Source organism: Acipenser ruthenus, chromosome 46 (genome assembly GCF_902713425.1).
Source record: "Acipenser ruthenus chromosome 46, fAciRut3.2 maternal haplotype, whole genome shotgun sequence".
Classification (NCBI taxonomy): Eukaryota; Metazoa; Chordata; class Actinopteri; order Acipenseriformes; family Acipenseridae; genus Acipenser; species Acipenser ruthenus.
Genome location: NC_081234.1, coordinates 7,055,090 through 7,199,268, shown reverse-complemented (window position 1 = coordinate 7,199,268; position 144,179 = coordinate 7,055,090). Strand labels below are relative to the sequence as shown.

Here is a 144,179-nt window from a genome sequence, read left to right as displayed (position 1 = left end):
TTACAGCTATCTTATTTCTCCAAACCTACACCTGAAGATTTTTTTTTCTTGACCCCACTTTTAATGTAATTTTAATTGCTTTTTTACTAATTCCTCTTGCAATTATTAGGTATGGTTCTGGGTTAAGGCGCATTCACATTGTACGGGGTGCAGGCGGGGCGGTGCGGGTGGCAAGTGTATGTTTTGTGTTCACACTGAACACAGCGTGAATATTGACTTGGGGCGGCACACGTGGCAAGACTGCAGATTTTAACAGAGAAGAAGCAGGGAAAAAATTGACAAGATCGACCAATTAAAAACTAGGGCTGCTCCGATTAATAGATTAATTGTACCCATTACAACTAAAGAGTTGATCGCAGATTATTATCTTTTTTTTATGTAATCCTGCAATTCTATTTTTGTATATAAAATAAAATCAAACAATAGAAAATCTGCATTTTCTCTGCAGTAGTCCAATCATAAGTGAGCAGAGGCGGGACATAAACAATTTAAGGTCTTTAGTAGGTTTTACCAACGGGAGATAAAGATATGCCCTTTGTTATACAGCTGTCCAATCATGAGTGAGCAGAGGCAGGACATAATTGGGAGTTTAACCAATGAGAAAGTCAAAAATCTTCCCTGGTTTTACAGCTGTCCAATCATAAGTGAGCAAAGGCGGGACATAAATATGTTAGGATAGGGTGTAAGCATAGCTAAATTAATATTATAAATCACATATGAGAAATCAGCCAATCACAGAGCAGCATTTCCAAACATTCCTATACCTCTTATCTTGTGTATAAATGTCATCCCATGCATAGAATGATCGGTATTTTAAAAATAAAACGCTTTAAATAAAAACATAGCAAAATGGAAAATCCTGTTATTAACTTCGATCTTTATTTTAATTTGGATAAGTAATTGGGACATATTACGTACCGATGTCACTGGCCGTAAATATGTCAGTCAATAGGGCAATTATCATTTAGAGATATCTCAAATTAATTTATAGATATCTCTAAATATTTGAATATCTTCAAATATTTAAAGATATCTCTAAATCATTTGAAGATATCTTCAAATAACTTCCTGTTCATTTAGAGATATCTCTAAAACATTTTAAGATATCTTCAAATGAACAGGAAGCTATTTCGAGATAGCTGGAAATGACTTCCTGTGAAAATGCTCTATGTTTTCAATGGACTTCCTGTCTATTTGAAGATATCTTCAAATGAACAGGAAGTTATTTAGAGATATCTCTAAATGAACAGGAAGTTATTTGAAGATATCTTCAAATGAACAGGAAGTTATTTAGAGATATCTCTAAATGAACAGGAAGTTATTTGAAGATATCTTCAAATGATTTACAGATATCTTTAAATGAAGATGATGTTATTTTAAGATATCTTTAAATGATTTACAGATATCTTTAAATGAACAGGAAGTTGTTTAGAAATATCTTTAAATGATTTAGAGATATCTTTGAAACCCTCATTTTAAGATATCTCTAAATGACAGTTTGGCGTGCCATGCTAGCACAATCCATATAGTTTACCCATAGTATTTAAAGATATCTGTAAATCAATTTGAGTTATCTTTATTTCATTTTTAGATATCTCAAATTGATTTACAGATATCTTTAAATTAATTTTAGATATCTTAAAAACTGCACAATTAAAGATATCTGGAATTCAATTTGAGACATCTGGAAATGTTTTACAGATATCTCTAAATATTTCAAGATATTATAAAATGCAATTTGAGATATCTCTAAATGATCATTTGGCTTGCCATAAGTCAAACATCAGCATTACAGACCAAAAATCACCAAGGTGGTAAAGGCAGTCCCAATATGACTGATATATGAATGTACTCACAGCCAGATTTCGAAAATTGTCCTGTAATAAGCTTTACGCTTTTAAAAAATCAGATGACATCTGATAGGGGAAGCATCCCCTCGGTGAACGTTTTATTGCCAGTTTGATGAAAACAATCTCTGTAGAAGCTGCTCTCTCTACAATATTCACCACCCACTGTGCTTGTGCCACTTGTTGCCAAGTTTTAAGTGCTGCTGGAGTTGAAGACAGGTACATTATTTCAGTTTCTGGACACAAGAGCACACTCATTCTCAAGCATTACGCGACAAACACGGATGCAATTCAAAAAAGGAAACTAAATACATTTCTTCACGCAAGTCTTCAGGAACAAGTCCCACCCTGCTGTGACAGCGATGCTAGTAATACCTTTCCTACCCCAAATCAGAGCAACTGTTTCAACTCTTCAGTTATTAACGACGCTTCAGGACACCAAGTTACATGCTAGTGGTGCACGCTTTACAGGATGTACATTTGTTTTTAATAAACAGTTTCGTCACTTTTAACAAGTCTGAAAACACAGGCCAGATCATCGGTTACTGTAGGTCAGTTACGGTCGATCCCGAAACAATTTTTAGACGGGGAGAAGGGGGACTGAATGTTATATTTAATGAAAATAAAAGTTATTTTCACTGTAAAGACATTTGTGTGTCTAATCCTTATGTGTGTGATTTATAATAAGTTAACACGTCGTGTGAAGGGTGTCTTTTATTGTATAAGAGACATCATTTCACGCAGTTTGTGCAACCAGAACCTGCACGAGATGACATCTCATATACAATGAGACACCCTTCACACGACGTATTAACTTATAATATAGAGACGGTTATGGAGAATTATATTGAGAACTTCAAAGTAATATTTCAAATGGGTTTTTACAAATTAAAAAAAAAAATGCCGTAAGACAATGGACAATTGGTTACAAATTAACTTTCAAGAACGTTCTCAGAAAAGAGGTGTACACCAGAAATACCTGAAGGCACCAGTTCTTCAAACAGAGGTAATTATGATGAATTACTTTCTCTGGGTTCTGACTACTACAGCATGTTAAGCAATAACTTGTCACAATAGCCACAGTATTCTCAGGTAAGTTACACCACTGTAACAAGATTCCGAACGACTTCATCTCTTCAGTGCCTCAGGTTCTGCTAGAACTACAAGGAAGCCAAGTAGGGCTATGTAAACAACTGTGAAAATATGTTACATTTACTAAAATAAAAATAATAATGCTTTTAAAAAGACCAGATTACCATTGGCTTTTTTAAAATTTTTCTTTTTAGATTCTATTGATTTTTTTAGTATTAAGGCTGGTTCACACTGGGCATATGATTCAGACGGATGCTATGAACGGACGTAGGCTGTAGTTCACACTGAGCGATCTTCTCCCTGTATTAGTTCATTCTGATTGGTTTAAAAAAAAGACAACACTCTTCTGGAGGTTTGGGGAGTCTTGCACACAGCCTCATTTAACTGATACACTGTATAACCGCAGCACCTATTTTTTTAAACGGCTGATCCAAAAAAATACAAATAATAATTATTGTGATTGACAGCAAATGCCACCATTCAGTTTCATGGTACATGACATTCGCTCAGACATTGTTAAGCTGACCAGCTCAATTTAACCATCCTGCTTTCAGTGAACACTGTACATAGGCTGCTGAGACACACATCAAACACGGCTTAAATTCCTGAGTTGTTAGTTTTCATTCTGATTATTTATTTGTTTATTTATGGTACCGTACATGCTTAATTATTAGTTATTTAGACATTTTCTGCTAATAAACAAGTATAATTTATTTCAAATAATAAACGATTGTGACAAAGATGGCTGCAGGGAGGAACTCAGACCAGAGAGAAACACACAGACAGAGACGGTGGTGATGCTGAGCTGAGTGCAATGGCTGCACTCAGCGTTTATTAACAAAATAAAAAGGTTTACCAAACAGAACACAAAACAGGACACGGCACTACACGCCAAAATAAACAGACAGACAAAACGAACTACACAGACAAACACGGTGAGCTTCTTTTACTATTATTACTTTTAAATACCCTCCGTCTCCTAACCCGTTCTCCACTCACCGAACACCAACCCCCAGTGAGTGAAAACATGCAGCTTTTATGCAGTTGTACCGAGATTCGATTGCTAGTCAATCATTCAATTGGAATCTCGGTACAACTGCACGTGAATTAATTAAAGTGCAATTCCCCGTGCTCACATATTACTTTTTACTTGCACGTGATGTGATGTGCCATCCCCGTGCCTAAATACAAATATACAATTTACACACACGTGAAACACAGACCGCTTATATCCCGTGTACCAATGCCTATACACCAACATTTACACACAACACGTAACATATAACACACACAGGGGGGGCACTTTGCCACATATACCCCCCCTTGTGCAACGCACACATGGCCTCAACGGCCACCTCCCCCCTTAAATACCCAGCAGTCCAGGCAAAAGTCTCGGGCTGGGACGGGAGGCTTCAGTGGGCCCATGGCTGGAAATGCTGTCAGCTCCCCTGCCGGTAGTGGCACGGCTGACAGCATGCTGGTCCCGTCCTGCAGCGAAAAAGCTGCGGGGGCAGGTGGTCCCCCGACCTCCCCCTTCTTCATAGCCGGCAGCTCCCTCCTGTGGGGCTCCGGCCACAAGAACTCCTGCAGCGAAACTGCTGCTGGGGAAAGTGGTCTCCAGACCTCCTCCCCCTTCTTTGTGGCCGGCAGCTCCCCTTTCTGGGGCTCCGGCCACCGTACTCCCTGCGGAGGTACGGGCAGCAGAGGCAGCTCCAGCTCCTCTGCTCCTGGCGGTGGTGGAGGCAGAGGCAGCTCCAGCTCCTCTGCTCCTGGCGGTGGTGGAGGCAGAGGCAGCTCCAGCTCCTCTGCTCCTGGCGGTGGTGGAGGCAGAGGCAGCTCCAGCTCCTCTGCTCCTTGCGGTGGTGGTGGCGGAGGCAGAGGCAGCTCCTGCTCCTCTGCTCCTTGCAGTGGTGGTGGCGGAGGCAGAGGCAGCTCCTGCTCCTCTGCTCCTGGAGATGGTGGAGGCAGAGGCAGCTCCTGCTCCTCTGCTCCTTGCGGTGGTGGTGGCGGAGGCAGCGGCAGCTCCTGCTCCTCTGCTCCTTGCGGTGGTGGTGGCGGAGGCAGAGGCAGCTCCTGCTCCTCTGCTCCTGGAGATGGTGGAGGCAGAGGCAGCTCCTGCTCCTCTCCCTCGGGTGGTGGAGGCAGAGGCAGCTCCTGCTCCTCTCCCTCGGGTGGTGGTGGAGGCAGAGGCAGCTCCTGCTCCTCTCCCTCGGGTGGTGGAGGCAGAGGCAGCTCCTGCTCCTCTCCCTCGGGTGGTGGTGGAGGCAGAGGCAGCTCCTGCTCCTCTCCCTCGGGTGGTGGAGGCAGAGGCAGCTCCTGCTCCTCTCCCTCGGGTGGTGGAGGCAGAGGCAGCTCCTGCTCCTCTCCCTCGGGTGGTGGTGGAGGCAGAGGCAGCTCCTGCTCCTCTCCCTCGGGTGGTGGTGGAGGCAGAGGCAGCTCCTGCTCCTCTCCCTCGGGTGGTGGTGGAGGTGCTGCCGGCTCCTCCGACAGCGGGGGTAGGGCTGGTGGCGCTGCCGGCTCCTCCGACAGCGGGGGTAGAGCTGGTGGCGGGCGTCTCCGCTGGGCTCCCTTCAGCAGCAAAAACAGCGGCTGCTGTGGAGCCTGAGCTTCACGCCCTCGTCCCTCCCAAAAAAAAATAGGGGTTTGGGCCTTCAGCTCCTCCCCTCCGGACACAGGACGCACCGACTCCTCCCTCTCGGGCCGTGGACGCACCGACTCCTCCCTCTCGGGCCGTGGACGCACCGACTCCTCCCTCTCGGGCCGTGGACGCACCGACTCCTCCCTTTTGGGACGTGGACGCACCGACTCCTCCCTCTTGGGACGTGGACGCACCGACTCCTCCCTCTTGGGACGTGGACGCACCGACTCCTCCCTCTTGGGACGTGGACGTTCGGGCTCCTCCCACTCGGGCTGTGGACATTCGGGCTCCTCCCACTTAGGCGCAGGACGTTCGGGCTCCTCCCACTCAGGCGCAGGACGTTCGGGCTCCTCCCCCTCAGGCGCAGGACGTTCGGGCTCCTCCTCCCCTGGCTCCTGCTCTGGGCAGTCCTCGTCCTCATGCCCATATGCAATGCACATGGTGCACCACCTTGGCTCCCTCTGCTTCCTCCTCATTTTTCCCCCTCTCTGCCTCCTTCTGCTCACCTTCCTCCTTTGGGCTGGTTCCTCCTCCTCTTCCTGGAAGGGGCAGACAGCCACCGTGTGCCCATACACCCCGCAGGCAAGGCACCAACCTTGGTCCTCCAACCTGCCGAGGAGATCCTCCAGCTCACTGCAGCCGTCTCTCCAGTTCCAGCCTTCCATTTTTTTTTTTTTTTTTTTTTTTTTATTTACTTTTCCACAAAAAAAAAACTGCGGTTCCCGCTCTGGCCTGAGCCCTGGAGGCGCTGTTATCCCACTTCTGACACCACGTGTGACAAAGATGGCTGCAGGGAGGAACTCAGACCAGAGAGAAACACACAGACAGAGACGGTGGTGATGCTGAGCTGAGTGCAATGGCTGCACTCAGCGTTTATTAACAAAATAAAAAGGTTTACCAAACAGAACACAAAACAGGACACGGCACTACACGCCAAAATAAACAGACAGACAAAACGAACTACACAGACAAACACGGTGAGCTTCTTTTACTATTATTACTTTTAAATACCCTCCGTCTCCTAACCCGTTCTCCACTCACCGAACACCAACCCCCAGTGAGTGAAAACATGCAGCTTTTATGCAGTTGTACCGAGATTCGATTGCTAGTCAATCATTCAATTGGAATCTCGGTACAACTGCACGTGAATTAATTAAAGTGCAATTCCCCGTGCTCACATATTACTTTTTACTTGCACGTGATGTGATGTGCCATCCCCGTGCCTAAATACAAATATACAATTTACACACACGTGAAACACAGACCGCTTATATCCCGTGTACCAATGCCTATACACCAACATTTACACACAACACGTAACATATAACACACACAGGGGGGGCACTTTGCCACAACGATACATTGTATTTTGTAAAATTCTAAAGGAAAGAGAAAGGCATTGGTTGAATGCGAGGGACGTCACCAACTTGACGCTGAGAAGTTGAAATCTACCAACTCGTCGGCAGCGTCTATGACTTGAGCACAAGGTGGTGTGTTCGTAGCGTCCCTTTGAAACGTATGCCCAGTGTGAACCAGCCTTTACTATGGTGGACAACCGGCATTATATCGTTACCTTTATTAAAAATGTACATGGATTAATCTACCGATTAAGCAACTAATGCCCATAAATGAACCGATCAAAATTTTGTATCGATTGACAGCTCTATTAAAAACCTATTTTAATATGGCACATTGTTGTGAGGCGAGGCATGTTGCCCTCTACATAATTAGATATAAACTTGTCTAAAAATAATGTTAAACATTCTAAAAAAAATAAGCTGGTTTTAATTAGTTATTTAAACTGCATTTAAAAACATCTTAATAATAATGGGAGTGTGTGCAAATAGTTGCTGTATTGGGGAATTATGGGAGGGAAGTCTCGGGGTAGCATTAGCTTTTATTGTTTTTTATTGAAAGCAATCCATAGAGAAACCTCTCCTATCCTGTATTGAGAATGAGAGGTCTGGGCCTCAATGCTTACTCATGCACATATATGACTTAAACATTTTCAACAGCTCCTGAACATAGTAAATAGTGACTTTTTTGCCATTTGTATGCACAGTATGTATGTGGCAGTGAGGCTGAAATGATATGTAAGTATATACAGATATATACATGCGTGTGTATATCAAGCTCGTCAGGGGAAACAGTACAGACACCCAGGTTCACTGCAGAGCTATGGCTGTGTCTGAGGGGCTCAGGAGAATCACTGGGGTGTCACAGTATTCACCACAGCAGACTGGCTTCGAATCCTCTTCTGATCCCAAGTGTTTATTAGTCACAGTATGAACTCTCTTATGGAGGTCAAATGTGTTTTTCAGGTCAGGACTGAGCTGTGAGTCTTTGGGCTGGATTCTTCACTTTCCAAGTTGTGTTGAAAAAGCCCCTTCATTTAATTTACATGTCCTAGTTAAGGGATGCCTGTTGCTTGCCGTAGACCGATTCCTACAGGGATAAATTATTGGCTGATGTAATAAACGGAGCGTCAAGCTGCTTATAATAAATGCTAAGGAGAATAACATCCCATTATAGGCGATGTGAAACTAACATGCTATTAATAAACAGAGTTGGGGTAGCTGTGGCTGTGTGGTCCAGTGGTTAAAGAAAAGGGCTTGTAACCAGGACCCGGTTCAAATTATCTATTTATTAGCAGACACCCTTATCCAGTGCGATTTACAATTGTTACAAGATATCACATTATTTTTACATACAATTACCCATTTTATATAGTTGGGTTTTTACTGGAGCAATCTAGGTAAAGTACCTTGCTCAAGGGTACAGCAGCGTCTCCCACCTGGGATTGAACCCACAACCCTCCGGTCAAGAGTCCAAAGCCCTAACCACTACTCCCACCTCAGCCACTGACTTATTATGTGACCCTGAGCAAATCGCTTAACTTCATTGTGCTCCATCTTTCGGGTGAGACAGTTGTAAGTGACTGCAGCTGATGCATAGTTCACACACCCTAGTCTCTGTAAGTTGCCTTGGATAAAGGTGTCTGCTAAATAAACTAATAATAATAATACTTAAGTAACATGTTACTGTAATAACATTACTTTTGTCAATAACAAGGTAATATAACGCATTCGATTTTTAATCTGAGTAATAATATTACAGTTACTTTCTGCAAAAAAGAAACAAGTTAGTCTTGTAACATTTTCTCTGTTGTTCACCTACATTAGTGGTCTTTTCTTTTTTAGACTGCTCTAATGTCGGTGCCTCCCCACCGATGACTCGATATCTTCTGGGATGTCTCATGGCAATAATAAGCCATGGGGCAATCAAATCAGTCTTTCTGAACCTTGTCTTTGAATAAGGCTAGGCACTAGGAACAAAAAAAGTGTATCTCTACATGCCAATTTGGTTGATACACTTCAAAAACATCTACCACGGCGTATTTAATTGAATTGAGTTTAATTGAACTAGATTGAGAGGAGGCTTACTTCACAGTGGTGGCCACATTTATTGCATCACCTCATCATTTTTACATTAACTGCTTTATCAGCATATAGTTAGTTTTTCTACAGGACAAGACAGGAGAAAGAAATATAATGAGTAACCTAACGCACAACTTTTTTAAAATTAATTAATTAATTAATTAATTAAAATAATTAAGGACATAAATATCTATTTTTTCTGAAATGAGTAGCGAGTAATACGTTACTTTTTTGCAGTAACATGCCCAACTCTGATAATTAATTATTTTGTAATTGTATTTTTTTCTTCTTTGGCAGGGGTTGGACTGATGATGACGAGAGAGGGGAGTGTCGGCCAAGAATAGCCAAAACATGATGTAATATTTGATACGCCCCGGGGGTGAGCATACCCAAGGAATGATATCCTACAGTAAAACTGAACTTGGTTGTGGGACACTGCTGATAATCTTCTTATCTTTAATAATGTAAGAACCATTATACATCTCTTTAATCGTTTCCGACATCCTGAATGCCTTCTCTGCCCAGTGACCTTGAGGAAAACCCTACGGTCGAGATTATCGGAGTATGCCAGAGAAGCTGCTTATTAATCAAGTGATCAGGCACATCGGTTTTATTCTGATAAATTAGTTCTGGGGTGTGTGGCAGGCTGGCTGGGTGGTGTGACGTCACAGACCCGGAAGAAGACAGGCACAGACAGCTCTGGGGTATGAATGCGCTGCTTGCATGTTTTAATTATAAATAAAACATTTATACAAAACAAAACACTTCCCAAAAGAAAACGGCGCATTTTCCAAAATAGACAGACACAACTAAACGCTGACTAAAACAAGTATCGTGCTGGTATTGAGCCAGCACGCGTAGCAATTGTTTTCTTTTACTAGGTTTGATTCTCAGCTCCTCTCTCTACTCCTGTTCTCCACTCCTGAACACTTCCAACCCCATTCAGCCAAAGCCGCAGGTCTTTTATATTGTGGCCAAGGAGTCAACTGGCTATCAATTACCTAATTTACCCCTCAACCACATTGGACACGGGTTTTATCATATGCGTGGTCAACAGCCAGTTTATCAGTAATCACTCGCTGTTGGCTCGCAGGGCGGGTCATGCAATCGTGGTTCGAATCCTGTTCACACCAAGTTGTTGATTTTGCCTGGGGGCCCCCGGGGGAGTGGTGCATTAGTCTTGCAGGGTTGGGGAGAAAAATGGACTCACCTGATTTCACTACTGGTGTCCGAAGAGTCTAGACCAGGGGTGGGCAATTCCGGTCCTGGAGGGCCGGTGTTCCTCCTGGCTTTTGTTCCAACTGTGCCCTAAATTACTTACTTGGACCAATTATTGATCTAATTAAATAATTTAGAGCACAGTTGGAACAAAAGCCAGGAGGAACACTGGACCTCCAGGACCGGAATTGCCCACCCCTGGTCTAGACAAGATTCAGCCCTTTCCTTCTGGGCTCAGTAGCTTGATACCATCTGTTGCTGAGGTTTGGTGGTGATTGACTTGAAAACAGGAACTGAAGTCGCCAGTGGATTTTCAGTCTAATCCGTCCCCATATGGAAATACAATATATTTTACATATATTAAAAGCAATTCCTTATATTCATATATAAATTATATGCGGATTGGTTGTAAAATTGGCCTGATTTTATAGTATTTTTCATATAAGAATTTGATGTGTTAGTCTATGTAACATACAGTGCTCTCCATATATGTTTTTGATAATCTTAACATATGTTTTTTGTAATCTAAATATATGTTTTTTTTCCAACCTGAATATATGTTTTTTTGTAATCTGAATATATGTATATATAATCTAAATATGTGCCCTTCATTTGATAATGTTTTATACAGATTACTATATATTTTCATAGATTCTATGTTACCACGGCAACACACCCCTAAACTGGAAAAAAAAAATCCTGGTATTAGTTTCGTTCATACATGTACGTATGAACATGACTAATATTTTTCATATTAGACTCCTTCCTACGGTATCACCCTCTTCAGTGTGCACTGCCTGACTATATCAACAGCAGCCAGATTTATCACTAATTATAACAAGCACTATAAAGTGGACAATAAGGCTACATTCAAAACAAAAATGTGGACAATTCGATACAAAAAATTCAAAAGAAGACGCTGGATGTGTATTAGTACTTATTTTGTGCAGATTATTATACATTTGATACTTCATCTTTTTTTCAATAAAGAATAAGAAATTACAACTTTTTTTCTCATTATTTGTATGTTTGGATTCATTGCATTAACTCACATTGTATATATAATCGTGCACAACATTGATGTGTACATGTTTAACTTATTCCTTATTTAGTGCATCTATCTATATATACACATTCATCTATCTTTATGTGGCATAGTGAATCAAGTTGCATTAGGGCAGCAGTGTGGAGTAGTGGTTAGGGCTCTGGACTCTTGACCGGAGGGTCGTGGGTTCAATCCCCGATGGGTAGGGAGGAGGGGGGGGTGGGAGGACACTGCTGCTGTACCCTTGAGCAAGGTACTTTACCTAGATTGCTCCAAAAAAACCCAACTGTATAAATGGGTAATTGTATGTAAAAATAATGTGGTATCTTGTAACAATTATAAGTTGCCCTAGATAAGGGCGTCTGCTAAGAAATAAATAATAATGATATCATTCATTTTGGTCATGCATGTTCCTATTTTGCTTATATTTAAAACATATTAAGAATATATGTACATCAATAGATGGATATGTGATGCATATATGTAACATTACATATATTTTTAATGTATTGAAAATATGTGTGATTTCTGTATGGGTTGCAGTGCTTCCACATTCATATTCTGGGGGTGTGGCTGGGCAACAGCCCTTAATGTATATAGCGCATGTGTGCGTAAGAGAGACTGTAAGGCTGGCAGGGAATGTAAGGTTGGTCCAACAAACAAAGGATTTCTTGTTCCTTTTATACACATGGCCACTCCCCAATTAGCACTAAATTACCTCATTGGGGAATGGCCACACCTGTGATTGCTGGCAGGGAGAGATTTAACCCTATCACTGCCAACCTTACATTCTGACTCACACAAGATATACATTAAGGGCTTTCACCCTGCCACAAGGGGTACTTTAATAACGGGGTTAATCACATGGGAACCTTCGAAGCAGAGACACGTGTGCAGTGACCAGTTCATACAAGTTTCACTGTATTGCTGCACTGTAAGATGAGCTTGCTGGGATATTAGGGGTGATTCCTTTTTTCACTTCAGATCAGCATGACCATTTTTTCAGATCTGTCCTATTTGGTCAACTGTGCAATTTAATCAGAATTTGAAAAGCATTGATTTTTTTTAGCACAAAGTTATGCATCACAATCCAGGCCTGAGACAAATGGAATGAATTGCATATTGATGTTGATTAGGAATATTAATATAGAACTGCAGTGCATGGCTAAGTTCAAATCTATCATTAAAGAAATGCAATGGAAATGCACAACTTCAGCTTGATCAAGATGCTTATCATACTCCATCATATAACACCAAAAGAGCTCAATAAGCTCAATGACAGCGTCTTTCAATTAGTTCATTTTTCTGGAGGGAGCCAAAGCAAAGATCATGCTAGCGCAGGTTATCAGTTCGTCCATTGATTGAAAAAAGAGAATCTACAACTCCAGAATTATCTAGAGACAAACCAAACACATGTTCAGCATATCAATGCAGGCTGCTCCTACACTATCCTCCATTTAATCAAAATATAGATACCAAAGGCTACTGGAATATCTTCTGTTTAAACATTCCTTTAACCTAATCTTATACATTGTTAATATAACTACCTGTTTATCTTTCTCTACATAGAAGCCTTTTTGAGTGGATGAATCAAAAACCTACAATGATAACAACTTTATTGATTTATTCATTCTTTAACTAGGAAAAAAACCCATTGAGACTGAGGCCTCCTTTACAAGAGTTTCCTGGCAAGATGTAAACAGACAGCAGTAATTTCCCGTCACAAAAAAACATCACTCTAAAAGACAACTTCATACATTCAATCTGGGATCTGAAACACTTACAGTTCAATAATTCTTGGAAACTACTAATTAAAATACATGTAATCTTAGTCATTATTCTATGTTTAGCTGATACGTTTGTGTTATTTATCTATTTATTGGGCACTATCCTATCCCGGATACTCTGGTCCAGACTATTCAAGACCATAATGGGGTGCTGTAACTAAATGCTGCCCGGCATAAATTGGCTTCTGGACAAACTGCTTTTATGCAACAAAAAAAATAATATGATGTTTTGGTAAACTTTACTTTGGATGTATTTTCTGAACATTTTCTGCCTTAAGCCAGGAGGGAGAACACATGCACAAATACATTTTCATCTTTCCCAGAAAACATTTGTTTGAACTGTCAAACTTGCTTTGTGGTGGGTCTAACTTTCCAGCCAAAAAGCAAGATAACACCCTGTAACGTGTTTATCTCTTATGACAGATTCCAAAAATCTTTAGCATTGTTGGCTGTCAGTGCAAAGGACTCTTGCTAATCCAAAACTAGTTGGCTGTTCATACTGGTGAATTGTTCGCAGTACTGATCATAATCTCTTCCATACAGTGCAGCAAATAAGAACATTAGAAAAGATTGGGAACAGAAGGGGCAGCAAGGAATGCCCCTTCCCTGCATGTTCTCCTGCTAGAGGGATCTGATTTAATAGGACAGATTCTATATTTTTATGTTGCTATTGTAAGTTAAACTTATTTATCTGAACAATATTAACCCCTTCATGTGAAATGATGATCATTACATTACAATTAAGGGAGGCCGGACATGATTGAGACACTTTTCATTTTATTGATTCCAATATTCAAGAGTTACATGCATACATTTAACATTATCATTATGCACAACAATGTAGCAACTAGTTATAACAAAGGTAAGATATTGATCAGTTACCTATCCTCTGGGAGCTCGGCAGACATCCTATTTGTTGGATGTGCAGGTCACGAGGCTTCAGGCCAAAAAGCTTATTTATGTTTTTCTTTTAATTATAGTCTTCACCCGAGTGGATTGTCTATCAGGGTTTACAAACCAGGCATAACCTGCCACTCCCCTTTATTTCTTGTAACATGTGTTCTGTTCTCAGAACTATTTCACATACTTTAGCACCCCCCCCCACCCCAAATGTTCTTGACATCCAGGCTTTTTCCAAGTAAGGTTCAGATTTGGCATATGATTGTACAGTGCTTATCATATAGGGACTTTGCATGGCTAACCAAAATAGCATATACACTCAGAACTGCAGGCCAGTGAACAATCTACTAAACTATAATAATAAACTTGTTGATTTTAAAGCTGCGGTTATCAGAACTTTAACAGTAAGCAATCAATCATTATGCATGTAAAAGCAATAGCTCTGCAGCTTAGTGAGAGGTCCAAAATAAAGATTCCAAAAATAGATACTCACACTCAAAAAAGTGTACAGTACAATCTGGATGATAAATGCATTGTTTCTGTAACAAAACGTGGCAAGGTTACATTTAATGGGATCGGGGGAAGACAGTTATTAAGACCATGACAGCTTACAGTAACCGGACGGAAATTAAATAAAACAGACTCCTTGCAGTATTTCTAAATGAGGTTTAGAAAGCACTTTTGGAATTCTATTTTCAGTGCAAACAAAATCCAGCACTGAAAAATAATGATGGGTATGTGTTTTGTCATCTCCGGCTCTTCAGTCCCTAAAGAGCCAGCACTGTCTTTCTTTGTAGCGTAAATTTCCTATTGAAGATATATGTGCTGGCCTTATAAAAAAACTACATTGTACTAGGTTAAGCAGGCAGCATTGCCACTGTCCCTGATTCGAGTAACATACACTGTTTTCTCAGGCTTACGGAAGCAGTGGAAATGCGAGCAGTTAAGCAAGACCTGTTGCTGCTTCACGCAGGCTATTAGGCATGGTTCAGCACTGCCATCTCCCTGATCTATGGGACTATTCAATCACATACATGTCAACAGTCCCTATATGTTCGGGACAGTCTCAATTTCCTAGCAAATGTCCCGCATCCCCATGCATAGGAAGAAAGTCCCGATATTTACCCATAGAAAAAAATCATTTATTCTGCACAGTAGAGTTAGTGAAAACCACACGCTGTGCTCTTCTTCATGGGGCTGACACATCTGCTGATCACTAACTAACTGGTATACAAAGGTAAGAACGCTTCATTATGTATATTTTTACAGTCAAGATGGCCGTGTCGTGTTGATTTGGGGGAGGATGCGTATATTATATGATAATGCGTGTTTTTTGTGTATGTCCCCCCATGTGTATAATGCGTATTATAACCCCCCCCCCCCCCTTTCTGGCCTTTATAAACATTTTGTGATTTAATTCATAACATTTTACTGTTCAAGTAGAAGTAGGAACGATGCAGTCAGCAGCCCAAACAACACATAGTTTTGGGGAATATAAACAAACTGGACTGTCAGCCAGGTAGACATAGAGGATACTGAATGATGGTTTGTGGTATATGGTTGTTATTTGCAGCAGGAGGATGTCACAGTAAATCACGACCCCCGACAGGGCGAATGGTTTATGTAAGGACATCCGCCTAAGTTGAACGAAAACCGTATACCATGAACTATCATTCAGTATTCTGTTTATACCGCAAGTATACTGTTAAAATAACAATAACACGTGTACTTTTATTTTTATATTAAATCAATTACTTCAGGGATTATTTAAGTGGAACATCACAAATGGATCCCACGCTTGTGGTATAAATTGTGATCAAGTAGAGATATAATGTAAATAAAAAAAACAAGGAATTACATTATATTTCAAAGCTGTAAACTGAACACTCTAGAGTATATGGGCCACTGAAGCTTAAACTAAGACCGTCTGACCTGTGGACAGTTAATCAATAGACAGGATGTTTAGAGAAGTAATAGGTCAGATGGTGTTTGGGTTGTTATCAAGCTCAACGAGGAATTGTGTGCCAAGAACAAAAACCAAAGCTGCCCACCACAGTAATGAAGTAGAGACATAGTAATGACACAATCCTGCACAAATAAGAAACATTGCCTTATCTTTAAAGAAAGTTCCACTGAAGTCTTGCTAGTGTTACAAACCATTGGTGCCCTCAATGTTTCCACTCCCCTCTGATAGTACAGTATGGTGTTTTCATTTGTTTACATTGGTTTTACAGCCGATATATACAATAGCTATGACATAAAAAAAGAAGGGTGACACTGCCAAACAGAGAGAGTTAAATACAAATTATATCTCACATCCTGTCAGACTGTGTACTTTTCTGAAACAGTGGGCCAGTTGAATGATACAAAGTTCAATATTACTGTTCAGGAATAATACCTGCGGGCCAACACTGACTGATGTCTGAGAAGTCTAGGTGGAGACCTCCTAGACTGAGCCCTTGCCTCTGGGGTTCAGTACTGGTACTGCTGCTATGAGGCCTCTTGATCACTTCATAAAGTTGAATGAAACCTGCTGAATAATGTTACGTTAACATATTGAACTACTTTGTAGTTTTCCATATACTTAACGAAAAACTGTCAAAAACTGAAAAATGACATTTCAAAATCTAAAATGAAATACTGTACTACTATTATGGTTTCCGGTAGACTTTTGCGATATCATTTTGTAATTTCTTTGATAACATGATCTTAAATAAACGATCTAAATTAGGTTTATAATAATCCAAAAATTCTAGGTGATGCAAAAGTTTTGGCCATAGCTTTACAATCAGATCCTACTCTTAAAGCTAGGCAGGACCATTAACTGTCCTCCACATTGCCAACATTGGCAGCACAATGGATTTGAAAAAAAAAAAAAGTTGTGATACCATTGGTAAAAAAAAAAAAATAATAATTAAAAAAATCACTGTAGCAGCATCTGGGCTTCCATTGCCCCTTAACATAGAAGAACAGCTCAACAGATTGTACAGTGATAAAGCTCTCCTCTAGAGATCTGAAGGCATGGCCAATAAGACACACAGGTATTGAGCAACTGTATGAATTCATCGGTTTCTGTGTGCTATGTTTTGTGGAACAACCTTGCTGGAAGTTCAAAGTCTCACGTTATGTGGGCTTTCATTCAGCCGTAATGACAGGCTGTGATCTCCACTGAATGCACATTGGGCAATGTTCTTTTTAAAAAATCCAATGGGCTTTAATTAAAGAGAACGAACTTGTGTTAATTGTGAAAGTATTGATCCTGGTGTCCTGGCTTCACCTCTGAAAGTGATGCAGAGCAACAACCAACTATGGAGAGTTATGGAGAGCAGCTGCAAATCAGTGTTTTCATAAAGTTGGTAAAACTTTGTTATCTCTGTCTTGAGATACAGCAGTGTGCAAATGTATTAGAACACCTCATGAGTCATTTATGTCCTTTATATACCCACCTGCATGAAAACCTCTGGGTGTGAGAATTTCAATTTTCAGTCAGTAATCAGTGATATAGAAACAATAGGCACTCATGTGTGAAAAAATGAGACTACTTCAATTAGGCATCTTAAACAACAACTAAAAAGCAATTTTACAATCTGCGGGGCTCTGTGTTCCTTTTCTCGTGGTTATTTTACATGAATTGCATGTGTGACTTATTAAAGTCATCGATTAAATTAGACAATCACTAAATTGTCTGTTTTGACAATTTTCCAAGATGTTCAGCTACAGGGGTTTGATTTCATACGCTCAGCAAATCAAAACAACAGAAGCAATGCACACTACTGTATAACTTGACTATTCCCTGTTCAAATAAATACAAACAATCATACAAATAAATGAAGTGTTTCCCCCCTTGTAATAATACACCATAGTAAAAGCAAAGTGTAATAAAGCACAGTTAAAGCATAGTTAAGCATTGAGAGGTAAGGTAAAGCATTTTAAAAACATGCCAAACCATGGTAAACTGTGATAAAGGCATAACACAACCATGGGAAAAGCATGGGAAAATTGCAAAATCACCATGGCAATTTACCATGGTAAACTGTTATAAGGGTTATGGCACAGACATTGTTAAGTGCTGTAGTAAAAAACATTGAAAAGAACATCCAGTATCTGGCACACCAAAGCAAATTCGATTGACTAACTGGAATCAGGGGTGTTCATAACATTTGATTGTTCAGATAAATGGTTCAATATGAAATTCTCAATCAAATCAACTGCTATTCAATAATAATTACAATAATAATAGTGCTCAAGAACTTAGAACAATAAATAACAATGATAAATGATATATTGCTATAAGAAGCCTGGTGGATAAAAAAAAAGAGATTTGCTTATTGTTCTAGGAAATACATTCGATTATACTTTTGTTTCAAGCCCCCAACCCACCCACCTACGAATGGAAGGTCATTTATTTCTTTTTCAACGAAAGGCTAGAACACCATAAGTCAGCATGTTTGTGACACAGATGGCTTATCTACATTAGAGAAGGGACACACATATCCCGGAACACAGTATTAGAAATCTACAATCCTTTTTGCCTGGTGGTATCACACTCCCCTTCCAGCTCTGTCCTGGTTTCTGTTTAAAATATTTGCTTGGGTTAACTTCGTGAATATTTTTTTCATCTTAGCCAATAAGCTAAACAGGGCAGATTCTAGGCGCGAACCAGTGACCGTGCACACTGCAAGTGAGTATCTTAACCACAATGCAAAAGAGCCAGGATCATGTGCATTCGTGGTTTTAGAGCTTTTTAAGCTCATCTCAACTCACCAAAAGGGGACAGGACAGAATCTGTAATGGCAGTGTATCACACAACACTACCCATTACACTCTCCACCCCCCCCCCCCCCCCTTTAACATTGGCGATCGGCTGCAGCCAATCTCTGAGATCTGGGTCACGGCACTAGGCACTAGTGTAACAGGGGGGAGTCTGGGCGAGAAATGGCGACCCCAATCACCGCTAGAGAAGGTCTTAACCACAATGCAAAAGAGCTGGGCTCATCTGCATTCCTGGTTTTAGCGTTTAACCTCATCAGATCTTTCTGACATGGGACGGGATAGAATCCATAACGGCAGTGTATCACGCGACACTGCCCCTTACATAAGCACAGAAGCCAGGAGCTGAGGACACAGTTGGAAATTGGGTGAAGACAGTCTAGACACTTCTTTACACAGGGTATCTAATGGGTTACCAAGCCACGTTGTTGATGCGGAACCTGAATTTGGATCTTTAAAAGACACGACTTGATGAAACAAGGAAGACCTAGGAAATACATATTAGATAAGATTTACTGGAATTAATTTGTTAGTGCTACGAAATGTAAGTATCCTGAGGCAATACTGAGGGCGTTTCTGGGATCCAATAAGTCAATATCAGGGGATAAAGCCCTCAGCTGAGGATATTATTGCAATCATTAACCACTTGAAGAGCCTGAAGAAAAATACATTTTTGCTTCAAATTTCTGTTGCTGAATTTATTTAATCCAATACAAGTCTGCAGGCAGAACAAAATGGAATGTCGCGACCGACCAAAATAATCCTCAGTGCCAACATTCAATGTATATCCTATATTGTGGGCCAAACATAGCACAAGGCCACTGCAATGGTATGAACCATTAATATGGCACCACAGTGGTTATTTGTACATATCCTATCCTTAAAACAAATACTCACTCTTAATACATTGCAGTACTCTGGCCACATTTCAGTACCAGACAGTGTTCAGTTCCCAATCCATCATGTTGCTATTGCTGGCAGGGTCTGCACAGGTGTTATAATGGTAAGTTTTCTGTAAATAATTTTCCATATCTCCTGACACTGTTCCTGCATCACAGCCCAAGATGCTACCAGCAGGAATTAGAGACTCAGAGACAGAAGCTGCAGTGAAGCGCTGTTGCGCACATTTAATTAACATAAATAACACAAAAACAGGAACAAACAAACAAGTACAGGGGTACAAAATAAAAGGTTAAACAAAGCGATCCAATCCAGTCCAATCCATGCTGTGCCATGCCATGCCATGCCTGTAGGCAGGGCTTTCGCCTTCACTCCAGAGGTCCAAACACAGGTCCAAACACCCTCCACCCAACAAAGGATTTCTCCTTCCTTATATATATATATATATATATATATATATATATATATTTATATATACTTAATTGGGAAGTGGCCACACCTGGCCACATCTGGCAGGGATTTAACCCCATCCCTGTCAACCTTACATTCCCCTAACAGGGGCAGAGCTACTGCCCTGCCACAGTTCCTTTCTCTAGCCTGTGATACCTTAGTATGGATTGTGAAGCCATGTGCATTAGCAGTGAAACCACAAGGGTCCAAAGCATTTACTCCAGTACACAATCTACATCGGTTTCCTGTAATAGTAAAACACTACTGATAGTGTTATAGAACCACCAAGATTCCACCGGCAAGCCCATCCACAGTGGATATTGAGGAGCTGACGGCCTCTGGAGGACAAAGGCCAGCCCTATAGGTGTCCGCTTGAGCTCACCATAATCTGATTCAGAGCCAGTTCTCCCAGATATGCAACTTCACACAGCCAGGATGTGAACCTGTGGACATTACTTGGCCATGCCTTTACCAGGGGAGTCACTTGGGCACTGTGTCTGGCCAGTAGGGTTCGCTGTAGTGCCATGAGGAGAATGAGTCCCTGCCGATTTCCCATTCCCCACCCTGGCAGCGTCCGAGCCAATGTGATGCCCCCTTCGGAGTTCCCAGCAAAGTTCAGCCTCTTTGCACAGCCTGGACACGAACTGGCGCCGTCCAAGCTGTATGACTCCCAGCGGCAGTGCTTTAACTAGATGAGCCACTCTGAGATCTGCAGCTTGGCTATGACACTTGTTCTCTGGCATTGCAAAAATTCAATGCTAAACTCCTTCAGAACTGGAGGACTCACACTGTGTTCTATCTGAACGCATTTAGCTTTTACATTGACAAGCTTTCCTTTAGGGAGTGAATTAGAAATACTCCACCCTCCGAGTATTGGCTGGGGATGAGGTATTATGGGCCATTTTATAGTCACACTCCGTTAACAAAAAACTAGCAACAGTTGTTAGTAGTTAATAAACTAATAATAAACTAGACATGAACACTACATTGCTTTACTATTCAGCACAAAATCACATTAGAATAGAGGCGCTGGAACAGTTTTTATAGTGGGGATGCTGAAAGACATTGAACAAAACTGTAACCCCTGTATATGATGGAAACCATGCAAAGCCTGCGATGCTGCTGCACCCCCAGCACCCCTAGTTCCAGCGCCCCTGCATTATTACGAAGAAGAAAATCAGATCATCACATTTTTGCAGTTGACAACCAAAAGTCAATAAAAACATTGTCTAAAACAGGTCAATGACTCTAAAACTCCAAGTTGCACAAGTGGAGCAACTACGTGTTCACACAAACTGCTTTCCGATACTAGCTTACCAATATAGATTCCATCTCAACCTGTTTGAAATCCAAAATAAATAACAAACCAGTAAAACCTCATTTAGTGACTATATCTTTTTCATCAAGTTTATTTTCAGCTCAGTGGGCAAGAGAGTAGATTTGATAACATGGCATCCTTGTATTCTCAGTGGATTATTTGACTGCAGTATGAATAATTATCACAAAACGAGAAAAAAAGAAGCACAGCATTTGTCATTCTATCAGTTCTGTTGCACTTATTGCTTTTGTGAACCTAAAAGATGCAACTTGCTTGAACTGTCATTAGGTGAATCATTGCTCGTCAGTGAGAACAGCAGCCTTGTCAAGTTCATTCCTCTGCGGTGAGGTGACATGTGGAGGAGCTCCTCAGCATGTGGCGAGTCTTATTCAAATAAACAAGAACATGGGACTCCCTTTATGCCTTCCAGCTAAAGACATTAGTCAAACAAACTATTCCAGCGGTGGGTAATGGATTAGTTCCAGAGGAGTGTCATTTCTGACTGCACTGATCTTTATAAAATGATTGTACCAAGGAGGCAGCTATACAGCATGATCATGTCTATTCATTGCCATTCAAAACAGCACCACATGGCAATGCATTTTATTGTACTCTTTCACCAATGGGGAAAACAAGCTTTTTAAGTTTTGTTCCAGTAAAATCAGAACCCCAAACTATTATATATAAAACACAGGATATGTATTATTATTATTATTATTATTATTATTATTATTATTATTATTATTATTATTATTATTATTATGTATAAATGTACAGTGCCCACTTATTATTAGAATTATGTTCCCATCCTGCAGTTTCTCACTGGACAGTCAGTGGGTGTCCTCCGATCCCAGCGCCAATCGCCTCTTTACACCCAGGAGCTTCACAGCGGATGTCAGCAAGCTGCCTCCTCCTGGAGAACAAACCCTGAATTTATTTGAGCCCACTGGGTACCTGACCAGTAAGTGCGATGAGGTGATTCGGTCTCTAATAATTTTCATTCTGTAACCTGCAGGAGCACCAGTGAAAATTTCATTACCATATGGTTTCAATTCTGCATATGTCAAAGGGTTAAGTATTATAAAATTAGTACAGGTTCTCTTCCTACACCAATATATTTTAAAATGAATTTCCCTTATAGCTTTATTATTGAACCATATTGAAAAGCAGCATCTCGTAAACTCTGTAAGCAATAATGTACACTCCAGAGAACATTATCTTAGATTTGAGGCACACCATGGGGATTGCTTCCCAAGCTGTGCTTCAATCACAGCCTGCTTTCCCAACATCCAGCATAAGACATAAACATGTGTGTGATTCTTGGCGCACAGAGTTAGGTATGATTTGTGAAATAACTGAACAAGTAAGAGCAAGCTCAGTGTAATCTCATTACACACTTATCACTTCTAACAAAACAATGCCATTTTGATTAGTTACGCCAATTTATGTAACTGAGTAACACTTTATTGAATAGTTCTATGTATTTCTTACGAATTCATTTACTGTTTTTTTTAACAGATGTGCACATTTTTGCATCCAACTTGTCAGAGATTTGTTTGAAAAAGCAAAAAAAAAACAACAAAAAACCAAGCAAAATGCACCTTTGATAGTTTATAGGATCTTATGCGAGAATTTAACACTGGCTTGATATGTTTGGGATTGCTAATGCTCAATACAGAGGTGATCTTAACATTATAGGTGACGTTATCTTTCTAACAATTGGAGGAAATCAGGACTAACAATGTCCTTAATTGTGAGTTGGTCTTTTTATTGAGCTGGCTTTAAAGCCTATTTTGTTAGTTGATTAAATTCTAGAGTTTTTTCTCCTTCGTATCAAGTACTTAGCATTAATTGACAGATTCACACCTGCATAGGTTAAAGGGGAAGTGTCTGGGGCTTTTGAAAATTAATTATAAATGTATACAGTGCTATTCATTGGACTCTAATACCCTATGGGAAGATGAACAGAGATCACACAAACATCTAGTTTAACATCCCACTCATGCTAATGAGTCGTAAGAAACAGAAGTAACTCACAAGTTCACACGAATACGATCATGGAAATGATCGGAATTGTAAAAGGGATTTGTTTAGCTTGGGGTCTTAAGTTTTTGACACAAGTGACTGGTAGCCTGTATTTATCAAGCACAATAGACAAAAAGCCCAAATGCATCTTGATTACTTTGGGTAGAGCATTTTCTTCAGGCGCTGTCTATACACATGAGAGTCATTATTCTTTTTTGCTATTTTTCCCCCTTTTCATGGGAGTTTTCACGTGGGCTTGAAATATCCCTTTAAAAAGTAGGTTTCCAGATTACCCTTCAGCACTTATTTTGGACTCTTAGAAGTGTCTGTTCCTTAAGTGTTAGATGGATCGTTTCACGTGCCTTGAGTTTTTCCTAATAAAATCAGCTTGTTTCTTTCCCCGATTGTGAATAATAAACATTGATTTTCAAGCCTTTCATACAAAATAAATTTTTCTTTTGCTGAAAACTTTTGGGAATGCCTATTAGTTGATACTACCATCAAATATCTTCTTATTGTAAATCACGTATGGGAATTTAACCAGTCACCGTTAGGGAATTGTCAGAATCTCATCTTTTGTCCTGATCCTGTGCCTCGAACATACTGCTCAAATTAGCTACAATATTAGTTTTTGTGAGGTAATACTTTGAGTGTAGGGTATACATCATGTTGTACAGTTTGAACAGCCAGTACTGGCCAAAGTGTACAATAAGATACACTATATACTTATAGCAATATTCTGATGTAACAATCTTTATTATTATTATTATTATTATTATTATTATTATTATTATTATTATTATTATTATTATTATTATTATTATTATTTCCCAGAATATGTATTCCTAACCCCATGTCTATACTGTAACTGTAGACATTTTTGCTTGTTGCAATGTGGGTTTGTTACACAAGCTTAATTCAAAACAGAAGTTTAGATGCTAAAATTGTCTTGCTAATAACCTACAATCAATATATCAATATATCTATTCCATGCTGCATTGATTTACCAATAAACACTCAATACTCAACAGCGTAATCGACCACCCAATGTGTGCAGAACTCTGGCTCCATATTAAGTCCAATCCACCAGTCCTAGCACTGGTTTCCAGGTAAAGGGGTACCATCGGACTAATATTTAATTTCTTACCTATTTCATATCCTATTACCTGTGCTCTCTATCATTTTCCATTGTTGTTTCTGCTGAAGTCATTATTTACCAGGTGTGCTCACTAGTGGGTACCTTTGAAGCACAAGGGCTACTTCTGAAAACTCCTTTTTTGAAGTGAGTGTAACCATTAACTTGTCCCCCTGCAACACACTGCCCCTAGTGGATGTATGCAGCACCACATTTGATCTATGTGGTATTCTGCACTGATGTATTTTTTAGGGGGGCAGGTTGCTGATAACACTGTGGTGTACTTGGGTGTACTTGGAGTTTAGACATGAGGCCACAGGGTGCTTTACATTTCACTGAGTTATAAAAAGTCACGGTAATGTGATCACTGATATTAAAAATTATACAAAGTGAATCTACAAGAATACATTATTAACAAAGCTCTGCTAGTGCATATTCATACACAGATTCTCTTTAAGCAGAGCTCAAGGTTCTAATTATAGCCTGTTTGCCTTTAGACCCTTATAGTGCAATGGTATTCATATTGTATTGTACAGTATACTGTATGGAGTATGAAAATATTTGTGACCCAATCATAAATTATGGTTTCCTGACAAAATAAATCTTGATTGATGAATAAAGCAAGCTGTGGTCTTACTGTGTTGAAAATACCCTATGTTAGTAATTTCTAAGGGTCAACAATTCACATGTGAACTTCCAGTTGACACAGGGTTTAATTAAAACAGTACTGTATGGGAGGATGTGATGGCTCCTAGATTCTGAAATGATGCCATGGTTATAAATCTTAGTCTAACATTGATGAACCCCCGCACTATGAATTTATTAGAGTTGTGTCCTTATTGTGTTCTACAATTATATCAATCAATCTTTATTTTATATAGCGCCTTTCATAGTGGACCACCTTCACAAAGTGCTTTACAAGATGCAGTAACAACAAGAAAATCCATAATACTTTAAATACAGATAAATGCATAATAAGTGATGTACAGTAAAAATGATGAGAATTGAAGGCTACCAAAGGTCAGGAGAAAAGGAGATTTTTTTTGTTACATGTGAAATCTTGCTCCTTGTTTCCAGCAGGCAGATATCACAGGTGCATTCCAGATTGAACTATTGATTTTCCAAGGACATTTTACTGTGCCTTACGTTCATACTAAAACAAACCCGTTAAGGGTTTGTAACAAACAAACAAACAAACAAACAAACAAACAAACAAACAAATAAATAAATAAATAAATAAATAAATAAAAATAATAATAATAGTAATAATAATGTCGCACCTTCATTGCTTAAATAGATTTCAAATGTGCAGTTTTGAAAGAAGCACATTATATCAAACATATTTAAATAAATCTCTGTTTGTTATGTTGTGTATCAGATATGTTGCACTTCCTTGGTTGCCTGGAGGGTGAAATCGTTCCCACCATTTCAATGTCATAAGCCAATCAGCTGCTTCCCCTATTGCGTGACATGCTTTCAGACAGTAACACTGACCCATATTACACTGCTGCGGTAAAATCACCTAGGAAGTGCAAATTGTTTAGAATCACTTTGTGTCATTTTCTTTTTCAGTCATTACATCCGTGTGAGGGACTTTTGTTTTTTAAACTCAGAAGTTAAATGCACCCCTGTGACCTCAATCCAGATCTCAAATATGTCTCTTCTCTAAGTTTAGCTGGTACTCAAGAGTGTAACCATTACCTTACCCTCAGTGTAACCCCCCACTAGATGTAAAAAATACCACATTTGTACCTGCTGAAAGACGGAAGGCATGTTTGATGGGTATCTGAATGAACTGGTGATTCAGAGGTGAAAGTTTACAACATCTCCTCACTCGTGAGCAAATCTGTTCAATTTAATTATCTTTTTTGAAGATACATTCTTCTACTGCATATATAACCACACAGGAAACTTCTGGAAGCAATAAAACAATGCATTCCCTTTCTTAAGGCATCCTTGAACACAGAATTAAGATCAGTTTGAGGCTCACGCAGTTGTAGCAAAGAGCTCTGCGTTGGACAAGCCAAAATGACACGTTGGATCGATAATTATTTTCTTTTCAAAACATGTTCTTATTCCCACTTTGCAGATCTACTGAATTCCCTAAGTTTTCAATTACATAGAACAGAGCTTGCATAATTATGCTTTAGACTGATGTACAATTTTGTTGAAAACTGTAGTCAAACAATGTTGGTACATGCTGGGATTTCAAATTAATCTCTAAGGGAGATTCTGGCTCACCGGTTCATACTGTTTGTACAGTAAAAGTAGTTTTCACAGGAAATTCTCCAACTTCTACAAAATACAAGCATTTATAACCAACAGTAATATATAAATCTAGCATTTCCATACCATTCACATACACATGTTTTTATAAGATATGGATTTTTATGAAGCCTGTGCAATTGTCCTCAGTCAGTCTTAAATCAATTAACCTGTCAGTCTAACTGTCCAATGTATATAGAAGGTTCATAGCATTTGTATGTTTTAATTTCTATAACCATAGCAACAGTCCCCCATCTTGAAGGTCCACCCTACCTGTAGAGGGCAGCACCCTTCCGTGACAACCACTGTCAGGTTAAAGGAATGCATAAATCACTTACATTTTCCTAATATTCATCCTATTTTGTGTGTTCAAAATAATTCTCTGTTGTTGCTTCTGATTATTGTTCAATAACTATTTCAGCAAACATTCTTAAGTGAGGTGGGGAAGCATATCAGTGTTGTACAGGTTTATGTGCACAATGCTTCATGCTTCAGTGCAACGCTAATATGCTTCCCCACCACAATTAAGAAATTCACCTCTGTATACCCCCCCCCCCCCCCACACAATATATGCTTAGATAATTAATACCCGTGTTTTATACTGAAAACAATGAATATAAATGGGCATTTACAAACTAGTATATTATTAGTAACTGGTTTGCTGTTCAGAGTGGAGTGATATTTCCTATAGTACTAAACTATTCTGTAGTTTACAGTCACTTTCTTTGTGTTGAAAGAGTTACATTTACATCTGGAGATTTTTCAAATTAAATATTACAGGTACTTTATTGTACGGTAACATTGGCATGCTTAAATAAGCTCAGCGTAAGACTAGGAGTGTAAACAGAAATAAAATGCCACCAAAGGAAATTACAGTAACTCAGCAGTGGTACCACACGCCTGACTGGGAAATATGCACATCAACATTTAAAGTTGTCCACCAGTTGAGTTCTATGAGGCTACGGTTAATGCTTTAACACCGCTTACAGTGTCCTGTAATAACTCAAATCAAAACAGTACTCTGGGGTGACATTACTCTTCCCTGCATGGCTTCTGAGACAGTCTGCTCCTTTTTTATTGCTGATATTGATATTTTCCTTAATGTACAAAAAAGCTAATATAACCAGCTATAATACCATTTTAATAGTACTGCATTTTGTCAATGTAGGAGGCATTTAAAAAATGATTCATTTACAAATATCTATGTGAAGTGGCATATTTATAAGCCAAGGTTTAATACAGGACATTTTAATGTTATATAATCAGCTTCAATTGTTGTCGGGGATTTGTTTTATCCTAAATATCCTTTAACGAGGGTACACAATTCCAGTCCTCAAGGATGCTGATCCCTCCTGATTTTTACTTAATCTCGGAAATTACTTAATTGAACCAATTTAACCTGATTCCAGGTCTTAATCAGTCATGTATCCTCAGAAAAGTATCCTCATAAAAGGACAACACTGAACAGTGTGTTCTCAGCAGGGCAATTATAACCTCATATAACTGATGCCATATGATAGTTGCTATTCCGAGACCACTAAATTCCTGTTATTGTGTGTCCATCAGCAATAAAAAGACAAGTGCATTAATCACAGCCTCATGTAGCCATCACAAACTTCTTTTTTTTTAATAAAAGGTAATCTGCAGTAAAATTCCATCTCACAATGACGACACATCGATAAGCAGATTTTCTTTTTCACTGTGCAACTGGGGCACAAAAAAAGTATCAATTTGTTGCCACTTTAGTCTGCAGTAGTGTATTAAGCTACAGAACACGTACTTGAAAGGTGGGAAAGTTCTAGTTGGGTCCATGTACTCTCTTGGGTGCCACAGTGATCGGTGCTTGGACCCCTGCTCTTTCTTATTTGCATAAATGACCTAGACAGGGAGATAATTATCAAGCTTGCAAAATTTGCTATCACAACACGTACAGTATGCAGCGGCCCAGGAAATCCAAAGGGATTTAAACCGCATATAGAATCAGGTGGAAATGTAGAACATTTTATTTAATGGTAATAAATGTTACATGATGATCACTCTAGTGTAGGATACAAATACCAAATTGATGGTAGGGAACTAGGACAAGTCCACTTAGAGAAAGAGCTAGGTATTGTAGCAGAGTTGTGTCTAACATCAGCCAGACAGAGTGGGGAAGCATTTAAACACGTATAATGTACTGGTGAGACCAAGAGTAGGCTGCTGTCCCCAAGGTACAAAAGAACAGTTTATCCCAGTGTTAAAAGGAGTTACAAGGATTGGTTGATGGAATCCAGTAAGCCAAGAACAATCACTGGGCAGAGGAGATAAACAACAGTGTAGACTGAACTGAAGAGCTTGATAACTGCAATACACTGCAATCCTAAGGAAGAGAAAACCCCTATTATCAGTGCCGTCTAAATAAAAGTGGCCATATTCACAAATCATGTACCATGAACTTAGTCACTGCTTGTTTCTTTTTCTAAATACAAAATATTTATGTTACAAAAAGCTTCAGTAAGATAAAAAAAAAAAAAAAACTCAATAAGTTGAACTAGAGGCTCCAGCATTCATCTCATTTCTCGCAAGACCTGTAACATTAGCAGTTTGTTTTGCGCTACATCAGAAATGGTGATAAACAGTTTGGGAATATGTCACAAGTACCATAGCTCTTACAGTAGCTTCCCTTAAAAGTGTATCTTATTAAAAGCATGGCAAAGTGTAATAAAACATAGTGAAAACATGGAAAAGCATAGATAAATATTGGAAAGTACAGATAGGTATGGTAAAGCATATTACAAAATATGTCAAACCATATGTCAAACTTTGATAAATGCATAGCATAACCATGGTAAAAGCATGGGAAAACTGCAGAATTACCGTGGTAAATGTTATAAGGAGTTGCCGTATTACACGTTTTTCAAATGAAGAGGCCTACTCATTACACATACAAAGTGCCACTGTACACCTTCTAAGGCATACAACAGGAGTAACATGCACCGTTTCTCTATTTTTTGTATTATTATTATTATTATTATTATTATTATTATTATTATTCACACTATATTACACCTATTCAAGGTCGCAACCTTCCTCCATATGCAAGACTTTGCGCCCGCGCGATCCTTTCACCCTGTAGGAGCAAGAGGGGCTGGACTAGAAAGACGAGAGACGGTAATGGATACTGTACTATCTAAAATGTCGATATTATATAACCATAACACACACACCCTTAGTTTGCCCTATTTTCTGGTAATGTGTACACTGGAGAGTAAAAAGCACCTGCGCCTGCAATACAGTAGCTCAATTAAAAGACAGCCCAGATCTGCTGTATTGGGAGTACAGATAATTAGCGCATTGTAACAGGCTAGCAGCACTAGGAATTAATGAGAAAGCAAATATTGCCAATCTATGGGATAATATTAAAAAACGAAACGTCCTTGTGCGGCAAATAAGAAAATAATAATAACACGGATTATCGGTATATTGAAAAGGATAGTGAATGAGTTTGGTAAACAGTTAGGATACAATCCTTCCTATTGCCTTGTGACTGAAATGTGCACCAAAAAGTGTAAGACGTCCATGTTAAAATAGTGCTAAATGCTTAAAAAAACCCGGACTCCTCCTTTTGTTATAACAGATACATATGTTTAACCTCCTACTGCTGAAGGTAACATTTTGCTTAGAGAATGGCGTATATAGCATTGCATTGGCAGGGCAAGAAATGTTTATCATATGAAATATAGTCCCCGCAAGCTACCTTGGGGAATGTAATCGTAATGGACAATCAACAAGGGTTATTTTCTGATAAAAACGGATTTCTATTAGGGAATTTTGCCTCCAACATTCGCTTCCAAAAGGAATCCTCTTGCCTCGGTCCGAACATCTGTGATGTTGTATTAAAACAACACTTCATATGACACGATATCTTAACACAGCCTTGTGTGTTATGCAGAGTAAAAACAGAGCGCCCTTGTCTATCGGTAATTTGCTCCTCGTGACTGAGTGGATTTTTTTTTTTTTTTTTTTTGTAATTCATATTTTACTGGCTAGGGTAGTCCAGGACAGGCATTGTGGCTCTGTACTATAGCACGAGCTGGCGTCTGCCAAAGCAGAGGGTAGGGCTCGAGATTGGACTCGCAACTGGCTGTGTTAGATTTAAGCTAAGCAGCTCTCCTTGCGTTTGTTCTGACAGCCGCAGAAGGCTGAAGGAGCCTATTCAGCAAAGACGCAGCTAAAGGTCCAAGTTACAAAATCAGCAAGAACAGCACTCGCTAACCAATACCTATGTGTTTTTTTCTTTTTTTCTTTTTTTTTGTATTTGTTGCCGGAGCAATGTCACTTTAACCTATAATCTTATTGTTTATGCAACAAACTGCATTTAAACAAAACGAGACAGCTGTTATTTTTTTCTGTTTTTTTTTTTCTGAGCGCGAAGAAGAGGATGACTTATGTGGGTTTCTGGAAATGGGTGGCTTCCTCTTGCTTTTTAAATTGGGTTCCTTTATGAATTTGAGAGCATCCTGCTAATTTCCCCCAAAAACCAAGGGTGCGCCCAGATTGCACCCTTCTGGCATTTTAGCAGGTCGATGTTTAATTTCTGACGGAGAGATCTATAAAAAGAAAAAAAAAGTTAGAGTTTTCCCTTTCCCGACCCCACGCCCGCCTCCCGCTGCTCAGTGTGTCTCTTTGCCAGCGCACGAAGTTGGTGACTACCAGAATCGTGTTTAGTCATTTGAAAGTGGACATTACACGCAGAAGAACTACACAGACCACAGCGTGCTGCAGAAGTTAGAAAGGCTATCTGATTAGTAATCTCAGTCCTGGGGTTGCTTTATACCTTTTGGAAAACTAAAGAAATTCACAACTGAGGATTCAGCTATTGCTTAACCTACCGATTGAGGGAATAACATATTTTGGAAACAGTGGAATGGTTATATTTTCCACACAAGTTTTCCAGGGTGCTGGATTATTCAAAGGCAATGTTGTATACATCTCTGAACAACATCCTGGAGAAATGATTGGAGATTCACAATTGCACAAGCGCTGAAGCCGCACCAGGGTGCTAACAAGTCGTGGAAAATTATTATAAACAGAAGGAGGAAGAAATCGAAAAGGGGTTACTATTATTTCGCAGCTTGCCTGACTAACGTTGCCGTTGGATTTATCATGATTGTAATGAATATTTTCGGACTCTTTCTCCTATTAGGTAAGCACGGGATACAGTGTATGGGATTGTATTTCCTCTAAAGGAATTCAGTGAATGAACTAAAACAGTCAGAGTTGTAAAACGGGATAATGATCACTACGTATAATCCGTCTATTGTCAAAGGTTTGCAATTTTTGTGTACATTTGTACTATGCTTGTTATATAGAAGTGATTCGCTGTAATTGATTGCTATGTCAATATTTAAGAAACACGAGGTTTTAATATGTTGAACAGAGTCCGCACAGGTTATGTTTTAGCAATGGGGAGTTCTCCCTAGACCGTGTATAGACTATACATTTCACAATTTCAAAATCCGTCTTGTAAAAAAAAATCACATGAGTTTGATGAAGTCGTGTTTATCTATAAAGGCAATTAGCCAACGGGCTGAAAAATAAACCTTTCTGATACAATTAAGGTTCCGTTTAGAAAAGATTATGCACAATTCTCATATACACACACACACGCACACGCACACACAATGAAGAAGACTGTACATAAAAAAGTTAATAGACTAGCCTATGTATATATCCTAATCACACTGCTTTAGAATTGTCTACTTGACCTCTGGGCACCAGTATTTACAATGAAAAAAAAAAAGCACTAAAAATGGTGTTGGAGCTACTAGGAAGGAAAATGGTCATTCTATATAGGCTGATGAACAGATACAAGATTAGCTTTGAAACTTAATTAGTCAAGGTCGTGGATTTCAATACAATGCGCACTGAATGTATTTTAGGAAGTGCAGTATTTCTTTCACCTGCAGAAACACTTGCATACCTATGGGACTTGGGCAAATAAGAAATGTGGCATCCTGGTTCATTTGGCTGTTGTATTTTTACAAGCCCGGCAGAGAGACCGTGCAAACGCCGAAACGGTCCAGTTTCCAACTTCCTTGGACCAAGTTACACATAATACTTCAGAATCAAGCAGAATAAACCACCTACATATAAGTTCCTTGGAGATATTTCATAGTACTTTATTAACATACATGCCTGTTAGCTTGCTATCTTGTAATGACCAAGTCGTACAAATATTTGTTTATATAACGTTTACAGATCAGATAATGTATTAGTTTAGGGAAGACCTTTACCATTGCTTTTATAGGCCAGCGCAGGCAAATTGTTTGATCCCGTTTTATCAGCGTATTTTGTTAATTAGCCAACTCAGGTGACACTGAAATTATATTGGCAAATTCTTTGTTCGCCGCCTGTAGATGTCACTGGTATACTGCTGCAGGAATTCCGAGAGAGAGAGAGAGAGAGAGAGAGAGAGAGAGAGAGAGAGAGAGAGAGAGAGAGAGAGAGAGAGATTGGATTTTTACGTATACTTTATTGACAAAAAAAATTAAAATACAGGATACAAAAAGTGATCCAATCAATCAATTTATATATACATTATTATTATTATTATTATTATTATTATTATTATTATTATTATTATTATTATTATTTTCCACCCAACCACAAAGTGCAGCAAAACGATACACACACTAACTCAGGATCCAAAAATGAATAAATACCAATAGCAAACGTACACATTAAAACACAGCTCTTCATCTTCTAATTCACATAAAGTTCCATTTAAACACCAGATCATTTCAAACATTTCAAGATTATGCATTAGTTTATAAAAATTATAGTCTATTCTCACCTGGTGTTTGACTAGCATCTTAAAAATAATAAGAACATCATGGCTGAAATAACCTTCAACCTTGTTCTTCCTGCTCTTATATATTGCCATTTTAGCTTGCCCCAAGATAAAATTTGCTATTTGATCAATGGACTTATTACTTTTTGTAAATCGAACTCCAAAAATAAATACTGTTTCATTAAAATGTAGGTTAAGATCCTTAAAAAGTACCTGTAAAAATGTAAACAGTGCTTGTAAACGGGTGCAAAACACAAAACAATGAAAAACAGTTTCTCTTTGGGTGCAGAATGGACAGGAGTCAGACACTGAAGGGTTAATAACACTAATAAAAGAGTTAACAGCGATGATGGTGTGTAACACCCGCCACTGCAGATCCCCAGCCCTTTTGTTTAACGGTGGCTTGTACATGCTACTCCAGGCCGGCTCTATGTCATCCTCCACCCCCAGTCTGTCCCTCCAGTGTCGAGGAGCTGCCTGAGCTGTACTTGGTGCTGGACCTTCACACATGCTCTATACAGGGTCTTACCCTTGACAGTGTCCAGAGGGAGTTCTGTTAGTCCATTATGCTCAGTAGAGGTCCCGGCGGGGCTGGCATTTTGGTTCAGTACAGGGGACACGAGCAGTCTTGGAACTGGGGGCTGTGGCTGAGGGATCAGACGATCCTCAAAAAAAAATTTAAGGAGCAAAAGCACCTCCGAAGGTAGAGCAGCACGGATCTGACACAGGAACCTGTCTACACAGCGCAGCGAGCGCAGCCCCAGCACCGCGGCCAGGCTCTCCGGACTCCGCCAGCAGCACTGTGGCAGGTCCAGCAGGTGGCGCAGCTGTGTGTGAGAGAGAGAGAGAGAGAGAGAGAGAGAGAGAGAGAGAGAGAGAGAGAGAGAGAGAGAGAGAGAGAGAGAGAGAGAGAGGACTTGTGGGCAAATAATGATTTTTAAAAATATGTTTGTTCATCACAAAAAAAAAAAAAAAATACTTAATGAGTTTATAGAAGGAGTTTAAAATCTCCAGCACAAAATGAAAGTGGCTAATGTCTAATTTATACCGCAACATATCCCCTATATTTCCCAAAAGTATTATGACAGGGAATAGCTAGCAAATTGCTAATTGCATTTACTGTGGTTTTAAATCAATGTCATTGAGAATGAAAGCAGGTAGAACTGAATGTGTAACATGTAATGGCTACAGATGGCCCGTTTTATTGTCTTTATTATACACAATCAATAGCCCATGCTGTTTTGTAAAATATTAAACGACGAGGTCGTGTATTTGTGATTGTAAACTTAGTTTATGTTCGTTTTAGGATGATATTACCTGCTTTGTAGCGCATGTATTGCAGGAGAATAATGTGATTTCTTAAATACAGAGCATTTTTAGGTAGGCTACAGATCATAGCTAGACAGTAGACCATTATTTTAGACTACGAAGATTGACTTAGGACTGTGTATATCTGTTCAAAGCTTTTTATGGCTTTTATGGATAGTAACGTTACACGTATGTAGTTTTTAAAGATCTGTGAGGCCAGGTCGGTGTTCCACTTTTTGAACCTAACGTTTATAGGTTCCAGTTTTTTCGGCATTGGTTCCATTGAACGTAGTAGACACAGGGGCCATTGAAAATAAAATACTTTATTCTACAGCAATGATGCCTGCATATATGGTTAAAAGTTAAAAGTTAAAACCTGTGGCTTTTAGGTTTAGCAAAACCCAGCCAAATCAAGGCTAAAGACATTAATAGAATCTGGTAAGGTGATAACCCCATATTTACGGGGAACCATTTCTTCATGCCAGGGATAATAACACCCCACTATTCCCTGCTCTCTTTGTAGATGGCATTGTACATTCCCTGGCCAGTTCGCCTGTGCTTTCTAGCACCGGGACCCACGGATGGAGAACTCCGGTGGACTGTGTCAAGGCAAACGAGCAGTGCGCTGTGGATTCACTATGTAGCTCCCGCTACCGGACCCTGCGCCAGTGCTTGGCTGGCCGAGACAGGAATACCATGCTTGCAAACAAAGAGTGCCAGGCTGCGTTGGAGGTGCTGCAGGAGAGCCCTCTGTACGACTGTCGCTGCAAACGAGGCATGAAGAGGGAGCTGCAGTGCCTTCAGATTTACTGGAGCATTCACCTTGGCTTAACTGAAGGTAAGAGTGGCCAGTTGGAGAGTACGAAGAAGCACTTTTGAGTTCAGCTGCACACTTACATGCTGTCTATGGTTATGCCGTAAAGTATACCTGTGGTGGGAGTGCGGATTTAGAGTGAGGGTGCAGCTTTTGTAAACATCTTTTATAATTCACTCAAACCACCAATGTGTTTAACAGTATGTGGATAGTTGCCCCAGCAAATGGGAGCTGTTCGCTCACGTGGTGCTGGTTCTATTTCCGAAACTGCATCAATGCAGGTTTGCATTGTGTCCAGTATGCTTGACTTTGCACTTGGTGTATTTTTTGATCACAAGCTTATAAAAAAAATAAACTGCTTGAATTATTTCCATTCCTGTTATCATATTATAATATCCTTTTCTATTTATTATTGGTGTATGCATTTGCCCATTATACTGTACTGGTATACATCCAGTTAAATCATCAAATCTGCATTTAAAGAGAGGTTCTATATCATTTATAGATATTTTTAATATATAACATTTGAGGTGGCAATCAAATATCCCTATACAATTAAACAATCTTTATCTACCCAGCCTCCAAAACGAAGATGTTGTTGTTGAGAACACTAGTTTTTTTTATGGTTTTGTCATTTGTGTTGTAAAAAAAAAAAAAAAAAAATAGTAAGTTACTCATAGATGTTGCATGTCAACTCATGGTAGAAGAAAGCGTTTTTTTTTTTTTTTTTTGCATTTCTTCCATAGTGTTGATCATTGGCAAACTGTATAACTCTCGCCGTCATATCAAAAGGTACCAGATCTGAGATCCCGAGCGACCCAGCACGCATCAACACCTTGTGCCATGAATCTATCTGGTCCGGCGCTTATTTTATCACCTTCCAACATGTTTTGGAATTCATATTCACAATGATGTGTTTTTACAGCATGATGGATTCATTTCATAACCAAAATGGATTGCTTTATAAGAAGCATGTATTTAGCCAGCTGTCCAGTGGATGTCTTTTGGACCATATTTGACACCATGAATATCACAATATGGATTTCTTGTTTTAGACATGAAGTATCCCATTCAAGGTTGTTAATCGGTTTACAAAACTGCCGGGGTAATCTGAGTCTTTGGTAGAAGTACAGTCAAGATGCAGTGACATTGTTGTTTCAACATGACACGTGTAATGAGCACAGACACACAAGCTGTGTCTTAGAGCCCCCTGGTTACATCGCTCTTTTTCTTTTTTTAAACAAAACATATATATATATATATATATATATATATATATATATATATATATATATATATATATATATACATACATACATACAGTGCCTGGCATAATTATTCACCCCCTTGGACTTTTCCACATTTTGTAGTGTTACAACCTGGAATTAAAATGGATTTAATTGGGATTTTTACCATTTGATTTACACAACATACTTAACACTTTGAAGGTGCAAAATATTTTTTATTGTGACACAAAAGTTAATTAAACAAAAAAAATACATTTGTTGGTTGCATAAGTATTCACCCCCCCGAGTCAATACTTGGTAGAAACACCTTTGGCAGCAATTACAGCTGTGAGTCTTTTTGGGTAAGTCTCTACCAGCTTTGCACATCTGGATCTTGCAATCTTTGCCCATTCTTCTTGACAAAATTGCTCAAGCTCGTCAAGTTGGATGGGGACCGTTGGTGAACAGCAATTTTCAAGTCTAGCCACAGATTCTCAATCAGATTGAGGTCTGGGCTTTGACTGGGTCATTCTAAGACATTCAGGTTCTTGTTTTTAAACCACTCCAGTGTAGCTTTCGCTGTGTGTTTAGGGTCATTGTCCTGCTGGAAGGTGAACCTCCGCCCCAGTCCCAGGTCTCTTGCTGAAACAGGTTTTCCTCTAGAATTTCCCTGTATTTGGCTCCATCCATCTTGCCCTCAATCCTGACCAGTTTCCCAGTCTCTGCCGATGAAAAGCATCCCCATAACATGATGCGGCCACCACCATGCTTCACTGTAGGGATGGTGTTCTCAGGGTGATGAGCAGTGTTGGCATTGCGCCACACATAGCGTTTTGCCAAAAAGTTCAATTTTGGTCTCATCAGACCAGAGAACCTTTTTCCACATGTTTGCTGTGTCTCCCACATGCCTTTTGGCACAATCCAAACGGGATTTGATATGGGTTTTTTTCAGCAATGGCTTTCTTCTTGCCACTCTTCCATAAAGCCCAGCTTTGTGGAGCGTCCGGGTTATAGTTGTCCCATGGACGGTTTCTCCCATCTCAGCTGTCGATCTCTCCAGCTCCTTCAGAGTTACCATTGGCCTCTTGGTTGCTTCTCTGACTAATGCCCTCCTTACCTGGTCACTGAGTTTTGGTGCACAGCCTTCTGTAGGCAGTCACGGTTGTGCCATATTCTTTCCATTTTTTAGTAATGAATTTAACGGTGCTCCGGGGGATGTTCAAAGTTTGGGATATTTTTTTATAACCCAACCCTGATTGGCGCTTCTCCAGAACTTTTGATAGCTCCTTGGTCTTCATGATGCTGTTTGTTTAGATATGCTCTCTAACAAACTCTGGAGACTTCCAGAAACAGGTGTATTCAATCTGAGATCATGTGACACTTTAATTGCACACAGGTGGACTCCATTCAACTAATTCTGAACTTCTGAAGGCAATTGGTTGCACCAGAGCTTATTTAGGGGTGTCACAGCAAAGGGGTTGAATACTTATGCAATCAAGACTTTTCAGTTTTTTATTTGTAAATAATTTTGAAAATTTCCCCACTTCGACATTATGGACTATTTTGTGTAGATCAGTGACAAAAAATCCTAATTAAATCAATTTTAATTCCAGGTTGTAACACTACAAAATGTGGAAAAGTCCAAGGGGGGTGAATACTTATGCAAGGCACTGTATATATATATATATATATATATATATATATATATATATATATATATATATATATATATATATATAATACATGGATGAAGGCTATATATGCATCCTGAGCCATTCGAAAAAAGGCATAATACCACAGTAGTAATTCCTCTAGAGGAAAATATATATGTGAACTTTGACTCATTCCATCACTTTCAATTCAAACACAAAATGTCTCGTTTTCAATCACTCGACAAGATAAAAAAAATTTATGACGTCATAGAAACTCTAGATGGAATTATTTTCCTGCAACTCACTGAATATATATATATATGGCACACTGCTGTGTGCCATAATGATCAATAAGAAAAAAGATAAAAGAGAAAAGGATATTTCAGGTACTTAAAAAGGTAGAATAATTGATTACAAATCAATAATTTGTAATCTATTATTATACCTTTTTAAGTACCTGAAATATCCTTTTCTCTTTTTTCTTATTGATCATTTTGGTACACAGCAGTTTTCCTTTTTCTCAAACTTTATATATATATATATATATATATATATATATATATATATATATATATATATATATATATATATATGCTTTGCTATCATTTCCTGTTTTTTATGTACAGTAATGGCTGATTTCCATACCAGAGTCATTATACTAAAATTGTGTGTTAAAAATATTCTCTTAGGTTGCACAGATTTCTGTTCAAGCCCATAAGACGAGAAGTCATTAAGTTAATATGTACCAGTACTATTATAGTTGTTCTCTGATGAATCTTTACTGTGATAACGACCTTACTGAAAGTGCAAAATGACATGTATTGTTTTATCTCGTCTATCAGGTATCCTAGAATTTCCTCTATTTGCATGTCATGCATCACGTTAATGGGATATTGTTGCTGAGCTGCTAATGTATTCCAAAATATGACTGTCTTGCTATGCAAGTAAAATGCAATTTACTACCATAGAGTAGCGCAGTTATAGTGCAGTCTAATATTATCTGGAGATTGAAAACTGAACATATTAACATTATTTGCATTCCTTTTCTCAGATGGTTGTAAGGTACATTTGTAAGTCTCTGAGTCTACTCTATTCTTGTTATTGACAATGCAGGGAGTATCGTTTTCTGCTTGGGGTGAGACGCGTTCCCCAGCAGTTTTCAAAATGATAAGGTAGCTAAGCATTTGTTTGAAATAACAGCAGTCCCAGATACTGGGGAGCACAATTTATGATTGCAATCTCTGATCAATAGGTGATTTAGAAATCTGCAATGAAAGAGTTTGAGAAACTGCTTATTGGTAGCAAAGGGAACTGTCAAGTCCTGCTCAGGTCATAATGATTCACAGGTGTGTACATTGAAACATGAAAAAAGTGCTCTCAAAAGTGTTGACTGACAATGGGCTTGAAACAGTGTACCAAGTTCCATTATACAGAAATGGATATCCACCAGATTGTGTATAGACTCCCTTACAACCGAATTCACACATCAAAATCTCTGCTAATATTGCACAGATGGTTTTCCACATGGTGAGAAGGGTTCTGAAGGTGGTAAAAAATAATGACATTGATGTCATGTTGAGAATGACGTAGATAAATAATACTGGCATCATTTTAAAGCAAGTTTCCGGAGATACTAAAGATGATTAATTGACACAAGTCATTGACGTAAGTGGTTCAGAAACCACTCTTGGTCCATATTGTCCCTAACATTTTCAACACAGCTTAATAAAGGAAAGTGTGCTGACGTGGTAATCAATGAGGCATTGTCAGAACAATTTAAACACCTTGTCTTGTCACACCCAATCAGAGCCATTCTGGCTGCCCATGGTGCACCTATTATAAGCATAGGCTGGGATTCGGGGGAGAAACATGAGGGCTTGTCTCTCCTATTGGTCCCTCCTCCCTAACTTATTCAAACTTCAAAGAAACTCACCTAGCTGTTGGTGACGCAATCTGAGTCGCAACATCATCCTTCACCTCCCTGACCTCAACATTATTTACAGACAATACCCTCAATGAGCAGGGATTGCATGGCTTTGTCACGATCCACCCTGCTGACCTGGCCTCATCAGATGTTCCTCTTTCAGGGGGACCAGCAGCCCGAACGATAAGCAGTAGCAACACCCATACCCCAAAGAAGAAACCATGATCCAGACACGCCATTGACAGTGCTCTGGCAGGTGTTTTGTCAAACCGTAGTTCAGTCCAAAATAACGCAAACACACTGGGTCACAACGCCACAACCCAGCCATTATATATAAAACCATTTAAAAATAGATTGAACACCTGTCTTCTACCTGTATAGATTGAAAATGCCTCAGTGTGCACTCAGTTCAACAAAGGAAAGGTTTCTGCAATTCAAGTGCTGGTATATAATGACAGGCATTTAGCAAGAAAGGCACTGCATGTAATGACAGGGTTTGCAGTCTGGAATAAACTTCTGATTGGTGGAAGATGGCAGTGAGTTCATGCATTTCAATTGATTTCCTGGTATGTTCTTTCTTTAACAGTAGGATGTAGGCTTTTATACAGTGCAAACTATGAAATAGAAGTTTAGGCAGTTTCCTACGCACAAATAATTTGAAAAATAAGAGCCCTATTGTATAGCATCTTAAACCACAAGGCTTGATACTGAAATCCCAATTGAAATGCTCTTTCCATTGAAAATGTAAGTATATCCCTATCTGTGTATTTACATTCTGAGTTTTTGCATGGGTTCCTACAAAGTAAGACAAGTTTGGGAACAAGAAGAGGCTGTTGGGCACATCAAGGCTTGTCAGTTCTGAGAATACCATTTGCCCCTCCTAGGGGATATAATTTAATAAAACATAATCTAATAGTTTTTTTTATGTTCCTAGTGTTTTACATGTTACTATGTTACCTGGTGAGTAATTTGATGGATTTATAACTCTGTTAGGGTTACCATATGGCTCCATGTACACAAGGACAGTTTGTGACTGTTCAGGCTTTTCAACTTACACCCCAATGCATTCTGGTAAGTGCAGTCCTGCTGTGAAAGGTACCTGAGACAGGTAAAACTTCCCAGAATGCACTGCGATATGAGTTGAAAAACCCAAACTGTCCCAATGGAGTCACATGGTAACCCTACCCAGTACCCTTGTTTATCTACTCCTGCTTTGCAGTAATCTGCAATCATTTTCTAGTTCTAAATATAAAAAATCACAATTCAAGTGGAACACAGCAATGGCAGCTAATGCATTGGGATTTACGTGAATGTGCAGCGTTATTTGAAAGTGTAACCAGCTGTTAAACATGGTTTAATTGGAGCGGGTGCCAAGCTTTTCAACAAAAGTCTGTTTGGTACAAGCGAATTGTCTGAGAGGAATTCAAAAAGGTAACAGAAACAAATAGCAAAACAACAACAACAACAAAACACACACATGACATGTATTGATAACTGTTTTATTGTGTCTTGAATGCTGTATAACATTTATATGAATGTAAAGAGAGGAGGGGATGGGCTTCAATGCAAAAAAAGAATTTCCTAGTAAATGTCTTCATAGTGTGGCAAAATTAAGCTGAAAATCTTTTGTAAAACCCAGCAATTTCTCAGTTAAAAATGTAATTATGGGCCTTGTGCGTACCATTAAAACAATTCGGTTCCTCTTTAATTCACAGATTAATACAGCGCCTCATTTAAACGATTCAACACTTTTTGTCCTTTACATAATAAATACAAGACAGCTGGGTTAACAGACCTGCAAGTTACTGATGCTTGCTGCAATGTGTCAGCTGTTGGTGTTCTGTTATTTCACAGCTTTCTATTATGTTTTTGTATATAAAAAAGCTGCTTGCCTTCGTACATTTTTCTTTGTTCAAACAGAGCTCTGACAATAAGAGGGAAGAAAATGGGTGTGAACACCTACAGGTTGATTGTGTACAAACAGCAGAGAATCACACTTGTTCTCTATAGGGGAGAAAACTACTGGTGCATTTAAAGTTATTCCAACCCACTTCTTTGTAAATAATAACCTGCTGTACAACAAGAAATAAAAAAAAAAGAAAGAAAAACCTGCTGTCAAATATCAAAGACGTTTGATACTAACCTAGCACTTTCTTTACAGAGCTGTCTGTGGCAAAGCAAAGAAAGAAAGAAAAAAAACTGTTATTGTGACCAAAGCAGCACATAAAAGAAAAGCCAGGGTCCCAAAGTGTCTCACCTGGGAAGGCACGGCTGAGTGCTGTACAGGAGGGCACTGGATCCTACCTGTGTGAAGTTGTCGATCTTTGCTGCAGATTCCACAGGGAGCATTGGCTCTGGTGTCTACTTTCCTAGGTTGACAATATTATGGGTGACCATCTGGCCATTATGTTCACAGTTTGGGACATATTTTTAACTTCCACTGAAAATCATTCTGCAGTCTTTGTCTTTTCTTTAAGTACCACTATACCATTGTTGTTTAATCTACCAAACTTGTCATATTGTTATCCTGACCCTAACCATGTGTATATGTACAAAAACAGTGCATGTACAGTTACCCAGAAACATCCATGGTTATCACTTTTCTGTTTTTGATTTGTGGCTGTGACCCTTGATTCTTGATAATGGAATAAAGATGATCCCACACATACATGCTAAAATAACTCTCTTCTTCCCTTTTATTTTTGGATCTCTCACAAAGTGATGCTAATGGATATTGCTTTTTACAGCCACAGTCTTATTTTAGAAGAGTGTGTTGGTGATTATTCCATAACATTTGCCAGCACCAAATTAAACAGTGTTGAGTGCTTTAATTTAAAACACAACAAAACGGATACATGCTTTTCTTGTACTGAATAAGTGCCAGTAGGATGTAAGCACGGATGATTACACAGTGGACACAGGTTTTGCATAGATTTGAAGCATATTGTATACCTCACTTTAAAGCTGGAGACAAGACTCTCTCCTTAATGCAGTCATGGCATTGGAAAAACTATAGAGGAAGGGACATTATTTAGATTTATTTTTAAAGAGCTACAGTGATCAGAAATAGAATATGTATTGCATTTGTATGGCTTTGCATATATTTACTGCATCATGTTTCAGATTGCGATCACGTGGTGTACATTTAATGCATCTGCCTCAGTAAATATATGGATTTATCTACTTGTAGACTAAGAAGGGAGGGTCTCTTTTATAAGATATGGTCTGATATAGCCATTCAGTTATTGCTCTAGCGGCGTAATAGAAATAATGTGTTTTCTTCAAATATTTTCTTGTATTGTCCTTGTATGTTTACCATAAAGAATTCAATTGTAAGGCACAAATGGGGATGAAACAAATGCAGGCGGTTGAACTGTTTTGTTGATGCTGCAAGACTATTATCTATTGACAATTAGCAAAGGTCAGGGTATGAATACCGTATCGGAGAAGTACAAAAAAAAAAAGCTTTTTGTCAATATGGCAGACAAATCATTCTCCGTTCTGCATACACAAGCATATTCAAGCTTCGGTCTATCCTTGCATTTTACACCATACATGGAGTTTGCTACATGTACTGTATGCAAGACAATCTGCTTACATTCAGAAACCCCTAGAAAGATCAGAAACATTCTCCCACATCTGATTTTAGCCACAGTAAGTGGTACAAGACTATGCCAGCCATGCTGCAAAGGACAGGACATACAAGTCCTTGTATTATTTTTGGTAACACTTTCCATTAAGTGTCTCTAATTACTGTGCAATTACATAGTAGTTACATAGTAAACACATCTGTACTTACACATAATTGCAATGGTAATATGCATAGTTACAATGGACATAACGTGCAAATCGATATATGTAAGTACGCAATTGTATCAGAAAAGGATTAGGGGTGTTAGGGTTAGGATTATATTGTGCAATAAAAGATTTACACATTAAATACATTGTAACTATGCATAATAACATTGTAATTAGGTGTAAATACAATGTGTTTCTAAGTAACCAGTATGTAAATACACAGTAATAAGAGACACTTCACGTAAAGTGTTACCTATTTCTTTGGTAAAATATTTATTAATTTCGAAATAGTGTTGAAAACAGAAACAAAACTGAAGTAAACCTACCATTATGGGAGGCTGTGTGGTCCAGTGGTTAAAGAAAAGGGCTTGTAACCAGGAGGTCCCCGGTTCAAATCCCACCTCAGCCACTGACTCATTGTGTGACCCTGAGCAAGTTACTTAACCTCCTTGTGCTCCGTCTTTCGGGTGAGACGTAGTTGTAAGTGACTTTGCAGCTGATGCATAGTTCACACACCCTAGTCTCTGTAAGTCGCCTTGGATAAAGGCGTCTGCTAAATAAACAAATAATAATAATAATAATAATAATAATAATAATAATAATAATAATAATTATGGGCAGGAAAGACTGCACTGATTGTACATGACAAGACTGCAAGGCATCCTCACTGTGGTTCAGGGAAGTTGGAGGTGAACATCTGAAGTCCATAGAGTCATCACTTTTGTTACTTGGAAACATAATTGTACAGTAACAAAAAAAATGTTATAAATATTATAAAGCAAAGGAAACTTGAACAGCATCACTATCAATGGCAACAATGGTTTTGGAACACAGTTCTCTGTTGTGTGTGATATTGGCATGTCCAACTTAGGGGTGAGTCTGAATATTCAGGTAATCAAGCATTCTAAATAAAATGACTACTCAAATACTTTGATCAAGTTTCGATTACTTGTTCATTTCTAAAACAAATGGAAAACTGAGCAAACCTGGCACGGTATTTTTGAGAGGAGGGAGTTAAAAGTGATCAGCCACTACAATTGCCATCTCACTGTTAATTGACAGGGAGGCGGGTGCCCTTCAATACCTAGCTCTGCTATTGGCTAAGGAAGTACATGAGCAATGAAAATGGCATCTTAAAAAAAATGCAACTTGTGGAAGTATTTTGAAAAAAGTCAAACGAGACCACCATGCAATGTAATCTCTGCAGCACAAGTATTTCATTTTGGAAATCAATGTGTTAAATGCTCAGTCATCTAAAATGCAAGCACCCATCTGCTACTTTGGAAGAAAACACAGAATGTGTCAAAAAACAAAACAAGCATTGCATCTTTTACAGTGGTCGGCGATGTGATGCGTCTCGGGCTGAAAAAAAAGGCAACTTTAATTTGGATTTTGACTGCAAACTACCCAGGCGATATTAAGCCTTTGTTATTTGAGTTCTGCTGTTATCAGTCTCCTACTGATATCGGCTTGATTCTGGAATCAGACTGTTTTTTAAATTATTATTATATTATGGAATCAGCAAGTACGGGTACAGTACATCTAGTTTTTATTTTATATACTGTATTATAGCATGGATTTTATTGAGCAAACATATTGTGTTGTGCTTTGTTGGCAAGCAGTGTGTTTTATACGAGTCGTCAAAGGGTGTCAAAAATCCAGTTGAAAGTTTTGAAGGTCCTTTTTATAAGTTCTGTGTTTTATAGTTAAAACCCCTCTGCTGTGTATTCTCATTTCTTACTTCTAGTTTATATCATTTTTTACTTTAAATACATTAGATGCCTTAGATGTTTCTTCACTGTTGCTGTTCATGTATTTATCTATGCGTCCCTATGTGTGGTTGCTGCTGATACGTTCTAAGGACCTGTCACTGTTGAGTAATTAGAGGTATTCAGGTATTCAAAACTTTTATTCTTAGTATATTCGAATAGTTTATTATTCAAAATTCCCATCCCTAGTCAAACTATGAAACAATCTTTAACCTTTTGACTGCCACACAGAGGTATAATGTCTGTGTTCCTACTCTGCCAAGGTAAAAATGGCACGTGGCAGGGATGGCTGGAGTGGTGACGTCAGGGCAGCAGCAGGAAGAAAAACACAGGCAGTACTGCAGGGCAAAAGACGCGCTGTGCGCCGTTTAATTATAACACAAAAATAAATACAATATTTGAACAAAAAAAAAACACTCACAGAGCGAAAAACAAAAGTTCACACCAAAACAAATCACGAACACAAAACAGCCAATACAGGTCAGGCTGGGCAAACGCTGACACTGATCCTGTATATTTTTAAATTTTCTTTTCTCCTTTCTCCTCTCGCTCTCCCGTACTCTCCTCTGTACACCCACCCTGAGTGCAGAGAGCTGCAGGCTTTTATTTACGATGGCCGAGGGGTTAACTATCAATTATCTCATTGCCCCTCGGCCACAAACTGCACACGTTTTTTTAAATACTACTGGCAGAGGACGAGCTGACGACCTCGCCTCTGCCAGGACACATTTAAATGAAAATAAACAAAACATACGGCTTCGCCATCACATTTATAAATAAATAAATAACAATAATAATAATAAAACGAAACAAATACAAGACCCTGAAGGACGGCACCTCGCTCATCCTATATAATAAATACAAAATAACACAAAAAATAACACAACATAACATACGAAATAACACAAATGAGACACGGGCAGAGGGGGAGACCCCATTCTGAAATAAACAAATACAAAAAGTCCACATGTTATGGCAGGGCCTTGCCCCACCCCCTTTTCATATTATTATTTATTTCTTAGCTGATGCCCTTATCCAGGGCGACATACAATTGTTACAAATGTTATTTTTACATACAATTCCCCATTTATACAGTTGGGTTTTTACTGGAACAATCTAGGTAAAGTACCTTGCTCAAGGGTACAGCAGCAGTGTCCCCCACCTGGGATTGAACCCACGACCCTCCGGTCAAGAGTCCAGAGCCCTAACCACTACTCCACACTGCTGCATATACAGGGCTCCTGGCCCTGTTACATGGCACTTTTACTATTATTCATCCTATTCTATTAAAATCATAATTACAAACACACAACATCAAAATGGGAACAGAATGTAAGAAAACACTGTGGTGCTGTGAAAAATATGGAACTGAAATCCAAAATCTTGAGCAGTTACTGAGTTTATGATGTGAGCTCTCGTCAGCAGCACTGTAAAGGCTACTGAGTGGCAGGAATATACAAACTAGGGAGGCAAAAACACCAGGGGCTGAGTCATCTCACTGTGCTGCAAAAAAACTAATGTGATCGTCATAATGGAAGGAAGCCTTGGGGTCTAAAATGTGTGGTTGAATGGTTCAGAATGGGGAGGTGCTTGAATTATATATGCTAAATCTCAGTGGTTCAATAAATAAAGACAAGGAAACAAAACCTCATTAAACCAGATATCCGATAGGCAATAATTCTGCAATATAAATAGTTTAATAACCGTTCATTTCATATACTGTAATGCAGTGTTTTAAAATGAATTAAAAGCAGTGCTAACCTTTTTCTTATTTTTTATATTAACATTATTACTGGTCCATATTTTTGTTATGCTGATTTTGGCTCACTCGTTTTTCTTAAATTCGGGATATGGAAATATTTAAATAGTTACAGATTATCAGATACATCCTGTACCTGTGCTGTGGGCCACAATGTTTAATTGCAGCTAGAAACAGCAGCAATTTTGCACCAGTAGTGTTGTATTTAAAATATCTTAAATATCTTCATATCCTAAATCAGTATAAAAACCAAGCAAATAACCAAAGGGTCTTCAGGATAAAGAAAGGCCGGGCAGTAATAATGTCAGTAGGGTTAATAAGAAGTAATAAACAGGAAGTTAAATCCTTTGCTGTCACAAAAGAGAAGGCACCGGGAAAGCTTTCATTACAATCCAGCTGAATACCCTCATCTCGGTTTGTTTAAGCGAAGGCATTACTAATGATGCACGTCTCCACAGCCAGGATAATTTAATATAAAGTCCTCTAACAGTCTGTCAAGTTGATTCCTTAGTTATCGTACTCGGTAAGTGAATGGCTGCTATTGGAATTAGGGTTCGCAATGAGGATAATTTAATCTCTGCCCATTTTTCTTTTGCAGTGTCGACAGGTTTTAAGTTCAGAGGGGTGAAAGGGCTGAAATGCGGGTCACTTTGGGGCTATAAATCTATTTTAACAGTGTAATAATGTTAATAGCTTCCCCCTGGAAACAGACAATTCTTTAAAAGTTTTTTTTTTTTTTTTGGCACACCTTCCAAATGTCAAGAGGCACATTTTAACTCTAAGAAATTGCCTGTTAATCTTGCAAGAATGAATTAAACAGGTACCATTTTATTTAATGTTTAAAAACATGCAATGGTAGGCAAGGTTAAAGGAGTGCTAACCAAGTTTTTAAAATCCATGTTCTTCTGCTGAAGATCTCTTGTTTCTTTGCTTACATTTCAGTTTGGAATATTTCAAAGACAATGTTATTAATGAAAAGTTGTTCCTGCTTCCTAATACCTAATAACTCCACGTGTTGTCGTTCAAACTCACTCCAGTAGTCTAGTGGCAACCAGGCCATGTGATGTGAAGCAAAGGTACCAGGTTGAAATATTTGCATATCCTGAATTAACCTATGACCCTGCATGCTTATGATCCATTAGACTACCTTGGTGCTTGTTCTGTATTTCCTCTGTCATTTTATAAACCTCTGACCAGGTACAAAGGGTACTCTGTTCAGGGCGGCATTTTCAATCTCCATCTTTACACCTACTTTTTCATGGCATCCAAACTCAGAAATTTTAACAAACGTCCTCTATGACACTTTCTGATTAGATCACATTTGACGGTTGTCTTTGACATACAGATGTGATACATTTGAGTCCCTTCCGGAGTTTAACAAACAAAACAGTATGAACTCCTGTTAACCACAAAACTCAAAACCAGATTTGAACCACAATCTCCAGATGCATAAGTCTACCACCCTGTCTGGTTCTGCAGGAGAAAGAAGAGAGAGAGTTTTGTGTAGTACAACTGCATTGTTTAGAGTATATTTACATGGCTTGGGTTAGATTTGTGCTTCTAACAGGGGTCTCGCTACACGTGGCTGAAGGATGACCATTTAGAAGACATAGATGCATGTTCACTGCTTGATCGACAGGAGACAGAGACTAGAAGGTTGGGATTGACATGTCCCGCAGACGCACAGGTTTATTTACATAGATGAACATATAGGAACCCCACGTGACACTACTAGCAATGGTAGCTCACGTGTGACATACGGCACAGTGTACAAAAGGCATAATAAACACTGTACAAAAATTACAAACAAAAGGTGCCATGAAGATGGCTCACGCTGCTCCGCTAACAAATGGAGGCCTTCTAACCTACATGCATATGTGACAAATGTGGCCTGCTGAGTGACTGCCAGCAACCCTGGGGAGTCATAACCAGTCTTTACACATGTCTTATGGGATTATTTTAAAATGTTTCTGCGAGAGTTTGACCACCTGCTGTAATGCCTTCCAAATACCAGCCTGACAATCATGTCCCCAGACAACAGACATCCTGTTGAGCCTTTTAACACATCACTCCTCAGATGTGACCCTGAAAAAAGTCAACTACAATGGATGAATATTGCTGTTCTAACTGTTAGTATTTCAAGGAGAATTGGGATTTTAAAATGGCTGAAAGAGAAATCTATTTTCATTTCTCTTCAGGCTCCTTATAAAAGTTTACTGTCTGTGGTATGCTGCATAGCAAAGTGTAGTGAAGGATAGGCTAGCAATGTAAAGCAAGGTAATCGTTATTGTAAGCATGGATCGTGTACACCTAATGAAACTGTCAGGCCAGGTGTTTTCATAATTACAACGATGTTTCGGTACCTTCAGGTTTAGGACTACACCACTGCTTTAACTAAAGGGATATACCATCTATATTCTCTGAATATTTAATTTCTTACTTGTCTGATATCCTCTTATGTGTAATTCTTTGTTGTAGTTTTTGGTTCATCCTGACTATAGGCACAAAATATTCCAGCAACCCTTTTTTCAACCTGCTTCAAAAAAACAGCTTTCTGAAGTAAGTTTGTGTGTAATTTCTAAACTGCATCTATAATTCCTGTCCCACAGGAAAGGGTTATTATTTTATGCATCTAAGCACTGTAATCCATAAATATTAAAACACTCTATAATCTTTTTTGAACAATATATGTAAGGGTTAGGTTTAAAGTTAGGGTTAGGGATAAGGGTTGGATTAGGGTGATAGCAGGCAAAATAAAATTACACATTAAGTACATTGTAACTATGCATAATAACATTGTAATTATGTGTAAGTACACATGTATTTACTAAGTAGCTACTATGTAAATTCACAGTAATTAGAGACACTTAATGTAAAGTGTTACCGAAGAAAAATATATAAATGGGCGCATTTCATGCTGAAGTTACACGCTTTAAAGTTAGGACTTTAACATAAAAAGTTGTTACAATTACATGACATACTGTATATAGTCTTTTTTTTATTTTATTAAAAATCGTTACCAATTATTTTTTATTATTTTCTTCCAATTTAACATAGCCAATTATTTTTTAAGCTCAGCTCACCGCTACCAGCCCTGCGCTGACTCGGGAGGGCGAAGACGAACACACGCGGTCCTCTGAAGCGTGTGCCATCAGCCAACCGCTTTTTTTCACACTGCGGACTCACCATGCAGCCACCCAAGAGCTACAGCGTCGGAGGACAACGCAGCTCTCGGGCAGCTTACAGGCAAGCCCGCAGGCGCCCGGCCAGACTACAGGGGTCGCTGGTGCGCGGTGAGCCGAGGACACCCTGGCCGACCTAACCCTCCCTCCCCCCGGGCGATGCTCGGCCAATTGTGCGCCGCCCCCTGGGGGCTCCCATCCACGGTCGGCTGTGGAATAGCCTGGACTAGAACTCACGACGTCCAGACTATAGAGCGCATCCTGCACTCCACGTGGAGCGCCTTTACTGGATGCGCCACTCGGGAACCCCGTATGTAGTCTTTAAAATCAATTCCACTGTGATGCCATGAAGTAAAATAGCTCAGGAATTACTATTATAAGCATTATTATTGTGTAGTATTTCGTTTCTGAACAGCTAGAATGATAAATACTTGAATACCTATGATCGACTCAGGACTTGATTATTTCAGGCTTAGTTAGTGAGGAGGAACAATGGAGTGAGATCAAAAGATGGAGGACTATAGCTGTTGTTGTGCTGAATGAAGATTACCAAGTAATCCTTGGTGGAATTATTATTTTAAAACTCTGGTGGCAGGGGTGGGATTTAAACCCACACCTCTAGTGTTAGTATTTTGATATAATTTAAATGGCCCCTGGGGAGAGCAGCAGCTGAAGGATACTACTATTGCATTCCACTTTGTTATGAGTACTGTAAAAGAAGTGTGGACTGTATTAATGCTTCAGACTGCAGTTATGACACTGCAGATTGAGACCCTTTTGAAATCAGACTGATAAAGCAGGCTTTGAAGTGAGATTTAGTAGCTGCTGCTTTCCACCCCCACCCCCCCTTCCCCACAGTGAAGTGAACACCAAACCAGAAAGATTACTCGAAAGCCTTTTAAATTAAGAAAGATCTTTGCAGGATTTTTTTTAAAGAGGATTTTATCCACAAATGTTCAGCAATGTGAATATTTGGAATGACTTCCAGGGTTTTAACATTGAACGGTGAATATTGCTACACCTGATGGTAAATAGATTATCTTTCTTAAAAGGGCAGTACAAATCCCAACTGAACCATTCGCATGGACTTTAAAAAATATGTGGTTTTGAACACTTATTGTATCGAAAGCCTGTTTGTGTTTTAAATCAGGGCTGCAAGTAAGCAAACACCCTTGAACTTCCGGTGTTTGAGACTTTGTTTCAAACTTTGCCTCCTGTGCTCTAACTTTTGGTTCACATTCATCATTATTATTGTTTTTTTAGTGAAGCTCTTAAAAGTGGTCCTTTTTTGTGTAGTGATGAGCAGCACATCTGTAGGCAGCCTCCTATAATATAATAACTGATTGTGAAACAGAGGCACAACATTTATCTACATTTATTGTGAATATTATTAAATACAATTGTAGTACTGCACTCAAATTAGAATATCTTAAGGTTCACATGTTGTAAATGTAACTTTTGTGTATCATATACATTGCCATTCAAAAGGCAAACTTGACTTTGTATTTATGTTTCACTTTTTATTCATGGTGACCTGCAATATTAAAGTACAGTGCTATACATGTATGAACAATGGCAATTGCAAATATTAAAGACTTGCTGCTATTCTAGAGGTGTAATGATTGCCCTTCTTCCTTATTTGCTTACCCAGTTCACTTAAAAGCTGTGACTTACCTGCGTTCTTCTGCTGTGAAGTTACCTTTCTCCTGCTCCTCCTCCCTTCAAAGGGTTGCTAGGTCCCATCACTCGGCATTGCTTGACTGCAGACATCACCTCTTCTGTCATTACCTAATGCATACTGTCTATTACACACACCAGCGTCCGTGTAACCAGTGCTAACTGATCCTGATTCTGCATCTTTTATTTGTGTTGTTGGCTATTATACACCGATGGCTATCTGACAAGCACAACACCCAGTTCATTAAGGGTTGATCTGATTAATCTATTCCCCGGCAGGATAAACTGCAGCAGGATTTTTCCACAGCATTTTCACTCGCCGGGGAATCACCCTGGGCTGTATCAACCACCTATCCGTGGATATCCAGGGATCACCCCTAAAAGTAGGGGTTGCAATCCAGAGTGATTCACTGTAACTGCAAAATGCTTAAAAAAAATCCAGCTATGGTTTATCGCAGTCCCTCAGTCCTGAGACTGTACATTAACTCACCACTGATCCTGATGTAATGTAAATATTGATAACACATACATTTCTATTAAAAACTCATTAAAACATCATGGCATTTTTGAGATAAGACACATGATTGAGTCCAGATCCTTAGGCAATGTCCCACATTAAGTCAGAATGCTGTTTTTTTTTTATTATTATTGACCTGGTAGGTAATTGATGTGTAAAGCATTTCCTGTGTAGAATATGTTTAGGGAGTAGTGCTTATTAGCTCCATTTTGGGAGTAAATGATTGGCAGGTGCTTTTTTCCTTCATCTGCTCGTAGTTTTAATACCTTTGACACTGCATTTGGTATTTTTCCGTTGGGATCAAAAAAGTAAGCCAGTTACACACAGGAGAGGCTCGTCTAAATCAAGCAGAATTGTTCAGAATTTGAAACAGTCCGTTACAAAAATCATTTGAGGTTGACATATAAAGTAGTTGCTGGTTTGTAATATTCGACGACTCCAAAATATTCAATACTTAATTCAAGGCTGCTGGTGAAAAAAAGGTACCTTTGGTGCATCTTAAGACTTATAGGGGTAGATTTTCCAAGGCGACTAAGGACTTTAGACGGGTGGAACTCAGCTTTTTAGATGTTTGGACGGGTCTAGCGTAAGAGCGATTTTCTAAAGCATCTAAAAATTGCCACGTTCATGTCCTTAGACGCCCTGCCCCATCTAACGGCGTCTAGATGGGTTTTAGCTCATTACCATATTTCCGTGTGATTTTCAAACATTTAGACTCTGTCTAAATAGTCATTTAGGTGTCTAAAGTTAGACCTGCTCCAATGGCGTGTAGAGCACATCTACAAAAAGGTGCCTGCTGCTGTCACTTACAAGAACACAGTGGAAAGCTGAGAGTGGAAAGAGATGAGAGTTGACAGGTGTGTTAAGAACATAAGAACATAAGAAAGTTTGCAAACAAGAGGAGGCCATTCAGCCCATCTTGCTTGTTTGGTTGTTAGTAGCTTATTGATCCCAGAATCTCATCAAGCAGCTTCTTGAAGGATCCCAGGGTGTCAGCTTCAACAACATTGTTGTAATGGTTGTAATGTTTGTGAACATTATTTACATTTATCTTAAACAAATATCGAGTAAGAATCATGTATCGATTGCTGAAAAATAATTAGGTTCGTGTGTATATAGTTCATCCCTTACGAAAAAAATCTATAGTATTATTATACGATCCTATAGGATTTCTATAGTACCCTATAGTATTCATATAATATCCTATAGTATTTGTATAGTATTTCTGTTTGTACTACTTCATTCTGTAGTGTTGTATATTATTTTTACTATAGAATTATATAGTATTTCTCTATAGTATGTCCCAATTCACTACATTTTAATATAAGTACAGAATTCTTGTCATAAGGGATTATATGTTAATTTATGTTCCCCAAATTCGAATTTTCTGTGTTTACTCAACACTTCATCACATTAGTTTTTGGAGTTTACTCAAAATTACATTCATGTTTTTATTACAGGAAATAAACATGGAAAATATCAGAACAGTACCATGTTGATAATGCGATCAATAAACACAAAAAAGTCCTCGAGTAAAGTCTGAGCAATAACAGACATTCAAAAGGTTTTAAGTAAATTATCAACCAGTATTTATGTATTGCTACAGGTTCCAGCATACCAAAAAGTTTTCATTCAAATTAAGTTGCCCTATAACACACATTTATTTTCTCTGTCCCTTTTGCATGGGGAAAAAAATACTGTACTTTAAAAATTCAATAGTGTTCCAATGCAAGGTCTGATGCTTTTTTAAATACATGGAGAGTATCATAAATGAAAAGGTGAGATATTTATTTAATAACAAAGTCGTCTCAATTAAGAGAGTAATTACTAAATGAAAAACAAATTCCATATTTATTTTGTTTTTCTGAGGCTGCATCTGGCTATCTTTTGAGCAGAGCGTTCGTCTTTCTCATCTGACGCTTTTATTTTGACTGTAGTGGGTTTGTCAGCTCCCTTCTGCAGCGGGAGAGGCGGGCACTGCACTTTGAGTTACAACGTCTAAAACCCAGACGAAACGCATCACTTCCTGTTGATCTGCATACATTGTAATATGCAAAAGTAATTTACATAGACGGCTAGCTGACTAATGTCGAAATATTTGAAATCACTCCTTCTCTTGACATCTAACTCTGATGCTAATCTATGAGAGAGGTTGGGCGTCGATGCCAGGAATAGTAAACTTACACATTGAGGAACATCAAGTCATTTTTGAAAATCTCTATGAAAATGTAGTCATCTAAGAAGACGTGTAACTTTGGACGTTTGACTAAAATTTTGTCACCTTTGAAAATCTACCCCATAATGTGTAAACACCCAATATGCACACCGGTGTCTACTGGTATACATTCCCGGTGCTGCCATAATTACAATAATTAATTAATACCAGTGTGCTATATTTCTAGTGCATTTAAACTGCTTACAAAAACAGTGGGAATAAGCATTGCTTGGAGCGTTTACATAATGAACCTAGTACTGTAGCATACACACCAGTAACCTCACAAGCCTATTGCCAACCCTGGTTAGGCAGGTATCATTTTAAAAACACTTGTCTGTGTCAAATGGAATATGCAAAATCAGCATCCATTTTAAAGTAATCTGGTCTACTTTAATTAGCTAAACAGTGGCAGATCTTAATGAACCTGATATTTTGAGTACCTTTTCACTATATTTCCATTACCATCCATCACCGTTTTGATTAATAAAATAGACCCATGCATGTTAAATGTCAACATTTTACTGATCCACACTTAAAAGATGCTCTGGAGCATAACACCAAATTCAGTAGTTCGGGACAAACACCAATCACAAAATGTTTTAGTACAAATATTTATTGTAGAGAATGCGGAGTATGCGATTTAACAGAAAAGTATGCTGTATATACACATTCATTTGGCATCAAACCTAACTTGGTTTGAGGGTTCGCTGCCTGGCCAACTGGACGAGGCTGAGACCCCCATTTGATAAAACATAAAAACTGTTGTTAAGAAAGGTGGAGATGGGGAGGTGGTGGGTTACGATGAAATCAAAACGCAACTGAGAGATAAGTGAAGAGGGTATTTATAGTGCTAACAATTTAAATTAGCTAATGTGTAAATTGAATGATTCAATTTGGTGATGCGGAGATTGGTGTCTGACCCTCCTCCCGAACTTTAATTATAAATTTCATTTATTATAACTATTACCCTAATTTGCACAGATCATTAATTTTGCTAACTGCATTTTCATTTATTTCATTTGTTTTTCTACAGGAGAACAGTTTTATGAAACTTCACCTTATGAACCTGTGAGTTTTCGCCTTACTGATATATTCCGACTTGCTTCAATCTCCTCAGGTAAGGACTTTTTTTCCTGAAAAATAATTTATTTACTATATTATTCTTTTTGCATAAAGTTACTTTAGGCGGATTTATGGGCAGATTGCTGACTCTCAAAATGATTAGGTAGGTGTAGGACGAGTGAATGTTACACACCTGTCAGAATATCACAAAAGACGTTGGTGGTCTTAGTGGTTAAAGAAAAGGGGCTTGATACCAGGAGGTCTCTGGTTCTAATCCCCGCTCAGCCACTGACTGTCTGTGTGTGACCCTGAGCAAGTCACTTCACCTCCTTGTGCGCCGTCCTTCGGATGAGACGTAAAACCAAGGTCCTATTGTAAGTGACTCTGCAGTAGTTGTTAATGCATAGTTCACCACCTAGTCTATAAGTTGCTTTGAATAAAAGCGCCTCCTAAATGACTAATTAATCATTATAAGTACAACTATGGCCAACAGTTTTACATCATCTAGAATTTTAGGATATGTATATTATGTTCATAAAATATATACATGATTTTATTTAACTAATGTAATCAAAGAAACTACAAAATGATATCGCAAAAGTCTGCAGGAAGCCATAACCATAGTAGTATAGTATTTTATGTTAGATTTTGAAATGTCACATTTTTAATCATTGTCAGTTTTTTTGTTAAGTATATGGAAGACTGCAAAGCGGTATGTAATTAAATATGTTAACATAACATTATTCAGCAGGTTTCATTCGACTTCATGAAGCAAAATATGTTAATTCTATAGGGTGATACAAAACTTTTGGCCAAAGCTGTACACTGTGTTAGCAACTTAACAGATAATGTAGTGATTTTATTATTGTTAGGTGATATAAATCCTCCTAATGCTTTTAGGGCACTGAAGATTTGTGCAATAGCATTGCTAATTAAACTTTAATGCTATTTCAATAATGCACTGCAGTGCAAGCCTCACTCAAGGGGGAAACCTTGAATATATCTTTTGACTCTTAATTTGCTGCTTATTTCAGCAGGCTCATCATTCATTTATGCAGGTCTGTTCAGTGTACACAGAGCCCCGGCATTTATGTTGCCAACCGTGCTGGTTAAGCATGTCTCAGCTTAATGCAGTGCAAATTGTTGTCATAAAATCGGGAATATAGAAGCTTGCATCAGTGTCATTCAGCTAGGGAGATTGGAACTTGAGCTTTCAGTTTTCAACCTTCAAAATACAAATACAAGCTCCGGGATTACTTCTCTTGCGGATTGGTGAGATGCCATTTAATATCTTGCTTCTTCTCAAATACTGGTACAACACCACTTGTGTAGTGGCTAGCAAAAATGCCTTTGGATTAAAAAGATCAGCCGTATTTCCCTGATATGCAATATCCTATTATGTTTGTTCTGTATGATTCTCTATTATTGTTTCTGCTTTGTTTTCTGCTTCAGTTGCTATGCCTATTATTCCATCAAAAAGTGTTCCTGAAAATCAAGGCAGCTTGTTGGGTGGGGAAGCATTTCAGTGTAGCACAGATAGTCAGGGCATTGTGGGGGAATTATCATGACATCTTGACCAAACATTTCAGCTATTGCCGTCATCAATGCAAATGGGGAGTTACATGGGAATTAAGACAGTGTTTATGCCCCATAAAGTGGGGAGTTTGACTTTTGTGATTTTTGAATCCCCATTTTCATCATGGACGCAGTCACAAATGCCACTTAAATCTATTTTAAGCAGTGTTTTTACACTCTGTTTATCTTGCTCGTTAATCAAAGTACAGAATTAGTAATCTCTTGTAACAAATGCATGTCCAGAATTAGTGGACAGACTGGCAACCAACACTACCCCCATGCTAGCTAACAATGGAAATCGCTGGGTCGTTACAATATTGTAGCGTTGAGCGTGCTGCAGGTTCTACCAGGATACAGTGCAGCTGGGACAGCAGCAAAGGTGCAACCTTTAAGTAAGTGACTAATCTTCAGTGAAGTTATAATATATATATATATATATATATATATATATATATATATTTTAAGATGGATGCACTTTATTACAATCATTATTCGTAACTATTAATATCAATACATAGTCACTTATTCTCGTTCTTCATTCCACATTTAAATGAGAAAGTAAGGACGTGGAGGATTTGAAAGCCCATTTAATTGTTTCACAGCCAAACCGCGTAAATGAAACCGATTGCACTATTATATTACAGTATTGTTATTACAGTATATATTATTTATATCACGTTCTGGTCATACTAGTAGTAACGCCCTAGGTGCTTTTAATCTGCGATCATTGAAACACATTTGAACGTGTTTGTTTGAGAAATAAAATATAAATATATACTATATTAACAATACTATAATAATAATAATAATAATAATAATAATAATAATAATAATAATAATAATAATAATAATAAAATCAGTTTAATGTACGTTTTTTTGCTGTGAAACAACTAAATGGGCTTTTAAATTTCCCAAGTCCTTTCGTATTTAAAAGTGGAATAAAGAACGAGAAAACAAGGGTGCAACATTTTAATTAGTTACTAGTCTTTATTAATGTTAATGCAATTATGAATAGTAATTGTAATGTTTGTCCAGCTTATTTTATTTTTATAACTTTATAAAAGATGTATTTAATTTGTCCATTTTCTACATTCTGCATGCAGCAAAACCTGTAAATTAAACTAAGACCCTCACCCCATGTATAAACTACAGGTGTATTTAAATCATTTTTTTAATTTGATTTTATTTGTGAACAAAATGTATTTGATATTAAAACCCACTGCCGCTGCACTTTCAGATGAAGGAGGTCTGGGCTATAAAGTCGCTGAGCTATGATAGGTTTGAAATGACACAAGCTCTGTGGAAGGGGATTGGTCAGATTTAACAGGGGGTTGGTCAGATTAAACGTGATCCCTGCCTGGGTAGTTGATTGAGTCAATCATCCTGGAGGCCGGCCCAATGAGTCTGCCATTTACTGCGGAGCTTTTACAATCACCAGGAAGTCAGTAAAAATATTTTTCAACAGGTCTTAGCGCACCTTAATAACCCACAGTTTGAAAACCTCTGACCTAGACATATGCAGCCATAAAACAGAAATCATACTATTGTTGATGATACAGGGAAACAGAGTAAAATATGAGATGGCCTGCGAGGGGATGGGATTTTTATTACATGGCATGCGATTCATTTCATGGGTCATTTCAATGGCAGGCAAAGTTATGATTTCTATGAAAAGATTCCAGTATTGTGATGTGCATTTGCATTTTCCAAGGAGCATTGTGTTTAGTGTGAAATGATAGGTTTACGATACATTTCACTGTTACTTCAAGAAAATTGCAACATCATGACTATAACTCATGCCAATATGTTTTGGTGATGATGTAGGGAGGTATAAAAAAAACAAATCTGGCAAAAGCACCTTAAAAGGTACATAAGGACCTTTTTATTTTATTGTGTTACATGTTCCCATGTGTTGCTACAACTGTTTACGTAAAGTGTGTGTATTGTTTTTTTTATTATTATTTTTTTAATTTTGACCACTTTTTTAATCTTTTAAATTAAATTCCCTGCCTCAAGATGGCTTCACATGTACCAGCATTGACCTCTCAGAACTACATTTCCCATCATCCTCCTGCTCACATATGTAACTGAGATGGATTTACCAGTGAGTAGGAGGATGATGGGAAATGTAGTTCTGAGAGCTCCATGCCTTTACATGTGAAGCCATCTTTAGGCAGGGAATTTAATTTAAAAGATTAAAAAAGTGGTCAAAATTAAAAAAATAATAATAAAAAAAACAATACACACACTTTACGTAAACAGTTGTAGCAACACATGGGAACATTTAACAGAATAAAATATAAAAAAAAGTCCTTATGTACCCTTTAACACATTCAAACAATCAAGTTTAATGTTAAGATATTATCTGAATGAGTGAAATTCACACCAAAGGGAAACATGAACCTACTTTGGGTACCACGCTGACCAAAAATAAGTGATTTACCAACTATGGCCATACAGCATTTCCCTCTCATGTGAGTTCTGTGTGCTTAAAAGAGTTTTAATTTTTTTTTCTTTCGTATGACCTGTATGAACTATTTTGAAAAGCACAGAAATGTATTAAAACTGCCAGAAATGAGATTGTATACATTGAGTTTTATGATAACACTAATTAAATCAGCATGTTTAAGTATTACTGGAATAAACCTGCAGTAAACATTGCAGAGTCTTTCCTCCTTTGAACAACAAAGAGGGTTCAGTGAGTGCCAAACTGGCAGCTGTTGAAATTCACTAACTAGAATAGGGACGTGTTAAAAGTTCTGGCAACTCCGATAAGTTGCTGGACTTTTTCAAACAGTTCAAAGAATTAAAAAAATCAATACAACTCATGCAATTATACTTGGAACTAGTCAGAACGAATGCAAATATCATAAAAAAGGTAACACTTAAAAATGAATTCCGACTCAATACCATAGGAATAACGCCTGTATATCTTATGCACTTCCTCTGAGTTCTGAAGGTATTCATTCATTCAGCCCTTACTAATTCATGTGGATTTAATTACCTATCTTGTTGAATAATAAAATGAGCCTGGACTTAAACTCAATAAACATTTACTGCAAATGTTGGATTATATAATTTACTTTGTGGTATAAACAAAATACAGATACATTTTTATTTAAAAAAGGATTTCATGATTTAATGTCTATACAGAGGTGCCTGCCTTACAAAACTTGGCAACTATTAAACTCCACACCACTGAATCCCAGTTAATATTTCTATCCAGTTTTATCATTCAGTCCTTACAGTTCCTTCATTTTGTTTTGCCCCTTACCGTGTTTTATGTTTGCAAAATGTCTTTGTGGTTTGTATTGCTGTTCCAAAGTGGCAGATCACTATGGTGCTTGCTCTTACTTCTAGAAGACACTTTGGATTTGTCATATACCTGTATTTAAGGCAAGCAACTAGAACTGGATGTTCAAATCTGGTGAAAGCAACTTAACACAGAATTAAAAGATTGAATTTGAGTATCTACAACAAGAGCCACTCGGAATGATTGCAAACATTGCTAAAAGGTAAGGAGACAGTACAAAGGGAATGGAAAGTGTTCAGTGTTAAGCTCCTAGCCCTCAGTTCGTATTAGTATTCTACTATATGTGTTAATTCTGCTTTCAGTTCATTCAATCCAATTGCAATAAAACTGTCTTTGTTTTTTATGCTTCATAGCTTCATCTTCACTGCAATAACTCCAGGCAATTGCCTGCAGAAGTGCTTTCTTAAATACTTAAAAGCAAATTAGTTGAACTACTAAAACCACATTTGTTTGCAGATACAAGCCTACAACTCACTATTATTATGCTGTCTTTGGATGTAAAAAATGCACTGGTGAGAAAGTCTAAAGAGCCAATTAAACTACAGACTATAAAAATGTAAGAGGCATATTTTAAGATGGCATATTACATCAATCGATTTTACTGAAGCATTTTCTAAAACTTTATTCTAACTGATCTTAACGTAAATCTTTTTGGTGCCGTATTAGACTAAAGAAACCTGTACTTTATACCCGTACGTCCTTGATTGTTTTACCTGGCATTACAAACCAGCTGCTTCACCAAATGACTGGCATGTTTTGACACTGAAGGCACTGCTGATATGAAATGACCAAGGAAGTGCAACTGTAACAGACTACTTGAAAGTAAGGAATGCACACTGAGAACATTCTTTAGCCTAGAATGGTACCAGCCATATTGGAAACCTACTCATTTAGTGCAGTTCCAGCAGATGTGCAATTAACAACACTTCACCAATACACAGACGTCAGATATTCTGATCAATAGAAATTTAGGGCCTCCTTTTACCATACACAAGAGTACAAGAGTCTTCAACTGGATGCGAGCAGTGATCGGGAGCCAGTGGAGTGAGCGGAGCAGAGGAGTAGCGTTTGAGAAGCGAGGCAGAGAGAACACCAGGCGAGCAGCGGAGTTCTGGATGAGCTGGAGCGGACGGGTGGTGGATGCAGGGAGGCCAGCCAGGAGGGAGTTGCAGTAGTCTAGGCTGGAGAGTACCAGGGCCTGGACGAGGAGTTGCGTGGAGTAGTTGGTGACATAATACTACTGAAAAAAACTACCCAAGTGTTAGAAGCAAATTTCAACTGTTTGACACGTTGTTACAGTATTCATCACGGCTGTAACTAAACATTTTTTCTGTAGGTTCTTTCTGGCTTTAACAAAGTTGTGAGGTTAGTAAATAGGACGTGACACTGGGAAATACCATGTGCAGTCATCTCAATTTTCCTCCCGCAATTCTGGCCAAATTACCACCGCTTAGCAAATGAGGCCGTAAGTGTTATGATAACACCTTCAAACTTAATATTTTGTCCACCTGGCTGCTGAAACAACTGTAATGCATTTAACATTGTGCCCCTGTTCTTTCTCATTATCAAATGAGATAATTGTTAAAAACTCCACAAAGTTAATGCAAAGTTGTTGTTTTTATCACTGTTAACACCACAGAAATATACTTTCTTTGTCCAGTATACTTTACAGAAAGGTACCTTGCATTTCAGTATATCTGGCTAATGTAGTGTTGCTATTTTCTTAGCAGATATTTAAATTAATAGTAAACAGCAGTCTACTCAAAAATATTCTGATGGCAAGCCAAAAATCCTGGTCCTTAAAGGGTTAAAAGTATACAACGTGAAAGATAATTCAAACTGGGAAATACGTGCACTGGTGTCTCTTGCTTCTACAATATTTAGAATGTTGTGGCCCAACAGTTACAGAACTCCTATTATTTGTGAGTAGCATTGCTGTTCAGTGCAGATATAGGACTAAAAGACTCTCTAAAACTAATTAACTGAATGCTCTGGTCTTTATATACTCAATTACGTGGCATGCAACATGATTCTTATCCTTTGCTTAACAGAGCTTTATATCCTAAGAGTTTCTTATGAAGTGACTCTTTAGATTAGTTTAGTAAACAAACAGATAAGATGCAGTCAAAGAACCATTTTCTGGGTTTAATTAACAGGCAGTTAATTTGGTCATTGTCCTCCAGGTTATCTGCGCTACAGGCACATTTCTAGTTGCTGTTTAGACATTTATGTCATTTTTAATTACATGTCTCTTTGAACTGTTTGACTTCTACCGCCAGTTAAAGCTGTGGGGCTAAAATAATGAGATCCCTGTTTTGTATTGTTAATCACATATTTATTTTACACTGTAACACAAGAAATAAAGAAGCTCTGAAGGATGAACCCAGAGGTTACCCTGAGCTGCCTGGGCTACTGAAATGTTAATGCTGCAGGCCCTAGTGTGGATTTTACATAAGAGCCTGAAGCTAGGTCGTCTTTGATGGAGACCTGGCTGCATTCAGGATGAGCGCAGTGAATATTTGTTTAATTGGGACTGGTGGCAACACAAACTGAAGGAAAATAAATACACCCTGAAACTGAAGATACAAAGAACGATTCAAAAGAGGGTTTAAAAATACCAGGGCTGGCAATTATCACTAACAACAGACACATCCATATACAGACCAAGTTAGTAAAAAGGCTATAAACACTGAATTTCATTTTCAGCTGGAGTTAAAAGGACCCCAAACACAGCCAAATCTATTTTTCCTTGGCTGTTATCCATTTTTCTATTTTTAAGAGCCAATTGTGCCATGCCACTTGGTTACTGGCAGCTATACTCATGTGCCGCTCAAATGAATTTAAAATATTTTTTTGCTAGTAAATTATGTTTTATTGGCTGCAAACTCTGGATTAATATTGAGAAGGCAACGAAGAGCAATGGGAAATTAACTAGTTGAGTAAATATTAAAGTGGTGTGAGTGAAAGGTGTGTGAAAAACAGTAAAAGTCTATTACCAAGCACAATGAACAAATATATTACCATGTTCTGTATGTTCTTATTCACCAAAACATGTATTTGTTATTCAAGGGGGGGAGGGAGGGGGTTGTTTCTAAGGAAACAACTCAAACTGGTGCTTGCTAAGCAGTTGTTTCTGTGATGCTGAAAAGGTAATTAATGGGTGCTTCTTGATCATCACAGCTAATGCAATGGCTTGACAATGGTGTGACCTTGGCTGGATCAGTTCTTTCACTGTACTCTGTACAGGGGTCCAATCCTTTAATCACAGTTAATCATTTCTATTAACCAAAGCCTCTGACATCCGTGGAAAGGTGAAGGGGAGTAAATGGATGAGGTTTCGTCAGGCTATTTTCCTGGAAAGAAAGGTAGAAGATGGATCAGGCTATTGACAAGAGAAATGGACAACAGCTAGCAAATGAAATGGAGATTAGCAACAGACGTCTGCAGGGATGATGAATAGAAGACACCGGGTTAGACCAGAAACCTGGAAATACCTGCGGTTTGCAGCACATTGTGTTAATAGCTGTCACTCACATGACTGTGACTGCTGTTAACAAAGTAATTCCATGAATATGTTGTGCCCTTCCATTTGCTATATAGGTCTAAAATGTGAAGTTTTATTTTAAAACGCATTAGCTGGTACTACAGCAGGTTAAATAAATCTTTGCAAGCCATGCTTTCAGATAGTGTTGCACTTCCTTGGTCAACAGCTTCTTTCCTGCAATTAACCAGTCAGCTTTTTGACATGCTTTCAGACCTTGCGGGATTTGGTGAATTGACTTAGAAAGTGTGACAGATTGCTTGAGAGGAGTGGGAAATGAGAACTTTCTTCAACCTCATGCAGTACCAGACTTAACATGTGTTTCTTTCAGACCTGCATATTTGAGACCTATGTAGCTAATGGAAGTACAAACCAGGTAAGACTTATGGAATTATTTTGTCCCCATTCACACTTGCGATTTAAGGCGGCACATGGTCACCTTTTCTCATACGTGACTTAGGGGCGCCTTTAACTATCACATGACCAATCTGGTTACGTCCCTTAGTACTCCCATACTCCCAGGCGCGAGAAAGGTAAATAGAAAGGTGAAAGCTCTGCTAGCCAAGATGGCAGTGGATCAATATGGAATGGTAATTATTTGTACAATATACAACTTTAATTATAAAAATATTAAATGAAAAAAAAATCTAGCAGGTTAACGTTCAGGTTGTTTCTTTCACATAATATACGAGCTGCAGTGCATTCATAATTAAGATTAATTTGTCAGAATTTTCTTCCTGTTATTTAGTAACTAAGCGATAAATATAAAAACTGCAGGTCTGTGGATCACAATAATGATCAGTAATGCAGCGACTTGGCATATTCAGCCACCATTGTTTATTTTGCACGCAACGATATATATAGCTACAGAAGTCTGTGTCTTTACATTAAAATGCTGAGCGTTTATTTTAGCTGCTTGCTTTTACACGCCCATAAACTGTAAACTGCTGTTCTCATCCACAAATATTAAGATCATTGATGCACCATAACATTAAGTCAAAATAGTCAAATATATATATATATATATATAATTATCGTTTTTAAAATGTACCATAAAATTGCTACTGTGCTGCATTGAACAAATATATATTAAGAATCAAAGAATACTGTATATCTCGGTAGCGCTTCCATTCTGAGTGCAGGCTATCATGCCGTAAAAAACAAAAACAAGCAATTTGCCACATTTTAGGCCTGCTTTTCAATCACATATGTGAACGCGCAAAGGTGCCTTAAACCACAAATGTGAACAGGGTTGCAGACCGAAATATCTGGCACCCTTGATGTGGCCCCATGGGCCAGCTCAGTAGTGTGAACAGGGTCTTTGTTAGCTACAGTTACTTTAATATGGGGACAATAGGGGCTCTCTGTTGAGTTCCTGGGTGCAAACAGGTGATCGGCTTGGCGGTGGGACTGGAAGAAGGCAACTTACCTTCAGTTGTCCTGTGCTTTTGTGGGTGAGGGAACATAATTGGACAATTTCAATTAAGGAGAAAAAATAGCGGTTAAAATAATTGGGCGTCCTAAATTTATTAAAAATAATAATAAATAATAAAAAATGGTAATCATTGAGGAATTGCAGATCTGTAGGTACTGATTGATGTGGGTCTACTGACTGCACACATCTGACAAATAACACTCTGCAGGCAGTTTAACCAAAATGCATTTGGCCTGAATATAGAGAAGTTGTCATTTTAATGAATCTGGTTTGTTAGCAGTGTGGAGGGCAGCAGTGTGGAGTAGTGGTTCGGGCTCTGGACTCTTGACCGGAGGGTCGTGGGTTCAGTCCCAGGTCAGGGGCACTGCTGTTGGACCCTTGAGCAAGGTACTTTACCTAGATTGCTCCAGTAAAAACCCAACTGTATAAATGGGTAATTGTATGTAAAAAATAATGTGATATCTTGTAACAATTGTAAGTCGCCCTGGATAAGGGCGTCAGCTAAGAAATAAATAATAAAAAAAAATTAAAAAAAATCAAACATGCCTCTGTTACACCATTAGAAAATTAGAAATCATTCCTGTCGTTGACTTACCAGCCAGCCCTGATTGTAATGTTCGCAAAGGGAAAAACATCTAGATGAAAATGGAAAGCTTTTCATTGTATTTTTATACGTGGGTGTACATGGGTCATGGTTACCAGACGCATTGTGAGCAGCCCCCTCTGCTGGAAACAATGTGTATAGATGACTCATCATTCCCTACAAAGCTACAGTATAGAACTCTGAACCTTTGTACTACTCAAATCTAGTGTGACTTTTTACAGCTCTCACTTTTCTGTATTAAAATAAATACATCACTGCTTACTCCCACAATAGAGGGGACTACATAAAAGACATGTCCCTTAATTCATTTAATTACATTAACAAAAAAAAAAAAACATCACTTTATGGACAAATCTGTGACAAGCAGGATGTGTGGTACGAAAACGTGGCAGCAGTTAACTTTACACAACCATCTGCAATACTACTATCGCTGATCCTTAATTGAAGACTACAGTAAAGTCTCGTCAACAGCGGTTGCACTTTAGATGAGAGATCCCATTATCTTTTTAGCTGTTATAAATGTACCTATTACCATATTAAGCAATAATCGTGTCTGTCATCAATAATGGGAAGTTAGTTTACCACTGTTTGCATTACCATTAACAAGTACTTTAAGGCCCAACTGTGGAAAGTGCTAATTTTATTGAAATTTAGATAAGATATATTATCGCTGAATATAATTTTATCCTACTCGCCTTTGAGCTGGCAGTAGTTAATTGCAGTATCAAGTACAGATAGAAGTAGAAGTGTTCAAACATATCTCTGCTCCACTGATGAGGGGAACAGTTCTGTATCCCAAGGGGAGGTGCTTTTTGCACAGAACATCAGTATTTAGTTGACCTTGATACAGAAGTTATGTATTTTAGTATTACATATGTATATGTTGTTATCCCAGTGGAAGAGAAACTGTCCCACAAGATGGTTTCTGGGTGCATTGCCCATTGAGAAATATTTTCTCCAAAATAACCCTGATGAAGCAATGTTCCCAAATTCAGGGGGAGTCAATGATATACTGAACACTATTCCGTCAGCTCTATCATACAATAATTTACGTTAGTATGATCTTCATTTTCTCTTGAGCTAACACTGGGTTCCATTATCCATCAGAACAGGGGTGATTGCATTTCACATTTCTGTGGATAGTGGGTAGTGGTCCTCGGTTGTGATGTCATGAGGGGTCTTTAACAAATAAGGTTTAGGAAATACGCCTAATATAATAAACGACTTGCAAAACAGGCAACATAGTACTATTGTGTATTATACAATAGCTGAAATAATTGCCAGTTATACAAAATAGACAATACGTTGGCCTGGTTTGCAAAATATGAAAACTGGGCCCATTTTGAAGAATGGCAGCTTATCCACATTATCCATCACATCTGTGCAATCTGCATTTCAGACATGCTTTTAAACCTTTGTATTGCTAGCAATACACAGCTCTACATGAATGGAGCTGCCGCTTACTAACACAAAGAAACTTTACATGTCTTTGGCATGCAAGCAGAGCTAAAGAACAGCTCCAGCATTCATAGTCAGACCTCTACGTACACTCCAGTACTTTATATGCTCTGATAAGCATTATTGGAACAGTACAAAAGGTAGAAAAGGCCATCAATTATAGATGAATAAGGAACTTGGCAGAAGTAAGTGAAGTATGAAAAATGCAAACATGCAATGACTACTGGCAGACTATTGAAGCTTTTTTGAGCTGAAACATCAGTTCTGACTATGCTATACTTTATAGACACCCCTTACGATCTAGTCACCTGGTTAGTGTAATCTCTAGAATCCTGTATCTGATATAAAAGTCTTATTTGACTCTGATTGTGAATATCGAAACCCTTGTTTAACATCTTATGAGACACTCAATTTATATTCATTTTGACTGCACATGCTTCTGCCAAAGATTGCAAATTGTAGTCTTTTCAAACGCATTAAGAGCCTTGGATGGGACACTCCACTTCTAAATAAAGAGTCACATTGGGGAGTTGGGCAGTCTTGTAAACCAACATGACCGATTTAAAACCAGCTGACTAGGAGCCTTGACCAGGATAGACTATGAATTTTGAAAAAGATCTTTTCTTAGGGGAATAAAACATAGTTCCCCCTTGCTTGTTTTTCAGTGTCATTCTAGACTGCTGTTAGTGATGCATGTGAACGCAGAAATCACAGAAGCAGCACTACAGGGCCAGTGCAAGGTTATTAAACTTGAATCTGAATCCACAGCAGCCCTGACACTGGGTCAATGTATCTGTCACATTATAATGATTGAGTTTATTTTCTTGAGGATTGAGCACAGAACCCCCCCCTCCCAAACCCACCTATCTTTTCCCCTGTGTTGGGTCACATGCTCCAGTTTGTTTTACCAGTGCACCTGCTTGTGTAGGCAATTAAGAAGGGGTGGGGGTGGTATGGCTGTTTAGCAGGTCCCTTTGAGCATTGCCAAGGAGGATGAAGATTAATTCCAGAGCCTTCCTTCTTACTTTCTTTCTGTTATAATTTTGATATAAATCCCAGTACAGAGTTGGAATACGTTTATACCGCAAATGTGTCGAAATATTCTGCATTTCAGATCTGTTTCTTTGTAATAAGGCTCATCCTTTGAGTTCCGTCTGAAGGAAGTATGATGCCAATTACCTGGTCCTAGTTCCACACCTGTCCCCTCCCCCTCCCCTCCCCCACCCCAAGAAGAAAACATGAATAATCGTAATTCTGTTATGAAAATTTCACACTAGCAATGCAGTTGTAAAATGCTTCACAGCAGATTTCTAAAACACACATTTCCCTCAAGGAATGTGAGGTGGTAGGTTTTGAGGAATGGTCATATATCCCAAAGTAAACACCTTACAGAACAGTGCTGTGACAAGGGTTTATTATTTGTCTGTCTGATAGCAGCACCACTTTGTTAATATAATATCCCTTAAAACATAACAATTGTTTCTTCTAACAGATTCTAACTACAATACAATAATTGCATTTATATTTGAACCAAATGGCGAAGTTTTGATTGAGCGAGTACTACATTTTCTGAATTTTTGTTCTTACTTGTTTAATTTCCTGTATCCTGTGCTTTTTATGTTTCCTTTCTGCTAACATCACTATTCCAGCAAGAATAGCTTTTGACTCAAAATAAGATATTAAACCGGTAAAAAAAAAAGGCTTTTAATGTAGAAGTGAAACCACACAAAATAAATTCATTCAAAACCTTTGCTTTTTCTCCTGCAAGGCACAGAAACTCAAGGCTGAAATATGAAAGTGAAAATCAAAAGGCATTTTCCTCAAGTGGCAATGCAGGGTCAGAAAAGCAGAGGTGGAAATGACCCTGTTGTGTCATGCATTGTCTTACAAACAGCATATTTATTTTACCTGAGCCTGGCCGTTTCCCCTGATTAGTGCACTCAGAAAAGCACCTTTTTTAACATGCATCAAGGAACGTGCTCTATGCCCTTAAGGGTTGATTTATTCAATTTGGTACAAGATTCTTTTTTTCCCCCTGAGCAAACCAAATGGCCAAGGCTTACAAATAAAGAAATTCGTTTTTTTTTTTTGTTTTTTTTTAGTTAATGTTTTATATGTTTCCATCAATTGATGCAATGAACTATTTAAACAAACATGCACGTTAATATAGCAGCCCCTTTTTGGGGAAACCTCTGTACCCCGATGCTGCAAAAATATATTTATGCAACCATTCAAATGCTTTATGTAAAGCTGTATCCAAACTATTAACAGAGTCATAATAACAGTTTTCTATTAGTGCATGGTTGAATGTCGAGCACTGAAAGGAATACTTGATTTCCATGCTCAGACAACCTTGTAAATACCTGACCTTTTAATGAGGAATGTATTGAAAGATCCAGCTTTTTTTTTGTTTACGTAACTTAAAATATGCATTAAGGGGTGTGGCAATGTGCCCCGCCCCTGTGTGCATATTATGTGTTGTATGTTGCGTGCGTGTGTTAATGTTGGTGTATAGTCATTGGTACACGGGATATAAACGGGTCTGTGTTTCACGTGTGATTTAAAAAGGTAGATTTGTATTTAGGCATGAGGAGGGCACAAATCACTTCACGTGCTGGTTAAATGTAATATGTGAGCACGGGGTTGCACAGAATTAATTCACGTGCTGGGATTCAAGTGAATAATTAATTAGTAATTGAATCCCAGCACAACAGTATATATAGATGCACGTTTCTTTCACTCAGGGTTCACTCAGAGAACGGGTGAGGAGAAGGAGGAAAGTAGTAAAGGAAAGTAAAGTGAAATCTATAAGTGTTTGTACTCACCGTGTTTGTTTGTCTGTCTCTCCGTGCACCGTTTGTTAAGTGTTTAGTACGTTTTGTTTGTCTATTTATTTTGGCGCAAGTGCCGTGTCCTGTGTTTTGTTGTGTTTAAAACCTTTTATTTTCTGTTCTGTTCTGTTAATTATTAAGTCTCTGTGTGTTACTTCCTGGCTCTGGTCTGACACCACCCACTCTGGCCGTCTTTGTGACAAGGGGCCAAAGAGAATACCTGGATGTTTGAAGAAACTGAGCATCTTCTACTGTGGTTAGGGGATAACAGAGTCAGATTGAACTGATATTGCCTGCTGAATATTACTTTTCTACTTCCAATAAGCTTGTGCAGGTGCTGATGTCAATATAATTTCTTCACAGACTTTAAGAATGTTATACAAGTGAAAGAAACTTCTAATCTTAATTTTATCATAATATTCAATTGAAGCTGAAGACTGTGTAAACTCATTTTCTATTTTAATGACTTCTTTACAATTTTTTCTTCACATTTGAATACTAGTAATATATCATACACTCAACACTACATTTAATTACATTTATAATTAAGCAATGTTAAAGGAGTGTTAACCACAGTATGAAATCAATTTCCATTCTTCATTAGTTTTAGAACTAATATCGCTGGTGCCCCTTCTTTTCTGTTGAAGTTATTCTGGTTCTTTGCCTTGTATTCCTTACAGAAACTTTGCAAGTTGTTCAATTGTTCAAATTTCACCCAATGGGCTAGCTACAATCAGGTCATGTGACCTGTCACCCAGAAGGTGATTAAATACCAGGAAGAAACTTTCTTTAAAACCCAGAACAAAGGCCAGGTTCCATTACACTGATCTTGAAAGTTCCTAAAGAGAATAGTATTGGTGAATCTCCTTTGTGCAGCGTTGCCTGTAAAGGTACAGTATGCAAAGGCTGTATTTCAACGATGTTAAATATTCAGGTAATACTAAAAGGAATGTATACAATTATGACAAACGTTTTTGTCTTTGTTGTAATGATTTTTTCACATTGTTGTATCCCACAGTTTGTAGCAAAACATATTTTAATAAATATTCTACTTTTCTCTTACCTAGACATTTTTCCTTTGTAGTCCTGCATTTCCCTTCCCCTCCCTACCTGACAAACAATATCTAGCTAACATGGATCACATTCACACCTATACAAGGTGAATGTCTAATACAATTATAAAACTCCTCATTGCAATATCAAAGACACTAGCAAAACATTTCTCATATAATCCACAACGAAATAAACCGTATTACGTTTATTTTAGTATTACTACATATATCACTATTGAGTATTTTATAGTTTGGGTTTTAAAATAATGGATTGTCTATGACAGAATAACACATTGAAACAGCACATCTCAGCTGAACATTTAAATTTCGTCTTGCAGATGGATCCTGTTGTACAGATAACACATCTCTGTGTATGTTAATTAAACGTCCTATTAGAATCACAGCTAACCCATAAAACCAAGCAGAATTACAAATCGGGACGTGATGTAACCTCTGGCCTACCAAGCTCCTTCAGAGTAAACCAAGGTCCTTTTTCTTAACGTTATCCTCTAGGGAGATTTGTGCATTGAGAAACACCTCAGATAACCATATAACCATAATGATATATTGTATTAAGAAAGTACACTAAAGTGAGCATGTATTTATTGTTACAATTATGCAACTGTACAACATAAAATCACTGGTGAGTGCTTACCTATGTGTGTGTGTGTGTGTGTGTGTGTGTGTGTGTGTGTGTCCGTACGCCCCTGAGAAGCCAAACTAGTCAGTTGTTTTTTAATATGGCCATACTTTTTCATATTTTTTAGATACCCCCCCCCCCCCCCCTTTACCTTTATATGATGACTGCAGGTAATCTTTACAGTACTTAAATACAGTGTCTGTATTAAGGGGCCTGCACTTGAGTTCAGCGCTCTGGTTGCCTGCCATAGATATTTGTAACCTAGGATTACATTGCCAAAAGAAACTTTACAAACTTACATATGCAAATAGAAGGCAACTGGAACTGAAAAGCAGCTCCTGAACTCCCATGCAAAGCACCTTATGCCAATTTAAAACACACCATTGAGAAATGGCAATAATATAAAGGTAAGAGAACAATTTGACGGTTCGATTACAGATAAACAAAAAAGCTTTGAAAAGGAGCAAGAGATCAAAGACAAGACTCAATTTCTATACTTTCTTTTTCTGAACACACAAAGTTTTCCTTTTATTTTCACCTGCAGCTGTGCTTCAAGTTCTTAAAAGGCCTCCAAGCGGTAGTGTTTAACAAGCATTAGAACCTTGTTTCAAGCCTCAACATGCAAAGCAGTTTTTTCAGCTACTCAGATAATGGGCTTGTGGCAGGATAACGTTGTGGCCAAGGCTGGTTACAGGCAGGAATTAGACCCAGAGGCGGAAAGATGCAGTTTAAGCACTGTGGCACAGTTTTATTAACGCACAACAAAAATAAACACGAGAACAAACAAAACACAGGAACAAAGGTTTAAACAAACACTCTTTACTGTTCAAGCTGGGCAGTTTCCTTCACTGAACCAGTCTTCTCTCTGAACTCACCTGCCAAACAAAGGCCCTGGTTCTCTTTTATACCATGTGGCTGTGGCTTGATTGACCACCAGTTAGTCAATCAAGACCCAGCCACATTCCACAAGGGTCTAGCTGGGACCGAATTAACCCCTTCCCTGCCAAACTTAAAATTCAAAGTAATCAAACTTTATTTACATCACGCAAACAAAACACACTTCTGCCCTGCCACAGGGCTAAAGCTATAAACCCCTTTTTCTAATATTGAACCGCTAATGACCTAAATTAACATGTGGTCAAAATTGATGGAGGAGCTTTAATTTGCCGGGTTCAATTCATCACAGAGAGGAAGGATGCTCTCACATAGGGACGGCTGAGCTTTCACACTTATTTCACCGCAGGTAGCACCACTGACAAATCATTCCTGCCTTCCTAACTGCTTGTCAGCCTCTCCCCTGACACACTGAAGTTCTTAGGTCCAGGCTTTTTTCTTTCTTTTTAAATAAAGGTTTATAACTCAAGCAGCGCCCTCCCCTCTTAAATTTCCTGCTCTTGACTGCCGCAGCAGTTTCTTTTTTCCACAACATTTACTTTTTGTTTTGATGATTTTATTTCCTTTTTGTAAAGTACTAGGCCTTTGGCACTGGAGACTGGGAATCTAGTTTACCCACAGTGCAGGGGCAGCAAGAGCAGGGACAGAAGGTCATTGTATGTCTTATACTTCTCATAACAGCAATATCAGTCGAAATCTGACATCACACAGGTATACCCTTTTTGGTATATTTCACAACCCTGTGCTCGTTTAACAAAAATAATCTAAAACCAATTAATTGGAGGCTTACTGTAATTCTAGCGGCGAAGTTCAGCCTACTCCTATTAGCTAACAAGACCAAGCCACACTTTCACTGAATATGTCTATAATGTCTTTCTCCTATCTCCCTTCTGAGAGGTCGGCGGGCTTCCATCACCCAGACTTTGTTAACCTCTCACTTTGAGAGCCACGCTTTTAAATTCCAAGACAATTTCCAAAAGATCGAATTCAAAACAGAGAATCCATCGGTAATTCTATTTGTGAAAAAAAATAAACGCCAACAAAAAGAGGTGAACACAATTTCAGCAACTTATTGAGACATGTGGATGGTAGCTATGACAGAAGAGCATGGTTCAGCTACTATTCTCTACGGTCTGTTTTAATAAAAAGTAGTGGATCTATAATAATACTCTAAATTAATCCAGGTAGGCTTTACCCCATGAGATAATCTATTGAGCAATATATTAACATGTATAAAAAAATGTAATATGTTAACAGGTAAAAAAAAAATCATATTTATACATTTTAAGATCTGCCATTGTTTATGTTCGCCTCTGTTTATGCCTCTATCCCATCTTTATTGTCAAGACTTAAAATAGTTATTTTTTAGTAGCTAGTGTTTTTTTTTTTGTTTTTACTCCAGTCAGGAAGCTCTGTTAGGGTGCCACTACATGATAGATGATCATGGAACATTCAAATAGAATGTCTATATTTAAAATGGTTGATTAGTTTTTAATTGTAATAAAAGCATGCTTATGGGATATTACCTGGATAGCTGACCTGTGCGAGTTCTTACCTTCCCACTGCAGTCAACTACTATCGACTTGGTCTTACAGTAGCTATAAATGATCAGTAACACTTTACATTGTGTCTATAATTACTGTGTATTTATATAGTAGTTACTTAGTAAATACATGTGTACTTACACATAATTGCAATGTTATTATTATTCACAGTTACAATGTGCTTAATGGTTAAATTTTTTGCTTGTTATAACCCTAATCCTAACCCTAACTGAACCTAATCCACGATTTACATGTTAAGTGCATTGTAACTATACATATTAACATTGTAATTATGTGTAAGTACGTGTGTATTTACTAAGTAACTACTATTTAAATACACAGTAATTAGAGACACTTAATGTTAAGTGTTACCAAATGATCTTCATTCAATTTTGAGTTGGGCTCTGACTGTACCCACCTTCTGCACTGAGAGTATGTGTAGGTATGTATATTATTCAATTATGAATTGCCCTTGTGCAAAGAATAAAAGAGCTGTTTCAATGAATTTGTAATGTGCGTGTCATTTTCAGAACTGACACAAAGATCAATTCACCAGTACGACAGTGATGAATGAATGTCCTGCTACATGATAATCTCTTTATGTGCCCTTTTTCTTATTATTTAATACTGACATCTGTAGAAGGAGAAATCTTAACAGATCTTATGTTTTTTTGTATTATGTGCTTCAGCTGTACTCTTATTACTTCATGAGCTCCCTTTGAAAACAACTGCGATACATATTGGAATATTAGAAAATCTGTACAAGCTTTGAGCTAAAATGAAAAAAATGTATATGTTTATATTATATGGAACAGGTTCAGAGATAGATTATTGGATTAATGCCTGGTTTATAGAAATATTTACAATGCCTTTGGTAATGTTTGTTGCTTTAACCTTTAGACTAATGTAGATTTATGGTTTTCATATCAGTCTGCATGTTTATTGGATAACAGTAGACTAAAGCATATTTTCACATTTTGTTTTATGCTACTAGTTAAGTAACATTAAAATAAGACTTAATTTGAGGAATAAACAGGTGCATTTCAGGGTAAGAAGATGAATATATGTATGCATGTAAAATTGGATAATATTGTAAATATATGGACGAACAGTGAAGAACAATACCCAAATCCAATGGATTGTTATTTTGTGGACAGGAATACATAAGAAATTCAAGAACAAGAAAATGCCATTCGGCCCACCTATGCTCGCTTGCTTTGGTGCCAGCGTGGTCCGCTAGCACTCAGGAGAGGAAAAACAAAACAAACCTTGAACCAGGTGAACCAGGTTAGGGAAATGAAACCTCTGGGAATCTGTGGCTTTAAAGTATCAGCAGCTATCATGTTTGTTAATATTAAATACAGAAAGTACACCAGGGACTATTAGTTATTTATAACCAGCTTCTTGGCTGTGCATCGGAAGTACAGAGCACAGCTTGATTCCCGTTAATGGGTTTGGGTTTCAGCAATGAAAATCCAGACAGAAAAAAAGACTTATAACATATTATTTTGGCGTAATACATGAAAAAAAAAGTCATACAGCACTTTCTTTTCAAAGTTTTTGTTGTCCAGCTTTATAGAGTAAAATCCTTATATAAGATATCTACTACTTGTTGGCCTTTCACGCACTTGGTTTCAATGCACTTGTGATATTTGGCTTCTGCGGGTGGAAAGGGTAGATTATCAAGCCAGTGAAGCTTTTGCAGAGATGCTTTAAATGTCATTCTAGGCCTCGGGCAATATAGTCAACAACTGTCAGTAAAGTAAAGAAACTGGCGATTAAGGCAGCAAGTCTACAGAACAGATGCAGCTTTGCAAAATCTGAAAAAATAAAGGCTTTAGATGAAAAATGTTTTTGGACCACAAACACAGCTCTGGACTCTGAATCACCACTCACGCAAATGCTTGTAGTCTATATTCATGTATGATTAATATAATAAGGCAAGCACAGGATTGTCACATTTTGAAAATAATCAAATACAGTTTTGTTTTGTTTATTTCAAGTATTTTGGAGTGCAAGATGTTTTGACTGCTGGCAGCCTTTGACAAGGCCTGCCACAGAACTATGTTGGCTATAAGTGTCTTTATGTTTGGAAGCACCATCACCCTCTTGTGCACAGCAGTGTATTGCCAGCAGAACACATGGAAATGATACAAAAATCTATAAAGATTATATAAAGCTTCAATAAAGCTTATGTTATCTAGGGGAAGCAACCAAGTACCAAAGGGCAGCTCCTGAACCTAGGTGAAAGCACCTTACTATCTTATCAAAAAGTAAACAGATATTGCATTTGAGTGTTTGCAATACAAACCCAGCAGAATGATTGAAAAGATAATAAAAAGCATTGGGACAGTAAACAAAAAAAAGGATGAAAATGAAATTGGAATTGCTCTTAAAATACATGCTCCCAATTACCAATGTATTTAGCACACCAGCAGTTCTCTTCTCACTCACAAGCCACTGCAGTACAGCAGTAACCTGTGACACATTCACAGAAGAGCACTCACATTATTTGCATGCCCATTTTTTCATTATTATTCATTAGCAGATGTACAAGACCTTTGCTTTGTGCAAGTATGCCCAAGGCTTGCATGGAAATGCAGAATAATAATGGAATATATAATTCCACCACATTTAATCAGATTACGCCGAATGTTTCTTCTTGAAAGGCTTCAAGTATTGAAAATTGGTTGTCAACATAGAGAAATAGGTATAATTTACAAACAGTGTAGGAATCATGTCTGTCTGAAAATGTCATTCTCTTGTGGGAGCAATCCTGTACAGGCTTCCTAAGACGAGAAGAATGTCTGACAGCCTTTGGGAAACGTAAAGGAATTTTGTTTATGGATTATTTAGTAAATCTGATTAGTCAATCCTATTACAAAACTCAAAATAAAGAAAGTGCCACTTGTTTGATGTGCTGAAAGCATATCACAGGGGAATCAGTTAAAGGTAAAAAAAAAAAAAGGGTGTGCAAAATTAAATATATTTCTTATCCATTTATCATCATGGTATTTGGTTTCCAATTTTTATATTGCTTCCAATTTTCATTACGCCCTTGAATCCTATTTTTAAAAAGTTTTGAGCTGGTTCAAAGGAATATGTTCTCTACTAAAGACCATTAAAACATAGTTATAGGTAGTTCCACACAACGGCTTTTTGCTTCATCAAAACGGGACTAAAGGTAAGAAATTGAGACTAATTACATTTTTATTTTTACTCTTACCTGTGCAAGCTTTCCAGCTGACAATTGTGATGGGCTAGTTGAATTCACTACAGCTAACAAGATACATTGAGTCTAATGTTTGTTTTTTCTTTCATTACAAATAGCTCACAGAGGTGAGACTAATAATCAAGTGAACGTCACTCTCACACCTTTAGCCTTACACTAATTGTGGAAAAAGCCCTTGTGGTGAACTAACAAAGCACCCTGTTATGATCTTTAGAAGAAAAATATTGACATGAACCTTTTTAAAAGGTAAATTCAAAGGACATAATGAAAACGGAAACAAAAAAATAACATTATTACCTCTTTGTTGACTATCTTTGCCCTTTTGTGTAGTTCACTGTTTGAAGTAGAGTTTGTTCAGGAGGATTTTTCCCGACAATTCCCCAGACTTTTCAGAAGCCATTCCTGCAAGAGTAATTAGTAAGCATGGTAAATAATGGGTAACGATTCAGACACATTAAACAGTATAGGAATTTAATATGAGGCTAATGAAGATGACAGGTCATGGGATTTTTCATAGGAAATGTACTAACCTACCCTCAATCACTGGCATTTACTGTACATCACATTACAGTATATATTTAAGATACTATTTTATTGCAATAGTTCGACCATACACACAAACCGTTGTCATAAAAAAACCCCTGGTCCCAGTAACTTTGCATAATTCTGTACATTTAACTGATCTATTATACAGTGTAGATGGTACACACATTGAATTTTAATAGACTCCAGGTGTTCACAAACTACATAAGGGTAGGAGATATATCCTGTTGGCAGATGGAAAGAACCCACTCTCTTGCAAGAAATGCCCCGATTTTAAATAAATAAATAAATAAATAAATAAATAAATAAATAAATAAATAAATAAAAACAAAAATCAAAGTATCTTTATGTCCAAACTGGTGCTGAGAATCTAATTAAAATCTTCATCCGAAAACACAGAGCCGAGAAAATCAATTAAGCAGCTATGAAATGACATCCTAGCCACATTGTAAAAAGCTTTGTACATTCACTTGTATCAGGAGATTCGAAAGGTCAGTGCAAAATTAAATCTTTATGAAAGAAAATGAGATATTTGGACTCACAAGACAGCAGTTGCTTTATGTGAATCGATGCAACGAAATGTATATGGTTATAATTTCTTGTGTTTTTTGTCGCACATGCCTGAAAAATAACCCTGAATCAATGACCAATATGGGACAGTGTTTTTTTTTTTTTTTTTTACTCATATCACAATACATTGTGGTACTTGTAGTCCATTTCTCTAAGGAAATAGACAGATTAAAGGCACTTCAATGTATTGTGATACAAGTTAAGACACCTTAACTATCCCAAAGTCAAAGTGAATCTGAAGCCTTATGGCCATTGGTTGTCGTAGCATCAGAAACCATATGACCAATATTTAATTTTTCAAACACTTGCTCCTGTAATAAATATATCAAAAAGTTGGGAAGCTAGCAATGAGCTACAGAAAATACTTTACCATAATGAACTTCTACCCTCTGTGTATGGAGCCAGAAATTCCATCACTTTCATGTAATGCCCCTCTTTTCTGACTGTTCAGCCCTGACCACTCTTGCCCTGTCACGCTTCTTTCTCTGATATGTGTCTCCAGGTTAGGCGATTGTTTCTTTACTTCCTCGACTCCAATTGAAATGAAAAGTATATGCTTGTAATAACTGCACAAAATCCACATGTTTATGTATGCTGTCAGTTCATAATTTCATGTTTTATAATACATATTATTCAAGTCCACGGCAATGTCTTGGCATATGTTTTCTTTTCAAAGTCTTTGTAATCTTTGTTGGATTTATCATAAAGTAATTTTTGTTCGGCGACACACACACGATTCATTTTTCCATTTTGTTCAGGGAACTGCAAGAATCCACGTGTCATTTTCATTGGTCAATGTATTTAACGCACGTCAAAATCGGATCAAATCGAACTTGTTTCGATTCCAAACTTGACGCATCGCCGTTGTATGACAATTACAGACTCGGTGTGCAAGCTGCAGTAGGGAATGCACATGATCCTTCTTTTCTGTTTAGACGCACGTTGAATTCAGATGCGTTATCGGATCCAGTGTGCAATGGCCTTAACATTGGCTTGTAACACACTTCCTTCCTCACATTCGGTTACACAGAAATCCGCCGTGTTGTGCAGTACATTCGCACAGTTTAGCTTCTGGCATTTAATGCCAGCTCTGAAATACATTCAGATTGTATAAATACTTTTTCGAAGGATCTTCTAATATTGTATAAACTAAATAGCAACAGCATTGCTTTCTAACTGCATGCCCAGCTCCACTCGATGTAATACTGCACCCACAGTGCATTTCCTTCATTGGGAGGTGGGTTTACATCACCATTAAAAAGGGTTCATGTTTCAGTTGCACTGTCCCAGTTTTAAAGTCTTATGCAAGGCTTAAAATGGCAGATGCAAAATACTTTTCATTGTTGAAGCCAGCTTACAGATTTAAATAAGTTATGATTTACAACAACAACACAAGTTACCTCATAAGATTGTGATACTTTTCAATCCAATATACTGTATAAGCCTACATCCCTGTTTGCGTTGAAGCTAATAGACAGCGTGTGTTTATAGAGAGACTGCCAAATTGCTGACCATTGAGAAATGAAAAGATTCCTGTTTAATTATTCATGCATACTCCCAAGGCGAAACATTTTTTTGTCTTTACATTTTTTTGTCCAGCTTCCAGTTGCCTTTTAATCACAACCCTTGAAAATCAAGTTGAATTACCCAACAGTGTGTTAAGGTCATCCCTATTTTTATGTTCAAATAGTCAATATCACTGGTACATGTGCTTTGTCTTTGATCTATCTCGTGTGAACACAGTGAGATCATGTTCACTACATACAATGACAAACCAAGCATAAAGATTTGCAGCAATATATTGGTGTCTGGTCCATGGGCCATTTATTCTCTCAGTTAGCAGTTTCTTGGAATCAATTGTAAAAGTATCATGCATTAATCAATGAATACTATAGCATAGTACAAACTGTGTTTTAGCCATTATTGTAGATTAGAAATATTATTTTATATACAGTATGGGACCATATCAGTACTAGTCTGCTACTGCCTTGTGAATATTGAGCAATTTTAGTTCCAAAGGCTAGTTGTGCTATGAGTTTCTTCAATTTAATACTCGCACTGGTATTCCCCGTGGTATTTGGACATGTTTCACTGGCTAATACCAGGCACATATCTATTTCAGGGATTGGTTATATTGCGTGTTAGTTTAGCCATTGATCTTGCCAACCTTCTAAATTTAACTAGCCATCATAAAGAGTTGTTTGTTCAGAACTACAGAAGATCTTCAAAGTATTAAAGAAGAAAAAGCCACAGCTGGCTTTAGGTCAGAGATATCACTGGGGACGTTTTTTATTTATTGTCTTTACTTTATGTTACGTTTCACAATGCTTCAGAGACCAAGTGATGCTTATTTACAAAAGGAACACAAAAAGCAGGATTCCTTATTGAAGTCAATATTTTTTTACTAAAGTTTGCGTATAAAACAATGCCGAAACAGTATAAAAGGAATCAACAATGGTTAACTGTAAAATAATGCCAATGGAATAGCTGCAGTTTCTGTGGTGTTCCGCTTGTATTTATGAATCTGTGGTCATTTTTTATAGTTATAACTAGAGGCAGTCCCAATATTCGAGAAAATATGCAAAAAAAAAAAAAAAAAATGCTGAAATCTTAGACATCTGCAGAGTGAAAAATGTGAATCAAGTAAACATAATCATATCAAACAATGTATGGGTTAAGTACTTCCAATTTAATATATCAAGGATTTTTTGTCAGTAAAACCTTTAGAAACATCACATCACTTGAGACTTCTTATGGGGACACATTTTCAAACGAACTCCTACTTTTCATCTGTTAATTTAACAAAACTAGAACTGAACAACTAAGTTACATATTTTAGGTCACTATAGCAGTCTGTTTATGATAATTATGGTATTATGATGATTGATGTAGCTTCACAATATGGTGAATCTGTGGAAGACTGTGAATTCCGTGATTTCCAAAAAAATTCCATTATCTGCAGATTTGGCCTGCCTCTAGTTAGAACTAGAACTGTAATTAAGAAATAACTGGAAAACAGATTGTATTCAGACACATATGCAGGACTGAATTAGAGGCTGAAATGAACCTTTCAGGCTGAAAAGAGCCACATTGAAGACCAGATAACCCTTGGTAGTTCCAGTTTAATATTGAGTGGAAATTTTGGTCCCTTGCTTCCAATCCGTCTGTAGTTTTGATCGCTTTCTTTCATAGACCTGTATACAGGCATGTTAAAACAGGGAACCCCATTCAGAAGAGGGTAGATTAATCACTGTACATTTTGTTTTTATGCCATCAGGAATGGACCCTACTGCCGCAAAAGGAAACCACTGTACAGATACTGGGAAACCTTGCAACGCATGTCTGGATGCTGCAAAAGCCTGCAATTTAAACAACGACTGCAAAAAGCTGCGAAGCACCTACATCTCCACCTGCATGAAGCCCATCTCTCCAGCAGAACCCTGCAGCCGTCGAAAATGCCACAAGGCCCTAAGGCAGTTTTTTGATCGCGTGTCGACCGAGTACAGCTATCGGCTGCTTTTCTGCTCGTGCCAAGAACACGCGTGTGCCGAGAGACGAAGGCAGACGATCGTCCCCTCCTGTTCCTACGAGGAGAAAGTGAAACCCAACTGTCTGGATCTGAGAAACTTGTGCAGGACTGATCATCTATGCAGGTATTTGGATTTCTGTATCTTGAATGAACGTTCACTGAGTTTTGTAGTTATTACACAAATGAGGATGGCTGTGAAATAATAAGTACAATAACCATAGCACTGCAGGGACATTCCTGAAGTATTTAAAAAAACAAGTACATTGTATAGAAAATAAATATATTTAACTCTAAATTAAACTGCTGAATTCAGAGATGTACTTTCCTTTGATTAAGCATTTAGCAATTTGAAACAGTGCAGGCATGCTGTCGTTGGATTGTAACGAATGCAAGATAGATTCCAAAATGAGATACAGTAAAAGAATATATATATATACAGTGCCTTGCGAAAGTATTCGTCCCCCTTGAACTTTGCGACCTTTTGCCACATTTCAGGCTTCAAACATAAAGATATGAAACTGTAATTTTTTGTGAAGAATCAACAACAAGTGGGACACAATCATGAAGTGGAACGAAATTTATTGGATATTTCAAACTTTTTTAACAAATAAAAAACTGAAAAATTGGGCGTGCAAAATTATTCAGCCCCTTTACTTTCAGTGCAGCAAACTCTCTCCAGAAGTTCAGTGAGGATCTCTGAATGATCCAATGTTGACCTAAATGACTAATGATGATAAATAGAATCCACCTGTGTGTAATGAAGTCTCCGTATAAATGCACCTGCACTGTGATAGTCTCAGAGGTCCGTTTAAAGCGCAGAGAGCATCATGAAGAACAAAGAACACACCAGGCAGGTCCGAGATACTGTTGTGGAGAAGTTTAAAGCCGGATTTGGATACAAAAAGATTTCCCAAGCTTTAAACATCCCAAGGAGCACTGTGCAAGCGATAATATTGAAATGGAAGGAGTATCAGACCACTGCAAATCTACCAAGACCTGGCCGTCCCTCTAAACTTTCAGCTCATACAAGGAGAAGACTGATCAGAGATGCAGCCAAGAGGCCCATGATCACTCTGGATGAACTGCAGAGATCTACAGCTGAGGTGGGAGACTCTGTCCATAGGACAACAATCAGTCGTATACTGCACAAATCTGGCCTTTATGGAAGAGTGGCAAGAAGAAAGCCATTTCTTAAAGATATCCATAAAAAGTGTCGTTTACAGTTTGCCACAAGCCACCTGGGAGACACACCAAACATGTGGAAGAAGGTGCTCTGGTCAGATGAAACCAAAATCGAACTTTTTGGCAACAATGCAAAACGTTATGTTTGGCGTAAAAGCAACACAGCTCATCACCCTGAACACACCATCCCCACTGTCAAACATGGTGGTGGCAGCATCATGGTTTGGGCCTGCTTTTCTTCAGCAGGGACAGGGAAGATGGTTAAAATTGATGGGAAGATGGATGGAGCCAAATACAGGACCATTCTGGAAGAAAACCTGATGGAGTCTGCAAAAGACCTGAGACTGGGACGGAGATTTGTCTTCCAACAAGACAATGATCCAAAACATAAAGCAAAATCTACAATGGAATGGTTCACAAATAAACATATCCAGGTGTTAGAATGGCCAAGTCAAAGTCCAGACCTGAATCCAATCGAGAATCTGTGGAAAGAACTGAAAACTGCTGTTCACAAATGCTCTCCATCCAACCTCACTGAGCTCGAGCTGTTTTGCAAGGAGGAATGGGCCAAAATTTCAGTCTCTCGATGTGCAAAACTGATAGAGACATACCCCAAGCGACTTACAGCTGTAATCGCAGCAAAAGGTGGCGCTACAAAGTATTAACTTAATAATTTTGCACGCCCAATTTTTCTGTTTTTTATTTGTTAAAAAAGTTTGAAATATCCAATAAATTTCGTTCCACTTCATGATTGTGTCCCACTTGTTGTTGATTCTTCACAAAAAATTACAGTTTCATATCTTTATGTTTGAAGCATGAAATGTGGCAAAAGGTGGCAAAGTTCAAGGGGGCCGAATACTTTCGCAAGGCACTGTATATAGCAGCATCGAATATGAAAAATGATTTGATGATTTATCTTGCAATATATAAATAAGTATATAATCTTGTGCTCTTTTTCTGAATTCCTAAGTACTTACACAGCCAGCTTAAGTAATCCCTGTGGATCTTTTGTTCATCCTGTAACTACTTCCGAATGAATTCATGGGCCTAGGACTTAAAATGGTTCTGAATGGTTTTGACTTACCTTGGTGTAGTGTTTTTGTGACATACAACAAGCCAAGTTAATTACTGATGTGTCAGGGAAGCAAAATAGGCTGATCCCTGGAGCCAGCATTACAGTTCAGCCATCAACACCAGGCATAAGGCTATCTGCATCATCAGATGGCAGGAAACGCAGATGGATCACATTAGTTTAAAGTAAAAGAAGCTATGTCTTAGTTGCTGCTTATCCTGGTGAGACCTGAGTCCAATATCAGCATGAAGTTTTAACAGCTACTCTCATGTAATGGAAATAACGACATACAACAGGAACACAAAATCTTCCACATTAGGCCGTCGTCCATAGCAACAGCAGTCGTAAAAAGAGCCACCATAGCTGAGCTGCTGTATAGCTTTGGCCAAAAGTTTTGCATCACCTAGAATTTTAGGATTGAGACTAATATATGAACATAATTTAGAATTTTGTATTTCACATCATGTAATCAAAGTAAATGCAAAATGATACTGCAAAAGATTTTGAAGATGTTAGATTTTGAAATGTCACATTTTTTTACAGTTTTGTCAGTTTTTCATTAAGTGCAAAACGGTCTGCAATATGTTAACGTAACATTATTCAGCAGGTTTTACTGAACTGTATGAAGCAAAATTAGTTAATTATATAATAAGTTATTACCCAATAAGTTTGCTACGTGCTCCCAAGGAATTTTTGGTTTGTTTTTTTAATTTTCTGTCCAGCTTCCAGAAGCCTTTTAATTACAATAAATAGTATGAATAAGATCTGTTAGGCCAGTAAAAGTACTTAGAGAAAGTGTAGCAGTCTATCGAAAATGAGTAATTATTCTGTCCATTTCATGCTAGAAGCACGGTACAACCTATGTATTAGTGAGAAACAGTAAAGACAGGCGGTTTAATTGAGGGCATGGTGTTCAATTAAGCTAGACTGAAAGATCAGTCCATCTCTTTAATTGCACTTCAATGAGGTTTAATGGGGCACCCTTCACTTAACACCTGTCACCTCCCGAGCTCCAGCTTGGAAGTCTTTGTTGAGGAGCTTTCTCCTGAGTTCAGGAGCTGCTCTTTAAGTCCAGAAAGCTGGGTAACACTTAACACTGTGTCTCTAATTACTGTGTATTTACCTAGTAGTTAATAAATGTACGTGTACTTACACATTAATACAATGGTATTATGCATCGTTACAATGTACTTAAACGTGTGAATCTTTTTTTGCACTATATATGTAAGCACACAATTGTATCAGAAAAGGGTTGGGGTTAGGTTTAGAGTTAGGGTTACATCACTCAAAACAAATTACACATTAAGTACATTGTAACAATGCATAACAACATTGTAATTACTAAGTAACTACTATGTAAATACACAGTGATTATAGACACTTAATCACTAAATGTAAAGTGTTACCGACATTTGTAACCAAGCATAGATCAGCTAGATAGTGCTGACCCTTCTTTAAAGACACTTCTAGCTTATAAGAACATAAAGTTTACAAACGAGAGGAGGCCATTCAGTCCGTCTTGCTCGTTTGGTTGTTAGTAGCTTATTGATCCCAGAATCTCATCAAGCAGCTTCTTGAAGGATCCCAGGATGTCAGCTTTAACAACATAACTGTCAGGTTCAACAACATTTTGGTTCATATGCATATGTCAGATAACTAGAACTGAATAGCATACCATCCTGAGTGTGTTTTTTTTTGCATAACAATACAATCGGTACAGCCCATTTTACACAAATGCTACCTAATATACATACTATTGTATATTGTTTGTGTTTTTCCCCTCCAACAACAAAAGACACCAGTGACCGCTTATATTCTACCTTCTCAGAACCACTTGCAATCATTACCCCAAATTCTCTCTTTCTCAAGGGGGAGCTGGAAGACAGCCAAGCAGGAGGACGAATTCAAACACACAGCATTTCAGATAGCTTCAGATAAACAGCGAGGCATTGCTCATACATCATCCGAAACAGAAAATCATATATTGATCTATATGGATCAGAGATCTGCCAGTGCACTTTCTGAAGTATAGATTGGTAAACCCGACTATATTTGAACTGGGTCATTCTTTAATTATTTTCTGTGGTGTGGGGGAAGCTGGGAAGCCGGGCCCAAGGTCACAGCGCAATCTATTTGTTTGCTGTGGAGGTGCTGGTTGTAGGATAAGCAATAATCCTCAACAAAGCTTGGAAATGTCCACTTGCTTTTTCAGTAAAGGGCACAAGAAGAAGGCAAGGGCCATTACCTACTGATATTGTATCACTTTAGTGGGGATTACTGTCAAACATGACATTTACAATCATTTCACATTTAATAAAAAAATCGGCACTTTTTAGAATTACTACATTAAGTTTATATGCAGTATATATGCAAACATTTGTTGCTGTAAATGTCCATTTTGATACATCCACAGAATTAAGTTTTACATCTTTTGAAATTATAACAGAGTGCTCTCATTGTATTTTTTTTAAAAAAGACCACTGAACCAAAGCAGCTGCAGAAGAATGTTAACTGTTGCTAAATAGCAGCAGATTTATATAAAAGGAAAAAAACAAAACGTAAGTCATTAGAAAAATGGACCATTGCAATGCAATGCATTGTTTTCCCATTTCTGTGTTCAGTTTGAACAGCTAAGCTGTAAAGTAGGCCATCCCTAGATATGTGGACTGAACCTCATGGATCTACTCTGATCTGATTGTGCCAAAGCATATCAATGTTGCACAGGCTTCAGTGCAGTGTGCAACATCAATATGCTTCCCCCACCTCACTTCGCAATACAGCCTTGAGGAGTTTTTTGCTGGAATAGTTAGAAAACACAGCAGACAGCACAAGTGGCCTGGGGGACCTCTGTTCTAGTTAGACATGCCGATGGCATCAGATATTAAGGGTTAAAACTGGATACCTGTCAAGTAAAGAAAACAATTCTCTGCAGAGACAGGAACGTTAAAGGTACCAAGGAAAACAAGAAAAATGCCAAATGCTGGTGCATGGGCCATTTCCATCAGGAAGCTCTGAGTTTAATCCAATTCATGCCGCGACTGCTGATTACTAACAGTAGGAAGGAGACATGGGTCATTCGCTATCATTATGTGGTGAACTGTGAGTGGATCTTATGATGTTGCCAACTGCTTGACTGGCTTCTGATCTTTCTGTGTATTTCTTTTATCTTTTGCTGGTGTAGGAGCTTCTACAGAAAGTGTGTGCTAAGTCGTAATTGGAGTAAGCAGCTGGTTGGATCCCAGCTATCTGCATGCTGTTAGCTATTTTCTCTATAGCTATTTGTTTTTTTGTCTAATTAGGCAGGATTTACCTCACCTTCAGACAGGCAGATAACCAGTTAAATACTGCTTTTATTCCCTGCTGGTGATGCAGTGTGGAGGCAGTCATAGATCCGTATGTCACACACCAGAGTTTCTTTCTAAGGACATTCTTTAGCACAGGTTATTGAGTATGTCTGGATGGTATAGAGGTGGTCTGTCCTACACACAGGGGTTGCCGGTTGACAGTGTTCGCTTGCTCGCTGAACCCACCAGTCTGTTATTAATGAATTGCACTTCCCTTTTTCTGGGTGATGTTCATTTCATTCCCCCCTCTCACGTGACACTGGCACATCAACAATGCCGTTCATCCCATGTGTTTAATGGGCTGAAGCCGGGCTGTGCTCGCTCAAAAATGCGAGCACCCAAATCCGCCGTGCACACGCGCAGTAGCAGCCAGCCGTCAGCCAGGACAGTGATCAGGTGATCAGCGCGCATGTGCCAAGACAACAAAGGCTATAAATATGAGCAGCACGACTGTCTCTCCTCAGTCTTGCATGGTGTGTTACTTTGGGAAAGACAGAAGAGGTTTAAGCTGTTCGGCAATTTTTCATTGTTTTACAAAGAAAATGTTGTTAATTTACCGACCACTACTGCCTGTTAATCAGTTATTAAATATACTGTACAGTATATTTGTATTTTAATATTTATATATATATATATTTTTTACTTGTTTTAATCCTGTTGATAGCCGCACCTGGCTTTTTTTTCTAGGCGTTTTTAAATTACTATTTTTTTTTACTGTTTGTTTGTAGCTGATAAGTCTTTTATTATTTCTACATAAATTATCTGCTGGTTCCTGAAAATAAAATAAAAAACTACTAACTACTTCATTGTTAATTACAGTTTTTTTTTTTTCCTTTGGCCTTAATTGTGACTTCCATTTAAAGTCTTATTTTTTTCCTGTTCTTGGTCTTTGAACTTGGGATTTTTAGATTCAGGGACATTTAAATAAACACACCTTTCAATTTGGACCCCACCCCCTCACCTGCATCTGAGGTGTGAACACCCAAAAATTTTGTCCACCAGCCGCCACTGCCTACACAATACAGATGTACTCAATGGTATATAGAGAGATTTACATGCCCAGGCATTCCAGGGTGCGTCTCATTTAACATGAGCGTGTGGTTCTAATCAGTTTCCACAATGAAAAAAACACATTCAAACAAATACGTCTTCAATCTAGACATTGAATTATTTGGGCTTTCTTGATACCGGTTGAGACTGAACTTATTAGGCAAGGGATCAGGTAACATCTGGTAAAGATATGGAAACCAGCTGGGCTTGAAAATAAGATGGTTCAAGACCACGACAGACCTTCAAGAAAAACTTAAATGAAAAAATCTCATAGGAAGGCAGTTCGAGAAATGTAATCTAAGAATTCTGGCAGTAGTATTCTAAACATTGACTAACATCCTAGGATCTTCCCTAGTTAACACAGGCCTAAGTTTTCAAATGTTCCTCACATGATAAATGTAACAGAGCTAAGGTGGGCATCTAAATATATATAGAATTTTGAGTGCTGCATCCATTATGGGATGTATACACATTGGAGAGCTGCATCACTGTTTTTAAAAAATGCTTCAGTAAATAAATACATGCAAAGGTTTCCAGAAAGCTTTTGACAAAGTCCTGCATAAAAGATTAATTCTCAAACTGAATGCAGTAGGGATTCAAGGAAATGCATGCACATGGATTAGAGAGTGGTTAACACGTAGAAAACAGAAAGTACTGATTAGAGGAGAAACCTCAAACTTGAGCGAGGTAACCAGTGGTGTACCACAGGGATCAGTATTAGGTCCTCTGCTATTCCTAATCTACATTAATGATTTAGATTCTGGTATAGTAAGCAAACTTGTTAAATTTGCAGATGACACTAAAATAGGAGGAGTAGCAAACACTTTTGCAGCAGCAAAGGTCATTCAAAATGATCTAGACAGCATTCAGAACTGGGCAGACACATGACAAATTACATTTAATAGAGAAAAGTGTACGGTACTGCACGCAGGCAATACAAATGTGTATTATAAATATCATATGGGAGATACTGAAATTGAAGAAGGAATCTATGAAAAAGACCTAGGAGTTTATGTTGACTCAGAAATGTCTTCATCTAGACAATGTGGGGAAGCTATAAAAAAGGCCAACAAGGTGCTCAGATATATTGTGAAAAGCATTGAATTTAAATCAAGGGACGTAATGTTAAAACTTTACAATGCATTAGTAAGACCTCATCTAGAATATTGTGTTCAGTTCTGGTCACCTTGTTACAAAGGATATTGCTGCTCTATAAAGAGTGCAAAGAAGAATTATCCCGGGTTTAAAAGGCATGTCGTATGCAGACAGGCTCAAAGAATTGAATCTGTTCAGTCTTGAGCAAAGAAGACTACGCGGTGATCTGATTCAAGCATTCAAAATCCTAAAAAGGTATTGACAATGTCGACCCAGGGGACTTTTTCGACCTGAAAAAGAAACAAGGACCAGGGGTCACAAATGAAGATTAGATAAAGGGGCATTCAGAACAGAAAATAGGAGTCACTTTTTTACACAGAGAATTGTGAGGGTCTGGAATCAACTCCCCAATAATGTTGTTGAAGCTGACACCCTGGGATCCTCCAAGAAGCTGCTTGATGAGATTTTGGGATCAATAAGCTGCTAACAACCAAAGGAGCAAGATGGGCCGAATGGCCTCCTCTCATTTGTAAATTTTCTTATGTTCTTATGTTCTGAAACCTGTAGCGTAAATCTGTGAAAAACCTAAGTACCTAAGTACCTTGATTACTTATTCTCTTGTGGTGAAGTACAACCTGGGGCATTTTGTGTCATTGCTTTAATTTTTTTCTTTATTAAAAAGATCAGGTGGACTCACTTGGCAGGTTGACAGGAAGACTATAAGGTATCAATTAGTGTAGTGGCAGGTGTAAAATGGAAATCCTTTATAATTTTCTTGTTTCAATCACGGCAGTACTTAAGTCATCTATTCCTTTGTCTTCCTCTTTTGTCTTCCTTTTATCTCAAACTGTTGAGAGCATGTCAGACAAGACCTTTGTATTTAAGAAAAAAAGCTGTTTCTCCTACAAAAACCTCAGGACCAACATTCATTTTGTTGGTACTGTCACATGCACATGAGTGCAACACCTATTACGGGACAACTCAGACCAGGTTTTCACAAGGCCTTCTTGGCAATCAAAATCAAACCTCAGATTTGGCATGTGATTTGGATACCCTCCCATTCCATGCAAGTGTTGGCATACTTCAATACAATGCCCTATGTCCTATCGTTTGAGAATAGCCCAGAGGACAATGACCTGATAAACACTCTCTAAAAACAGATCATTCAAAGGCTACTACCCAGGCAACCCACATTACCAGAATCCAATGCCTGATGAAAATCTAAATTCAATCTGTTAGCTGTAAAACATATGATGCCTGGAGGACGAGCATATCGAAATGCAAAGCATTAGCTACCAACAACCACAGAAGACTAGGCGGACTCACTTGGCTTGAGATAGGATTGTGGGGTTTGCTGTTTGCTGTGTAAGCTTGTTTTCTTCTTTAGTATTTGGAAGAGGAAAAAAAATAGATTATCAGGGTTATTCTATAGCAGCAGTCTTTTACTGTTAATGGGAAACCCACAATATGTTGCTGTTTATATTGGATGCTATTACAGTGTCTCTATCCAAGCAATCATTGTGATGCATTTTCTGCTGCTTCTGCCCATTGCAGAGAGATGGCTATTAGAAGATCATCAAATACCAGCCTACTTCCCATCAATAGTCATAAAGTTTTGGAGCTAAAAACCATTGGTTTCCCATTATAGCTGAAAGAAATAGATAGCTACTCTGGGCATGCTGAAGATAACTGAGTTTTAACCATCAGACATTTTAAATGAATCCACTTTTCCAGAGCTTCCATTTTCTTCCCTATGAAGTGAGGGACTGCAATGAATGCAATGCTGTTTTGGTAACCTATAATTTAGCATGAAATGTCTGAGCTGTACTGCTGTGTTCAAACATGCAATACCTGCCAAAAGATATTGGGGCATAAATCCTTTTTACCTTACCCTTTTTACTACACTGAGACCCATTGCTAACCAAATACCTTGATGATCCTGAATTGTATTCCTTTTAACCTTTTCCTGTCTGAAGAAGGGCCTACATCTCAGCTACATCCCCCCACTTCCATCGTCTTATTTATTTATTTTTATCATCTATAAAACTTCTAAACATACAATCAAAATTCTTGGGTAAAACATACTATATAAGACACTCGATCGACAAATGTTTTGGCTATTGCTTTTTTTTCAGTGTACTGATTAACAACAGTATGTGGTGGCCTTTTTATTCAGCTAAGAAGGGGCACCCCTCTCTGTGAGAGAGTCAGTTGATGGGTGGTTGAGTAGGAGTAGGGTAGAGGTGTGAAAATGTAGGAAGGAGTTGGGGTGGGTGTGGTGCTTAGCCGTGTTCTTTTTGTTATGCTCTCTTTGTTTACTGTCTAAATGAGTGAGAAAAACTTTAACTCGTGTGAGTTAACAGTGTCATATCTGTACTGATATGCTATTCTGTTCTACTGTATTTATTCATCTGTACATATACTCCTAGTGATATAGATGTTTAATATAGTTGCTGTATTAAGTGGGAAGTTAATCAAATTGATTTTCTATTTAATGCCCAGGAGATATGTAATACATGATGCTGTGACTAAAGGGAATGAAGAGCACGTCTCCTGCGTCATTCCTAAAATTAACTATTCCAGTAATTCTTGTGAACCAAGCTTGTTAGCACAATTCTCAATAGTCTAACACTTAATTAACCTTTCATTAGCACATGCTATATATATATATATATATATATATATATATATGTGTGTGTGTGTAAATGTATTTTGTCATACAGTAGCAAAGGCCAAGTAACCAAAAAGGCATAAGGTGACACAAAGATGGCTTAGTTGAACAAGACACAATGGACCTAACACAGCCAACCTTCTATTAAGAAATACAATCGAGGCAGCTGATGAAAACTTGCCTTACAATACTTACATTAGAAATGGGAGAGGGGTGTATTTATGAATACAATACAGCATTATAATATATAGTAGACCCTGATATTGACGCAGTCATCTGAAATGTCTTTGTATCAGGTAGTTTGTATCAGATGGAAATGTCAGATTAGTGATACTGTTGAATTATTCTTATTTAATGGTATAGTATACTCTAATATAAAGGCTGATTCTAACTCACTCAGGGTCCTGTAGCCCAATTATTATATGATGCTAATATATAATTATAGTGAGAAAGAAGATCAGCTTATGTTTTACTACACCCCATACAGTATTCTATATAAACTGCTTATTCGTGTTCTGGGCTGTTGTTGGGTTCTTTAAGTCTAGAGCACAAACCACAGTCTTAGTTTTAAATAACTAGAAGCTAGGAAGCATCAATTCAGTGACGATCTACACATTTGATCAAATTAATTCCTATCCAGGTTTTGGATTACTACCAAGTGTGGGAGAATCAATTCAGTGGCAATCTTGAAAATTGATCAAATGAATTTCCGAAAAAGAACAGATTAGAATTTCTTTATCTACACACAGTCGGGAATGTACTGACCAAATTGTTTCAAATTACTGTAGTGATTGATTTGTGTGTGTGTGTGTGTTTTATATATGGTCCAAGATTTCAGATTTTTCAAATGTCTTCAACCAAGATAATGGACAATGCTGGAAATGGATTTGGCATCTATTAATGGTTTTTTCAAGTGATCTCTGCTATTTGTTGGCAGTTAGGGCAAGATGTTCAGAGAGCTGTATACAGTAAACCATAGTGAGTATACCTATACATCTAGTTTAGTCTTATCTGGAAAAAAAAGATGCATTGTGGCAAGAGGTTCCCAAAGCTAAAAATGCAATGATATAAACCACAGCTTTTTGGTTAACAGAGTTGTGTTAACAACCAGAGCTCTTAAATAGCCAGAAAACTGCAAACTCAAATAGGAGTGAAAAGCAGTTTAAAATAAGGTACAGCTTAAGTTTTTTTTTTTTTGCTTAACATTAACATTTGTGTATTTTGACAGTATTTACAGTACCACTAAGGCAACTGTTTCTCTTAATTTCTTTTCAACCCCTATACAGCCATTGGACAGTCCTAATCTAAACATCTATGCTAATAAGTTAGTTTAATACACCACTGGGACAGAGCGCGGTGGTATTTAGATCCACCACTATTTAGATCATTAAAATAGAGCTCAAGGTCTGTTTGCTGATAAAGGGCTGAACTATAGATCAACGTAGTAAACAGAGACCAAATATTTTCATTTTAGTGTAAAAATTAATTGTGAGACAACTTTAACAATTAATAGCAAGACTGAATGGGGAACGTACTGTACAAATGTATTTGTATTATTTTATAGAAGCAAATATACCAATGAATAAAACTGTAACATAACACATTGTTTAATAACCTGATTGTAGCCATAATACAACAGACTACAGTAATTAAAATTAAATGACTTATTGAGACTGGGCTAGCTTCGTCAGGGTGACATATTGGCCTTTTATTAAGGTAATTAGCTTTGGCAAGATAAACACTCGACTTCATCAAAAATGAATTGGGAATGAAGACCCAGTCTTGAATATGGCCTGCCCTTACTGAGGTTAAAGCCAAGTATGTTTGCATAAAATGGTGCACTTAAGAGCTAGCTCATTCCATCATATTGATTTTATTGCATAATTCAGATATTCGTTTATTTATATATTTGCAAAATGAGAGCCTAGAACGACTGAGAATTAAATAAAAAGCACCCTGTTCAGCTTTGTTATACCTCTAATATAGTGTTTTCTATTTTAGGTTTAATATTACAGCTGATCCACACAGTATCGCACAGGCCTGGGTTTAATGAAGGGCTTTACACTAAAAAGCAATGTGCACGTTTTTGTTCTTTTTCTGAAAGGTGCTGCAAAACTAGCGACAACCAACTCAGCAGACTTGATGTATGACTAATGTGTGGTTTTTTTTACCAGTTTTGCAACATTTACGTTCCATTTTACATTCTGGTGTAAAGGCCATGATAAATATGTCAACTTATAACTCTGCAATAGCTACACAGTCCTTTTCAGCAAATAACACATTATATAAATGATTCAGTAATGAAAACCATTTTAAGCTGATGTTTCTGTACCATTTTGCCCCTGTTTAGAGCTTCAACATGTGGGTCAAATAATTACAGATTATACAGCTGCAGAAATAATGTGAAGCTCTTTCTGGGCGTGCAAAAGGAAAGGGTGTGACAGATAACGTGTGCTGCTGGTTAAATAAAACCAACACTAAAAATCGACCTTGCATTGAATTCTGACTTCTGAAGCAATGAAATGTGAAGTATTAATAAAACAAATACTATTTTCTAAGACAATGGATCTCAGGGGTCCCCAGAGTAGCTAGCCAAGGAAAGGCATGCTGATGTGGTGTGCAGGGAGAGTCTTTGCATTGGCTCTGGCTCGTCTGTGGGTTATGGAGGCAAAATAGTCAAAGACTGTTTCTCCTCATGGCACTACAGCGGACCCTTTTGGCCAGGTACCCTGTGAGCTCAAAGCAGAATTGTAATTCTTGCACCCACTATTGTGACTAGAAACATTTTTTTTCCCCAGTTTAGCTTATCCCTGAATGCATGTTGATAAATAAATTTAAAAAAAAATACACCTGCAATTAGTAGTCATTTAAAGTAGGCAAGCCTAGTTTTGAAGCCTGTGGGAGTCATTAATACAGATGAATAAATAATGAATTGATAAATATTAAGTTTATTTACCAGTTTTCATAGGTATGATAATGGAAGGCATTTGTAACACAGAAGGCATCATAACACAGTATCATTCCAAGCACCTTGTTTTGTTCCAATTAACCATGCAAATCATGCACACTGCTACAAGTGATGTTAATTAAACAGAGCACTTACATGCCAGGTTCAAGATGATATCCCCCAATGACACGGCTCCATGAGGAATACACCAAAAACAACACCCCCCAATGTTCATTGTCTGAGAAAGAAAATACATTTTTAAGGGACTGTAAATAAATCATTAAGGGATTTTTTTCCACACATATTTATTTGATAATAAGGGTTGTACATGTTTTGCTTTTCTTATAATTCTGACTAGAATACAATTTCATTACAGCAGCTTTCCCTCCCTGAGAAAAAAAAAAACAGCTAGAGAACAAAAAGCATGCCTAATAAATAACTGGTGTTTGTAAGTAATAGAAATTAAGTAGAATTAATGAATCCTGCTCTACAGAAATTGGGGACACATGCATGCTAATGCATGGTTGAAAGTTTTCCATCTGTAGACGGAATTCCGCCAAAATGACCCATGTAGAAATGCAAAAAAAATGGGGAGGCGGGTGGGGTATGGAGTCCGGCGCAGTGTGTGCAAAGTGCGGAGCGAATCCTCACATGTTCGAAGCTCCATCACAGATGTATGCACTTCCAATAAGCAGTAAAATGGCTTATTATACTGTGATGAATGCAAACGCCATTTTCAACGTGAATGGCTGCAAAAGCACGACATTTGATGAGGACAACCTGTTTGCGGGACCAAAACATAGTCGTACCTGCCTGATTAGTTATGCCTAAACTGTCAAGTGGCCATCGATTAGTTTTGAACTGGATAGTAAGAGATGGAGTGACAGACCGAGAGAATGTGAGAAATGTGTACCGTACTTGCTGTTTAGTTTGAAGTGTATACTTACCGTTACTCTCTGCCTTCATTAGAAAATATATATACATTTTTAAAACTTCATGTTTACTTTGATATGTTCTACAAGTTCTACAAAAAACGTGCTAGACTGTAAATAATGTACATAAATATGTAATTTTTCAGGCTATGATGAGTGGCAATTTATTTCATGATCTATTTTAGCTAACGCTAATTCTTTTTCTAATAACGTTAGTAGTACATAGCTAGTATCCCCATTGGTAAATAAAACCCACCAAAGTTTTAACTGCAATGGAATTATAGTTACTTGAACAAACTCCAGCGAAGTGGGGTTAGATGGATGAGCTCCCGTTTTTTTTTTTAATACAATTTAGTCGTCACCGATTTTTTACTTTGTTTTTTCTCCCCAGTTTTTGTATACCCAATTATTATCTGTATCCTCAGCTCACCACTCACAACCCCCCCACCAACTCCAAAACGTGCTCCTTTCAATCCGCCATTTTTTGCACTACAGATCCACAGCGAGGCACCAGACCTGTAGTGCTGGAGGACAACACAGATCTGGCGGCTCCACTGCAGAACCACAGGCGCTCTATCGGCCACAGGGGTCAGTGATGCGCGGTGAACCGTGGATTCCCCTGCCAACCTAAGCCCTCCCTACCTGGGTGGCGCTTGGCCAATTGTGCGCCACCCCCTAGAACCCCCGCTCACAGTCGGCTGTGACATAGCCTGGATTCGAACCTGCGATGTCCAGGCTATAGGGCACATCCTGCACTCCACGCAGAGTGCTTTTACTGGATGTGCCACTCGGGAGCCTGAGATGGAAGCGCTCTGCACAGGAACTGCATATCAGCTGTGCTAACCGTATTGGAAATGTCTTTATCAGACTGAAGCATGTAGGTCGGGTCAACTGAGATTAGGTTCTCGTTTACAGTGGTGATTTGAGGGGCTGTGTAAGAGAATGGGCCACGGATTACTATGAATTTCAGTAGAACAGCTGTTACTTATATTGGGAGTCATGTGAATTTTGATTACAAATGTAATTATCTTTTTTTTTTTTTTTTTTTTTACAGTTTAATTGCTATTTGTACGTTGTTTACAATGGTAGTGGTTCCGAGTTATGTTGATACAATACTAAGTTTTTGTAACGTATTCTAAATTTGCCTTTACATGACCTTGAGCTGCTTTGAGCTTGTCTGGAGAATCTTTACAGCCTTCCTCGTTCCATTCAAATCATACATTTAAATAGACATTGATTAGTTGGGGCTTGCCAATTAATTGAATGGAAGGGGTAGGCTGTTGAATCACAGTACTCTTGACAAACTGAATGCAAGTTTAAAGCCAAGTAAAGGCTGATTTATTATAATACGTACATACAACTGACATTCAAAGCTACTCACTTTTCTAGGTCATATGTTAATATACTTATACTGGATACAGAGGGCATGCAATTGGTTTGCGCTTATTGAACAACAGCTCAGTACATCTCTCTCCCTCTGTCTCCCATCAGGTTTTTGTTCAGTCCACTGGATACGATAAATGAAAATGACCTTCAGGTTATTCTGTGGTGTTTGGGCTAATTTTGTAAATTTCTACTGTTTGGGTTTCACGGCATGCAGAATGTATTGCTTTGTCTAGCCACCGTGGCCAGGAGGATGCTTCAGCATGATGCCACAGTTCTATGAAGTTAGTCCAACATCCCTGCTGTTGTTTCTCTTGAAAGAGTTGTTAGTGAACCTGCCCGGGGGGGGGAGGAGGTGCTTTTGAAGATGGCACGCCTCAATAAACAAGAGAGGCATCATGCCAGTCTCACCTGGGATCATTAAAGGAACCCTGGACCTCAAAGGTCACTCTTCCTATCATGCTGGGAATATCATTAGCACTTTGAATTTTCACTGAAGTGGAAATGTAACTTTTTTGTTCTTTTCGTCAGGGGTACCGGTGAAGGTTTCAGATCATGTGTCGCATTTACCGTGTGAGGGTTTGGCGAGGCATAGAGAGCAGCAATAACATCTATAAAGTGTAAGGCCATCACATAGGCAGACAGGATGGCACAGGTTAAAATTCCTTATGGGAAATTAGTAACAGAAAACAATGAGATCATGATAAACCTTTACAACCATTGACAACCCAGTTCCACTCATGGTCTTTGACATGAGTCCTTCTCTCAGACCATAAACAAGAACTTGATCAGGTCTTGGTTTAAATCCATTGGACAACAGAAGAAACCCATTTGAGTATCATACTTGCTGCCTAAGAAACAGCCTCAAGCCTATTTTGTATTGTTCTGTCTTTGCCTTTGTCTACACTTCAAATACAACTGCATGAAAGAGTAAAGCTTCATTATTTCTCACTATTGAAAAAAGCTTCTGGACTTTTCTGGATTGCCTGCAGGTATTAAAGCCCTGGGCTTTCTCTCAGTTCTGGCACTAACTGCAACGTATATATTTTAGCTTTTTTTTGTTCTTAGCTTTAAAAAGGTGTTAATATATTCAAACTATATTAGCAAGGTGGAGATGAAACATGTATTTCCTTTATTCTGACATTTGTGACGTAGCCAAGGGGAGAAGATTTATTTCTGGAACAGCCACATTTTGAAAGATGCCACAGGGTGTGCACACAGTGCCCTGCTCATTACTTCTATTACTGCTGTATCAACAGTGATACATACACTGTTGTATGTCCCTTGTCAGTGAGATGAGGTTAAAAGCTCTATAACCACAAATGTAGAGGAGCCCGGCTCTTTTGCACAGTAGTTAAGGCGCACACTTGTGATGTGCGGGTTGCTGGTTCCTGCTCAGCTTCCGCCCTTTTACAGTTGCACTTATTCAAGTCATAATCATGAGGTCCAACCTTGCTTAGCTTCCGAGATGTCAATGAGGTACGATGACTGATATGTTCACTGTGAACATACTCCCCAAAGGAAGACACAAGCTTAAAAATATATATTTAATATATATATATATATATATATATATATATATATATATATATATATATATATATATATATATATATATATTACACACACATATGATGTAGGTAGAAATGTCCTATCAAAATGCATATTTGAATACAAAAAATGCCGAGATGGTGTTATATATTCCATTTCATACATAATCTCTTCTTATTCATTTCAATGAACTATACTTATGGCTGATTTATTCTCTCTATTTCCTGATTAGGTCAAGACTGGCAGATTTTCATATGAACTGTCAAACATCATTATATTCAGTTACCAGCTGTCCCAATGACAACTACCAGGCATGTCTGGCTTCCTATTCTGGACTGATTGGTATGTAAACTTTTGGCACATACTTAAGAATAATTGCTGTATCCCCATTCAGTATCCATGGATGTATCATGTGTCTTTCTCAAAGAATCATTATAAATATATAAATAATACAGTAATGAAATATAGCATTCAGCTGATCAAGTAATCTATAATGACAACAGTAAAGTTAAGCAGTGAACGTGAACTCACTGATCCCAGAACTTTATCTACAGCAATCCCAGACACTCAACAGCATGGCTTGGTAACCCATTCCATATAGTCACCACCACCTGTGCAAGAAAATGGTCTCCTACCCTCTGAGCAGTGTTGCCTCCAAGTCTGTCTCCACAATTCCCAACCTTGTCCACTGTTCCTGGTTTTCTCTCCATTGTTGTTGAAATTAAAAATAGCTTCTCCACTGGACTGGTTTGCATAGCTTGTTCTTTCTGTCCCTCACAGGGTTTGATTTGACCCCAAACTACATTGACTCCAGCAGCACTAACATTACCGTGTCCCCCTGGTGCTCTTGCAAAGGAAGTGGCAACAGGGAAGAAGAGTGTGAAAAATTCTTGAGGGACTTCAGGGACAACAGCTGTCTCAGTAAGTTTCCACTTTATCTTCTAGCACCAGCAATGCTTAAGCAATTGCCCCTCGAGGAATTTATAGATTTGCTATACAGTGTTTGTGGTGATAGCATCCTCATTAAAAGTACATTGGTTTTCAGAGATGTAATCCTTTAGATCCGGGAAGTCCATTTTATAGAGTTTTAGAATGCTTACCAGCACCTGTATCCTTTTTTGTTGAATGATTATTATTTGGTATTTTTGGAAAATATCTGTCTGCCAACCAGAATTTCCGGACTCTAGATTAAGCACAAGTGCTCTCAGGCAACAAATAGTACTGTATATAGTAACATAATTTAATACAAAAGTTGCAAAAGCACATTTCAAAGACCATTTACATCATAGCTTGTAAACTTTGTATTTCAGCTAGTTAAAAAAAATAAATAAATACTGGCTTTCTAATTGTAACGTCACATCAAGACACTAATATATTTTTTTTTACAGAGGAACTCTTTTCTTTACAAAAAAGTCTGGTTATTTTGACATTTAAACAGTAGGACTCTTAGGGATCTATTCATAAAGGGTTAACGTCTGTCAAAATGAGAAAACAGGAGTACATGATCGTCCATAGCCGCCTATTTACCTGCAGTTGCTATTCATAAGAGATAATTCAGATGCGTCATTAAGGCCCAGCGATTTTTGTCTTTGGCATGTTTTTAACAAATATAGACCAACATTTTATTGTGGGTGTCTGGGCTACAGTCCCAAAACTATACAATTCCCTTTGATCTTAACTATATTTACAAATGTGTTCAAGGGTTATCCATTCCTCCAATAAAGGACCTGAATTCCTCTATGTCCTCTTCTTCATTCATTGTTGAAGTAAATTGCACTTGATAGCTGTGGTAATTACACCCTGTAAAGTACAATCAACACCCAATCTCTAGGGAAAGTGAAACATAAATACAACTGACAGATATTGATTTTTTCGTCAATAACTGAAAAATCTTTTTTTTTTTTTTAATTATTTCTTACTTCAATTTAGATAGGCATGGATATTCTTTGTACAATAAAAAAATGAATTGTTAAATAGCAATATACATGCAATGAATTTATATGCATTTATGTTACAAGGAGTTTGTTTATGGTATGTTTCCACATGTATCTTAGAACCATTCGTCCAAACGTGGATTTTACATTTGTTACCATAAATTACCACATATAATCCATAACTTAAACAATCAATTGTAAGATAATCAGTACAACGGAAATTACAGTTGCAACAAGAAGTATTTGTCGTCATCTGTCGTTTTCTTTAGTGCTAATCAATTACCCCACATACTCTACATGAGAAAATATGTATAGCCTTTGCAGGAGATATGTGCAGTATGCTACTTTCATATACAGACTCTCGGAAATTAAGCACTCAAATGTGTGCCTAAGTTGTCTCATACTTGGTTTGTAACATGAATATCTTTTTTAAAATGCATAAGTCGTTCTTTAAAATCTGTACTAAATCAAACTTTTTCTTGTAGGAAATGCAATTCAGGCTTTTGGAAATGGAACAGATACAAATCTAGCACCCAAAACCCCCTCCAGTTCTGTAACTCAGTCAGTTAAGACAACAGTCACCGAGGACATACCTAAGCCATCCATCAACCCCATCGATATTAAACCAGGAGATGATGCCTGTGTCTTTCCAACGTGTGCCAACCTTCAGGTAAGCCTGTCACACTTATGTGCATTGTTCAGCTCTCTGACATGTAAAATCTAGAGATAAGGGAGCTGCTCACCTGGTCAAAGCACTTCTGGTCAGGCGCCCGGTGAGCTCAAAAGTGGACACCTGCAGGGCTGGCCTTTGTCCTCGAATGGCCGTTAGTTTAGGCTGTAGAGCTCCTGGATGTAAAGAGACGATTGGATTGCTGGTGCTATTGGAGGTTCCCCACTGACCTTTAATTCTTCCGAGCTGTTGCTGTCGTGAGGGATCATAATTGGACATTCTAAAATGGTAAAATAGTTGGGCACACTACATTTAGATAACCAGATTGAAATTCCAAATCCTGACAACATATAGTGCAGAGTCACAGCAAGAACCTGTTAACTTATTACAATCCCAGCATGTAGAACTCTAAAAACGAAGGATGCTCAAGACCTTGCATTAATGGCTAGCAATCACAGTGCACAAGTCAGTCAGCATGATTTATTTTCTCCACTTGATATTGCCGTTTGCTCACTTTTAAAGTGTTCTTAGCTTTGAAGTTTTTTTTAGCCACCTCGTCTATTAAAACAAAACCACTAATGTGTACTGAAAAAGGGTTAGATAAGTGCAGCACAGAGCTGGTGAGTGATTTCAAAGGGCAATATTTTTTTCTACAATCAAGATCACCATGTGTATCGGCATCTCAAGGGTTTTTTTGCTGGTGAAAAAATGTTTGATCCATAATTCAATTTGTATATATTGGAAACACCATAAACATGTATAGAATATCGAAGTTCCATGAATGACGACAGCTACGAGCCCCTAAAAGAAATTACTTTCCTTAGATCAAACTCCACATCAGCATGATTTGGAACAGTGAGATTCTGCTGGTCATTTTGTCCTTGGATTTGAATGGATTAGATTACAAAAGGAGATCCGGGAAAAAAAAAAGAACATTAATGCAGCAGCATGGAATATGAAAAGGTTATTCAATCCTATATCTCCCAACACTTTTTGCATACAACAAAAATATATAACATTGTGTAAAATTAACCAACCAGTTGCTTCCCCTATTGACTGACAAGCTTTCAGCCAGTAACGTGCTTTGACCCAGAAGACATTTCTTAGGTAATATAGCCTAGGAAGTGCAAGTGTAACAGATTCCCTGAGAGAAGACATAGAAACTACCTTTGTTCAAGTAGAGTAAATAACACAGAGAAGCTTAAGCACCTTTAAATACAATAATACCATGAGCCCTTCTTTTCTTTAACTTGTCTGCACATCAGTGTGTCAGAGTTTAAACACGGTGACTAACATTCTAATTAAAGCGAGCACAAGTACAGCAAACAATTATTATAATCCTCTGCTTACAATAAAATAATTAGAAAAATGGAATTGTCTGCAGAGGTTTAATTCCATTCAATTGTAAAACGGAGAACTAATTAAGTCGTCCTGATATTTGCTATAAAGGAAAATATTAAACTGGGAATTTAATTGTTCGACTCAATCAAGTTTTTAGAATTCAAAAAATGGTGATGGATTGCGTCTGTCTGGATGAACACGATAATAGCCTTAATTTTGCCAGATTGCATCAATTTTATACAGTCATTTTTAACCATTCGGTTAATGTATAATTATTATAAGTATGTGTGTGCATTGCTTCTGATTGTAACTTTGGTATTCTGCCAGTATATAATTAGTTTTTTTGTCAAAAAGTTCAGATATAGATTCTCACAACTAACAAAGAACAGAATCATTAATTCAGTGTAGATTCATACCTGGAGGCTTTGGACTGCACTTTGCATAAATATTACTAAAGATTTTAATAATAATTAAAAAAAAACAAAAAAAAAAAAAAACAACATTTTCAATATTTTAAGGAAGAGTATTTCTCCCTAGGGCTATTCCAGTGGATTGGTCACTTATTCCCTAATTATATATATATATATATATATATATATATATATATATATATATATATATATATATATATATATATATATATATATATACACTCTTCAAAAAAAGAATGTACTCTTTATAGCATTAGTATGGCAGTTTGTATAGTAAAATAGACAGTTCCAAAGAACCTTAACCTGTACAGTAATCATTAAGACATTAAAAATGTCACTTTCAAAGATCAAGGTCAGCAGAAATCAGTAACGGGTATGCCCACCATTGGCATCAATGACAGCCTGACATCATCCAGCCTTAATTCCCTAAACTCATTCTAAACTAACACCCGTGATCACCCTTTTAACACACCTGTGGCTGGAGCCTAATTAATCATTTAATCATTGATTCAACCACATTCCCCCATGTTTTGCAGGGAGGAATTTAACCCCTTCCCTGTCACACAATATTCCCTACACATAAACACACCCGGGCACCGGCAGGACTTTCACCCTGCCACACTGCCACAAGTGGGTTTTAAGTTTATCAGTTACTTTTTTTCATCATTATATACAGTTAATGATACAGTACAGTGCCCCACCCACATGTACTGAATATGGGTGTATTTCTGATACATTCTATCCCAGTTTTGCCTTCTTTTCATTAACATTTCTCAAATCTTGTTAACAGTACAGTTTTTTATTTACCTGCAAGCATATAGAAACTAGGTCATAAAGTGATTGTATCTAACAAAAGAAATCCATAAATCTCAGGTGAAATGACATCTAAAGTGCAAGTGTAGCATATTGCCTGAGAGGAATGGAAAATGAGAACTGTCTACTGTGTGCAGTATTACGATTGCTACAACATGTACAAACACTGCACATTTGAGACCAAGGTAGCCAATGGAAGTGCAAACAGTAACTTTAATTATGGCTGTTGTGTAAGTCCCATCTGGACATTGCAGAGCATAGGAGAAGAGTTCATATCAGGAAGGGTTTATGAAAGCATACTATTTACATATTTAGGCAGGCTTAATTATAATACAAATGATCCACTCTGGCAAGACGCCACTGGCAGAAACAGCAAGGCGTTCTTTAAAATGAAAAATAGCAAACAAAACAGCAAATAAGAGCCAATTAATTAACGGAGGCACTGATGTGTTGCAACTAAATGTTGACACAGCTCGGAAGATCCTAATGTATTCCATGCTCCCATATGCTCAGCCCATCACCATACAGCCAAATCGGCTTGGTAGAAGAAGTTTATATGTTTTGCAAGATTAAACCTTGCAACTTTCACTTCTCTTTGAAACACTAAGGGGTAGATGTACTGAGATGGGTCAGTCGCAGTGCAAACATACCGCAGTTTGCATTTTCGTTACTACAGTTCGCAAGGTGCACATTTTGTCGTATGTACTAAGAAAAAAGATGTCAATGAAGAGAGACGCAATGTACTAATTTAAATATCATAGCAAGATCTCTAGCGAGAGTTGTGCGATATTTTTTCAAATAAAATAGCAGTAGTTGAGTTGTGGTTTGCTGCAGCAGAGGGTGCACGAAGCATAACGTCCATACATGCAAGGGAGCAAGAATCAAAATACTATTATTTTTGTTAAATGTAAACGTCATCTGTACAATGCATTCTGTTCTGTCTTCATTTTACCTATTTTAATACTGTTATATATTTTAAAAATGAAAGGCAGTTTAGTCCCATCAGATTCTATAGTGGAGCCCCAACCTTCACCCCCGAAAAGCTTTTCATAATCATACAGTAGCCCCTCGCTAAACCGGACATGTTTATCCAACATAAGGAGGTGCTGGGTTTAAAAACAATACAATAAAATCACACACACGTACACTTATAGTTCTTGATGTATTTTAAATATAAATCATTGCGCTGAAATAACACTAATGTGTTTTGGGTAGGCTACACATTACATTATGTAAAAATATAAATCTGTACAGTAGGCCTAGTACTGTATACTGTAGTAATAAAATCAAATGAATACCTAGCGCACTTTCTTTTTACTTTAGCCTACTGGTAACACAAAATAAATCATGCTGCTGCATTGCACACATTGGTTTACAATGCAAATAAAAGATTATTTTAAATTGATTTTAGGGTTTTATATTTTATTTTAATTATTATTTTTAACTTGGTCTACTTACTAGCCTAGACAATTAACACACAATAGATCATGGTCCTATACAGATGCTCAGAATGAGCTGGAGGGGTTAGTGGCACGTGTGTGTAGTCTATTGCTCCCAACACGTTGGGAAAACCACAAATGTCATAGAAATCTGTTTTCAAGTCTTGTATGTACATCCTGACTTTAGTGAAAATTAGGTACTTGGGTGTTCGCCTCAAAAATGCATTGAGCACAACTGGCAACGCACAAGAAAAAGCGGACTGAGAAATGCCAGCAACAATTGCGGCTTTCAAAAGTTAACAAATTGATGCAATTGTAAGTTTTCCAATTGTCAGCAGCTTTAGTATATCTCATTATAATATTTGTGAACCCTCATTTGCACTATCTCCGCTCTCTTTTTGCAAATTTATGCAGGAACTCCCATAATTCATATTCATCTAAGGTTGAACCGCAAAGCAAAACTGCTCCTGCAAAGCATTCCTTAAAAAGCAGCTAACAGCACTGCGCATGTTAAGTACATTTCACCCTAGACTTCCGACTCGGTTGCAACTGATATGTGACTATTGAGACAGGCGCAACTCTTTAGTACATCTACCCCTAAGTGTTGCAAAATCCTCTTTAAAACATGAAGTGCTGTTTATATAAAAAGACTTGATTGCTGTATTGTGCAGTTTTTCACCTTCAAAAACATGTAACGATCACTCTGCACAACTGAGAAGCAGTTGCACTGTCCTCCCTAAGGAGAAACTACTGGCCCTATTCCTATAGCTAAATAAGTCAGCAAGAGTGACAGACAGCAAAAGCAGGGACGTCAGAGGTGTCAATTTCACGAACAATCAGTTTATTATTGTGAACAATAATGTCAACAAATGAAAAAATGAACAAATGAATGAAATGAATAATGATAAGAAAGTAATTCAAATAATTGCAGGTAACAGGTAAGAAATAAGATGGTACAGATGTAGGGACAAACAGAAGGCTAAACAGATTCACAAAGTAGAAAATGAATGGTGTCCGGAGGGTCTCCAATAAACCCACACTCACAAACACAACACACACAGATAGACAAAAGATGGTGGGAGAATGACAGGTAGGCCCAACAAGTCCAGTAATAGCAGGGTAATTGAAATCCATACAAAGTAACAAAATAACAAAGTAACAGAAAAAATACAGGAAACAAAGTATCAAATTAAAGTAGAAAAAATCCAAACAAAAAAGAAATGATCTCACCCACAAATAAGGCAGTCCAGCAAAGTGTCCCGAAATGATGGCGATTGTAGAAGGTTGAAAACATTGAGTACGTTGAAATTGTTCAGACTGTCCTGTAGTGTTGAGTTGAATGGCGAACAGTTGTTTGGAAAAAATCAGGAGGATCAGGAAAAAATGGAGGCTGTCACACATAAAACAACAAACACTAAACAGACCTAGAAAAACAGCTAAACTTAAACAAGTAACAGTGAAAACAAAAAGAGCAGCTTAGACAAAGTGCAGCGACAAAAGAAAATGAACGGATGCACTGGAATTATCTAAGGATGGTAATGGATTCACTGAAATTTAAGTAAAGAAAATGCTGTAGTTTAATGGATTCCTCTGAGAAAGGGAGTCCCCCTCAGGCCTGATTAGCCAGCTTTAATACAACTGCTGGCTACTAAGGAGCTCTGAGATTGGAGGGGAGGAAATCTGAATGAGCCAATGGGGAGAGAGGATGAACAGAGGGTGGTTGCAAGGAACTATGGGAAATGAAGTTTTGACCTGGCCAGGCTACTGACCCTAATTAAAGGGACAGGTGGGTGAGACTTACACCCACATTATGTAGCATGGGAATTGCTACATATTCCCCCCCCCCCCCACACTGGAGGTGCAAGGGACGAACGCCATAGTAGCGTTTTAAATTAACAATATTGACGGTATCCTCTTTGACATAATCTGGCTCCCCCCACTTGACTTTGTAGTTGTTGGGTCCAAGTCTCTTGGTTACAAGAGCTGGCCCAAACCATTTAGGGGCAAGCTTTGCGGAAAACTTTCCGGAGGCATCAGATAAGGGGTGAGATCTTATCCAGACTAACTCACCTTCTTCATACTGACAGTGTGCTCTCCGGGCATTGTAATTCCGAGCTTGCCGTTTCTGAGCTTTGGCAACGTGATCCCTCACCTCTTCGGCAATCTGCTGCTGGCGATCTAGCAGTTGGTAGGGATCGGTGGATGGAGCAGGAGCAACAGCGATTAATCGGTCCAATGGGCCTCTGATGGTCCTTCCGAGCGCTAATACTGCAGGAGAGAAGCCAGTGGTTTCATGTTTGGCGGTGTTGAGGGCGAAACGAAACTCGGGTAGCCACTGATCCCACAGTTGATGGTTTTTCCCGACAAAAGATGCAACCATGGTCTTTAAGGTGCGGTTCACGCGTTCTGTCAGGTTGGTCTGTGGGTGGTAGCTGGTGGTGAGTTTTTGTACTACTCCCCAGGTCTTGCACACCTCTGCGAGTAGCTGGCTCGTGAACTGAGGTCCACGGTCTGAAAGAATGTGTTGCGGTGTTCCCCATCGAGTGAATATTTCCTGCGTCAAAATGTTCACAATTTTGGTGGTCTTACTGTCCCGCAATGGAAACAGCTCAACCCACTTTGTGAAGTAATCAACAATGACCAGGATGTAAGTGTTACCTTTTTTACTTCTGGGGAAAGGTCCCATTAGGTCCAGACCCAGCATCTCTCCGGGCTCCTTCACAGTAGTGGACTGGAGTTGACCTGCAGGTTTGGTGTTGGACGGTTTGTACTTCTGGCAGGTTTGACACTCCTTTATGTGGTGCCATGTATCTTTACGGATGGAGGGCCACCATGCAACCTCCAGCATGCGCAACAGGGTCTTCATCCTGCCCAGGTGACCTCCCAAAGGGTTGTCATGGTAGTGGTGGAGGAAGGAATCCGTCAGCTGTTCCGGAATTACCAGCTGGTATCGGAATCCTTGTTTAGGAATGGGCACCCGGCGATACACAAGTCCCTGCTGTTGGATGAAGGAGATGCGGTTATCATTGGCAGTATTGGAAGCAATGTCATTGATGATGTCAGAGATAGCTGGGTCTTTGGACTGAGCGGCCGCAATCTGGTCCATGGTGGTGGGAAGATCCATGCTACTCGCAGGGGCATTGCTAGCACACACTGATGCAGAAGGAGTTGAAGGTGGTACAAGTGGAGCTCTAGAGAGTGCATCAGGTACAAGATTCAGACTACCTTTCCTGTAAATAACGGTAAAAGTGAATTGTTGTAGGCGAAGAGTCCAGCGGGTCAGTCTGGAAGAGGTTTTTGGGTTATTGAATGCCCAGGAGAGTGCAGCGTGGTCAGTGACAACCTCAAACTCCATCCCCTCCAGATAATGCCGCCATTTTTCTACTGCCCACACGACAGCGAGACACTCCTTTTCAGATGTGGAGTAGTTTTTTTCGGCAGAGTTCAGTAATTTGGAGGCGTAGGCTATTACCTTCTCATCATCTCCTTCTAGCTGAGTCAGAACCGCTCCAAGTCCTACATCGCTGGCATCAGTAAAGACTCGGAACGTCTTGTTGATGTCCGGGTGAGCGAGGACTGGAGGACTGATCAAAGCTTCTTGGAGGAGTTTGAAACTCTTCTGGCACTCTCCTGTCCATTTCCAGGGGACATCTTTCTTTTTCAAGTTGTTAAGTGGGGCAGCAATATCCGCAAACCTGGGGATGTACTTGTGGTACCACCCTGCCAAACCTAGGAACCGTTGAACCTCCTTCAAGTTGGTAGGAATGGGATATTCCTGGATGGCTTGGAGCTTGTGGGGATCAGCAGCTACACCCTCACCTGAAACCACATGACCAAGGAAATGGAGAGTGTGTTTAAAGAAGTGGCATTTTTTGAGATTGAGAGCAAGACGGGCCAGATGAAGTTTGTGGAAGACAGCTTCGAGGTCTTGAAGATGCTGTGCGGAGTTTGGTGAATAGACAATGATGTCATCTATGTAGACGAAACAGATCTTCCCTCGGAGGTCTCCTAACACTCTCTCCATCAGCCGTTGAAAAGTGGCTGCAGCATTTTTTAACCCAAATGGCATTACATTAAATTGATAAAAACCAAAGGGTGTAGTAAACGCAGTCTTCGCTCTACTTGCTGAGTCCATCGCCACTTGCCAGTAACCCGAGCGTAGATCAAGGGAACTGAATACCGCAGCACCACTCAGGGACTCCAGGATGTCATGAATGAGGGGCATGGGATATGCATCAAAGACAGTCTTTGCATTCAGCTTTCTATAGTCCACACAGAACCTGTAACCACCATCTTTCTTCTCTGTGAGCACCACTGGAGAGGACCATGGGGAGTTAGATGGTTCTATAACTCCGTCCAGAAGCATGTCTTGGATGTGTTCCTTGATTAAAGCCTTCTTCAGTGGAGACGCTCTATACAGTCGACCCCGAACAGGGACTTCGTCCTCAGTGGAGATGGAGTGACGGGTGACGGTGGTCATTCCCAACTTATCAGTACAGACTGAAGACCACTTTTGCTGGAGGTTCTGGAGTTGTTGCTCGACAGGAGATGGTTCAGCTGAAGTGATGGTCATGGTCACCTTCGCCGGTTGGCATGGTTTTGGATCAGAGGTGGTAGGTGGCTGGCAAGATGTATGGAAGTAGAGGCTGACACTCGATAAGGACCTGTCCCAGGAAGCTTCCCCCTCATACCGTGGCAAAAAAGGATGGTAGGAGAAATCCTTCTGGTGTTTGACACCATACTGCCTATTGACAATGTCAATCTGGGTATGAGTTTTCTCCAAGAAATCCAAGCCTAGAACAAGGGGAAACGTCAGGTGATGATCCTGTAGGATATATGTGCCTAGAAACCAGATCTCTCCGTGGAGAAGGTAAGTGAGGCGAACTTGACCTTTGGCCTGGTGTGACTGTCCATCCGCCAGCATGAAATACTGGTCCTGTGCAGACTCCAGCTCTTCCCCTGGATGAGCGATCTTCCTCCAGAGACTCTCTCTCATCAGAGTGAAGGTGCTCCCAGTGTCCAGGACTGCAGGCCCTTGGAGCCCTCGAACGCCCACATCCACGATCAGCAGAGTCAGGCTTGCAGCAGGAACTATATTTTTCTTCTCCTGGCTTCTCACCATGCTGACCTCTGCCGGCTTCTTCATAGCTCCTTTATGGCTCCTATTGTCCTGAACGGCTTTGCTGGAGTTTGCCTTGACCCAGTATTCCCGCTGGGCAGCGTTGTCTCTCTCCACCTGGGTCCCGATGCGCACCAGTTCTGCCACTGTCTTCACTGTTCCCCTAAGGGAGCTTGCCAGTTTGGGATTACAGCTGTTGAGAATGCGACAAACCAACTCAGTCTCCTCCAAGTCTGGCTTCCAGCGCAGACATAGGGCACGATAGTCATAGGCGAAGTCAAGGATTCGCTCGTCAGGCAGCTGGACTCTGGAGCAGAGTCGGTCTTCCACTTCGGTCTGGTAGTCAGACGGCAGAAAGGCTTGACGGAAGACAGTCTTGAACTGTTCCCAGGACTGGACTCCCTTGCGCTCCGCGACCCACCAGCTCTTTGCTGAGCCTTTCAGCACACTGGACATGGTTGCCATGATCTCATAGGGTGTCATGGGTCGTAGCGCTAGGAATTCATCACATTTGTCCAGGAAGTCACTGGCATCGCTGCTGGCCTCCCCGCCAAACTCTGGGAAGTTGATTTTAATGGGCAGCTTTGCTTGGGAAAGACTTCCTTCAGTTCTGGAGCCATGGTAATCAGCAGACCCACCATCAAAGGAGAATTGTTGTGGTGCAGACCGCTTTCTAGAGGAGAGAGACGGCAAAGAAAGTGGTAGACGAGGGGTGCTGGTCTTTTTGAAGAGTTTCTTAAGCTCTTCTCCCCACAGCACATCGCGGCGTTTCAGGCACATCACCACTTCCAGATCCATTTCGTCAAGGGCCTCTTGCCTTCGATTCTCCATATCTGCGAAGCGTCCTTCGATGTAACCTCGCAGGACCTGTTCACGATTAATGCTGCTCTCCTGTAACTCAGACAGCTGTGTTTCCAGTTGCTCAACACGGTCAGTGAGATGGGAACAATACTCAGACAATTGCCCTATCACAACACTGTCAGTAAGGTTCCCTTCATCATCATCGCCTCCAGAAAGATCTGCCCCTTCCTGTGTAATGTACAGATCACTAATGCGGGTGGTTCTCTCTGTGATAGGTTCTCTGATAGTCACATGGGGTCTATCTCCAATCTCAGAGAAGTTTAGCGAAGTCAAGGTCTGATCTTCCATTTCTGACATTAAGTTCCCAACAATTTAAACTGATGAATTTAGATATGAATTTAATGACACAAAGGGTCCCCGTACGGGCCACCAATTCTGTAACGATCACTCTGCACAACTGAGAAGCAGTTGCACTGTCCTCCCTAAGGAGAAACTACTGGCCCTATTCCTATAGCTAAATAAGTCAGCAAGAGTGACAGACAGCAAAAGCAGGGACGTCAGAGGTGTCAATTTCACGAACAATCAGTTTATTATTGTGAACAATAATGTCAACAAATGAAAAAATGAACAAATGAATGAAATGAATAATGATAAGAAAGTAATTCAAATAATTGCAGGTAACAGGTAAGAAATAAGATGGTACAGATGTAGGGACAAACAGAAGGCTAAACAGATTCACAAAGTAGAAAATGAATGGTGTCCGGAGGGTCTCCAATAAACCCACACTCACAAACACAACACACACAGATAGACAAAAGATGGTGGGAGAATGACAGGTAGGCCCAACAAGTCCAGTAATAGCAGGGTAATTGAAATCCATACAAAGTAACAAAATAACAAAGTAACAGAAAAAATACAGGAAACAAAGTATCAAATTAAAGTAGAAAAAATCCAAACAAAAAAGAAATGATCTCACCCACAAATAAGGCAGTCCAGCAAAGTGTCCCGAAATGATGGCGATTGTAGAAGGTTGAAAACATTGAGTACGTTGAAATTGTTCAGACTGTCCTGTAGTGTTGAGTTGAATGGCGAACAGTTGTTTGGAAAAAATCAGGAGGATCAGGAAAAAATGGAGGCTGTCACACATAAAACAACAAACACTAAACAGACCTAGAAAAACAGCTAAACTTAAACAAGTAACAGTGAAAACAAAAAGAGCAGCTTAGACAAAGTGCAGCGACAAAAGAAAATGAACGGATGCACTGGAATTATCTAAGGATGGTAATGGATTCACTGAAATTTAAGTAAAGAAAATGCTGTAGTTTAATGGATTCCTCTGAGAAAGGGAGTCCCCCTCAGGCCTGATTAGCCAGCTTTAATACAACTGCTGGCTACTAAGGAGCTCTGAGATTGGAGGGGAGGAAATCTGAATGAGCCAATGGGGAGAGAGGATGAACAGAGGGTGGTTGCAAGGAACTATGGGAAATGAAGTTTTGACCTGGCCAGGCTACTGACCCTAATTAAAGGGACAGGTGGGTGAGACTTACACCCACATTATGTAGCATGGGAATTGCTACAAACATATAGTTTTAATCAACGGATTACAAAAAGAGAGCAGTTCTAACTATATCGGTGAATCACAATAAGCACAGATTGTTGATTCTTTCTGGTTGATTTTCAATTTGCAACAATATGACTTGTGCTTGCTTCTCTTGACCAAGACATTGTATCAGGTTAATAGTTAATATACAATAGAAGTTGCTCTATATAAATTACTGCCGCTGTGTGGTTGTGTGACCATGTGATTTTTCTTCATTTGAACCCAAACATGATTACAAACACTGGTACCAACTTCACAGTCTGAAATAGCATATCCTTACAAAAAATACCATTGGTATACCATTATACTTCCAATGTATTACCTTGTACCCTAGCACAAGAATTAAGAGACCAAGACACAGTGGTCCTGAAACTATAGAATAAGAGGCATCCATTGGACCCCCCTGGCTTATACCATTGTATCTGTCCTTGGGCTACTGGTCTAGGGAACAGAACTAGTGCTTTGCATTGCCATTTAAGACCACTTAGTATGATTGGTTATCTGGGGAATAGAGAAAAAGTTTCATAAGGAACAATACTGTTACTAAGCCTCATATGTAAAACTTTGTGAACTGTTATTTTTGTATATTCAATAACTCCACATTAACGATGTGGACATCATTCATATGCAGTGACTGTGCAGTCATCGTGAAAGCTAAACCGTCTGTTTGCTCAGCTGGGACTTGTCGGTTTGCAACAGAAGCATGTGGGATGCTGCTGACATTATGAATTAAATGGCTTATGCATTCATCTGCATAGATATAAAGATGCCTATGCCATAATGCATAAGCTGTTTCACCCAATATGTGAAAATAAAGAAGTGAGCTCAGAACTGGAAAACACAAATGGGGAAGCCCTCACTTGGAAGTTATGTCCTTATGAAATTTCAGATCTGTGGAAAACTTTCAGAAATTGCTCTGCTGTACATTTGTTTTACTGTAAAACTGTCATGTTCCACAGAAAGGCAGTAGCATTGATCTTAGTGAGAACCTTTGGTACAAAGTGCCAAAACATGTTGAAGACCGGACAGCCCATTTAAAATGAAACACTCAAGAAACGTTGTAAAAGCTTCTGCTTCAAAAGTAGCTGTCCAACTGACGTCAACGGTTTGCAATTTGGCTGAAATCAACCCTATTTATACACCTGGGGCTAGAGCCTTAATTAAATCATTTAATCACTTATTAAATTCACGGCTTCAGCCACATCCACACATGTTTTTGCAGGAAGTAATTTAACCCCCCCTCCCCATACACATACCATGCACAGGCAGGGCTTTCACACTGCCACAACCACTTATTAGGTGTCCCAATAATAATAATAATAATAATAATAATAATAATAATAATAATAATAATACTCAATTACGTCTAATCCTGACCCTACTGCTTCAGGCCTGAAGAATATTTTGGATCATCCTACATTTTTTTAATTATTATTCAATCTGTAAGCCATAAACATCAGGGTTGCTAGATGACCCAGCAGTCTGTTTCACTAGCTTCTCATGCCTGTGTTCAAACCTGACCGAAGTCCCAGGATAGATTATTTTTGTAATCACCTCTTAGACCCCAGTCAACATGAGTCCACATCACAAAATACTTTTACAATTGGCTGTACATTCACAAATCAATAACAAAAATGCCACTGACTCTAATACATTATTAAAACCAAAAATGAAATACTACAGTTAAAATATGCAAAATGTTGTTTCAATGTATTACTACTGCATTACCGTTATGGGTATTACTGGGAAGTCTGCATCCAAAAAGAAGTTTATTCAGAATAAGTGGCCTGTAATAAGGGGTGGGCATTCGCTATGAGACAGGAGAGGTCGAGAAACATGTAGGTGGTCATTGATACGCCACTGAGGTGCGCAGTATTCATTTATAAACAAAACCACCATGTGACTAAACCAGCAATGGTAGAGAGCACGAGCAAGAATACACACACAGCAGTGTAAACGAAAACAATTAAAACAAAAATATGAAACAAAACACTGTGGGCAAAAACACAGCTAGCAGAATTGAGGTCAAACGCTGTTCCCGCTATAAGGGAGGTCCCGCTCAGGAACCTTCTCCCTGACACTCCCTGGTACACTCTTGTGGGATTCAAATCCCCTAAGTTAAATCCTATTGCTAAACACTAATACCCCAGTTAACACACACAGTGATCAAGCATTGGTTGCTTTGTTAACTCACCCTAGTTAAACATGCAGCCATGAGGGTTCTCCACCAATTCTTTCCAGCTCCTTTTATAGCAGGTGGTCAGGGTTCATTGATAATCAATAAACCAATTAACACCTGGCCACCTTCCACACTTATACTTCAACAAACTTTATTTACAACACCCAAACAAAATTCCTGCCATAGGGTTTTATTCACAAAACATTTTAAGAATGTTTTGTTAAGGACTGTTTTTTTTAAGCCAATTTTGATTATTTCTGTCAAGTTTGCAGTTCATAAAACATTTTCAACTGTTTTAGAGAGGGGTTACCTGTTTATTCTTATTTTTCAAAGCACAGTTTACCCTAAAACAACATAATTATCAAAACATTATCTAAAACAGCCCTTAAAGAGAAAAGGGCCGGAAATCCTTTAGAAATGGTTACATGGACGTTTTGATGTTTTTAACTTTCTGGAAAGCCACAAAAATGTGCATCTGCCGGTGTTTTTTACATATTGTATTCTGATTGGTCACCACAATGGTGCACAGACCTCTGATTGGTTGACTATTGAATTCAAACAGAGGTAATTTTGCCATTAACACTAATTCTAAAATAACTGTATTGTTGCACGATGGACTTTGGTATTATGTAAAACCAAAAATGGATCAGGTTTTAATTTATATAATTGAGATATATCAAAAATGCCAGAGGACTCTTGCGTGGGCAGGTTATATATTCACATGGGTAAAAGAGATATATTCTGCCTGTTTCAGTAAATCCAGCCAGCACCTGTCTGATGAGCTTTAATTGCCATGTATTAATCTGGGGAGTAAGACAGGCCCAGCAATGTCACCCTTGGGCAAACTCTAATTATAAACTGCATGCTTGAGTAATTACATGTCCTGTGTTTTCTAATTACCATTTTACAATAAATTAAGTATTTCAATTCTGTGCCACAGTCACAAACTACCAAATCAAAACTGACATATGTCTGAAAAAAAAAGATTTTGGTTTCAACTGTCCATGTGGCCACTGAGAGGAATAATAATATAAAATAAAAATAAAAGTTTCTTGGAAATTAACCGGAATCTTTTATCTAAAGCTTTTTTTGTTCTGTTCTGTTTTGTTTTCGCTCATTTTGCAACCCTGAAGAAAAATAAATATATTTTAGATTGGACACTTGTATTAGATTCTATTTTCTTGTATTAGATATGGCTCGTTATTGGCTTTTTTATGTTAATTGGGTCTATACAGATATTTTGAAGACACTGCTTAAAACAAATGGAATGGTGGTTGTTATAGGGCCTCTGCACATCATTTAATATTTTTGTTCAAGGGTCTACAATCAAAACCATGCCAATTAACCAACAATGAAACGGGGACTATTGGAATAAGAAATTTGATTTTTAAACTTTGATTAGCACACCTGTATACCATGGATACATGTACATATATTTCAGATTATATTTCTTATATATTTCCCATATACAGTATCAGGGTCTTAACAGAATCAAAAAAACACTCCTGTAGGACCTACTCTACTTCCTCATCTACATGACAGTGTTGTTTTTTATACAGTGATTAGCTAAGGTGTATTGGGAATGGCCTTCTATTCCACTGGGATTGACATAGCCTAGGTGCAAGTCTTGATGTCTTGGAGCCTAAAGGTAGTTTAAATAGAAAGCAGGTCTTAAATCTGTATCACAGGCATCACTCTGCAGTTTGTTTCCACTCTCCGCAGTTTTAGTGAAGCATTAGCAAACACCCCAATTATTTGCAATCCCTATGCGTTTTTCTACTGTTGATGCATCTTGTGAACAATCTAGTGTTGCAACATTACAATTGAGCTATTGCTGTGTGGTGTGCACAAGGCAAATATGCACGTCTAAATATAAGTGATCTACTTTCTATTTGAAAGGAATGTTCTTTCTTGCTTACCACCAAAGCTCCACTGATGCCTATAATGCATTTCTGTATATTATAGATAGGGAAAATGAATGTTCATAGCATTTATTTTCTTTTTTTTGGGGGGGGGGGGTTGTAGGAGCAAAAATGAACAGTTACCGGTTCATGTAATTATCTGAAACAGATTTTTAAAAAAGAATAATATGTTTTTAATTTGATTATGTGCTTATATGTAATTATCCTGTATATAATTACCAGATGTATGTAATTTTCAAGTATGTAACTAAGTTGGATATAGCATTCATACAATGGAAAGAATAGAATAGGGAAAGACAGCAGGTGCAGCTTTCACATCTGCAGGTTTTGATGGTATTATTATGAAAATTAGGGGAATCTAAAAGTGTGTGAAATGTTTTTCCAGGACACCCCGCAGTCGATTGCAGAGTATTTTCCATTGTCAATGCTGGTTCTAGTATCCCTTGTGCTTGTGTTGTTATAGTGACATAAGTGGGATTGGATACACTCATGAGCTGAACCCAATCTGGAATAAGTGGAACTAAATTTCAATGTAGAGGGAGGACTTTAATTTAGGGCACACACTAGACTTCCATAAACAAACAAAAAAATATAATAATAGGAGACACTCTGTTTAGTACAGATAACAAAAAAAACACAGAAAAAGAGAAATACAATATTTATTGTTTATAAAATGTATTTTAGGATGGCCATCTCAAATCTCAACATGTAGGGTCCACGGAATTCCTTTTTTTTTAACACATTGGATAATAAATAAAGGAATTATGGCCATACATACAACAGGTACCAAAAGCAACCAAAAAAAAAAAAAACGGAACAATTGAAAAATGTGCAAAATAAAAACAAAAACTAAAAATGTGTTCATATTATTCGTGCCAGGGACCCTGATCATGTGGTGCAAGATGGAGCTATTCACTGTGGCTTCAAGCCATTCAGTGTGACGACCATGGCAACCTAACCCTAACAGCTGACTTGTAACATGCATCTGATCCACAAACACTGTCAACACAAAAAACAAATACATATTTATAGGAAAATAGGTCCTTGTGTCTTCAATGTCACCATTTCTCTTCTCTTGTAAAGCGCAGCAGTAACATTGAAAAACACTTGCATTCTCGGCTCTCTGCTGACAGAGTCAAATACAAGAAATAGATGAGTAAGACCTCATTGGAAAGCCCCAAGTCTCCTTTATGATTGGCGGTACCGAAGCAGGGCTGTCTCTTACAAGATTTAAAGGGCCAGGTCGTCAGCAGGATTTATAACATGGGGCGGACCGTAAAGAGTTAATGTATGATTTGGATTAGAAGTAATACATTTTCCTTTTGCCTTTACAGGAAAGTGGACCAAAGTGTAATCTCGCCAAAGATCAAACATTCTGCCTACCTGAAGTAAGTATGACAATAAACAAAAATAATACATTTTACTTTGAAGGCATTGCATTTTAGGAGCGTTCCACTGCAGCCCTTTCTTGCTGTCCATAAAGGTTCACTTTTTCACCCCCACAACTTGAGTGAATGAGAAATGAATGTACTGAATTGATGTGCATGCCTCATGTAATATTTACACCCATGCTCACTTTTTTTCCAATGGCCATTGGATGAACCAATTAAATTAAATTAATTTCTTCTCCACAAACCCAGGTTAGTCCCTCAAATCCGGATACTCCTGCTGAACCAGAAAGCTTCCCAAAGACAGGAGATATCAACGACAGATCAGTTGCCGTCAACTTCTATGGCAATGCAGCATTTGTGCTGCTTTCCTGCTTGACGGTGAAATTGGCTTTCTAAAAAGTTGAGAAGAAAAGCAACATCTGACAAACAAACAACCAACAAGAAACTACTTTCTCTCATGTTTTCGTTTAGAAACTGAGATTCCTTGAAGACATATCAAAGGCTGCAGACCACATTGTTAGGAAGAGAACATTGGTTCTAGTTTAAGCTAGCTCTAGATTCCAAAGTCAAATAGACTCCAAACCGTGCAAACCACTGGGGCTTTTCTCTTCCTACAAGCTCAGTAGATCGATTGTTAACTTGGACGGCAAAATGGGATGTTTTCTTTTTTCCTTCTCAAGTGCAATGCTCATGGAACACTGACTGAAAGACATTCTGCTTTTTTGTGGAAGATTGCTTCATTCTCCTCAACCCCTTTCACCCAACTCAGTGGAGAAACTCATCTGTGTGTAGCAGTTTCAGTATTTCCCTAGGTTTATTTTGTTTAAAACTAAAGTCACCCCATCCTCCCTACCTCCTACCCCAACAGGTCCTGTGCTTTTTTTTTTTTTTGCACAACCAATAATATTTTATGAAAGGTTATTTCTTGCTTTAAAAAAATATTTTAAGTATAAATCTTTATTCTGTTACGTACAGTATATATATCTACACACAGTACATATATATATAAATATAAATATAATGCAGGTACAGTGTAAACCTGCAGTTCTTTCTTTTTGGTATTCCAAAAAGAAGAGAAAAATAGGTTTTGTGACTGGCAACGTTTCAGTCAGTTTCTTCTTGTTAGAAGTTGGCAGTGTGTGGCTGCCACTTCAATGTGTAAAATTTTGTCTGTGAGTATTGATAAAAAGTGTTTCCCTTCAAATGTAAAGATGTAATTTCTTATGTACGAAAACAAGACGATGTTTAAAGGCAAGATGTGGAGTACTGGTACAAGATCAGGAAAACAAAATGGCATACATGTTCCTCCTCTCTAAAACTTATTTTGCCAACATGGACCTGGATTATTGCTCTTCATTTGTGCTTCAATACGAATGAACCATGTGGCCTTGTTTTTTAGGCTTTGTTGCTTTGGGTGTTGGTGGGCTTGCTCTAGCTCTGAACTGCAGGAGAAATATTTGCTTAGAGATTGAATTTACTTAGTTCTGGAAAGATAATGGCAGTGTTAGCCTTTGATCCAAAGGGACGTATGGTTAAAACCAATTTATAGGACCACAGAACTGCTGTTAGTGATAATAACTGTTGATTATTTCATTGACATTAGACGTGTCACCGGGCACTGATTTTCATTCAGAAAGTGACCATACAGTGCTTCAATATTTATTTAACAAGGATTTTCCCTGAATTACTGGTCCCGCCTCCCTACATTTGAGATTGACAGTCATCATTGACCAATGTTCAATTGAAAAAAAAATGTGCTGCAACCGGTACATACCACTGTGATACAGCACACAAAAGAGCACAGAATTCCGTAATACTTATCGATTCAATTAATGACATTGAAAGAATATGTGAGGCTTAAATTGGAAAGTTGAAGGCAATGGATATTCAATGTTCTCAATCATGCAGTTTCCTATTCTTTATTTTTGAAACCACTATCACTATCTTTTTGCAAGCTTCATAGTTTTAGAGCAGCTATAAATTGCTTCCTGACTGCTTTGTTAGCCAGTGCTGCACAATGGTTCCTCACTAGGTTTGTATCCTATATAGGCAAGTGTGACGCCTGGGGCAGTGAAGCAATGGGGATGCAATTTGGTAGTAGCTCCTATACTTGTGTAGCATACTGTTTGGTTTTAGAAATAAAGAGCGAGCTTGAATTTCGGCAACAATGACGATCAGCACTTACATGTGGAGAATGAAAACAAGAGAAATCACTGAAGAAAAGAATGTATGAAATAAGAAGCTAAGAAGTATTCCATTTAAATTTTCATTTGGAGCTGTTTACTGACATTACAGCATTCAAGAGTTTTAACAAATAGGTGCTTGTAAGGCATATAGTAGATGTCTCTACTGTATACTAAATTTATAGCTGTGTTTTCTCCATCACATTTATAGAAGCATATTTTTAATTTGCAGCCATCAATTCAATTGTAATAGCCATTCCCTTAAAAAAATACAAGCTTAAATAATGATAGAAAGCAATAACTGTGCCAAGAATATTCTTGTCACAGTTGCATATTACATAATGTTGTTACACTACATCCATTATATGAATGAATACAAATGTACAGTAATTCATATTGTCAGGAGTCTAAGCCAAACTGTCAGAAAGAAGCATATTTTTAATTTGACGCAGAAATCTGCTTGCTGATTCAATTTGTGATTAAGGGATTGAGGAAATACACACATTTTGCTTGAGTTTTCTGAATTAGACAATGACAATCATGTATGTAGTGTGCAGTTAAGAAATTTACGAAAGAACCAAATAAAAAGATCAACTGAGAAAAGAAATGGTTTTGCAAACCATGGATGGTGTTACAAAGTTATATACAGTACTATAGATAATCCTGCAGTTTGTGTTGTGGCATAAATATCAGCACTGGCTTTGCCAGTGCTGGCAGAGGTCATGCATTGATTTAACATTTGTTCGAATTATGCTATGTGGACAAAATACCTCCATACCGTAACAATGTTAATGTCACCTACCTTTGTAGATTGCAGTAAGGTCCAGGTATGCTAATGTTGTGCTTGTTTCTTTATCAATAAAATGTTTTTATTTGTAAACTTTTGAAGACTAAATTGTATTATTAGATCAGTGACTTGATACATGTGTTAGATAATGAAGGAGCTAAACAATAAGATAATTTTAAGAGAAACGTTTAAATGGTGCAAACAGGCACATGGTCTTATGTCATGGGAAAAATTGATAAAAAAAATCAATTTACATTTTATCTATTTTAATAGCACGATTCAACATGCTGGTGTACTATTCATAAACTTATCTCAGCTTTGTAGGGACTTATACACAGAGACAGGTGTATGGGCTTATAAACCAAAGGATTAACTACATTTTCTCAAAAAATACTGTGTACCAAAGCAGAAGCCCATGTGAATATCTGTATGGTTATACAGTAATGGGGTACCATTATAATACCAAGAAATTACCTTGAAAAAACCTTGGCAGATTAGCAGGCCACAGTTTTATGAGTAACGGCAACACAATTCGCACAGTGGTCCTGATACATTAGTACAGGTCTGTTCATGTTCAATCAATGGCTCTCGAGACATATATGGGTCATTGAGCTCTATAATATGTCTCTTTTCATTTAGAGAAGAAGGCTGAACATTCTGGAGTTTTTGGTAAAAGGAGGTCAAAATGAAAGAAAAAATAAAACAAACTAAGCTGTGCAAGCTCTGTAAGAACTGTCTGGTTATCGACATTGTTCTTTTAGCCAAAAAGGCTGGATAGCTCCACAATGATACAATTACCAGTAGCTTATAACATTGTTGTGCAACCGTTGCAATTCCACTGTAGTGTAGTGCAACTGAATTGCCTTTTGGTAACGGTTATTGTGTTATGCTTTACTTTCCTATGCTATTTCCTAGGCATACTTGGTGAAATGATGGTCAGTGGAGAGATGCCTTTAATGCAGTAAAACTTAAATGGTAGGGAAAATACCAACGGGTTAGGAATGGGGATAAAATACACAAGCAAATTCTATTGCGAGCACAGGTCTGCCTTCATCATAACTCTTAAAAGACTTTGGGGAATCAGAAACAGGCTGCTAATCCATCTGGTAAGAGCATCCTATCTAGGGCACATTTATCATCGGGGGCTTTAGATCAGAGCATTAGAAAAGAAGAGAACATTGTTGCTCAGATTGATGATGCCAAAATCTCCAAGGAAGCCTTTACAGATCTTGAAACTACTTGAAGACAGTTGGAAGATGGATGTTCTGGGTGCCCTGTGAGATGTTTTATCTGTGTGGATGTGACCCTGAAAACCCTGCATGTAGTTGGTAAGCAATTGTGGTAGAATTTTTGTCTAGATAGCCATCATTAATGCATGTAAACCATGTGTAATAATCTTAAGGATCTGGTACTTTAAAAAAAAAAAAAAAAAAAAAACAACTGTGGCTCAAATCTCATTAAGTCAGAGCAGAGCAGGAGAGCAGACGGGATGAGATTGCATGGTGTTCTTTTCCTGCTTGCCTCGAAGTTACTCCATAGAATGACAGGCGTTCAGGCTCATCTCACATGAAATGCTTTGGCTGCTATTTTAAGAACAAATACTATTCTTATGTTATAGTGTTTAACTGTATTATATAATAGCACAGTGCACCATGTCCAGTAAGTACGCATAGTTTGAACTGCACGTATACCTTACTTGTGCAGGTTCATCCCACTAATCTACTTTACCATTTACTTTCTAGTCAGAAATCAAACATTAACAAAAAATGTTGAGTAACAGCAATAATCAAGCACAGTTTATTAAAAGCAGACCTAAGCAAACCGATTTCAACTGATACAATAACTCTGGTCAAAACGAGGGTGCAAATTTTAATTTAGGTTTAGTGTTCGTGTTTGTGGGTCAACCCCAACTGAAAAGATTGTGGCTCTTTGAGATTGTAGCGGTAAGGGGAGGGCCACAAGGATATTGGCAACTTGGGACACAGAGTTACACCTTACCCAAAAGCTACATTTTGTAGGCACTGCTGTAACTGCTTTTGCGAAATAGCCCAGATCGACCAGAGCAGAAACCTAAAAAAGACATGACAGGTAGCTGGAATAAACTGATTGAGTCGAATCCACATTGATATCCAGGGTCCCGGACACTCATATCAAACAGCAAACATCTCTCTGTTGTGCACTAGTCTAAAGTGACTCCCCGCAATGAATGTGAGGAAAGCGAGGGAAGGCAATGCAGTTGTTGTCTGTGTAGAAACACACTCTGAGCTCTAATCAGAAGTGAGAAGCTATTTTGTTTGCAGCACAGCATAAAAGAAAATAGGCTGCTGTCAAAAAGTTTTCAAGAAGTAGAAGAAATGAAGAAAGGGCCATCAGCAAAAAATATCAGGCTTACCGAAAAATGCGCTTTAATAAGATGTTAGCTATACACAAAAGACCATTGAAGATGGCAACTACCTGTCCTCAGGCAGATTTCTAAAACCTAGCAAGCTTAATTAAGGCAGACATTAGACTGGATAGCGTGTACTAGTTTAAATGGATTTCCATTGGGACATTGCTGGAATGTAGAGAACTGGGGAGACAATATAACTCTGGCCTGGATTCAATAAAATTATACTGTATACATAGATAGGGCATAGGGCAGCAGTGTGGAGTAGTGGTTAGGGCTCTGGACTCATGACCGGAGGGTCGTGGGTTCAATCCCCGGTGGGGACACTGCTGCTGTACCCTTGAGCAAGGTACTTTACCTAGATTGCTCCAGTAAAAACCCAACTGTATAAATGGGTAATTGTATGTAAAAATAATATGATATCTTGTAACAATTGTAAGTCGCCCTGGATAAGGGCGTCAGCTAAGAAATAAATAATAATAATAATAGATATTATAAACCTTGATTAATTAGCTTATGAATTTGCCATCCCAATTTCACTGGTATAGCATTCTTCATGTACAAACCTGCCAGGGCGCTTTACGATATAACACATACAATATAACACACAGATAAGAGTTTGCTAGTAAAATGCCAAATCCCCAAAATAAGTTTTAGGCTTAAATGTATAAATATTGATTTTCAATATAACAAAGCGAAAGAGCTCAGAGTACAGGCTGCTTTGTAAGGAATAAATAACGCAAAACAGCAGGACCAATTCCATGGATAACTGAGGAGAAATGTTTTTAAAATCAATACAATATTTCACTGGAAGCTAGTGTAATTTTGACCCCTATCCTTTCCAAACCGAAAACATACAAATATTATTTATATTTATGTGCATGATCTGCACCCAAGAGCTATCCATAAATGTATTTTTTCAAGCCAGTTGTGGACCCATACTTATCTTTATTCCTACAATTCTCATTCACACTTGTGTAAGTCTTCCAATGCAACTCAGCGAAGAAAGATGCAATAGATGCAGACCAACACAGAGAAGAGAGCCGGTGTTGTAAATTCAGGGCCTTTTCAAAAAAAAAGTTCCTCTGCACAATGAAAGAAAAAAAAGAACATGTTGGGAATGGATTTGCAAACAAGGTGAAAATAATATAATGATTCATAGTGTTTCCTATTTTTCTTTTCAGATTATGTAGAGGGTAGTCGGGTGGTTAGTTGTTAAATCTTGGTAATTATTCTGTTATAATGCCTCCATGCTAGCTCCTACAGTTTTAGCTTATTGATTGTTAATTAAGCAGTGCTTGGCTGTATCATGCTTCCGCCTTCACTTTTGGTAGGGCTAAAACTTCCTTGTGCTTTCTTCTTGAGTGTTGTTCTAGGCATTTTGCCATTTGCTGTTGATTATTCACAGAACACGAACCGATTGTCTTGTCTTTTTCCCATCTTCTGCTGGTCTCACCATGACTGATTAGTGGAGGATCCTGTGATAGCCCAAGGCAGCAGATTTTCGCTTAAACAGCATCCTAAGGTGGACATATTCCAAGTGCCTGTTTTGAATGTGAGAGGCTGTTCATGTTCACAGCCATCAATTCAATTGTAATAGCCGTTCCCTTAAAAAAAAATCAAATACATTACAAGCTTAAATACTGATAGAAAGCAATAACTGAGCCACTATATGAATGAATACAAATGTACTGTAATTCGTATTGTCAGGAGTTTAAGCCAAATGCATACTGTCAGTTTTTATTGGTGTTACAGTAACACTGAAATCAAATTTCAATTTTACAGAACAACGAAAAGTGTTATACATTTGAAACACTGTGCATTTTATTAAAAATACATCTGTAAGTGAACTTTAAAAGGTATGCATTGCATAGAAGCAAGGCATCCTCAACATCAGGTATTGAGCAAATCATTGATGACTTGCATCCACAGTTTACTGTTCATAAGCCTGTATTATTGCATCCCAATTTTTCAGAATGGCTGACAAAGTGTTCGTGGGAATGTTGAATTCTGCAGTAACATCTTTCTTTTTCTTGTACGTTGTTATAAGAAAACCTCTCCACTTTTGTCTGCAAGAATAGTACACATTTTTTGCGTGCGCACAGTGGCAACTCGAAATGCATCACAGGATATGCAGTCTCAAAACAGCACTAAAATACAGAACAGACATGCTAATCTAGATGCAAGTTAATATTAGGGCATTTAGTTTTGTTCACATTTTTCTTCCCAGGGAGAGCTCCAAAATAATTTTCACTAACAGGAAATTTGAAGATGTTAATTCATATTATTTATGTATTTTTTTTTACAATTCCATATATAGTATGGAATTGAAAAAAACACATAAATAAATCAATATTAAATAATAATAATAATAATAATAATAATAATAATAATAATAATAATAATAATACTTCTTGATTAACTAACTGTAGTGATAAGGTGTATTAAAAATAAATGTGGGATATTTCCATTAATACTTAAATCATGTGAATTCAATGAGAGATATAGTTCATGCATAATTTAATGAACAACACTCAAACCTCCAACATTCTTCAATGACATGCAGATGAACTCCAAATTCTAACCATTATCAGGTTGTCCATATTCATCCTCTGGAATCTCCTGGAAAGCATGTATCTTATCTCTTAAGCTAATTCTGCAGCAGAGACAAACAACCCCAAATACCACTTTAGACACAAGGTTATCTGCAGGCCAAATTCCTGTTTCCCTGAAAACAAGCCCGGAGCATCATTACACAGGGTCTTATCTCTGACCAATGATTAGTAACTGTGTACTGTCGATGGCAAAAAACATATATGTAATCCTTATTGAAAATACGGCTGTAAGTGAACTTTAAAAAGTCGCAAATGAACTGAAATTTGAGTCAAGCTAAACTGTATCTGCAAAACACATGTTTCAAAGTACAGCAGTATATTTAAGCAATAATTACAGTGCGTATCAAGTGTACAAGGTAATAACACGCAGGTGGTTAAAATCTGAGACTAAGTCGAGGATGTTATACTAGTGAGGGAAAGTTAATTCCAATTTCACTTCATGTGCCCTTCAGTTACAGCCTATTATGTGACAGGTGCTTTTGGTCCTGGCGACAGGTTGCTTTGCCTCAAGGGACTATTTATCACGCTTGTTTATCCAGACTGTACCGTGTTGTGTCATCACATAAATAAGAGGATTGGGAATACAAATAAAAGCGAGCGTCAGAGACAATTTACAATTGTCACATTCGGGAGACTGCTGCTGGCTTCTCTCTGAAGGAATGAGAAATGATAACCATTGAGGAACTATAACCCTCCAGAATGTCTAAAACACCTTGTACACCCAGCTAGTCTGTGCTGTTTTGGAAGCCCTATTGGTAGTGCTCTGGTGATCTTTATAAAGTTGTTTATTATTTGCCGTACTGGATAATATTAAACCCCTTCCACTTTCCTGCTCCCTCTCAAGAGCTGACACTCAGCAGTTGCTCTTGCCATTAACATTACTGGAGCACTGCAAGTGAAGCTGCCATACTTTATCCAAATGTGACAACTGTGAGCATCTGACATGCAATGCTTATCTATTTGGAGCAGCTCAGCACAGCAAGCTCTATTGTGCATTAAAAAGAATTGCCCCTTTCACTGCTGGGTGAGAAGAAGAAACAGCAGAAATCGTGTAAATGTTTACAGCACTCCAGTTCAATTTGAATTGCAGGCTAACTGGCTTCCAATTTCCTGTCTGGATGTTTAAAACAGAAAGCTTTTAATCAATTTGAATTTGGAAATGCTTGCTTTACTCAGTCCTCGTGGCTCCTCCTTTGTATTTGATTGTTGCCACTTTATTGGTATGGAGGCTACAACAGCAGCATTGGTTTTATGAAGTGCCTTATGAAGGGCCTGGTTTTTAAAAGCTTGAGTAAATCTCTGATGATAATGCACTGGAACTAAAAAAGCGAATGTTTTATACTCGAACAACTACTTCACTGAGCAAAACAGAACATTCCATTTGAAATTCGAAAGCACATCTAAAGTTTTTAAATTGTTAAATAAAGTAATTTCACACCAAGTTTTGAAAATTGTGCTATACCATGAAAAAAGACAACAGGAGGTCGAAAAATGGTACCGTACCAATAAGGATGGACAGTGAGGAAAACTAAAAGAGTAGTGTCATTGTAATTTAAAGTTATGAAAAAGATTGATTCCACATTTGCGGGTGCAAAACCCTCATATCTGCCGTAAACCGCGTTTAGCAGCTGTAAAGTCTGATTTTACCTGTCGCTAAAAATGCGCCGTACGTAAAGAATGGTGTTCACCTGGCGTTCTGCACCCACTATCAAATTTGCACTTCGCCATCATTAATCCATTACAGTTACATTGAAATGCATTCAAATGAAGAAAAGAGCATGGAATTGGGCGGGATCTAAAACTTTACACCGCTTCTTACAAGGTGTAACTTAGAGCTGCATAAAAGCACACACTGCAGAGAACTGTTATTGGCTTCAGGATGGCTGGTGTGGTACACTTCCTGATGCGGCGACATTTGGCTCTTTTTGAGGAGAGGCAGGAACTTGTTTGGAGGAGACGGGCAAAACGAAGAAGACCCTGCATATTCAATCCCAGGGTCACTTTGTTTGGGATGCCGGAGGATGTGGTGCTAAAGCATTATCGTCTCACTCCGCTGGTCATCCTTGACCTCAGAGCTGAATTGAGGGATGAGCTAGACCCCCACATCAATCTAGGGACCGCTATCCCTGCACATGTGAAAGTGCTGTGTTCTCTGCACTACTTAGCCTCTGGTTCCTTTCAGACCACAGCTGGAATGTCTGGAGGGAAAGCCCAATCCACCTTTTCCAGAGTGCTAGACACATTTCTAGATGTCATGCTGAAAAGGGCAGGCCAATACATATAATTTCCTAAGGGTACTAGGATAACTGATGTTGGCTGAGGCTTTTACAAACAATTCTGTTTCATGCTGAGTGGTGACCTCAGCCGTAAGGACTCTCAGCTACTCACTAAACTTTTCTTTTCTTTTCTGTGTGCCAAGAGGACTTTGTTGCCCTTCCTCTAACATATTTTTTTTTGGTTTATATTTTCATACTCCACAAATGTCATACAGCGACTACTGCTCTCTGTACCCCTAACTCTGCAAGTGTGGCCACTAAATAGACTGATGCGCTGACTGAGACCCTCATTATCATAATTGAGGATCGTTATTTGTGCGTGTTGAGTAATTTGCATTGCTCCTAAGCTTACACAGGGCACAGTGCTAAAATAACTGCCTGGCAGCAATGCAATTTGAATTTTGCATCCGCAATTATTTGCACTGCACCTATACTTACATCACCCCCTTAGTCTGGTATAATGGTCTTATTTTATTAATTCTGAAGTGGCTATATAAGGCCATGAACTATCCTGCATTTCACTGACGAGCCCCCTCTCATTAATTACACATTCAATTTCTTTTACTCGCTGTTTGGGCCTCACACTTTATGTGGAGCTGCATATCGACAAGCATAAGGTGACAGCAGCAGACGGAAGCAAATCAATTTCACTTCTGTCAGTGCCTTGTGACTTTCATTCTACAATCATTGTTCTTGTAACATTGGCTACACAGTCCTGTGTGCTTGTAATTATCTACACATCTTTATTTCATTAATGTACTTAACTGTTCATTTCTATCCCAGCACACCTCTAAATGAATATCAGAAAACACATCAAAACCTATCAAAATCTATTGTAAAATAATACAATAAATACCTCCCAAAAAGAATACCACAGTAATCCTATAGGTATTTCACAATCTGATCATTCATACATTTATTTAATTCACTGTTAGTCCATGTTGTACTTTATTTTACTGTGTAATTCAGTTTTCAATACTTTGTGATTTTTTGATGTGCAAGTCAGATGGCAAAATATAGAGGGATAGTAATGTAGTTTATCCTTTTGTTGACCCTTTTCTCAAACCTCAGCTAAACTCACCTGGTTGCTCCTGAAATCCTGTTTGGATAAGCTACAGTATTCTAGAATCTGCCTGGATTGAATCAACCACCTTTTATTTAGTCTTGGGATAACTACTGAGAGATGGTGCAATTTATAGTGATCCCTCTGTGCTGTAAAATGCTGTAAAACAAATCCAGATGTGTCTTATCCCAACAGGATGTAGGCTTTAAAGGATTGAAAGGCAAAATACAGTACAAAAACTATAAATAAAAGGTGCCCACACTGGGCGAGCCTTATTAAACTAGGCGTCCTGCTCCAGGAACCTGCTACACTACGTAACCCTTGCTATACATTACTTGGGATCAATATCCCCTAAACTAACCTACTTATGAGCCGGTATTCATACAACTACTCTTGCTGCTTCATATGGCCTTGGCTAGGCATTGCCTTCACAAGTACCGTGTTGCAGTTTCAGGGTTGCGTAGCTGTCTTTCCTGAAGAGCGGACGCTCTCCTCCTGAATATACGCAGCTCCCCTCTGTAGCATAGCGGTGCAGTCGCCCAGAGTGATCCCCACTGGATGTTTTTATGCCGAGAGACACTCAGTTGAGACCCGCCCACCTGCTGATTGAGGACTGGCACAGCCAATCACTTGCTGCCCTTCCCCTCAACCAATCCTAGCAGGCAGCAAGTCTCAATTGAGCACCAGTCTGAAAATAATAATTTAATCACACACAACAACTCCAAAAAAGTACACAAAAGAAACTAGTTTCCCAATATTAAATTTATTAAATTACCAACACTAATTTCCACAGCCTCATATAGCATAATAACTCAGGTGTTGGGTTTAGCAAATTCTATACTGCATAGATGTGAAAGGGGGCTTGTCCTCAGACAGTTGATCTGATTTCTAAGATCTGACACCTGTATCTGCCCAGTCCTAGAATCAGAAACACATGTAAAGAATTCTTCATGTAAAACGAAGCTCCTTAACCTTTTAGATAACCTTGGTTAGGTGAGCTGTGTGATAACGTTGTGGTTTCTTATCTATGTAGCTCTAACAGCAAATGTTTATCGTAAATATTTATGGCTTTACAGTACCCACAGTACATTGGAATGAGCCAGTGGCATAAAAACTTGCAGCGGGTACACTTAGTGCTATAGGCAAACAGTGTGCTCTCCGCATATCTCCTTCCAGGTCAGCCTGAAGGAGTTGGTAGATATCAGCAATTGTTTGTCTGTTGAGGCAAAATTGCTGCATACATTGAGTGGTGACATCTCCTCCTCCTCTCTCTTCGTCTGGCCACGTAGGCACACTCCATATTTCTTTTATGTCTCTTTTTTCTCTCTCTCTTTTCTTGACTTGCTTCCCTGGTAGTTTCAGTGGTATTTATAGTCGACCGTGTCATTTGCACAGTTTAGACCTGGTTTTCACATGTCAGTTTGAAACACAAACGCTAACACTATTGATGGTTTGCTAAATCGCTACATTTAAATGAGGACACTCCTCTAAAGTTCAGCCCATGTCCAGTGCTAACACTGACTTGCTGGGTGGGCACTAAAACACAGTTGCTAAATCACATAGGTGGGCAAAGTCTGTTTGCCTGATTTTGGTGCGCTAACTGTCCGCAAAAGTATTTTGCAATTGCCTTAGGGGTTTGCGAACACTGCTAAATAGGGCCCCAGATGTCTAATTCTGATATATGTAGAGTAGGTACTAAGTAAGTACACAGTAAGTACACAGTAATTAGAGACACTTCTGTATGATTCTCTTTTGTTTCTGCTTAGATCATTACCTGCAATACTTACCAACTATTTTAACAAAAAGGGCCTCTAAAAAGATTAGTGAGGGCAGGGAAGCACATTAGCACTGCAGCGCTTCGCATATTGGATTCTGTTTTCAGAAGCAATTGTGGCTGAAATAGTTAGCAACATTGGTAAGTGAGCCCAGCAGAAACAAGAAGAAAGAATCCTAGAGAACTCACTAAATAGGTAAGAAACCATCTACAGTAGCAGAGGTACCCGCGGAACGTTGTTGTAGTGTTTGAGAGTGAGCCCTGCACCAGTATTCACCTGATAAGTATGTTTGGTGTCACTCTAACGGGCAGCAATTAAAAGCACATTCACTTACCTTGAACTACTAACCCTATAATGTCGTTTTTCTTGTGAGTGCCTAATGGATTTTAAAACACTCGATTTACTCCCTCAAACCTAGTAAATTATACAAATAGAAAGAAGGTGAATAATTAATTCTGAGTCTCGCAGAGGCAGGGTAAAATAAATAAAACAAGACTGAAAGACAAAACCACAGCACTTCTGAAGCCTGCTTAATAAAATTAATGAAAAGAGGGATACATATTGCATGACAGGCAACCAATTCACTTGCAGGAGTCTTTACACCTTTGGGTTCGTTTTTATTGATTTGAAAAGTAAACAGCTGCAGAATTAAAAAAAAAAAATAGTTGAACAATAAATCTACAGCCATGGACACAAGTTTTGCTCACCCTATAGAATGAACTAATTTTGCTTCATAAAGTCGAATGAAACCTGCTGAATAATGTTACGTTGGCATGTTACATACCGCTTTGTAGTTTTCCATATACTTGACGAAAAACTGACCTACAATTGAAAAAAGTGACATTTCAAAATCTAACATGAAATACTGCACTACTACTATGGCTTCCAGCAGACATTTTGAAAAATCATTTTGGCCATAGCTGTACGTTAAACTATTATTCTTGTAGAATTTGCCGTTAGTTCTTTGATTTTCTGGAAAAATGCCTGAGTCTTATGGTATGAATAATAGATAAACACCCCGGTGATTACAGCATCACTGTAGAAGCAGTTCAATAGTCACCATGAAAGCTATTGAACCCACACATAATTGAGTTGATATCACCAGTCTCCCTTTGGACTTAAGACTACCAAACACAATGTCAAGTACAGCGATATGTATATAACCAGCTTACTCCATTACTCAGAGATTTATAGCTTTGAATATTTTATAACTTCCCTGAAGTATAAATTTTGTATTGAACCTGCACTTACGACAGCTAGCTGTGTGTTATGGTGGGAACCCGAGGGATCATGTGTAAAGCCAGTTCATCAATATTCTCTGCATTACTTTGTAACCCATGATGTGTTATAATAGTTCTTGCAGTGTTTGAATGGGTTGGACCAATGTCTTCAATCTTCTGGCACAGCTGTTATGGCAATTAGCCCCTATCCAGTGAACCAGTTTCAGTCTTCCATATGTACATTGTTTGCTTAGTTAAAGTATAAGAGATTAGTAATTAGTGAAATACACACCAAACCGGACTTTAATTATGCCAGTACCTTTTTGTCTGACAGGTGAGACTTATACAGTTTGCAAATGATAAACTGTGTTGAAAAACAAAAATATATATTTTTTGTTGCAGAAAAATAACTCTCTATACATAACATGTACTACAAAAAACACGCTTTCCTGTCCCATGAATTGAATGACAAAAGTGTACTGTAACAATATATTTAGAATGTAATGTCTATGAGTAAAAACATTTTTAAAAATGTACACCTCAAACACCTAAAAACTATCATTCTAAGACTGGCATGCAGATGCTCTAAGGCATAAAACCCTGATCCACAAGCAGAACTTAAAGCATATATGGGAGCTGCTGTAAATCAAGGTCAGTATATTAGGTCTATAAACACAAATGCTATCCTTCTTCATTAATAAGATCCGGTAGCTTTTTGTTTACAAATGAACCCCAGCACCAAATTACACATGCATGCAAATGAAACACAGAGCTGTCATCGTCACCCATAGATGAATATAAACCCTTTTTTTGTCGTTGTTCAATGTTGTTCATTCAATAGTCTTCAAACAGTAAAATTATCAATTTAATATTATTACCTATTTGTGAATGTTTTTTTTTGTTTGTTTTTTTAAGAGCCAGGTGAGGCAGTTGTCTTGTTTTTAATTCATGATTTTACTTTTTGAAAATATTATTCTTGACAGAAATTGTAAAGAATCGTGATACATGCAAGTGTAGACTGCAGGGATTAGAGCCCCGATTAGATATTGGAGGATCATAGACTGGTTTCATGGTGCAGGTGTGTGACAGGGAGACCCTTTCGCTGGTTCTTGGGTGCATGCAGCAGTCCAGATAAGCATTAAAAAATCTGAAATGTGCACTACATTTTAATTTAATATGTAAAATTATGCATAGCAATTTTGTGAGAAGGCCAGGAATCCGGGAGCCCAGAAGTAGGTTAGTTTAAGGGAGGTTGATCCCAGACAGTGTATAGAGAGGGTTTTCATAGTTTAGTAGGTTCCTGGAGAGGGTCATTTCTCTTTGGTGAGACAAGCGCTCCCCTTGTGTGGCAAATGTTTATTTTTTAGCTTTGTTTTCTTTGTTAAATGTGACATTAGGGCTACCTTGTTTTGAAATTAAATCTGTGCACCTGTGCGGAGTGTCAACACATAATGCCCTGTGTCTGCCTAATTATTATGCACTGACGACACACACACGTGACAGTGCCCCCTGTTACAAGGTGAAATGTAGCATGAGATACACCTGTACACAAAACCCAGATTTCATTAGACAAATCTCTAACAATATTAACCAATTAAGAGTTTTATAACAAACAAAAAAAATCCAGCATCATTGTAAAAATGTTTAATTTTCTCAGGGAGTATTCCCTTTAGATGCTGGTCACATCCCAATACTAAAAACACAATGCAAACTCTGCTTACAGCTTGTCTGTAGGCATCCCTATCATAGTATGTTATACCACTTACCCTGAAGGGTGAGCAGCCATGGGCTTCCTCCCATGACCATGCAAATGTCTTCTAATTCATTTTCATGTCATTCAAACTCTGGTGCTGCACAGCGCAGAATATCTGGCAGGTTCTCTGTAGGCAACAACCTGTGCAGTGTGGAAACATTGGTTATACACTTTACTAAAAAGCTTTTCAAAGGTTCACAGGGACTTTCTGTCCGACCCTTGTATGTGTCGAGTTGGACGTTAACCTACTACTGCCTCTATTTATGGAAGGATAGCTGATGGTCAGGGAAAGCAGCATGCAGGATTAGTAGAGGAAGGAATAAGGATATGTGGTCAAGGTCTAGGCCACATAGCCTGGTGCATAAATAGCTATCACTGTGACCAGGACAGACAGCACAAGCACCTACTCTCCTTGAGTCCTCAGCAGAACTGAGAAGCTTTCTCCCAGTTCCTCTTTATACATGTGGTCAGGCTAAATTGGCAATCAGTGATCCATTTCAGCCTGACGACATTCTCAACTGATTTTGGTTCAGGGTATAGGGAATTTTAACCCTAGCCAAATACAACTACAAAATGTACATTTGCTGCCCTGTCACAGAGCTCCTGACACAATCTAGTAAGTATAGCTACCCTTTATCATATTGATGGGACTTTAATAGCATTAACACATAACCAAATTCTCAATACATTGTTTAATGTACTCACCATTCAGTCTTATCTACAGACCAAAAATGCTCCTAAAACCTATAACAAGCTTTAACACAACTGTAAAATATAACCCCCTTATGGAATCTCAGTATAAGTGATATCTCAGTATTTTGAGCTGCATAACTCGGAATCATTCAACGTTAGAAACATCATTAAGAACAAATAAACAAAATGTCATTTTTTGTATATCATTTCGGCTGTTTTCTCTTTAATATGCAGTATGTGGGGATATGGATCAGTGTCAGATTGAGAGTAAATAGTGATTTTTACGACAGTGCCATCTGTGCAGTTATGAGATGTTTTTCTCCTGTGAATTTCCACATACACTTGATTGCCTCTTAACGTGCCATTAAACTTAATAAGAAACACGGTGGAATAAGTTGAGTCTTGACTGTGTTCCTTCTTTTCTTTAATTCAGAGGGAGGTTATTTCTTCAAGTTGGCAATGGCAGCACAGAAAAAAAAGGGGACCAGGGATAAAATTGCCAGTGATAATTAGAGGTAAGAAAATAAGTGATGGTAGCTAAGAAAGTAATTCCAGAAATCTCAGGACATCTTTTACACTTGCTCTTGCACTAGATTATTTCACCTCAGCAGTGTCTTCTGGATCCAAGCATGTTACTGGCTGAAAGCATTTCAGTCAATAGGTATGTTACTGGCTGAAAGCATGTCAGTGTGATGGAGATCGAATGATTCTTGGTGTTAGATCTCACTCCCAACCTGTGAGGGCGCTGTGTAAAGGGAACAGAGTACCCTGGACTAAATGGCATGACAATTTATTCCTTGGGTTAGGTGGAAGTCGGCCATCTAGAAAAGGGGCGGAGCTACGGTTCCCAAACTCAATGACCCGGACGGGAAACTGCATGACATCCACGGATTGGAGGAGCGGATGCGCTCGTTAACCTAGGGGTCATGGGGAGGGTATATAGGGGTTGTAGTGTAAGCAACCTGTTCCTTTGTAAATGGTTGGATACGACCTAAAAGGAGACCCTGTTGATACTGAAAACTGTGTTTGTCTTGTGTCTATTAGTGTTTCTTGTAATTGTTGTCTGTTTTAATAGACTACCAGTAACACGGTCTGGAGCTGTAGTGCAAGCCAGCATCAACCCGGACATCACTTTCACCCCTGCATTCACAGAGAACTGTATTGCACCACTAGCACTTATTCACTGTCACTAAAATCTTCGTTTGTGTTTTGTGTTTAGTGTGGGTGTGCGTATAAAACTGGACTTTTGGTTACGGGTCAAACCCGGGGATTATAATTACCGAGTGATACACGCCGCTGTATCACTCCAACATTATTATTTACAGGTGTTTGCCATAAGGCTCTGGACATTGCAAATTATTCAATAAACACCCTTGCACCTGGAAATTGTTGTCTGTCTGTTTTGTATGCACTCTGCACTCACCTGTATTCACTCACCACTCTGTCACAGTCAGTCAATAGAGGAAGCAGCTGGTTGGGTGGTTTGTAATATTGATTAACTGTAGTTGCAAGTTGAGCCCAACAACCGCAGGCCTCCAGAGGTGAAAGTATGAGGAATTAACACTTTTTTGACCAGATGAAATCATCCCCAGACCACTGGATGAAAGAGGCAGGTATGAGATAAGGTTAGGTTGATTTCCCACCAGCACAAGCCCCTCTAGCAGGCCATGAAGGGTCCAGTCTTGGAGAGAGGGTTGTTGGTAACTTGGAGGAAACTGTTATGGAGATTTGTAAAACATTATTCGAGCTGTGCATTATCAAGACACATCTTGTGTTGGGAATAGCAAGTAACACCTAGCCCGTCTCCATGGGCTGCCAATTATACCATACATTAAAGGCTGCCCCTGAAAGGGGGTGTGGCAGGATGGCTTGGTGGTGATGTCAGACCAGGAAGAAACACAGGCACCAGTACTACGGGTTGAAACGCTGAGCGAGTATTTATTAAATACAAATAAAAGGTTTACACAAAACAAAACACTGATATACAAAACAAAAGGCATGTTGGCCAAAACAAATAAACAGACAGACAGACACCAAACGCAGAATCAAACAAGTAGCGCGCGGCTGTAAAGCCAGCATGAGTAGCAATTGTTATTATATTTTCAGTTCTTACTTTTAAGTTCCACCTCTGAACAATCCACAACCTTGGTCAGCAAAAGCTGCTCCATTTTATATCACAGTTGAGGGATTAATTGGCTAACAATTACAGAGTTTGTATCTCTACCACATTCTGCACTGGATTTCTGATATGCGTGGTCGACAGTCATTGCCAGTAAATCATTAGCTGCCAATTACGCATTCTCACGAGATTAGTTGAATGGGGAACCCCATCCATGCTGTAAAACAACAATACCAAAACAGCATTTTAAATAAACACAAACCAGTAAATAATAATAATAATAATAATAATAATAATAATAATAATAATAATAATAAACGCAGGGGCAGGGGTCCCCCCTCACAGGGGGATTCCTAAAAAACAGACTAGGATATATAAAGAAATCAGGTAGGAGTAATAACATGGGCTTGTGCTATTCTGAGTTCTGATCTGAAAGTTGTGGTGTGCCTATTGGCAGTTTTAATTGATTATTAGTACAAATAAAGTTTCATGGGGCCTATGCATGCCACAACGTTGTGCAGGGAGGCAACAATGAGATATTTAATAGTGGATGTGAAATAGGGTGACCAGATATCCTGGTTTAACCGGGACTGTCCTCATTTCCCATCAGCTATACTGCTTGTCCAACATTTTTCCCAAAACCTTAAAGTCCTGGTTTGCAACCACATCAGATAGCACTCCTTACATAATTTAGACAATCGCCAATCATATTATATTATGGCTCCAGTGGTTTAAGAAAGCATGCCAGCGTATTCAAGAATATAACAATTGCACAAAATGCTTCAATATAGTCAAAGTTACTATTCTTGAATATGTTTCTTAAGTCATACTGTCCATTTTTTTAAAAAATGATTGATGTGACCTAATGGAACTGAAAGCCAGGATTCAGTCCATTTGCTCGAAATGCAGAAGGATGTTTGGAAGAACTTGCCATGGATTCATTAAATAAATAGCTAAAGGTCTGGATTACAGTGAATATCAAATGTTAATTGGAAAGAAAAAAACAGGCTTTCTAAAAGTGTATTTTTAACAGTGAAGCACAGAAATAATTCCTGTTTCATGTTGTAAAACTCAACCAGAGTTTTAGGTCGATGGACTGTACATCTAAAATGAGTCACAAGTTATATGACAACACGTTTTGCTGTGCTCACTCCAAGACTGAAGCCATAGTGATTAATGTATTGGCTACACTTACAATGGAAGAACTTAACAATTACCTAAAAATAGACTCTTCTGAAAGGTAACCAACAAGCTTGTATACAATATACATTTATGTTCAGAATGCATTAAATATGTCCTATATATGTGTAAGTAATATGTTGCAGATTTTTTTAGTAAAGTATGCAAATTGTATTGGAATACATATGGTTAAACTATATAGTCAAATTGGACAGGGAAGATGCAATGGTTGTGCAGCAGTCAGATATTGTTATATATTTGTTATTTTAATGTGAAAACAGTAAGAGTGATAAAAGCACCTGGATATGGCCTGCAAACTATATGTTGGGTCATGCAACACTGGGTTTAAAACACATTTGTTTGAATATAGTCTTACTGATTGTCAAAATAACAGTTAGCTTATGTGATAAATATTGATGATAATAACAGAGAATAATATTTAATGACACAACCATTTTTACTTTGGCTTTCATGAATTTTCTTTCATTGTACAAGTTCACGTATATTATAGTCAAACAGGGCTGCCTTTATCTTTCTGGCAGAGGTCAGAGACAGCAATGTCCATATCACTTAGTGCGGTGGCAGAATCCTAAAGCCCACTCTCCCACGAATGCTGGAGAAATTTGAAAGAACACAGGCTTCTTGACCTAGGTTTACAAAGTGAAAAGCATTGGGTAATAATAATAATCTTTATTTTTACATAGCACCTTTAATAGCAGACCACCATCACAAAGCACTTTACAAGATACAAGACTAGCGTGTTGGAACTATGCATCAGCTGCAGAGTCACAACAATGTCTAACCTGAAAGACAGAGCACAAGAAGGTTAAGTGACTTTTTCAGGATCATACAATGAGTCAGTGGCTGAGCTGGGATTTACCTCCTGGTTACAAGCCCGTTTCTTTAACCACTGGACATAACCTCCTGTAGTCTGAACTAAAGTACAAGGTTATTTTATAAAGGAAAAGGTTGTTTTGGCAAGCAATTTGACAATGTTGGCTTTTAAGAAAAATAACACATCAAATTAAAATCAGTTGTGCCCGATCAATAAATGACAGTGAGATCTATTCAATTGAACTAAATGCAGGTGGGTCTAGGTACCACCATCGTTAAAAATCATTAAAATATATTTACAAACATAAATAGAAACACACTGCAGAGATGCTCCTGCTAGATGTTTGATTTTCAGAACCTTGTCATACAAAAGGTCCTATATTAATAATCTAATCAGTGCCAGGACTTAGATTCTCTACTGTTTACATCAATTGAAACACTGGTATGTGGAAAACCTGTAGAACTATTTCTGAAGTGAAATAGCTTGCTGGTCTGGCTGCTTGCGTATACACTGTTACAGAAACTGAGATACTTACAAAAATAATAACATAGTTCTTATCAGATTAAGTAAGATTTACTTGAAGACATAGTTTAGTAGTAATCCCAAAAAAAACTATTCATCACAGAGCAATTTAATTGCACCTGCCTTGTACAGTATTTCATCCTTTTAAACCAACACTGTTTTTGATTGACATTAAGGTGGAGTACTGTAAAGATTTTGCCAAGTTCAATGCGACCACAAATCCAAAACCAAGTTCTTATTTTGTCAGCATTGGAAAATTGGAAAATGAATATGGATGACTGGCAGTCATTTTTCAACACATTCATTTTAAAGACATTTTTTTTCCCTTGTGCTGTCAGAAAGGGCACATAATGTTGATGGCATCATTGAACCATATTTTCATTAGGACAAAAGGTTAGGACCAGCGCTTGGCAATTCAGTATGCAGAGAACAGCTTTGACAATCCCATAATTCACTATATATTAACAATTGTACTACATTGCATTTCCTTTCAAATTGCAGCAATGCTTTGCACAAGACTTGAAATGACAACACAGATCCCAGGTTGATAAAACCATCACACTTGAAATATAGCACCATTTGTATTTTGTTCTTGAATATGACAACAAATTCTAAGTATGGTGTGACAGAGAGGAAGAATTCAAACTGTACATCTCCCTCCCGACCAGAAAGGGCGCTGTGTAAGGTTGATGGTATGCTTCCTCCTAGATGGGCAGCCTTGATGGTAGGTGAAAACCGGAAAATAACCATATTAGTGGAAGCGCGTAGTTGCACGCACCCGGAAGGACTCCATTGCAATCAGCTGCGGGGCGGCCTGTTGGAGAAACCATGGCGATGGGTTGATTACAGGGAGGAGTTTTTGGGTACAAAGGGGAAGCAGCTACTCGCCCTTCTGCTGAAAGCTAAATACAGCTGGAGCTTGTGTTTTGTTATTGTTTTTGTTGTCTTTTGTAGAGGAGGAGTAAGAGTTGGGAGCTGCAGCTACGGAGCCAGCACCAAACCCAGAGCACGTCCCTCACACCACAGCACAGCACTCTCCACTATTCCTGGAGGAAAGGAGCACATTTTACAAACTGAGGATTGTAGGTTAGGAGTGTATTCTTTAGAACAGGACTGTTACCTGCCATGTTCCCCCCATACCATTGCTGGTAGAGGGGTGGATTATTATTATTACTATTATTTGCTGATTTAAAATAAGCACATTTTGGGAGATGCCTGGACATTGCATTGTTTACTGCACCACTCACACCTTGATCACATATGGGTATTCAGACTTAACATTATAGTGTCTAACATTTTTAGCTTCAATTGTTAGGTTTAATGCTCCCCTTATATAGATAGGTGAAGTAGAACTTTACATTTCTGATACTTTGAAAAGTTTTTTCCTGTGTTTTTACCCGTTTTCTTCACTGCACAAGATAACCCAGAATAACTTAATATCAATGGGTGTCCTCATTTAGCTTTTGCCTCTATTCACCTATGCAGTGAATGTAGCCAAGCTTATGAGCACACTGAATTGTGCCTGGCCGCATCTGGCATCTGACCAGTTGGGGTCACTTTAGTCTGGTGAGGCAAACCAGCTGATTTCCCCTCCCCAGGCAGTGCAAATACCATGTAACAATACATGTGGGGCCCCTGGCAGCTCTGGGTTTGAACTAGCAATCTCCCAATTGACTGCTTTCTGCACTCCAGTGCCTTTACTAGTCTAGGTGAATCACTGGTGACCCATCTGAAAAGCTTTATAACCTACTGTATATCTTTATAGAGAAGTCGGTAAGACTTTACTGTGTATTTACATAGTAGTTGCTCAGTAAATTACAGTGTTATTAATAGTTACAATGTACATTTTTTTGCATGATAAAACCCTAATCCTGTAACCCTATCCTTAACTATACTACACACCAGACGTGATCCGATAAGTATCTTTCACCCCATAAGCGACACTCCAGGCGACACAACGGGTGACACAACAGGCGATGCAGGGGTGACACTGAAGCGACTCAAAATGAATAGAGTTGAATCCTATTTTTTGCGATTTGTCATGCGATAATTAGGGAATTGACCAATCAAAGAACAGCATCAATGCACATGGTCCAGCAGGGTGAAGCAGTATCCTAAATGATGGAGGAACAAATAATACTTGTCATGGAAAAATAGCCAGTTTTATGACAAAGATCATCTCAATTATAAAAAAAGATGAAAGGTAATATATGGGAGTCCATTTCGAAGGCACTGGATAAGCCTGGTATGTGTGATTTATTGCCATATATGTTGAAATACTGTCAGAGAAGGCACTCATAACTACATCATGTTGACAAATATGTACCAGTAGATCATAGTTTTTCCAATAGCAGTTTTTTTTAATCGTTTTATTGATCTGCCAGTTTTCCAATCTGTCGCATCGCCTCTGTGTCGATTCTGGTGTGTATGGTCATGTCACTGCGAAAGTATCTTTTTGTATCTGGTGTGTGGCAGCCTTGACTCTAAGGCTCCCACAATCCCTCGCTTCAAATCAACTCTCAAGACCCACTTGTTCTGTCTTGCTTTTAATGCTCTCTAATATCCTCGCCTTTTATTTAATGT

General features: G+C 38.4%; 1 protein-coding gene across 1 annotated transcript; it reads left to right on the top strand.

The window, feature by feature from the left end:
• Positions 1 to 30,861: 30,861 nt before the first annotated feature.
• LOC117971669 (GDNF family receptor alpha-2-like) lies at positions 30,862 to 123,256 on the top strand. The gene is made up of 9 exons (XM_059013644.1): positions 30,862 to 32,012; positions 35,491 to 35,805; positions 56,534 to 56,617; positions 83,072 to 83,447; positions 100,783 to 100,892; positions 101,331 to 101,471; positions 102,970 to 103,154; positions 120,134 to 120,187; positions 120,440 to 123,256. The coding sequence occupies exons 1-9, from the start codon at positions 31,973 to 31,975 to the stop codon at positions 120,584 to 120,586; spliced, it is 1,452 nt and encodes a 483-aa protein (XP_058869627.1). The 5' UTR covers positions 30,862 to 31,972; the 3' UTR covers positions 120,587 to 123,256.
• The last annotated feature ends 20,923 nt before the right edge of the window (positions 123,257 to 144,179 follow it).

Excerpts from the sequence above, each read along its gene's own strand:
- LOC117971669 (XM_059013644.1), top strand. The coding sequence starts at position 31,973 with ATGATTGTAATGAATATTTTCGGACTCTTTCTCCTATTAG. Across the intron at positions 56,618-83,071 it reads ACTTGCTTCAATCTCCTCAG|GAATGGACCCTACTGCCGCA; the intron begins GTAAGGACTTTT and ends TTATGCCATCAG. Across the intron at positions 103,155-120,133 it reads CAACGTGTGCCAACCTTCAG|GAAAGTGGACCAAAGTGTAA; the intron begins GTAAGCCTGTCA and ends TTGCCTTTACAG.